Source organism: Pelmatolapia mariae, linkage group LG22 (genome assembly GCF_036321145.2).
Source record: "Pelmatolapia mariae isolate MD_Pm_ZW linkage group LG22, Pm_UMD_F_2, whole genome shotgun sequence".
Classification (NCBI taxonomy): domain Eukaryota; kingdom Metazoa; phylum Chordata; class Actinopteri; order Cichliformes; family Cichlidae; genus Pelmatolapia; species Pelmatolapia mariae.
This window is the reverse complement of record NC_086245.2, coordinates 1,205,684-1,332,693: the sequence shown is the minus strand read 5'-3', so window position 1 is coordinate 1,332,693 and position 127,010 is coordinate 1,205,684. Positions and strand designations below refer to the sequence as shown.

Below are 127,010 nucleotides of genomic sequence, written 5' to 3'. Positions count from 1 at the left end.
TTATGTAATTACACTATGTTGTTGAGAAAATGTTGTAGAAAATGTGAATACAGTGTCAAACATACTGTATTACTTCTTTTACAGCAGAGTGTTAACTTTATGATCTTTTTGCAGCACCTCTGGAATCAGCTGATCCAGGAAAAACCTCCAGGATGCTTCATATGTTTTGCTAATGTTTGTTTCTCTCTAAGAGTGCTTGTGAAGGATTCAGCACAGACAGGCAAGTGATGTTAGAGTAGAAGTGCAGTGATTGTGTGACATTTTTAGTGTTGAGCTCATTATCTGATTACTGTTGAGCTCATAGTGATGAAAAGTGTGAGTGACATTGCTTAAGGAACGTCACCGGTTGAATGTTGAATAAACACATGGGATGATCCATCTCTGGGGCGAATTATGGCAATAATTGTGGTTTGATGATTTGAGAAAACCTGCACATGATACTTGTCTTTGATGCTGAATTCTTCATTACTCTTATGATCTACAATTGTTTGCAAATGTGAAGTTTGATTTACCTTCCAGGTCTTGTTTTCCAGGCAATGATGGTGTGTATGCAGCAGTGTTGGGTAAGTTACTTTAAAAAAACGTAATTAATTACTAATTACTTAGTCAATATTGTATTTAAAATACTTATCTAATTACTGTGTCAGAAAAGTAACTTAATTACTAAATAAGTACTTAAACTAAATACTTCTTAAAATCCCTATAAATCTTGGGTGGACAAACAATAGAAATTAAACTCTTTAAATAATAAATTTTCTTTTTTTTAAAGACAGAGACTCTACAGTACGCAGCGGTAGCATGTCTTCCACAATGTAGCCTGCAATAATTTTTTTAAGCTCACCTTCAGACACTTTCTGTGCTGCTGAAGTAAAATCACGTTTTGCTGCTTAGCAGGAGTTGCCGCGGTGTTATCCATGGATGATGAACAAGGATCACTCAGAAGTGTTCGTCTATGCTCTGTGTCAGGCGCTTCAGTAGATTACTCGCGCTATTAACAGCAGCCGATAGTTTTTACATATTACTGTAATGTTCTTGTCTGCTTGTTTCAGAAAAGTGAAGAGACGGGAATATGTCCATTTCATAAAAAAGCCACACGCTTCAGCCGAGTCCGACATCTTCCGCTGTAGAATACGACTATGGAGCAAACTGACGCGAAATGACATGCAGCTGCACTACAGCGATGTTGAAGCGGCAGAGTTTACTTCTACGTTTAGAAGATAAATTATTGAAATTAAATAATGATATTCAGCGAGTTTAATTATTTTACAATGTAACGCAGGTACATTGTAAGTAACTGTAATTAAAATACCTAAAAATGAACAGTAATTAGTTACTCTACTTTTTCAGTGGAAAAGTAATTTAATTACAGTAATGCGTTACTCAGTAACGCATTACACCCAACACTGGATACAACAGAGCAGCATGATGTTGAAGATAAGGACAGGGCATAAACAGGCAATAAGAGTTAAATAATAAATACACAGAATATACATTATGTACACAGTTTTAAAATTACAGAGTTTTAAATTAAAGTGACTGAATAAGTAAATATATAACTGTAAGTGACTAAAAGTGAGTAAGGTGTCGGTAGTATAGAAAGAGTGTAGAGTAGTTTATGTTTCTGGGTGTGGGAAATGTTCTTATCGGCTGGAGTTAAAAAGCAGAGTGGCTTTGGGGACAAAGGTGGCTCTCCTCCTCTCAGTCCTGCAGGAAATGCAGCGGAGGCGTTGCCCAGAGGGGAGCCATTGAAATGCGGGGTGAAGAATGTGAGAGAGGTCATAGATGATTTTGGCTGCCCATCTAAGGGCCTGACAGGCCAATGATTTTAGAGCACACTGATGCAGTGTGCTGCAGTCTGTTCCTGTTCTGAAGGCTAAGGGAGTGGAACCAGCAGGTGATGGAGAAGGTCATGATGCTTTCCAGGAAGGCATAGTACAAAGTCATCATGATGGGTGTGCTGACTCCAAAGGAGTTGAGTTTCCTAAGGAGATATAGCCGTTGGTGGCACCTCCTGAGAATCTCCTCTGTGTTGGCAGAGAATTTCAGGAGGTTGTCAAAGATGGTTCCCAGGTATTTGTACTCCTCAACTACCTCCACTGGCTTCCCGTGGATGGTGGTGGTGACTGAAGCAGCCAGATCCCTCTGCCTACTGGAGAAGGTCACCACCATCTCTTTGGTTTTGCTCACATTCAATTCAAGTTTGGAGCTGTCACACCACTCTACAAACTCCTGCAGAGCGGGCCTATGGTGTTGTGAGGGGCCTGACAGCAGTGACAGGAGAACTGTGTCATCAGCATATTTCACCAGGTGGCAGTTGGGCTGTGTGGATCTGCAGTCATGAGTATAGAGGATGAAGAGCAGGGGGGAGAGCACACAGCCCTGGGGGGAGCCAGTGGAGGTGGAACAGAGACCGGAAAGAGACTTTTTGACCAGAACTATCTGAGTCCTGTTGGTCAAATAGTCCAATATCCACAGGATCAGCTGATCATCCAGGTGAAATCGTGAGGGAAGTTTAGTGGCCAGGATATGAGGCTGCAGAGTGTTGAACTCTGGTGAGAAATCTGCAAACAGAAGTCTGACGGAGGAGTCAGGGAGCTCCAGAAGTTTGTGGATGGAGTCCAAGATGAAGATTTTTGCATCATCGACACCTCTGCGTGCACGGTAAGCAAACTGGAGTGGGTCCATCAGGGGGTCAGTTGCTCTTACGATGTGCTGTTTTATGATCTTCTCCATGGCCTTCATCACAAGGGAGGTGAGTGCCACAGGACTAAGATCATTCAGAGACTTTGGGTTGTTTCTTTTGGGGATGGGGATGACTGTGCAGTCTTTCCACAGCTGGGGGACGGTTTGACTGTCAATTGAGTGTTGAAATAGAGTCCGGAACAGGCTTCCTAGTTGCCCTGCACAGTGCCTCAGAACTGCTGATGTTGTCAGGGCCGGGTGAGCTCCTCTCCCTGGTCCTCCTGAGGGCTCTCACCACGTCCTCTGTCTTGAAGGTGAGTGCAGAGTTGCCAGGTTTGAGTGAGGATCTGGACTCCTCAAGCTGGGTGATGTTGTCCGTCTCAAACCAGGTGTAGAAAGTGTTGAGGTCGTCAGGTAGGGAGGAGGGGTTGCTGCCCTCCATGATCATTTTGAGGCCCTGCCAGACTGAGCGGAGATCTTCTGTGGTGATTTTTTTTTTCAACAGTTCTTTTATACTCCAGTTTAGCAGTTTTTATGGCCCTCTTCACCTCCCTGTTGAGGGAGAAAGAAGGCTGTCCCAATCAGTGGCTTCGAAACATCCTTGTAGGGTGAGGATACTTTCCGCTGTCCACTGCTTGATGTTTTTTGTGACCTTTTTAATCCTCTTGAGGGGCCAGCAGGATGGTGTGGTGGTCTGCTGAGCTGAGAGGGGGGAGGGGTAGGGCTTTAAATGCATCTGGTACAGAACATAGCATTTATCCAGAGTCTTCCCCTGACATGTGCTGCATGTAACATACTGTTGGTATCCTTTAAGCGAATTGTCAGGGGAACAGTGATTGAAATCACCCAGGATGAACTTGGGAGAGTCCAGAGTTAATTACTCTAGTTTGAACAGAGTGTTGGTGAAGTACTCTGTGGTTTTAGCTGCATCAGCTCTGGGGTGGATGTAAACCAAGATGATGAAAAGCTATGGGTATTCTGTGGGCAGGTACAGTGGCTTGCAAAAGTATTCGGCGGAGGGTGAGGAGACGTTAACGACGCGACAGAGAACAAAGGAAACACAGGGCTTATATACACAGGGGAGTAATCAGGCAATGGAAAACATGAGGGAGACACAGCTGGGAGAGATAGGGCTAACGAGACAGGAGGAGCGAAGTTAGACACACTGACATAAAACATAACCATTCTTCTCTTGCTCTTGGCGAAGGCAGTCGCACCTTTTTTCCTCCTCCTCTCCTCTCCCTTAGCTTCCCTGCTTAGCCTCTTGTGTCCTTGTCTAGTCTCGTGTTTTTTGTATTACTTTTCCCTGGAACACTCTCTCACAGTCTGTTCTCTAAAACCTAAAAGAGGAATTATGGATTTGATCAACTGGTCCCTGACTGAAATTGACACCCCTTTCTCAATGAGAAGTCTGGGCTCCGGTGAGCCTGAGTGCTGAAGATATCTACCTATTCGGAACCATGATAACAGGGTTCTTGCTGATCGGAGCTGGCTTGGCCCTGACTTATCGAAGAATTAAAAAAGCGGAACCAGCTGTTCAAACCCTCACAAGGCTGCCCGCTGGGATTGAAACGATGGAACAAGGCGTGAGTTTCTCAAAATGGGCTCATTGAGTGCAGCACGGATAAGATCTTGGAGAAGCTTACGGCTGCATACTCAGAACTAGAGATGGACCGATCCGATATTAAGTATCGGTATCGGTCCGATACTGACCTAAATTACTGGATCGGATATCGGCGAGAAATTAAAAAATGTAATCCGATCCATTAAATATCAAAAAAGCACCTCACAAAACTTGCGACACGACGTAACTCGGCTTGTAACCGTAGCACGTCGAAGCAGTGTGCTCACGTGATAGAGCGGCTGTGTTTATTTGTAGCCTCGCTAGCAATCCAGCATTTCATCTCCGAGGAAGTGATCCCAGAGAGAAGTAAAGCAAGTGTGTAAGTTCATCTCTGAATGTTTGTAAAGCGTACCTACATTAAGCTTAACAACCGATATATGGAGCCTCTTCTCTCTCCCTCTCTTGCTGCTACTTCAATCGTGAAACTGCTTAATGATCAGCTGATCGGCTTTTCTGTCGCGAGTCCGTCTCTCTTCTTTGTTTTTGGCCCACTTCTCATCAGAAAGAGGAAACCAGCGGCTGAACAACAGCAGCACGTTTAACCTTGATAAGCTGTTGTTAGAATTTATTTAACCCTCTGGGGTCGCTGGACGCGCCGGCGCGTCAAAATCACATGACCAATTTAAGACAACACAGCTACAAGATGCAGCGAGTCAGAGTCTCCATTTCAACTTGGGTCGAAAGTGCGGACTTCAAACTATATACCAGTTTTTGAATTGTGTCGATAGGCCACGTAAAACCAGAGTTATGATAAAAAATACACGCGATGTTTTTTTCTGAACAAAACAGTGGCGTTTACAGCGGGAAGAATGGTAAAAACGGCGTTTTCCACAGACAGCGCTAGCAAACACTCTCCCTTTGCTAGTGAAAAAAGAAAAAGAAAAAACACCTCTTCCCTATTGGGTGTTAGTTTACCATGTCAGCCAATCAAAAAAATGATATGGCAACATGTGACATTTGGTTGTTTAGGGAGTAGGGGAAGTTTTTAGGAGCGACACCCGCGACGGAAAGCGGGCGAGCGAAAGAAAGAGAGAGAGAGTTTTCATATCTGAGACATTAGTGATGTTTAGCGTGTTTGGAGGCTGTAGTTAGTGTGTTGTGTAGTTATTGTTTTGTATTGTGTGTCAGTTATACTGCTGAATTTCATATTTTCTCCAAAAAAAAAACGTCAAAGGCAGATTCCAGTGTAAACGCTGTCTCCACATGGGAAACTGGACTGATGCACCTCCTGCAGTCAGACCTGCAGGGTTTAGGCCTGTGGTGTTCTCCTCTGTCTTATACTGAACACAAACTACAGTTTTTGGACTGGCACAAATAATTTGTGTGCCTTCTTATTTGATGCAGCACACCTGATTGTTCTGTAAATAGATTTAAATGGTTATATAAAAAACGCCTGAGGCCTTGGCTGCATTTTTAGGTAAATAGTACCATATAACTTTATTGTTTGCAAAACTTGTGCATAATTTTTAGAAATGTACAATTTCTATTTGCATTTCAAGTTATGAAAATGATTCGTTAAACATGTCTGTGGGTTTTACAGTAAAAGATATAACTTTTTTCTACTCGGATTTTGAATTTTTTGTCTGAACTTAGATCAACTGTGCTAATATAGTATACCAAAATGAAAAAACTAACTCAAATTTCAGATATTTGAGGTTGTGCTGAAAATAATGATACCAAACAAGGCAAGAAAAACACATTTTAAAGGTGAAATATAGAGGTAAAATCAAAAGTAGTCAAAAACGGCCAATTATGCCCTGGACCCCAGAGGGTTAATATTACTTTCTAGACCAGGATCCTTTTCTACGTAGCTGACGGCTGGTAACTGTGCAGGGGCGGATCTAGCAAAGTTTAGCCAGGGGGGCCGATAGGGCATTAACAGGGAAAAGGGGGCACAAAAACATACTTATCTTTCTTATTCTCATTTAAAATGTCTAGCTTTTAATAAATAATTATCTGAATCTTACACCCAAAGTTTTAATCTGATGTAAAATGTATAGAAGTCCATTACTGTATATAGTAACTGTTAAGTCTAATATACCCTAGTAAGCTATAGTACTTTTTCCTTTGGGAAAGTACCATCTGTGCAGTCTGCAATTCTGTAGAAGAAAGATGTTGAATATATTTAATTATTCTTGAAAAATAATTTATTTCTGTGCATTTTTTTCACACTGCATCAAATTAAAGTTGATTACGTCGATTAAGCATCATGAGGTGGAGGGTGGGGGTGGTTCCCTTTTTTTTTTTTTTGCTGGGAGTTTGCAACCCTATTAGTTAGGTTGCTTAATATTTCTGCTAAGTACTCTTTAAAATACCAGAATAGGAAGGATGGAGTAGGTTTAAGTTTATTAGATTGATCAGTATTGCTGAACTATGAAATATTTTGGGTGCAGTGTATTTTTTACATACAGGTATAACAGAATAGCTTTAGTGTTGTTGTTTATTTAAACTTGAGTATGAACTTATACAAAATGCAGCAAGATATTAAAAAAAACAGTTTTATTGATTAAAAAACACACTATATCGGATTAATATCGGTATCGGCAGATATCCAAATTTATGATATCGGTATCGGTATCGGACATAAAAAAGTGGTATCGTGCCATCTCTACTCAGAACAAGACCTCTGAGTGCAAATTGGATCACATCTTGGGAAGCGCACTGCGGTCGTGAGTTCTCAGAATCAGCTCTTTGAGCACAAGAATGACAACATCACGGAACGTAAGTTTGATAACATCATGGAGAAGCTCACGGCTCTCCAACGGGAGATTGAGAGACCAGTGTTGGACTGTTAGAACAGCTTTGAAATTCTTATGAGTTGTTCGCACTAAAGTAAAAACCACCATCACTTCATGCGGAGACCCCTTCGGCGCCAGCTGTGGTCTCAAGGCTGGAGCTGAACAAAACACCCTGATAACGACTGTGTTTAGACTGTTCTTCCCTTTCTATGCAAGGCCACCTGGGTTGGCTGGAAGACTGTTTACTTAGCCTGGCAGGGCGAAGGACACTGTCTCAGCTGAACTCTGGACACATACACACACACACACGCACACAGACATATACACATGCAGATATACATTCATCCCCCCTCCTCCTCCAAACGCCTTCGACGCTTATTCCCTTCCGATGCTGACGGTGGATCATGGAGACCAGCGCATAGGCTGCAGGCCCGGATGTACTGTCTACACTGGCTGTCTCTCACCCTTTACCCATCCCTGTTGCTTGTCATGTGTTTCTTTGGTGTATTAAGAGTTTTTTCATGTGCTATGTGCAGAGGTGTTTTTTTCTGTTCTCAAACTGATCTCCCTGTTGGAGCTCAGTCTGGGGGGAGTTATTTTTTTTCTCCTTATCTTTCCTCATGTTGTGCTTTTCCATGTTATACCTCTCTGACCTGTCTTCCCCATGTGATGCTTGTGTAATGTATGTATAGTCGGAAGGATAAGACGGCACTGGCAGGGCTGGCAGTCTTAACCCAATTTCCCTCGGGATGAATAAAGTACGATCAATCAATCAATCAATCAATCAAAATAAAACAGGAAGCAATACACAAAGACGCAGACTAAGAAAACACAGACTTTACACAGGCAGAACTAAACCTAAACCAGGATAAGCTGTAACATACTTATTAATATTCATCATCGTCACAGCCAGACAAGAAATCAAGAAAATAACCAAAAATACAAAATCAAAATGCTGGGTTGAACTGACCCAGGACCGTGACAGTCACACACTCTCTGAACAGCAGTGATGGGAATCACGGCGTTACAAGTAATGGACGATAGACGATCACTTTTTGGCACAACACCTGGAGCTAAGGGGGCAAAACAATCACATGAGTGCTGCTGTTTGACTGAGGAAGAATAAAGTAGTCGTGGTAAGCCAATCACATGACCACTTTAAGAGGACAAAGCAACAAGGTGATATATACCAGTTTTTAAATTGTGTTGATAGGCCAGTCTAGTGATGGGATTTCCGGCTCTTTTTAGAGAACCGGCTCTTTCGGCTCCGAACCGGCACTTCAGGTTGTTTTGTTGCTTTAATCAATTTATTATTAACAATAATATAAAATTATGCACAAAAGGAATTACTAATGTAAAAAAAGTGGTTTTATTTATATATGTTTATATATAAATATATACAGTGGCCTCTTGAGAAAAAACACATACACACTCCAAAACACATTTCTAGTGTTAACTGAACTTCCAAAACAGAGCTACCTAGATCACTTAAATTACACGATTGAAAGCATATGTGTATTGTTTGTGTATTTATAGACAAGCAATCATATATATTCAAATAATTAAAAAAAATGTTCATTTACCTGTTACTACCACACACCAAATCCGGTCGTTGGTACTTGCTGGCTTGTGAAGCCTCTAGGTAACAAAAGCTACACACTGCGCCGAGCATCCTGGAGCACTTCTGTTGTGTTTGTATGTGTTTTGAAATTTGTACTTGGTTTGTCTCTAGGGGCCACCGTAAATATACTTATATTTATTCACTCCACATAAAATGTAATAAATAAATCATATAATACAAAAACCAACTATTTATATTTCAACTTTTAACTATTTAAATTTTCAGCTTTTCCCTTTTAAACAAATTTAAAGTCAAACAACACAAAACACTGCAAACCACAACACAATTAAATATAAATTAAAATATGAAAACAAAAAGAAGATGCACATTCTCTGTCATATGGGCCTGCATGAATAAACTTTCTGAATCCTTTATCATCTGCAACTGAAAATAGTTGTGGATGATTACTATACCTTTCTAATGTGACTTGTTGTCCCTGGCTCTCGTTCTCTCTCTCTCCCTCCCGCTCTGTTCCTGTGCTACTGAAAGTGTAACTACCGCCCCTCCCCCCTCTGCCCAGCGCAAAGCACAAGGCTCGCGTGAGGAGTGAAGCGGAAAAAAAGTGCGAGAGAGAGAGGGTGAGAGAAGGAAAAAAAATACACATGGCTCGCGATAAGGAGCCGGTTCGCGTCGATCACGTCAAAGATCCGGCTCTAAGAGCCGTTTCGTTCGCGAACGACCCATCACTATAGGCCACGTAAAACCAGAATCATGATAAACAATATATTTGGGGCGTTTTTCCTCAATACTTTCGTCACGTTTACTGTCTAAAGTAAAGTAATCTGACAGCGCTAGCAAGCACTCTCTGCTTATGAGCACCCCCGCCAAAAAAAAAAAAAAAAAAATCCCAAACAAGTTTTAGGAGTGACAGAGAGAGACAGACAGACAGAAGAAAAAGAAAGAGATTTCTGAGATGCGACGTTTAGCGTGTTTGGAGTGTGTAGTTAATGTGTTGTCTTGTGTAGTTAATGTGTAGTGTTGTGGAAAGTTTTGTGTTGTGTGTCAGAACAATGAGGCGACTGCTGTCTGCAGGTAGAAGATAAGATAAGATAACTCTTTATTGTCATTGCACAGTCATACATAGTACAATAGTACAATGAAATTGGAAAACTGTTCTACATTGGCACTACATATAACACAACACAACCCGATACGACACATCACAACGCAACACAAACAACACAACACAGTATAATAACTTAGTATTAAAAAAGAAGAATAAGTGCATTTGTATTGCACACTGTTATTATTGCAGATTAATTGTTATTGCACCTTGTTATAAATATAAATATTATTATTGTTACTGTTTTTACCGTTGTCATTTTAAAAAAGGGGTAATAACTTTGTTGTTTGCAAAAATTGTGCATAGGATTTTAAAATTGACATTTTATATTTGCATTTGAAGTTATGAAACATGATTAATTAAACATGTTTGTGGTTGTTACAGTAAAAATATAACTTTTTCTACTCGGATTTTATGTTTTTTGTCTGATTTTAGATCAATTGTGTTACAGTATGTCAAAATGAAAACATAACTGTAAATTCAGACACGTGAGGTTGTGCTGAAAAGGATGAAACCAAACAAGGCAAAGTAAACAGTTTTTAAAGGTAAAATGTGGAGGGAAAATCAAAAGTAGTTAAAAATGGCCAATTATGCCCTGGAGCCCAGAGGGTTAAACCTTTTTTTAAAGTAACGCAATAGTTACTTTTCAAGTAATTAATTACTTTTAGAATCTTGCAACTCAGTTACTTTTTTGAAAAAGTAACTGGTAACTATAATTAATTACTTTTTCAAAGTAACTTGCCCAACACTGCTGAACAGTAAAGAAAATCACTGAAAAAATGCAACAAGTATAATTGTTTCAGTTTGACCTTGAAAACAGAAGCTGACAAAACATTGTGGAGGTGTGAAGACTTCAGTCAAAACTTATGATTTTCTTCAGCAGATGGAGTTTCAAAAACATGAATTCAAAATAAATCTTCTGCTGTGTTTTAAAATAGTTTCTTGAAGATGTTTCACCTCTCATCCAAGAAGCTTCTTCAGTTCTAAAAGACACACAATTAAAATCATCTTTGTTAGAAATGTGTCTAAAATGTTTTCTCTGCTTTTAGAGTTTCACCTTTTTCACTGGTAGAAATCAATCTTATGTTCTTTATCAAGACGCCATGAAATATTTATTTAATCATGAATCAGTGAGAGGAAAACAGTATGTTATGTTGAAGACAGCTGTCCTTCATATTACTGCTACATTAAGGAAGAACATCCTGCTGTACAAACGAACCTGAGGAAGGATCTGGAGATGTGCAGAATGGAAGTGCTGACAGAGAGCTGACCGATGGAATCAGAATCTATTTATAGAACAAATGTTTGTGTGTGAAAACCTTAAAAAGAGAGACAGATCTATATGCGATTATGTTCCCCACATTTTTATCTGACCAACAATATCAAGATCAAGAGTTGTTAGAGGAAATGAGAAAATGCTTGGCCATGAAGTTTGTACCTCAGCTTTGTACATCATAATTATCTTCACCTAATATAATATAAACTAATATACAGATGAAGATACTGATCAGCAATTTGGCATGGACTGCTTATTTGTATTTGTCACACACATAACTATAAACATGAAATACAAATAAAGACAACATCATAAAAACAAACAAACAAGAAAAGTCAATGACTGTTGGAGTCAGTCAGATCATTTCCATAGAGAGGCACTTTGCATCAGCAGCACCATGCTCCAGTGCTCTGGGAGAGTTTATAGTCCTGAGAGTTGAACACTGGATGACTGACAGCTGTCCTTCATCACAACAGAAGCCACAGAAATCCTCCTCATCAAAAACATGACTTTGATCTGCGTCCTCATCTGGACTCTCCTCTGCTGCTGCTTCACAGGTAAAGTCCAGAGAATCAAACTCCTCTCCTCTATCAACATCTGTCCCTCTGAAATGAAGCCCACAAAACCATGAAGCTGCTTTATGTTTTTGTCTCTGTATCCTCAGAGTCTAAACCTCAGGTCCCAGTGACTCAGCCTGGAGCAGTGAGCTCTGCTGTGGGAGGAACTGCGAACATCAAGTGTAGGACCAGTCAGGATGTTTATGTTTATAACAACAATCACCATTTAGCCTGGTACCAACAGAAAGATGGAGGAGTTCCTAAACTACTCATTTATAAGTCTAGCACTCGAGCATCAGGGATTCCAGATCGTTTTACAGGCAGTGGATCAAACTCTGACTTCACTTTGACCATCAGTGGAGTCCAGGCTGAAGATGCAGCAGTTTATTACTGTAAAGGTGAATTTGATCTCAGCTACTGGGAGTTCTTCACACAGTGAAAAACAGTCGTACAAAAACCTCCCTCAGTCAGACTGAACAGAAACTGCAGTAACTTCCAGCTGCAGCAGAGACTGACACAGTTCAATGAGCACAAACACAATTTCATGAAGGGACTGAATTTTTCATCATATCACTCAAAAATCTAAAGTTCAGTGTTAAATGATTATTATGGTCTAAACTGATTTCTACCCACTCAAAACTCAGTAAATCTCAAACTGACACAGTTGTTGCTGTGAATCTTTGAGTAGTTAGAAGATGCTTGATCATGAACTTTGACCTCAGCTTCATAATGGATCACAGACACACTGTCTTTAAATAAAAGAAACAGATCTCAACACTCAGTCACCCTGAAGCTCAAAATTTCTAAAGATTATTAAAATGATTCGATTTAAGAAAACAAACACTGCTCTCAGTCAGTTCAGTGTCAGCGTGGTTCTCCAGGTGTAAATAAATCAAATTTTATTGGAAGAATAAATAATTGTATGTCAGATATCGAATCAATTTAAAATAAATTATATACAGTTTTACAGTCAGCTCTTATGAGTCCAATTTTTTTCTGCTTTTTCTTGTCTTCATGGTCAGACAACTAACATTTGAAAATCAGGAAATCAGTGGGGTGAGGTGGGCTAAACAGAGGGAGACTTCGTGGGGGACACTGGAACACGAGAGGAGCACAGGTGACTGACGGAGCTGCAGCAGTGAGTCACTAGAACACAAGAAAACGGAATTAGTGGTGGAGACAAAGTCTGGGAATCTGGACTGTGATTGAGAGAGAGAGGTAGCTTACTTGCATTGGAGGCTTTTCTCCGGCTATTGGATGGAATCGTGCACTGAGTGAGCGGCAGAGTAGCTGGCTTAGGAGTGAGTTTGTGCAGTCTGAGGTTAAGAACTTTCAGAGCTGATGGAGGGCAGGAGGGCAAGCAGTTGAGGTGAAGGGAATCCAAAATTCAGATGGTGAGGTTTGGTGGTTCAAGACGTTTCCGGCTCGAGGCTGCAGACTACTGTTGGGGTGAGTGGCGAAACCAGGACTGTGAAAACAAAGAGATGAGGTAAGGCAAAAAAGACATTAACCCTAAGGAGCCACTTAAGGTATGCGGTTTGTTACCACCATAGGTACCTTTCATGGTCCGGGTGAGTGGCATGTCTGTCTGCTGTGCTTCCGGCCTCCACTCCTGGGCGGAGACCTTCATTCCCCGTGGGAGCCACACCTGAGGCTGATGATAGTAGCAGTACTTAAGACCGGCAATAACATCCACTCTTCGCCTGAACGTCTGCTAATCACTGTTAGTGTTTGGCCTCTTAAGTTTCTTACTTTAGCTAGTATATGTACTGACTCTGTCTTCAGTTAAATCCATGGACCACGGATCGCAGCCTTCCCACAACTTATTCAGTCAGATCACTGGTCATTCCTGCCATTAACTCCACTGTCACTCAGGTACCAGTTGTCTCCACTCTGTCTCATCTGCCTGCCTCCCTGCCGCACTGTTGGGACTACGTCCAACATCCAGTCTGGTTCCTCCACCGAACGTCCACCACAGTGATACAAACTCATTGAGGTGCCGTACAAAAACCTCTGACTGTAGAGAGACACGGCTCTCTGACTCTGAAACAAACAAGCTCAACAAAATAATTCACTGTTTGAATCATTTTTTCAGTTGATGTGAAAACTGAAAATATTACAGTGCATCACATTTAAATAATAAATTATTTATGTGGAATGTAAAACTTTTGACTTTGATGTCTTTGGACTTTTTCTGATATCAAAATCTGAGAATAACACAGTGAATCTAATTTACAGAAATTTAAATGTTAATTAAATTTAAGTGTAAATGAAGACTTTGTTGATTCCCTACATTTTTAGAGACTATATTCATAAATATAGAAAAATCAGATATATTTGTGTTTGATCCTCTGATAAACTGGCTGATCCACTCCATACAAAGATGCATATATATAGACAAAGGACACAAACATACAATGGTATTGAGCCAGCACTGAACAGCAAGACTAAGACTGTGAACTCTGCTGGAGGGATGAAGGCCATTCTCCAAAAACATGTAGAGACCTCTGTCTAACACATCGCTCCAAAATCTCCCAGAGATGTTCAGCTGTGTCGAGCTCAGGTGACTGTAGAAAACAGCACGAGAATCACATCATTTTTATTCTCATTCAAACATTCATTGGTCTCTAGTGCTTCCTGTCATCCTGGAAGAGATCACTCAACTCAAGACTGAACTGTTTAATGACATTAGTGATCACTGGGAACAAATCGTGTTATCTTAATATGAAAAGAAAGATCATATGTACGTCTTTATTAGGGATTTACATCAGTGTGTGGGACTGTAGCCTCAGGCTTATGTTGTACTCTTTTTAGTAACGACCCTGACACTGACCATCCTGTCTGATTGGCCAACAAGTCAAACAACCCAGTGTGTCACAGTTTCTGTGTTTCTGACTTCATCTTTGCACTGAAACAGACAATAACAGACATCTTTGTATTTGTTATACAGTCTCTCAGCTGGACTAAATAATAAAAATCAACATATCTTCATGATGAACATTTACCCAAATATAATCTAAAATATTACTGCAAATGTAAAAACTGTCATGATTGAAGAAAAAACAATACTATGGTAATAAAAAAAATGCATTGGGCTCTCTATTAAACTTTTTGTACATATTCACGCAATTATTATACCTATAAACTACCAAAGCATAAGAAATCACACACTCTCTGAACAGTAAAGAAAATCATTGAACAAATGCAACAAGAATAATTGTTTCAGTTTGACCTTGTAAACAGAAGCTGACAAAACATTGTGGAGGTGTGAAGACTTCAGTTAAAACTTGGGATTTCCTTCAGCAGATGGAGTTTCAAAAACATGAATTCAATGTAAATCTTCTGCTGTGTTTTAAAATATCTTCACTTAGTAAAAGTGAACAAACAAACCTGAGGAAGGATCTACAGATGTGCAGAATGGAAGTGCTGTCAGAGAGCTGACCGATGGAATCAGAATCTATTTATAGAACGAAGGTGTGAAAAAAATAAAAGAAAATATTAATAAGAGAGACAGATCAATATGTTATTATGTTACCCACATTTTTATCTGACCAACAATAACAATATCAACAGTTTTTTAAAGGAAATGAGAAAATGACCGGCCATGAAGTTTGTACCTCGGCATGTTCTTTTTATAATGACAGCTGTTATACCAGACTAGAGAAGCTAGTTATACATTTGTATATTTGAGGATGTTTTAACTTTAATTGTACATCACATATTAACCTGTGTAAAGCAAACACATTTCAATGTGATCCAACTCCCTGTGTGAGTCATTAAGATCATTTCCATAGAGAGGCACTTTGCATCAGCAGCACCATGCTCCAGTGCTCTGGGAGAGTTTATAGTCCTGAGAGTTGAACACTGGATGACTGACAGCTGTCCTTCATCACAACAGAAGCCACAGAAATCCTCCTCATCAAAAACATGACTTTGATCTGCGTCCTCATCTGGACTCTCCTCTGCTGCTGCTTCACAGGTAAAGTCCAGAGAATCAAACTCCTCTCCTCTATCAACATCTGTCCCTCTGAAATGAAGCCCACAAAACCATGAAGCTGCTTTATGTTTTTGTCTCTGTATCCTCAGAGTCCAGAGGACAGATCACAGTGACTCAGCCTGGAGCAGTGAGCTCTGCTGTGGGAGGATCTGTGAGCATCAAGTGTAGGACCAGTCAGAATGTTTATAACAATGACTTTTTAGCCTGGTACCAACAGAAAGATGGAGGAGTTCCTAAACTGCTCATTTATCGTGCTAGCTCTCGACTATCAGGGATTCCAGCTCGTTTTACAGGCAGTGGATCAAAGTCTGACTTCACTCTGACCATCAGTGGAGTCCAGGCTGAAGATGCAGCAGTTTATTACTGTCAGAGTGCTCACTATACCAGTCAGTGGGTGTTCACACAGTGAAAAACAGTCGTACAAAAACCTCCCTCAGTCAGACTGAACAGAAACGGAACTGACTGCTGCAGCTGGAAGATACTGCAGAGACTGATACAGTTCAGAGGACACACACACACACACACACAGAGGGAGAGGGGGGGGGGGGGGAGGTGGGTTTATTTATCTAATCATAATTCAATACATACATTAAAACATTTTCTGTTCCCTTCTTCTTTATTTTTGTGATATCAATATGATCAATGATTTGTTAAATATGAACAATCAGATAAGAAAAAGAAAGACTTTCATTAACATATTTGAAATTAAACTCAGTATAACTCAAATAAAACAAGAGGTCTTATTTAACCTCCTAGGACCTGGCGTCCAAATATGTGGACATCATATTTTGGGTTATTTAGACCAAAATACTCAATTTTTCTCTACAATGGCGGATATCCACTAACGAGGACATTATACTGCTAATGTCCTGGTAATTCTTTGTTTTTATATTCAATATGTCCAAATATCAAAGAGAAATTAAAAATGCATGCCGTGGAGAGTTGGGATCTTAGAATATTAAACGACCTAAACATTTGATGAAATAATCTCACCATGAGATGCAGCCAGTATCTGTTGAGGAGCTTTCAGTGACAACACATGAGCTTCCTCAGCAGATGGAGGCGTCCATTTATTATTGACATGTATGTGATAAATATACCATTCCTCCCAGGATACTTTTTGGCCACATTCATTCAAATTTTGTCAGCACTGAAATATCAACCAAAATATGAACAAAAAATGACCAAATCTTAAAAAATGAACTGCACTAAACCAGCGGTGGGCAAGTAATTTTTCCAAGTGGCCCTCAGGACCATGAACGCAAAAGGAAAACAAGAACAGGGAGCACAAAAAAAGCTTAGAGAGAATTCAGTGTGTTGGTACAACAAAATTAGATAAAAGTTGGACTTTTATCTAATTTTGGTTCTCTATATCACCACAATGAATTTTAATTTTAGTAATTTTAAATTCTCGTTTTTTAAAAAATCTTAATTACAATTACACAAGAAATTAGAAGAAAATTAACAATTTGTCTTTTCCATTATTGCTGTTGTCTCAGGTTGGTGTCACGATGACGCCTCCTGTTGTTAAATGTGTTGTACTGCTACTACTTCTGTTACTTAAAACGTAATTTAGATTATGACAGGTTAGTGCTGTGTACGGAGATGACAGTTATTTTAACATCAGTGTAGGTCTCACAACGTTATGGAGCGGGGAGGGAACACTGAGCATTTCACGTCTCTTTACAATAAATGAATCAGCGCTAAAGATTTTAATCAGTCACCTCACGTCCACTTTTTCACTGTGACTTATTTGATTTCAACCCTCAAGTCTATGATTTCAGTTCATTTTAATGATAGAAAATCTGGCAATAATGAGCAGTCACTTTATTAACAGTCACTAAGTGTTCACAGTGAAAAACTGAAGCACACACAAAAACACATCTGGGATCTAATGCAGAGTTAGACTGTTCATGTTTTTTTTTCTCTGGTCAGTCATTTCTGCAGTGTTGCTGTAAAGTTACTCCCCAAGTGATCATACACAACACAAATATAAAAGTGGAGATGGAGAAAAATGTGAAATGTTTCTTTTTCGCTACATTTTCTTACTTGAGGAGTTTTGCAGTTTAACAGGTTCATGCTTCCAAAGTGCTTTCACCAACACTGGCTCTTCCATGCTGCAATAAATTCACATTAAATGAGAACATTTTAAACTCTGCTTGTTTCACATGTATGTATCTGTGATCATGTCTGAACCTGCAGAAGGAAACAAACCTGAAAACAGAGGTGCAGTAAGAGGCGGAGCGAGACGAGACAGACGAGATTCACCTTAAAGTTTGTGGATGACTGAGCTGCAGTCGAGACACATCTCTGTGCTTCTCTCTGAAGAAAATCAAACTGAGTTCATGTTTTATTTCCCAGCATCTGACCTGAATCTTTTTTTTTCTTTTTTTGTCTGTCCCATTTGGTTCTTTAGCCGTCAGAATTGTTGTCTGACGACCAACAAGAATACCCAATGGATTTATTTTGCCAAATGGATCATCATGGCATTGCCGTATTGGTTCATTTGATCGACCTTTGTTTTTATTATTTATTTTATTTTATTTTCAGTTGTTACAGATGGGACAGACATGAGTGGGGGATAGGAAAAGGAGAAAGAAAGAGAGGAAGGAAAAGAAAAACAGAAGGGAAGAGGGACAGTGAGAAAGGGAAAAAAAATCTCCTGGATCACCTGTTGAGAGAGAAAGAATAGAAAACAAGCAAAAAAACAAAGCAACATACTAAACACAACACCATCGCATTAATCTAGCTAAGTGAAAACACCAGTAAATACTAAATATTGAATGTTATTGTGCAGCACGCAGGACAGACAGCTCACAATGTGCTTTGAAGTAGCAGCTAAGAAATGTGTAGTTTAAGTCTACGAACAGTAAACACCCGTGTGCACACCTGTGTGGATCAGCGCGCTTGTATACAAAAGGTTTCTCCATGTAACGGTCTGCTAGAGGGTGTAGGGAGCCATAGCCCGTCCCCCAGGGCATGAAGCAGGCATGGAGGAGATCCAGGCTCCAGACATCCAGAGGCCCCAGAGTGCGAGAGCCCAAGGAGTACCACCGGAGGGGCATCCGTGCCACCCTTCTGGGAAGGGCTGAGGAGATCCCCAGACGAGGGATCGCCCAGTAGCCACGGAGCAGAAGCCAGAGGGGGCTGCACTGGCGTGCCCGCCGGCTCTGCCGGCAGCCAGCTGTGCCAGAGTGAACCGAGTCGCAGGCCCCGAGGCCGGAGGCCCGAGGGCCCCCTTTGCCCCGGAAGAGGTCTGACCGAGCGACAGGCACCAGGCCCCACCAAGTAGCCACCGGGAGTGAGCTGGTACATACCTGAGCGCCCAGCCCCGGACACCAAGAACCACCAATGCACCAACCCCTGAGGGCATCAGTTACCGGCAGGGAGTGTGGTGAGGAGAGATAGGCCTCCACACTTTGGAGGGCCTGGGAGTTCCCAGGGAGGTGGAGTCTAAGACCTGACCTGACATATAAACACAGACAAACAGGCACACACAGACACAAACATGCATTCCCACCCTTATGCACACATATACAAACACTCAGCACTCACCCAACGTAAGGATTGACATAAATGGACATGTACACACAATCACACTCCCCAAACATACTCTATACCCCGGGTCCAGGTACCCTCGCCCCCAGAGGGGGAAACGGCACCCAGACCCAAGAGATGTTACCCTTTCCCCCGTGGTGAAGGCAAGCAGACCGCCCCAGGCTCCGCAGCAGCAGGGAGGCCAATCGGACAGCCAACACCTCCTCCCAGCCCCCCCGCCCCGATGGCTAGTAGAGAACGGGGGTGTGTGAAGACCCCATACCTCCCTCCTCCCGCTCATGTGTAGTGTTGCTGCGTGTTGATCTAAAGTGCATTTAAAACAAGGGAGGGCATGGTGGTGCTGCCAGAGAGCAGCAGGTGTTAGCACGGCCCCTCCCGAGAACTCTCAATGTCTCCATTGATTTAAAATTGAGAGGTGGGCACCAGCGCCAGAAGTGGGGTTGAATACACAGACCGTCCACTGGACGCCGTTAACGTGCCCACCCTCAAGGCCCTATATGTGTGTGTTATGAGAGTGTGAGTAATGTGGATGTCTAAGTTGTGGAATAAAATTGAGGCACAGGTGGCCAGAAAGGGACAGAAGGGGGGGGAATGCCTCCCCTGTACCCTGGTGACACACCCGCACCCCAAGGCCCTACCTGTGTGGGTGGGTGTGGTGGAGCGGGAAGAGGGAGGCAGCCAGGGATGGGGAGGAAAAGAAGGGAGGGGAAGATGCCCCTCCCTAGGGCCAGCTCCCCCGCTGACCCCAGTAGGCACCCCCGTCCTCTGGTACCCACCAAGGCAAGGGAACCCAGGCCCATCCAGACCGGGGCCTACGGCAGCAGCACCGCCAAGGCCCACAGGACCTGGGGCAGCCCACCCTACCCCACCGCAGAGGAAGCTGTACCCACCCCAACATTCAATCATCTCCCAGACTACACAAGACAGTAGACACCCAGGTTAAGTTTATTCTCCACCTCTCCTATGTCTCTCCCCCAGTGCTGAGTATTTGTATATGTGTGCATGAGGGTGGGAATGCATGTTTGTGTCTGTGTGTGCCTGTTTGTCTGTGTTTATATTTCAGGTCGGGTCTTACACTCCACCTCTCTGGGAACTCCCAGGCCCTCCAAAGGCCTATCTCCCCTCACCACACTCCCTGCCGGTAACTGATGCCCTCAGGGGTCGGTGAGTTGGTGGTTCTTGGTGTCCGGGGCTGGGCGCTCAGGTATGTACCAGCTCACTCCCGGTGACTGCTTAGTGGGGCCTGGTGCCTGTTGCTCGGTCAGGCCTCTTCCGGGACAAGGGGGCCCTCGGGCCTCCAGCCCCTGGGCCTCTGCAGCTCGGTTCACTCTGGCACAGCTGGCTGCCGGCAGAGCCGGCGGGCACGCCAGTGCAGCCCCCTCTGGCTTCTGCTCCATGGCTACTGGGTGACCCCTCATCTGGGGCTCTCCTCAGCTCTTCCCAGGAGGGTGGCACGGATGCCCCTCCGGTGGTCCTCCTTGGGCTCTCGCACTCTGGGGCCTCTGGATGACTGGGGCCTGGATCTCCTCCATGCCTGCTTCATGCCCTGGGGGACGGGGCTATGGCTCTCTACATCCTCTAGCAGACCATTACATGGGGAAATCTTTTGAATACAAGCGCGCTGATCCACACAGGTGTGCACACGGGTGTTCACTGTTCATAGACATAAACTACACCTTTATTGGCTGCTATTTCCAAGCACAATGTGAGCTGTCGGTCCTGCTTGCTACACAACAACATTCAATATTTAGTATTTACTGCTGTTTACACTTAGCTAGATTAACGTGATGGTGTTGTGTTTAGTATGTTGCTTTGTTTTGTTTTTTTTGCTTGTTTTCTCTTCTTTTTCTCTCAACAGGTGATCCAGGAGATTTTTTTTCTCTTCTTTCTCTTTTTAATTGCCCTTTCTTACTGTCCCTCTTCCCTTCTGTTTTTCTTTTCCTTCATCTTTCTTTCTCCCTTTCCTATCCCCCAGTCATGTCTGTCCCGTCTGTAACAACTGAAAATAAAATAAAATAAATAATAACAACAAAGGTTGATCAAATGGACCAATACGGCAAGGCCATGATGATCCATTTGGCAAAGTAAATCCATTGGGTATCCTTGTTGGTCTTCAGACAACAATTCTGACGGCTAAAGATCCAAATGGGACAGACAAAAAAAAAAAAAAAAAAAATGGGTAAAAGGTAAATGGCTGCAAATAACTTTGTTGTTTGCAAAACTTGTGCATAGGATTTTAAAATTGACAATTTATATTTACATTTAAAGTTATGAAATATGATTCAATACACATGTTTGTGGTTGTTACAGGAAAAAATATAACTTTATTTGCTTTGAATCTCAGCTAAAAGCTCATATAAATCATTTCTATAACCACCAAACACAGTGAAAACAACAAACAATTAAAAGAGCAGTTATGTCATTTTGGAAAGTTTGCATAAACACAAGTTGAACCCCATGTTCACTCCTCAGCATCTAACAGGAAAATGAAACATTTTTCAAAAGCAGAGATCTCACAGATTCTTCACGCTCTGATCAAAATTCACTGAACCAGCTGCAAAAGAAGATCACAAATATGTCAAAAAAGTCAAATATGATAATCAAGACTTATGCATGCCATTTCTCTGTAGCTCATTTCAAAATATTCTCGAAACAAACATCTTTAGTTAGATCAATTCTGCTCTTCAATTGGCAAAATGCCTGACTATGAGTTTATACAACCCACTGTAACATTTCTGTGTTTCACTTCAGCAGCATCAGTCTTTGCACAGATGATGTTCAAATGTTAATCACTGGCTTTCTGGAGTTTATTTGCTAGTGAAGCATATTTTCAAAATGGTTATATGCAATAAAATCCAAAAATAAATTGGGCGAGGAAAAAAATCTACGTACTTTTTCTGTGTTCCCACCTCAGTAACTTTGATACAGTAACATCTGCTGTAATATTTACACCTTTGATGAAATCTCACAAGTCAATCAATCACCCCCCCCCCCTCCCCCCCCCCCCCCCCCCCCCCCCCCCCGACCTTACATACACAACGTAGGCATCACACGGGGAGACAGGTCGGAGAGTGGTAGTATTACGGAAAAACACTGAAATGTACAATACAATGGGAAAGTCCAAGAGTGAAAAAAAGAGGCCTCTACTCATGCTGGGCTCCTATGGGAGGACAGCATGAGAACAGAAAACAAAAAAACTCCTCTGCACAGAAAGCACATAAATGTCCACATCACAACATTATGGAGCACGTGAAAAGCAACAGGGATGGGCAGGGGCTGAGGAGTAATCCGAAGCAAACACAGCAGCCATCCTGCCCTGCGCTATTATTCCAGCGCTGGGCCCAGACCCGCCGTGTTCTCCAGGAGGGAACAACCATCGAAGGCGTTTGGAAAGGGAGGGGGGATGAGTGAGTGCGTATCAGTATATCTGTGTGTGTATGTGTGTGTCCAGAGTTCAGCTGAGACAGTGTCCTTCGCCCTGCCAGGCTAAGTAAACAGTCTTCCAGCCAACCCAGGTGACCTTGCATAGAATGGGAAGAACAGTCTAAGCACGTGTCGGCTTTATTTGATACCAAGATTGTCTACACAGAGTTTGTAATTGCAGAGAAATATTCTGTTTATTTTGGACATGTCATTTTCAAACAGGAACCTCAGAAAGACCCTGTTGTCTCCCTTCAAGCCTCCTTCTCTGCTCACCACCCTCATTATCAGCTCCTTTTCCTGGAATGACAGAGACAAAAACACCTGCCCGCCCAGCCTTGATTATTTAATATTATCCTGATACTGATTCTATTTATCTATTTCGGGACATTCTGTTTGGACTCCCTTTGGACCAGAAAATATCCTTCTAACCGTTTTCTAGTGTGATGTGTAAGCATGCAGCAAAAAAGTGACCCTCTGCTCTTCTAAGTCAGTTCTCAATATTTCAGTCCAGACATAGTGCTGGACGAAGCTTTTGACCCTCAAAACACAGAGAGCCAACTCGTAAAAAGGGCACATGCAATGTGAATATAAAAATAAAAGTGGAAAATGTTTAACTTCTTTAAAGAGCTTTAAAATGGTATGAAAAAAATAATGTTGTAGGAAAATTAAGTGGGTTTAAATAACAGACATTCAGAAAGAAACAATTTCAACACAAATAAGTCTAATGTCTTGACAGTACATTATCCTTTAACTCTCACATCAATAATATCACTCGCTCAGCATATTTCCAGCTCTGTAACATCAACCGCCTCTGCCCCTTCCTCACTCCACATGCCACTGCTATTCTCGTCGATAGTCTCGTTACCTCTCGGATTGACATCTGTAGCTCACTCTTATTTGGCCTTACACAAAAATCCATCAACAAGCTTCAACGTGTCCAGAACTCTGCTGCCTGTATTATTACTAGGACTCCCTCTACTCACCACATCACCCCTATCCTGAAGCAGCTTCACTGGCTCCTGGTTCAACTCTGCATTAATTTAAAATACTCCTTTACACATTTAAGGCTATTCATTCTCTCTCCCCACCATATCTCTCTGATTTGGTACAGATGTCCATCCCATCCTGGTGCCTCAGATCCTCCTCTTCTCTTCTTCTTTCTGTTCCTTCATTTCGTCTTATTACCATGGGGGGGCGGGGCTTTTAGTTGCTCTGCCCCTCGACTTTGGAATTCCTCACCCCCTGACCTCAGAAACATCAGTTCTTTCCCCCTTTTAAAGTCCACCCTCAAAACCCACCTGTTCAAGATAGCCTACTCTGTATAACTACTCCATGCTCTTACTTTGTTTTATTATTGTGTTCATTTCCTGCTTTTATGCTTGTTTTATTTGTTCTGTAAAGTGTCCTTGGGTGTTTTGAAAGGAGTACATGTACTGGTCTAATATTATTATTATTATTGTTATTATTATTATTATTATTATTAATAATAATAATAATAATAATAATTGGACACTGTTGGTCAATATTATCATGAAGTGATTGATCCAATGATAGAAATCATCAGATTGATCCATGTCTCTGTGTGAGTCAGATCATTGAGCTGCAGGTCCTCAGTCATCCAGATCATGGTAGTGTAAGGAGCTTGAAAAGAAAACAGCTGGACTTCTTTAAGTTTCTTCAAGATGTTTCACCTCTCATCCGAGAAGCTTCTTCAATTAAAATCATCTTTGTTAGAAATGTGTCTAAAATGTTTTCTCTGTTATAGTGTTTCACATTTTTCACTGGTGGAAATCAAATTTATGTTCTTCCACAAGATGCCATGAATTATTTAATCAATCAGGAATCACTGAGAGGGAAACAGTATGTTATGTTGAAGAAAGCTGTCCTTCATATTACTGATACATTAAGGAAGAACATCCTGCTGTACAAACAAACCCGAGGAAGGATCTAGAGATGTGCAGAATGGAAGTGCTGTCAGAGAGCTGACCGATGGAATCAGAATCTATTTATAGAACAAATGTTTACTGTCTGAAAACAGTAAAAGAAAACAAAAGTAAGAGAGACAGATCTATATGCTATTATGTTCCTCACATTGTTATCTGACCAAAAATAACAATATCGAGAGTTGTTACAGAATACAAGAAAATAGTTGGACATTAAGTTTGTACGTTAGCATTGTACATCATAATTACCTCCACCTAATATAATATAAACTAACATACAGATGAAGACACTGATCAACAATTTGGATTGAACTGATTATTTGTATTTCTCAATTTTTTTTTTTATACAAAGAAAAACAACATCATAAAATGTGTGAGTCAGATCATTTCCATAGAGAGGCACTTTGCATCAGCAGCACCATGCTCCAGTGCTCTGGGAGAGTTTATAGTCCTGAGAGTTGAACACTGGATGACTGACAGCTGTCCTTCATCACAACAGAAGCCACAGAAATCCTCCTCATCAAAAACATGACTTTGATCTGCGTCCTCATCTGGACTCTCCTCTGCTGCTGCTTCACAGGTAAAGTCCAGAGAATCAAACTCCTCTCCTCTATCAACATCTGTCCCTCTGAAATGAAGCCCACAAAACCATGAAGCTGCTTTATGTTTTTGTCTCTGTATCCTCAGAGTCCAGAGGACAGATCACAGTGACTCAGCCTGGAGCAGTGAGCTCTGCTGTGGGAGGAACTGTGAGCATCAAGTGTACGACCAGTCAGAGGGTATATGTTGGAAGCTGTTTAGCCTGGTACCAACAGAAAGATGGAGGAATTCCTAAACTGCTCATTTACCTTGCTAGCAGTCGATATTCAGGGATTCCAGCTCGTTTTACAGGCAGTGGATCAAACTCTGACTTCACTCTGACCATCAGTGGAGTCCAGGCTGAAGATGCAGCAGTTTATTACTGTCAGAGTTATCATGAGATCAACAGTCAGTATGTGTTCACACAGTGAAAAACAGTCGTACAAAAACCTCCCTCAGTCAGACTGAACAGAAACTGAAGTGACTGCTGCAGCTGGAAGATACTGCAGAGACTGATACAGTTCACTGAGGACACACACACACACACACACACACACACACACACACACGCTGCATTTAAATTAAACTACTAACATCTTTTCATTAGTAAGTTTGACTTCATTAATAGAATTTCTTAGAATCAGTCATATTTCTCCTTTCTTAAGATATGTCCTGTTGTCCTGTTTGTGGATCACAGGATCAGCTCTTTACACTTTTGAAGACACTCGAGGGTGAATGGAGAGTTTGCCCAGCAGTTCAGTTCAGTGGACTTGCAGATATTTGATTCTGTCCCCTGGAGTGTCCTGTGGGGAATAAGCTTGAAGTATGGGATATCAGGCCTGTTGATAGGTTGTTCAGAGTTTTTCCCACAATACTGCAGACTTATTCCTGATAGTCTGCACATTTCCACCAATTCCATTCATAATTTCTATGGAAATGATTTATAGATGTGAGTTGAAGGTGTTACTTTTGGTGGTCTCAGGATTATATTTTGATGTTTGTCATTTGTGTTCTTTCTTTTTGTTCACTGACTGCTAAAAATCACAGATTCTGATAAAGTGTTAGAGTCAAGATGAACAGTTAGGGTTTGCTTTAGTCTTCAGTGATGACTTGGACCAGACAGGGTTAAACTGGAAGTTTTATTTTATTTTTTTAACTTTCTTTTTACTCCACAACATGTTATAACAACAGTTATTACACAATGTATATGGTCAGTATGGAAACACACATAGTAATTACCTTCAGAAACCCAGAGGAACTATGAATCTCTTCATGTATCAAACCAACAGTCTGGAGTTTCTGATCATTTCAGTGGGAATCAGTGTGAGACTGACTTTACCCTCACCATCTAGAACTGACCAATAGCTGTGCTAAGATATACATTGTGTGTACTCATGTTGTAGAATGTGTTCAACTGCATTATGGTTACTATTGTCTAACAGAGAGGCAGTATTTTAGTTGTCACCACAAGGGGGCACTGTTTTCACTGTAAGGGAACGTATGCTTGTAATCCCGCCCCTGACAGAGAGACACTGTACCACAACAAAAATGGCATCCATGAGAAAAGGTTTTGGCGGGTGTTAACGTGGAATAATATTCCCAAAATGTTAAAGATATTTTTTCCTCCGTCATCATTTTCCTTCAAGTTGATCGCTGTCAATGCTGCAATACTCAACAAGCTGCACTCAAACAGAAACACTTTAGAAGCTAGCATCGATGCTATGATTATCATCCAGGACAGACTCCAGTCTGAGGAGAAGACCTTGTTGGTCAGACACGAGCATGACCTTCACCTGCTGCAGCTCCAACCACTGCTCAGAGAAGGACTGCCAGCTGTGGATTTCAGTAGAAGTTTCAACTCTGCTGATCTTTCATTTCCCACTCTGAGCTCAGTAACTATGGCAACAGACAGGCATCACTGCTGAACCATGGCAACAGAAGGTTTCAGTACTAAAGATAAAAACACAAACACTGACTTCAGGTTTGACATTGTTTAAAATAAATGCATAAACTCAAAGGTCAAAGATCAATCACATTAAAATACAATTAGATGAATTAGTCCACTTTATATTTATCTCTCATCTAAATCCTTGAGCTCATTGGTTAATCTAATCAAAAAGTATACTTGTAAATAATGTAAATTTAGGACGTATCAATTCAATTAAAATGACCATTCTACCCAAATTTTTATACCTTTTCCAGGCCTTACCCATTTTCATTACCAACACTTTTTTCAGTGAGCTGGATTCTGTCATCTCGTCTTACTTATGGCAGGGTAAACGCCCTAACGCTGGGCCCTGGCCCCCTTCTTGCTCTGTTTGGCATCAGTGGGAATGAGGTGCTTCTACCGGCCTCTGAAAAACAGACGTTATCATTCTGTTCCCTGTTAGCCAGGAGGGCAATCTTAATGAGGTGGCGGGACGCTGCCCCTCCCACTCACAAACAGTGGTTATGTGACCTCATGGAGTGTCTAAAACCCGAAAAAATAAGACACTCACTCCAGAACTCTACTGGGAAATTTCAAAGCAGGTGGGGTCCCTTTCTTGATGCATTTCAAATCTATAAGAATTTTTCAGCAAATTCTCTTATGTCAGATGTGGAAATACAGTGTACAGGTCTAGGGCAGTTACCTGGGTGGGAATAAATGGGATTATTTTGCAGCGATTACATTACGAAATATCATACATATGTTTATATTTCTCTTTTTTTTCTTCTCTTTATTTCCCTTTTTTCTTTTTTCCTTTTATTTCACAGCCAAAATGTGCAGGCTACTTAACCCGTATGTACAGATCATCTGTAATCCTTTTCTTTTCTTTCTGTTTATATGTATAAAAGGAAAAACTCTTAATTAAAAGACATTGTTTAAAGAAATAATGTAAATATATATTGTGATGCTGTCAGCACTGAGCAGTAAACAGCTGCAGCTGACTGACTCTGTGTGTTTGCATATGTGTCCTGCCTCTCTGCTCACAGCTGTTAAGAGGCCAGTGTTGATCAGTGGCTGTCCAGGCCTTTCAGAGCCACTCACACACCAGCAGCACAATGATGATGTCACTGACTCTCTCATTCCAGTCCAAGCCCGAAGTCAGTGTGACTCAACCTGGAGCAGTGACCTGTACTCTGGGATGATCTGCCACCATCAAGCGTACAACCAGTCAGAATGTTTATCTTCATCACTCCTAACCCTGATTATACTGTGACAAAGACAGAGACAGAGAAAATTCCAAACTCCTCATTTATTTATCAAGAACCTGTGCATCCCGGACGTCAGGCAATGGATCAAACACAGACTTTGACCATCAATACAATAGAGTCCAGGATGCATCTGTAGTCTACTGACACCACAACCCACCACTTTGTATAAGCAGAAGACAATGACTGGATGGATCAATGGGCAGAACTGCCTCACAAAACGTTTCCAAAAATATAACACTAGATGTGCAAAAGCCTCTTTTTAAATTAACTTTCTTGTCTTTCTTGTTAAAATAAATAAATGAATATATAAAAAATAAAATAAAGAATGCTGCATTTTGTCCCCAGTACACTTGAATAAGAGCAGATAAGTCAGATGACCAGGTGTCCCACCTCATGAGGACTGCACACTGTTTAGATCTCCTGTTTAGTTTCATCTTTTCTAAAGTCTGGCTTTGACTGAAGAAAGCGAGAAAGTGTGTCATCATTAGTCAAATACAGGTTACAGAAACTTGTCGTGATCTTTTACTGTTTCTGTTAAACCCAACAGAGGAAGCCGTCACAGTCATACATGATGGAAACTACAACAAAGAAACTACTCATACCTGGGTGAAGCTGGTGGATGCAATTCATTTTTCTTATTTCTCAGTATTTAATAATAACTACATTCAAGAATTTAATGTAAAGTGATGCAGCACATGTGAGTGTCATAAATGTGTGTCAGAGACAGATGTGCTGATCTGTGGAAACATCCTTACTGAAACCTCAGGATGGTTATCAGACAGAACAACAGTTAAATTGAAACACATGAAAATCACCATTTGAAGATTTTTTTTATTGTTATTTTTTAAAATCATTAGCAATACTACAAACAGTAAAACATGACATTTGAAATCAGAGTGAAACAGAGACAGAGAGAGAACAGACTGAGGGCAGCAGCAGAGTCTCAGTGAGTCAGGTCACAAATGTGAACACTGATCTCTGCTCAGTATCTTTGAGACCAGAGTCTGGGAGCCCTGGGTGGCCTCACAGGTCACAGAGCCCACCTTCATCCACTGGTATGTAGAGAGCTTCAGGGTGCTGCTCCAACTATACAGGCCGTCACTCTGCAGCACACCAGGGCTCCTGCTCTCCTCCCCGTCACTGCTGCTTCTTCCATCCACCTTCCAGGACAGAGTCCAGTCTGAGGGGAAGCCCTTGTTGGCCACACATGTGAGCGTGGCCTTCCCCTGCTGCAACTCCTTAATGGAGGGGGGCAACACTGTCAGAGTGGGACGGGTGTCATCTAGAAAATAAATATCAGATTAGAGGACAGGAACCACCAGTTGTTTGTCTCTGTTAAGAAGTTTCTGTCAGGTGTTTTTTCTGCTCCACCAGTCACTGAGTGACCTTCCATCATATAACAGAAGAATAATAAATATTAAAATTGTGATAAAAAATAAAAATTATGCTTTAAAGCTCTCTAAGACTAATTTTAATATACTGTAACAGTTGCAAGGGCTTGAGCTGCATACTTTACTTTTTTTTCCTACTTTTTACTTTCTACTCCTTACATTTTGAAAAAATGGCTTGTTGCTTTTGCTTTATCATTTGAGGGGAGTTATTATTTCGTCACTGCAAGCCTTCACACATAAAACCAATTAAGCCTAATCAGGGACACATGAAAGGCGATTCTGTTCATATATTAATCGCAAGAGGATGTCACATAAAAAGAGATGACTTGTGCCAAAGTCGGGTGTCACAGCCGGCAGGGCAACACAGGTGAAGGGACTCAGGTGCAGACACCACTCAAAAGTGAATACAAAAATTTCAAAACTTTATTTACAGAGTATAACAGGAATGTCAGGGTGACACTTAAATTAAAGTGATGCTAAGCGTGATTTGCTAACTCGTGGTAATAACATAAATGCAGGTATTGCTGACTTAGGCTATAACTTCAAATACTAGATCAACAGGTTGATGCACTTCACAATGCGCTAAGGAAAGGCCAGAAGCAAATAACAGTCATGTACTCAATGCCTCTTAGACATACTATGAATGAACGTTAGACTCAGATCTGCTGGATCCTAGAAAAGTAACACAAGCACAACACAAACGCAACCTGAGAAATTACATAACCGGAGCCTTACTATGAAATGCTACATGAGTTACTCTAAAAACACTACTGAGAGAACGAGGTGCACATCAATCATTAAGTGGTCAGTGAGGGAGTCCATGAGGGAGCTTTGGGGCTGTTGTGGATATGAGTTGGGAACCCAACACTGGGTAATGTCCAGAGCAGGAACCTGGGAAATGGGGATGAGCGAGATAGGGAGGAATCATGAAACTCAAAGTCACTGAAACAAGGAAACAACGTGTTAGTTACAATTCAGAACGCAGATCCTGTGTGTGGGTTACATTTGTAAACAGAGAATGTTACTTTCGACAGGCGGAGGCGAAGCATAGAGGGGGAAGATGGTCCAGGTGAAAGTAGGTGTCCCAGGTAAATAAACCACCTTCTGACTTTTCATTCAGAGTGAGTCCTTCCTCTCTATGCTTCACCTCCACCTGCGATAAGTAAGAGTGTTGTAAATTGCTACTCTCTCTCCGAATCTGCATCTGGAATCCCTGTTAACTCCTGTTTCCCTCATTACAGTGACTCTGAGATCCCCACCTCGTAACTACCCCTTGCCTCCTGCTTCAAAGTTCCTACACTGGATGTTAACTAGTGCCAGGTTTCCCAGCCCTTGTCCTCGACAGCCCCAAGGCTCCCTCATAGGACTCCATCACTGTCCTGTTAACCCTCCTGTTGTGTGCATCCCCCCCCCCTTACTTTAGTGTTCCAGTCACAACTGACCAGTCAGTTTTAACAGATCTTAAATTAACATAAGAAACATTTAGTGGTCATTCAGTGGGCCATTCAGTGGGTCAGATGCCAAAGGGGTGGGTGGGGGGTGGATTCCCATTCATTTTCTATGGCAGTCACTTGTGACCGGGAACACCACAGATGTAACAAAGTGGATTAAAACACTCAAAATTCAACGAAAGAGGTGCTCATCACTCTTATATGTTGACGCGCATAGTGTGGAGGATGTCATAAGGCCTTGAGGTAATTGGATGTAAAACACAATATTTATGAGTTTTTTTATTTGTAAACACGACAGGAAGGGGACATTCTAGCTCAAAGCTCTAGCTCAATGTTGTGATTTTGTGTGACTCATAGTACTGCTAGAAGTGTCTCATAGGATTATTCATAGCATGTCATAGAATTCTTTTAGTTATGCTCTGGTACTGTGCAAGTGTCCAGTGCATCATAGTTTATATTAGATCATAGTATTATTTTGAGTTGTAATATAGAGCCTGTTTTTGGGTATCTCGCCTTTAGTTTATGGTTTACTTGCTAAGCATTTATTGCTTTTGCTTTCACTGTTTGACACCCCTGGCTTTCTGTAATCAAGTTCACTTTCTACACATTTCCTGTGCCTCCGAGCGCTGTCTGCAACTGAGTCCACTCTCCTGTGTTGGCCACCCGGCCATGACAGGAGCATTAATGGCAGTGAGTATGTCTGGGTGTCCAAGTGAGGAGCTGAACCGAAGAGTGGAGCCGTGCCATTACGAAAGAACTGTAGCACAAAAAAAACATGGTAAGTACATAGATTTGAGAAAAAAACATGAGAGCCTGTTACCAATGTGAGTAAGTTCAATTCAATTCAATTCAATTTTATTTATATAGCGCCAAATCACAACAAAAGTCGCCTCAAGGCGCTTAATATTGTACAGTAGATTCCACAATAATAAATACAGAGAAAAACCCAACAATCATATGACCCCCTATGAGCAAGCACTTTGGCGACAGTGGGAAGGAAAAACTCCCTTTTAACAGGAAGAAACCTCCAGCAGAACCAGGCTTAGGGAGGGGCGGCCATCTGCTGCGACCAGATGGGGTGAAAGAAGGAAAACAGGATGAAAGACATGCTGTGGAAGAGAGACAGAGATTAATAACAGATATGACTCGATGCAGAGAGGTCTATTAACACATAGTGAGTGAGAAAGGTGACTGGAAAGGAAAAACTCAATGCATCATGGGAATCCCCGGCAGCCTGCGTCTATTGCAGCATAACTAAGGGAGGATTCAGGGTCACCTGGTCCAGCCCTAACTATATGCTTTAGCAAAAAGGAAAGTTTGAAGCCTAATCTTGAAAGTAGAGATAGTGTCTGTCTCCCGAATCCAATCTGGAAGCTGGTTCCACAGAAGAGGGGCCTGAAAACTGAAGGCTCTCCCTCCCATTCTACTTTTAAATACTCTAGGAACAACAAGTAAGCCTGCAGAGCGAGAGCAAAGTGCTCTAATAGGGTGATATGGTACTACAAGGTCATTAAGATAAGATGGGGCCTGATTATTTAAGACCTTGTATGTGAGGAGCAGGATTTTGAATTCAATTCTGGATTTAACAGGAAGCCAATGAAGGGAAGCCAAAACAGGAGAAATATGCTCTCTCTTTCTAGTCCTTGTCAGTACTCTTGCTGCAGCATTTTGGATTAGCTGAAGGCTTTTCAGCGAGTTTTTAGGACATCCTGATAATAAAGAATTACAGTAGTCCAGCCTGGAAGTAATGAATGCATGAACTAGTTTTTCAGCGTCACTCTGAGACAGGATATTTCTAATTTTCGAGATGTTGCGCAAATGGAAGAAAGCAGTCTTACATATTTGTTTAATATGTGCGTTGAAGGACATGTCCTGGTTAAAAATGACTCCAAGGTTCCTCCAGTTGACAAACTGGAGGTGAAGAGGCGGAAACAATGGACTTAAATATCCTGATCAGATTGCTGAGATTGCTGATGACAGCTCCGCCCTGGGGCAGGCACAGGAGAAAATGGACTCAGTGGAATTTTCCAGCAGCTCACCCGGACTGTGACAGTATCCTGTGTATGGCTGTATAATATTATAGAGACAGAAAGAAGCAAAGGTTGAGCTACAATTTCCAGCAAAGCTGATCTCATCCTCCATGATATAAAAGGAGAAAGACAAATGGAGCACAAAAAGAAATCTACGCACATCCTCCTCATCCTGTGGGGAAGGTGTAGAGCCAGAAACATGAGACAAAGAAAAAAGAATTCACGATTCCCACCCTGCAGAACTCCAGTTTACGTATTTCTTGCAACTAGTGATATTTCAAGCACACATGCTCTTTATCACTCAATGAAACACTAAACACTAATCAACTGTGAATGGTCACATGACCGCTAACATCCAATCAAAAATCTGATCCTATAGTGAAAAACGATGCATGTTTCCTAGAAGCAAATGACTGTAGATAAAAAATAAATCAATAACAAAATAAATAAATAAATAAAATACAATGACCTTGAAAAAAAGTAGAAAAAAATCCACACAAGCCACTAAAAATATAATAGAAAGAAAAAAACTCAAACTAACAAATAGAAATGAAAAACAAACTACACAGAATAATACAAACTAGACAATTCAACAACTCACTCACCCAGTCAACCACAACACATCCTATATACTGTCTTTAGTGTAAAAATTATTAAATCATAAATACACAATATACATTATCAAATAATCTTTAATAGATCTTACACTGCCATCAGGTATTTCCACCATCAAGTGTAAAAAAAAGAAGTTCCTCTTAATCTTAATTACAGTATTACCCTCAACTGAAAACACACAAAACTTATATTACACTGAAATACATGGAGTTATAGAAAAGGATCGTTGTGGAAAATCTTAAATAAAACTGCAACTACCAGGTGAGCGTGTCTTTTGAAGTGAGGTTTATTAAAGAAAAAGAAAAATACTGCAGTGGAGAAAATGTTCAGATCAAACACCAAACAGTTTTCTGAGGATGGACACCGCCCTGAACTCTTTTATACCTTCCCAAACAAAAAACTCTCACATGTTGGCCCCTCTCACGGGGGGGTTATACCTTCTCCCTCACAGAGAGAATTATGACCTTGTTTTCTGCTTAGCAGTCACCCAAGGATTTATATCCCTGATAGGGAGAAGGAGTCTCACTATCTGTTTAACGTCTCCCATTACAATGGCCTCACTGTGTGTGTAGAGTAGATTTTAGAATATTTTTTTTAGTTTTTAAAAAAGTACAGAAAAATAAATAAACAATTTCTAAACAGAAGTTAGAGTCTTCAACCACAGCGGTAAGTGATTTCTGATTCTAAACATTATTCCAGTGTCAGTGGTTTTAGAATTTTGTTACCAGGCAAAAAAAGTTGGACTCAACAAATTTGAAATAGATTATTAAATATAATTAATAAATATAAATCATAAGAAAGAAAGATTATGTATTCTATTTCATTTCACTCATAATTAGGGGAAATAAGCAATTTGCTTTGAGGACATGACATAAACAAGCGCAGTCAAATGTTGCATACAGTCATCGTACACAGAATAAATTCCAAACATACTGTTTGATCTATTGATAAACAGCTAAAGTCAGATCATTTCCATAGAGAGGCACTTTGCATCAGCAGCACCATGCTCCAGTGCTCTGGGAGAGTTTATAGTCCTGAGAGTTGAACACTGGATGACTGACAGCTGTCCTTCATCACGACAGAAGCCACAGAAATCCTCCTCATCAAAAACATGACTTTGATCTGCGTCCTCATCTGGACTCTCCTCTGCTGCTGCTTCACAGGTAAAGTCCAGAGAATCAAACTCCTCTCCTCTATCAACATCTGTCCCTCTGAAATGAAGCCCACAAAACCATGAAGCTGCTTTATGTTTTTGTCTCTGTATCCTCAGAGTCCAGAGGACAGATCACAGTGACTCAGCCTGGAGCAGTGAGTTCTGCTGTGGGAGGATCTGTGAACATCAAGTGTAGGACCAGTCAGCGTGTAGATAGTGGGAACCGTTTAGCCTGGTATCAACAGAAAGATGGAGGAGTTCCTAAACTGTTCATTACCTATGCTAGCACTCGACAATCAGGGATTCCAGCTCGTTTTACAGGCAGTGGATCAAACTCTGACTTCACTCTGACCATCAGTGGAGTCCAGGCTGAAGATGCAGCAGTTTATTACTGTCAGAGTTTTCACTATCCTAACAGTCAGTATGTGTTCACACAGTGAAAAACAGTCGTACAAAAACCTCCCTCAGTCAGACTGAACAGAAACTGAACTGACTGCTGCAGCTGGAAGATACTGCAGAGACTGATACAGTTCACTGAGGACACACACACACACACACGCACGCAGACACACACACACAAACACATGCACAGAGGGAGAGGGTTTTTTTTATCCAATCATAAATGAACACATACATTAAAAGAAAATTCTGTTCCCTTTTTTTTTCTATTTTTGTTTTTAAAAAAGTCAAGAGGTAGCAAAGTGGAACAGTTATTTCAAAATTTATCCTGACCTTTGACCTCAGTTTCTTACTAGATGATATCAATATGATCTATGATTTGTTAAATATGAACAATCAGGTAAGCAAAAAAAGACTTTCATTAACATATTTGAAATTAAACTCAATACAACTCAAAGAAAACAAGAGGTCTTATTTTAAATAATCTAAACATTTGATGAAACAATCTCACCCTGAGATACAGCCAGTACCTGTTGAAGAGCTTTCAGTGACAACACATGAGCTTCCTCAGCAGATGGAGGCGTCCATTTATTATTGACATGTATGTGATAAATGTACCATTCCTCCCAGGATACTTTTTGCCCACATTCATTCAAATCTTGTCAGCGCTGAAATATCGACCAAAATATGTACAAAAAATGACCAAATCATAAAAAAAGAACCGCATTAAACCAGGGGTGGGCAAGTAAGAGGCCATCAGGACCATGAACGCAAAAGGAAAACAAAAACAGGGAGCACAAAAAAAGCTAAGAGACAGTTCAGGGTGTTGGCACAGCCACAGGGCTAGACAGGAGGGGCACTCGTTTTGGAGGCTGGTCAGGCCGTGGGGCAAGACTGAGAGTCAGAGGTGAATGACTGGGACAGAGCAACTCAGGGGGCTGAAAACTTTGGAGAAAAAAAACCTTTATGGAAATGTAACAAATATAAACCTGTTTATAAGTTCTACATTTTCTATTTCCAGTGAGACAAAGATTTTAGTCTGAAGACAGAATCAATAAACACACAGTCTCAATTTAAAAACAAATTCACTGTTTGTGCATTTTGTTGGCCAACATATAGACTAATTTAAAGAACAAAATTTTAAAAATACATAGTCATTGAAGTTTTGTGAGTGGAGTTATTTGCAGATGGAAATATTTGCATAAAGCTGGAACTACAGTTAATTCCATAAATATTTGGACAAACTTTGATCTAATTTTGGTTCTTTATATTACCACAATGAATTTTAATTTTAGTCATCTTAAACACTTGTTTTGTCAAATCTTACTTAAAATTACACGAGAAATTAGAAGAAAATTAACTCTCTGACTTCTCCAAGAATTTGTCTTTTTCATTATTGCTGTTGTCTCAGGTTGGTCTCACAACGTTATGGAGCAGAGAGGGAACACTGAGCATTTCACGTCTCTTTACAATAAATGAATCAGCGCTAAAGATTTTAATCAGTCACCTCACTTCCAGTGTTTCATTGTGACTTATTTACTTTATTTCAACCCTCAAGTCTATGATTTCAGTTCATTTTAATGATAGAAAATCTGGCAATAATGAGCAGTCAGAGTGGAGAGGTAAGTGACGGAAGTGACGGACAAGGTAAGCGACTCATGTTGTAACTGACGTCAGACGCCGGAGATTTTGGCGGAAAATTAAAGCGAATGGTAGTTTAGATTTGAATAAATTCCTTTAAGCTTCAGTATAACCAAATACACTTATCAATTGTCTTATAACTAACAACATTTGTCTAAATCATCTCCAACACCCTGGAGAACAACGGGGAGAGTTTAGAGGCTCTCCAAGATTACATTGATCAGTACTTCCAGGATCTCGTGATGAAGAAGGCTCAGAGTGCAGCTTCCCCGGCCAAACCTGAGACGCCGTCGTCGAAAAGACTTCGCCCGGCAGATTCCCCCGGCACAACATCGCCAGCCGGCAAAGATATTGTCGACATACTGGAGTCAATCGACCAACGACTGTCCAGTTTCGATGCAAGGCTGTCCTTGGTGGAGATTCTTCACCGGGAATTTAAATCCTTGCGAGAGTCCCTGGAGTTCAGCCAGCAGCAGGTGGAAACGCTCGCTGCTGAAAATGCCACGCTAAGGGAGTCGGTGAAATGTCTCACAGACAATGTTACTCAGCTAAATAGAGAAAATAAAAAAATAAAAGAAACAGTTATAGATCTACAAGCCCGTAGCATGCGTGATAATCTGGTATTTTCTGGTATTCCAGAAGCCGCTGGAGAGGACGCGGAGACCACGGTAAAAAGCTTCATCAAAACCCACCTGAAGCTGCCCGAGGACACGGTGAAGAACATCGTCTTTGATAGGGTGCATCGCCTCGGCCCCATTCGGGCTGCGGCCGGGAGACCACGTCCTATCGTGGCCAAATTCGGCCACTTCAAACAAAAGGAACATGTGAAAAGCCGCGGCAGGGAATTAAAAGGAACGGACTTCAGCGTGAACGACCAGTTCCCCAAAGAGATCCTGGAACGACGCAGGGTCCTCTTCCCAATCCGACGCAGCTTTATCCAGAAGGGCTCCCGCGCTGTCATCGCTGTGGACCGGCTGTACGTGGACGGACAGCTCCACCGCGACCCCGACATCACTCCGTGGCTGTATTAACTTCACACCAGATAAGAATCCGCTACACCCTTTCCCCACCCACTCACACTAACTTGCATTAACATCTGTTTAACTTACTAGTATCAAATCACATCTTAGGTGTGATTTCATAGCAGAATTAACACCGTCACTCTCCGTCAATGGTTTGATCGGAATGTTTCCGGATTTTTTTTTTCTTCTCGTTTTTTGTTCTCTTTTTTCCCCCTCTTGTTTTTATGCTGCTCACCCTTGTCCTTGGTTTCTTTCTTTCTTTTTTCTTTCTTTCACTGCTTCGATCACCTGCTTCCACACTCATCCACAAACAACATCCTTTATTTGGACACATACGCACAGCACGATCACGCACAGCCATGCGCTCAACGGCAGCACATTTACATCAGACAGCGCACACAGTCGTATAGGATACACACACTTAAACCAAGCGTACTCATATTAGTAAATATGCACACACATAGTCAGACTCAGGGAGCATCTCACCACACATTTTTTCTCTCTCCCCCTCTTTTTATTTACGAACAAGTGATGTATTCTCTCCACCTGTCTAAGCGACACACACAGCGCACACCCCTAGTTATACACAGACATCTATGGGTGCACTAAGATTCGTTACATGGAATGTAAATGGAGCTGGCTCCAGAGAAAAGAGGTTAAAAATATTTAACCAACTCAAAAAACTACAGGCAGATGTTGTCCTTTTACAAGAATGAACTTAAAACACCTGAGTTTCCTAATGTGTTCTCAGCTTGTTATAATTCTAGACAAAGGGGAGTAGCAATTTTAATCCATAAAAAAATTAATTTCACAGTACTCGATACAGTTATAGATCCAGAGGGCAGATTCTTAATCATTAAACTATCTATACTTGATAAAAAGCTATGTATTGTAAGTGTATATGGTCCAAATGTTGATGATCCCTCATTCTTTCACGGTTTTTTCAGTGCACTCTCCGAACACTTAGATGGCACACTTGTTCTTGGAGGCGACCTCAACCTTGGACTAAATGAAGAAATGGATAGGCTCAATACAGCAGGAACTCAGCGTAATTGGCAGTCCATAAATATAATCAAACAGTATATGAGCGACTTTGGTCTTTGCGATGCATGGCGCTCCCTTCACCCCACCAGTAAGGAATATACTTTTTTCTCACATGTCCATCACTCCTACTCTCGTCTGGATTATTTTTTGGTCAGCAGCTCACTGCTGAGTGACATTTCAGACACTGAGATTCACCCTATAGCTGTCAGCGATCATGCTCCTGTATCTTTAACACTAATGCACAAGAATAATACTACGCCTAGTAAAAACTGGAGATTTAATACATCACTGCTTAAAGATGAAGACTTTATTAAATATTTTAAAAAAGAGTGGACTTCATATTTAGACTTTAATGACACTCCCGGAACATCAGCTTCTGTTCTATGGGAAGCAGGGAAAGCTGTGATGAGAGGTAAAATAATTTCTTTCTCATCACATAAAAAGAAAAAAGAAAACAAAAATATCCAGGAATTAGAAAAAACCATCAAATCACTAGAAGAAGCCTATGCGTCCGACCAAGATCAGGAAACATTGAACAAAATACGCAAAACAAAACTAGAATTAAATGAGATAATTGATTAAAAAAACAAAATTATTAGTACAAAGACTACGCTTACAAAATTATGAACATGGTAATAAATCCAGTCAATTTCTAGCAAACCAGCTAAAAATAAATAAAGAAAAAACAACTCTATGTGCTGTTCAAGACTCATCTGGAAATACAGTATATGACCCGAAACAAATAAACAACATCTTCAGGGATTTCTATAAAACGTTGTATTCACCACAAATAAACCCATCTAAAAAGGAAATTGATCAGTTTTTAGACAACATAACTCTCCCAAAATTATTAGACTCTCAAGCAATGGCATTGGATTCGCCACTGACACCAGGTGAACTCCAGGAAGCCCTGATAAGTATGCCCAATAATAAGGCTCCAGGTCCAGACGGCTTTCCTGCAGAATTCTACAAAGAATTCTGGACGATTTTAGCCCCAATTTTTTACAGAACGCTGTTGGAAATCAAAGAAAATGGCAGGCTCCCATCAAATATGAATTCTGCAAACATTAATCTCCTGCTAAAACCAGGCAAAGACCCTGTATATCCCTCAAGCTATCGTCCAATATCCCTTATAAATGTAGACCTTAAAATAATCTGCAAAGCTCTCTCGAAGAGACTAGAGAAAATAACCCCCCTCTTAATTCATCCTGACCAAACTGGTTTCATAAAAGGTAGGCACTCATCAACAAATACACGTAGATTACTTAATTTGATAGACTACTCATACAGTAAAAACCTTGAAACTACAATATTTTCTTTAGATGCAGAAAAAGCGTTTGACAGAGTTAACTGGAAATTTCTATTTGCAACTTTACACAAATTTGGTTTTGGATCTTCTTTCATCAGCTGGTTAAAAATATTATATAATTCCCCAACAGCTTGTGTCAGAACAAATGACCAGACATCCTCCAGCTTCTGTCTCCTGAGGGGCACCAGGCAGGGATGCCCACTCTCCCCTTCACTGTTTGCAATTTTTATTGAACCACTAGCAGCAGCAATTAGACAGAATTCAGTAATTAAGGGCATAAAATGCAAGAACGTGGAACATAAAATCAGCCTTTATGCGGATGATGTGCTACTCTTTCTCCAAAATTCACAAACCAATATCTCTGGGGTGATTGAATTGATAAACTCTTTTGCAAGAATATCAGATTACTCAATTAACTGGTCAAAATCTACAGTCCTTCCGATTAATTGCTCCTTCCATAATTCCTCTTCTACTCCACTGCAATCGGGAAATATAAAATATTTAGGTATTAATGTTTCTCCCAAGCTTGCAGATCTAACTAAATTAAACTATATCCCACTTTTAAAGAAAGTAGAAGGCGATCTGGCTAGGTGGAAATGTCTACCCATATCACTCATGGGAAGGGTTGCCGCTATAAAAATGATGGTCTTACCAAAAATAAATTATTTATTCTCAATGATCCCAACTAAACCGCCACAAGATTGGTTCAGATCTCTAGATTCATATATGTCCAAATTCCTTTGGAAAAATAAGCCCCCACGTATAAGCTTAAAAACACTACAAAAGACCAAGGATAAAGGAGGATTAGAACTACCTAACTTTCAGCACTACTTCTTAGCCAACAGGCTCCAATTTATCTCAGGATGGCTAAAACATACCCTCTTAGATGAACCTTGGCTAGATGTAGAACAAGCACTTTGCAATAATCTAGAGATTTCAGATCTACCATTTATCAGCTCAAACATTCAACGACATGAATGCTTCAAAAGCGTCAACATTAGCTCCTCTCTGACAGCATGGTGGGAGTTTCTGAAGTTGACAGAGTCTTCATTAATCCCATGCAAACGTACACCTATCTGGAACAACCCTGACATATTACAAAACAATAATATGATAAACTTTTCAGATTGGAGTGTGTTACGGGTTCGAAATTGAGGACGAGAGTAAAACAATGATGGTCCAGAAGAGGTCGTTCAAACAATTGATTTTAATGAATGCACGCAGCGTGGAGAGGTGCAAACTGCAAAACATCAGTTGTACATCTCTACCCAAAATACACTCTAGATTGCTTTTATAACATCAGGGTATTGTAACGCCCCCTCTTGCGTTTACAAGCACATAATTTGCATGTAGAGAACATTCATGTATTTTAAGAGATAACTGCAGACACAGAAGTTCCCCTTGTGGCATACTCTTCCGAATATGGTGATGATCTAAGGCCTTTGAGGTCCCCATGGATTGGACATCCTTTCGTCACCTGTAACTAAGCAAACTCAAATACCACAAGAAGCTGAATACATTCAGGCCTTTGCTCAGCTACTATTTTACTGTAACAATATACTCAGGCTCTGAGTTATGATATATATATTAACTCAATCATTTTAAAGTAGTTATAACTGCACCTGTAATAAACATGTTAATATTTGATTATGATAACCCCTATAATATAACTTATAACATAATGCCAGCAGCTTCAATAAACACTTTGATGAAATGATAATTAATGTAATGTTAAGGATGATGGTTATATACAGTTCAGCAGTGACCTAATTTCTTTAAATATTACAATTCCCTCTCTTGATGTCTCTCCAGAGACATCACCACACCATTTCCTTGTGTCACTCCTCGACCCACTCTGTCACCTCTACATCCATTAATGGCCTCATGGGCGCCGAAACCACCATTCCCAACTCCACTGCCTTCGCTCTGACCCTCTCTAGCCGTCCTCTGACTCAGCAAATCAGAAAACCACCTCATGTCCTCTAGGTGGTCCAGTAATAAAACACCAGCTCCCACTTGAAAACACTTCATGCTTAAGTGGTCTCTGCTCCTTTTCTGGGTCCCTCTCTAGTGGAAATCTTCTCCTGTAAGGGATAAAAAACAAACAGCCTTTCTCTGCTACACCTCACTAACCTACTTTGTTCATCTAATGTTCCTTTAATTATTCAAAGTTGGTTGACAATATCATGTTCTGGGCTCTATCCATTATATTAACTTTACCTAATCTCAATACTCTTTATGTGTGTGAGCAACGCTTTTAGTTCTATTTAAAAACACCCCGGGTAAAATATACACCATCCCTATGTCAGCCTAAATGTCCGCTAGAAAACACACTTCAAAATTTTCTATCATCATTTACGCCTCTTTTTGCTTCAAGCATATACATAACATGCAAAAGTTACTGTTCATACCAGTTAGACAAGTTTCTACAACATTTTTTTTCACCCGGCTCACCCTCACACATTTCCTGTTCACTTATTGCATATTTATCTTTAACACCTTTTACCTCAGCAGTTGCTAAGCAGAAACAAAGCAACATGTGTTCCACCTTTACCCTGTAAAATAAATCCATTTCATGTTTGTGTCTGTAAGCATGTTTTACATTCATTCATTACACTCCACGCCATTCCTGCAAGTTAGGAGCTGTAAATTTAAAAGCTACATAAAGTCCAGGCCTTCGGCCTGGCCTATATTTAAATCATGTGTGTTTGTAAGCGTGCATGCAATTAACCTGCTATGTTCTCATCTTCCCTCAACATGTATCACCTGGACACTCTCACCAGTGAAGCTTAAAACCCTTTTGGACGGAACATCAACTCTAAACAAGCACAGTTATGCATTGTGTCTGAAATAAACTCAACCTGTAAATAGAGACATCACTGTTATCACAAACATATTCAATACTATTAAAATTATACTGTACAACCTGTTATTAATGCAGTCATCATCAGGCAGATTATATGATAGCAATAAAAGAATCTCTAAATCCCCAATCCCAACAGGTCCTGCTTTTAAATCTTCTCTGACTTTCCCTTCAAGTTCTACTTTCTTAGTCCAGTAATTAGGTCCTCCTAATCCCATTACATCTGCCATATTGATTCCTTCATGTGTAAGTGTCAGATTTCGAGCATCTAAAACTTTACTCAGTCTCTGTTATGCTAATGATGTCATAGTGAACGCCTGCAAGTTCACATAAGCCACCACACTGTGTTAGTCAGAACTTTTAGTGAGTGTTCTCTCCCTACATGTGCTGTTTCCTATATTATTTTGGCAAGCCCTGCTGCATGCTGTGCGCATTTAGGGTGCCTTGCTTCTGTTGGACTCAACCTTATGTTAACCTACATAAGTACCTGTCTTAAGAGCGACCTCTGCACAGCTCAGACGCCAGTTGCAAGAGCTCTCTAACATTAGAATCATCAGCTGTGACTTATATAGTGTTATTTCGGTACTTTATACTTCACACATTTTGAATGTTGTTTATATGGGGAGTTCCTCTTTTTGTGTCTATATTTATTAATATGCCTTGTGCACTAAAACTTCCTGTTTTTCAGTCTGGCTGAGCACTTGTTTGTGAGTAAAAGGTGGCCTTGCTCTACAAGCCAGCCTTCATTATTAAAGTACATAAAACAAGATAATGAGCAGATTCATATTAAAAATATAGCTTTTATTCCTAACACCAGTCCCCGTTTTTTCATTTCTCCCCTGAGAAATGAACTAATTCCTAGTTTATGACATTTAAGTTTACTTCAGTACATTCCCATTTAATTTTATTTATATAGCGCCAAATCACAACAAAAATTGCCTCAAGGGGCTTCATATATACAGAGAAAAACCCACCAATCTTGTGACCCCCTATTGAGCCAGCACTTTGGCAACAGTGTGAAGGAAAAAACTCCCTTTTAACAGGAAGAAACCTCCAGCAGAACCATGCTCAGGTACGGGCAGCCATCTGCTGCGACCGCTTGGCGTCAGCTAACAGAGACTTTTGAAGAGAAATACTTAATATTTAATAATCCACATTTCACTATTTTATTCTTCGGTTCAAATTTTTATTCTGTATTGTTCTTTATTTGTTATTATTTATGTTTAGATTGTTTATTGCTAGTCTTGGTTTGTTGTTGTCTGTTTGGGAGCTGACATAGTCTCTATGGATAAGCGTCTTTTGGTGGGGTAGCATCAGGAGAGAAGCTCCAGAGAGGCATCTTTCATGTTAAACACTAAAATATAACAAAAGAGATCTCCTCAACGTGTTGTATATTTTTAATATTTCCTTATTATTTTGTCATAAAATAAATCAACCAAATAACTTAAGCTGTGTGACAGCACCTTGCGTTTACGCCGGGCTGTGAACTGCCCTGAAGCTACACCCCCTTTTACCCCATTTAATTTCTCAGTCTTACTTTAAACTATTCCTGACCTTCTCCTTCTCTCATCTAATCATCTCAAGTACGTCCTGTACCAAACTTGCTTCCTCTTTTCAAGTCCCACATTTAATTACAAGCTCTAATACATTTGCCCTATATGGCTGTTCCGACGTGTTTCCTGTCAACTTAACAGAGTTATTCTCAAAACTCAGAGCTGAGGTTCCCCTTTCCTAAGTCTGTATGTTCTACAAGAAAGCAAGTCGGTAAACAAGTTTATCATCACAAAGGTTGTTAGGTAAAGGTCACGTAGACATTTGCTTAGTAACCCTAAAAGAGCACATTTCCTGTAGCTCATTTCCTGTAGCTAATCACATATATTAAGACCCCCCTTTTTGTGACACATCTCATGTGTTACAAACTCAAAATCCTTCACTCAGGTTAGGGAATTAAAAGAAAAGTTAATCATATCATATTAGATATAAATGCTCCGGGCCTTCAAACCTGTGTTTAAGGAATGAAATCAAATTAATCATCATGTCAAAATCCCTTCTTGGCTCCATCCACAGCCTGCATCCTTGAAACGTCCTATAAACAAAAGCCTGTGTGTTAACCAGAACATCACCTTTTATACTCACTTTCTCCACTTATGATCCAACCTGTGTTATAAAAGAAAACTTAAAACATAACAATTATCAGTCATGTGTCCAACCTTAGTCCAGTCTTTTGTCAGTGTCCAGTCAGTCCAACCTATAGTCTGCCTGGTCCGTCCATTCACCCACACATTCACTCACACGCATTAACATCGGGTATTGGTTGACTTCCGCACAAATAATCAGATTTACCACCTTCAGCAAACTCAGTTAATTTATATACTCATTTATTTTCTTTTTTGTTGTCTCTAGTAAAATAGTTCTTTATACTTTTGGACTGGATTGGCTCGCTGCAATCCTCTTAGACAGGGACCCACAATCTGACCCATTGTAATTCGGAAAAGGTCACCTTACTTTTTGTTTTCCTGAGACTATTGTCGGCGCCGATATTCATTGTTGTCTTTTGCAGGCCTGCTTAGAACAAAAATGAGAAAAAAGAGAGCTGAGTATTAGCTCATCAAAGTACAAAACAAAATCACCTGACAGGTTTTTTCTTTATAAGTGCACTGTTACAAAACCCCTTAAACATGTCCATGTTTATTAAAACTCCCTCTTTAAAAATAAAACAACAACCTCAAAAATCTTCAACAATCTTAAATTTCAGCCATAGAACACACCCAAAACGTAAAAAGCTACACCGTTTCGTACACAATATCCCCCTTTAAGCACTTTACCAAACTCACATTCAACCAAACATATAAGCACGTTCTCACAATATGTCAACACTAATTTATAAATCTCTTAATCAAATTTTCATCTCGTAACAGTCTACTTTGCTTCCTTTCCTCAAGGCCTCAACCACACACACACAGCAAGCTCCTCTGTCATCACTCACATTAGCTCTCCAACTAATTTTCATACTCAGTCACAAGATAAATACATGTTTAGACCTTATCATATTGTTCAATTATTTTCATTTTCTTTCTATACTAATCGCCTACTTTTATCAATCAGTACGAGAGCACTCCTAAGGCACTCTTTTAAAACTGCGTTAATACTTTTCTTGTGTTTTTTCCATCTTTTTAAATCTTTCCATCAATTTTATTAACCATTCACACCATTCTCTCACTCATACAAGCAGCAAGCAGATCTTCATTGCATATGCTTATGTTCTTAGCCAGGTTTATTCAATGTCTCTATGCATTAAACTTCATGAGCTTGTCTTTTTAGAGTTAATGCATTTTCTGTTTGTGTGTGTTATTTATGCATCTATGGCTTCGCAGTCTTTCAAACTCCTTCCCAATTCTCCAGTTAAGCAGTCAGTTTTTTCTTTCCCCGAATTACTAACCCTCTATTTTAATTTCCCACCTTAAATAAGCACTCCTAATCTTCAGCCAGGAGCTAGGGCCTGTTTTCCAGGTTCATGGACACATGATTCTGTGAACAATTCAACCAGAAACTTGCCTTAACATATCCATTGGCGTTAACCTACAATTTTCTTCCAACTGCTGGATCTGGAGAGTTGGTCCGGGTCTGCTTTGCTCCTAAAAATAACAAACTAAGACATTTGCATTATTATCACGGGTGCCTAAACGACCCACTAAACCACCCATTTCTCTTTTTCTAGTCAAAAATACCAATTATGTCATGTATGTAAGCGTGTTCTTCCTTGCGTTATGTTGTCATGTAAATGCAGTGTAAGCTGTTTTTTTCATTGCATGCCAGGTGATCATCTTAATTAAGTGTAAGCAGTTTCTTCATTGCATGAATGTAAGCTGCTTCTTCATTGCATCCTTATGTATTCATTGCATTTTCATGTATTCATATTTAATTTATGCATCTTTTCACTGAGCTCTACATTCAAGCTATCTCACTTCTGATTCGTTTCGAAAATAGTCTCACATGTAACAGTTTGTATATGTGTGTTTTCTATTCATTAATATAATTGTCAGTTATTTTGATTATCTTTATCTTTTGTATTGTTTACCTCTTTGTTGTGATGTGGTGGACATCCCTAAAACCTCAAGAGTCCAGCGTTCAACTTCAACCCAATCATATCCTATATGCTCGCAGTCAAACTTGTCCTGGTTCACCTGACCTTGGTCCCTCTCTTCCCACTGTCCTGTTCAGCCTTCAAAGCAAACACAGTCTTTTTCTTCTCTGTCTTGATCTTTCCGTCGTCTTCTTTTACGTTAAGTTCCAGTCTGGCAAAATACCACATTCAGTTCCTTCGCCTCAGTGCCCCCCAGTCATTTGACACTGTTCTTGACCAGCCTCCAGTTCCCCCTGCATATTTTATCATGGGGTTTCCTCCCTTCTGCTTCTGGAGTCGTCAGTCAATCTTATTTTCATTTGCTGTCTTGTTCTTCTCCAGCCATCTTTCAGTCTTCTCTTTCAAGCATGGGAAACATGAAACTCAGTGCCCAATGCTTTTCCACAGTTCTTTATCCCACTGTTCAACTGCCCAGCCTGTAATTCACAGTACATGTTGCATACCTGCTGCTGCTGGCGTCGTCAGTGTTAATAATTCGGTTCCTTTTGTCTGCTGTTGATCCACGATGTTCTGTCGGTCTTCATCAGGAGATTAGCTGGCCTTTGAGCTTCTTCTCAGAGTCAAGGACAAAGTGCCAGGTGAAGCTATAATTTTAAGCCAAAGAGTGGCCTGTTTTTCCCAATTGTGTTAATCTATGCTTTTGCTGCTGTGCTCAAGGGTTCCAGGTTTAGAGACGTTCACCTGTATTAACACACTAAAGCATATAATTAGTATCATATTCATTGTTTATCTTAAAACCTCCCTTTTACTTCATCTGCCCACAGTTAACTCTCTCTCTCGACTCTGGGTGCACACTTGTCACCGTGAGCTTCCCTTTTATGGGCATGCATTTCCTGTCCCAGACACACACACGGTTTCCTGTTTCTACAGCTTCTGCAGAGACTTCTTTTTAATTTCACAGTCTACAAATAATCAGTAATTCTACTAAATCTTTATTTAAAAGCAATATGCCTTCATTTCACTCACACACATTTTAATAGCGCTCTTTCACACATCAGGACAACTAACACTTCTCCACACACATCACCATTCTTTAGGTCAGTTTTGTAGCATCAGTCACACAATCATTTCTTGAGTGGGTGTACTAAGTGCATATACTTATGTGTTTTTAAACAGAAAAATAAACTCAACCTCTCATAACATCACTCAAAGTCAAATATCTTCATAGACCCCAAAGTAAGCATATTATTTCCCTAGTCAAAAGTCAAACCGTTACTCACACAGTAATTTTTAATCTAACAGCCTTTGTGTTTTAAAACTAAAAAGAGGAAGGAACAGCGCCCAATTTAAACTGCGCATGTTGTCACACACACAGACACACAAAAAATGTAACTGTATATATTATCTCAAACTGAAACAAAACCCATCTAAAAATCCTAAAACATCTTAGTTTGACACCAAAAGAGACATCACTTACAGACATATGTATTAATTAAATTATCTCAAATTCAATTTCAGTTCTCAGAACCCAAATAACGGTCCTAAGTATCAACAGTTTATGTATCCTATCTCAAAACCCCTCAAAAAGTCATACAGTCATGGCAAGAAATAAAACTTTACTTACAATATTGTCATAAACAAATCCAGCGTCTTAAATACAGCCATAAGCAATGTCTAGCAGTCTCTATAAACTTCCTCATACTCTATGCACCTCTCAGCTTCCTTATTTGCATTTTCACACACACACACACAGTCTAAAAATAGTACCAGCCTGACTCACAGACTCCTCTGACACACAATTTTACCCAGACGTCTTTATAATTACAACTGCAGTATTAGGCCTGACATTTTAAAACCTACACAATTTCGACAAATTTTAAATTAACCCTCCAAGGGACAAACTCCAAGTTTTTTATCATCAATTCACACAGTATCAGTTCCAAACTGTATCTGGTCTAATTCCTAAAGTTCCTAAATCAATTTAAAAGCGTCCAACGCCCAAGGTCCAACCTTTGCTACCCAAAAAAGCGCAAGTACCGTTCCAAACGGTAAAGTGGTCCAACCACTAGTTATTCTGGAGTGCCCCAAGCTCCACAGTGACCAACTGACTATCCCTCCTAGAGGACAATGGCGCGCGTCCGAACCGTTGGCAAGCGTTACCTCTGAGCAATGCACTTCTTAGAACATCCCACAGTTCCGTTCTACTTAAATTTAGTTATGTTTTAAAGACATCCTATAAAACCACCAAACCGACTCTATTAATGTCCAAGCCCAGCTTTATATTCAATTATGACTGTATTACTATACACAGTTTTCAAATTACCTATAATCCTAAATTCAGTAGTCCAACTACTTTAAATTCTCTTTCCTTAGCAGTCCAACTGCTTTTCCTTTAATCAGTACTGTCACTTAACTTTACATTATCATTACTTCAACTTCAATTCTCATGAGATTTTCACCAAAATCAAAACAGACCTTTACCAGTAATTTTCAGTGAGTAGACTTTCAATTTTGTCAGAACCAATTCAGCACTGTTTGGAAATAATTCAACAGGTAGTGCCTTACCTTTGAATAAGCCGGCTTATGTCCACTCACTTCGACCACTGACTCGTGTCTGCCCGTTTGAGCACCTCAGACCCTCTCGGTCTCAATCTCCAACTTTCTCCCCCTCAACCCTCGGCCAATGCACCAAATGTTACGGGTTCGAAATTGAGGACGAGAGTAAAACAATGATGGTCCAGAAGAGGTCGTTCAAACAATTGATTTTAATGAATGCACGCAGCGTGGAGAGGTGCAAACTGCAAAACATCAGTTGTACATCTCTACCCAAAATACACTCTAGATTGCTTTTATAACATCAGGGTATTGTAACGCCCCCTCTTGCGTTTACAAGCACATAATTTGCATGTAGAGAACATTCATGTATTTTAAGAGATAACTGCAGACACAGAAGTTCCCCTTGTGGCATACTCTTCCGAATATGGTGATGATCTAAGGCCTTTGAGGTCCCCATGGACTGGACATCCTTTCGTCACCTGTAACTAAGCAAACTCAAATACCACAAGAAGCTGAATACATTCAGGCCTTTGCTCAGCTACTATTTTACTGTAACAATATACTCAGGCTCTGAGTTATGATATATATATATTAACTCAATCATTTTAAAGTAGTTATAACTGCACCTGTAATAAACATGTTAATATTTGATTATGATAACCCCTATAATATAACTTATAACAATGCCAGCAGCTTCAATAAACACTTTGATGAAATGATAATTAATGTAATGTTAAGGATGATGGTTAGATACAGTTCAGCAGTGACCTAATTTCTTTAAATATTACAAGTGGTAAAGGAATCAAATATTTAGAACATATACTAGAAGGAACAGAATTTATTTCATTTGACAGACTAGTTACACAATATGGGATCAACAAGAAAAGATTTTTAGAATATCAACAAATTAAATCCATAGTAAAAAAGAAATTTAAACCGGGTCAAGTTGAACTACAAACACCACCAAGTGTGGTTCAATTTCTTACTCTTAAAACCCCCAAATTACTATCCAAAATATACAGAATGCTTTCTAAAATAGATGAATCAATATCACTTCCTATTGCAAAATGGGAAGCGGATTTATCAGTTAACTTAGACCAAAACTTCTGGTCTCAGATTTGCTTAAAAACCTTTCATCTAATTAGAAATCCCAGTCTTCAATTAATTCAATACAAAATACTACATAGAGTGCACTATACAGGTCATCGGATGTTCAAGATGGGCTTTACATCTTCCAACAACTGCTCACACTGCCAAACCAATTCACCGGACAATTATATCCACGCTCTTTGGTTCTGTCCACCAGTTCAGAAGTTTTGGCGTGAGATATGTGAAGACTTATCGAAGTGTCTGAAATGTAACATTCCAACTTCTCCATTAGTGTGTTTGTTGGGCAGCTTAGAGCATGTCACTACAGAAAAGGATATAGCCCACATGGTTTTCACTGCCCTATGCATAGCCAAGAAAACAGTCCTCATGAACTGGAAAAATAAAAATAATCTTAATTCTAACCAGTATAGAAATTATCTATTAGATTACATTAGTCTTGATACAGCCTCTGCCACCACATCAGATCAATTGCTCTGGGCTCCTTTGATCAGCTCCATCACCTAGTGGGGGTGGGGGGTCATAGTTTGGTCCCACCTTTACTGTTGTGATTGGTGTGGGGGTAGGGACAGGCTTAGGGCGTCGGGGGGTTCCCCAGGAGCATCTTCCTTGGGGGGCTCAACCCGGGGTAGCGGTCATGGCCAATTAAGGGCTCTGTTGGCTCTTAGGTGACGGTTTCCTCGTGGCTGCGTGCAGCGGGGCTAGGGGAGGGTCTGTGCTGACGGACGTGGGTTACTGACCTGGTAGCCTGGCTGCCCCTGGGTGGGTCCGGGACGGGCGTGAGGTTCTGGGGGCGCTCCGTCTCTGGGCTGGGGCCCTGGCCGGGCCTCGGGGGCTCGGGTCCTGGTTGGTGTGTTGCTGGGGTTGTGGGCGGGTGGGTGTATGGGGGCCCAGTCCTGGCGCAGGGCGCCGCCAGTGCATCGAGCCACCTGGGGGACTCTTCAACTGGTGGGGGAGGTTGTCACATCTTGCAGGAGCTTTCCTCTCCTCAGGAATTCTCTCTGCAGGAGGGGGAGATATAGGAGAGGTGGAGGAAGATCTCAGCCTGGGCGTCTATTGTCTTGTGTAGTCTGGAAGATGAGTGGATGATGGGGTGGGTGCAGTTTTCTCTGTAGTGGGGTCGGGTGGGCTGTCCCGGGCTCTGTGGGGCCGGGCGGCGCTGCTGCACTGGGCCCTGGTCCGGATGGGCCTGGGCCCCCTTTCCCTGGCGGGTTGCAGAGCATGGGGGTGCCTACTGGGGTCAGCGGGGGAGCTGGCCCCAGGGAGGGGTCACTTGCCCCTCCCTTTCTTCCCTCCCCATCTCCAGCTGCCTCCCTCTTCCCGCTCCACCACAATCACCCACACATGCAGGGCCTTGGGGTAGGGGTGTGTCACCAGGGTGCAGAGGAGGCATCCCCCCCCTCTGTCCCCTTCTGGCTGCCTCTGCCTCAATTTTATCTCACAACTTAGACATTCACATTACTCACACTCTCATAACACATACATATAGGATCTTGGGGGTGGGCTCACAACACGGACTCCAAATTACCATCAGGGTGTACACCTCACCCCTGGCGTCGTTGCCCACCTCTCAATTTTAAATACACGTAGACATTGAGGGCTATCAGGAGGGGCTATGCGCTTACCTGCTGCTCTCTGGCAGGTAGCTCCATGCCCTCCTGGGTTTTAATTGCACCTTAGAACACATATACATCAACACTACATATGAGCGGGTAGAGGGAGGTTTGGAGTCTTCTCACACCCCCGGTCTCTGCGGCCTGCTGGAGCGGGGGGGCTAGGAGGAGGAGTTGGCCGTCCGACTGGGGTCTGGTGTGTGGGGCCTCCCTGCTGCTGCGGAGTCGGGGCAGTCTGCTTCTCCCCACTGCAGGGAAAAGGGTAACACCACCTGGGTCTGGGTGCAGTTTCCCCCTCCAGGGGCAAGGGTACCTAGACCCGGTTCTTAGAGTACACTTGGGGAGTGTGATTGTGTGTACAGCGTCTCTTTATGTCTGTCTCCACGTTGGTTGAGTGTGGAGTAATTGCCTATGAGAGCATGAGGGTGGGAATGGATGTTTGTATTTGAGTGTGCCTGTATGTCTGTGTCTATATGTCAGGTTGGGTATCAGACGCCACCTCTCTGGGGACATCTCAGGCCCTCCAAGGTTTGGAGGCCTATCTCCCCCCACCACTTCCCCTGCCGGTGGCAGATGCCCTCAGACATCGATGCGTTGGTGGTTCTTTGTGTCCGGGGGTGGGCGTCCGGGTACACACCGGCTCACTCCTTGGTGGCTGCTTATCGGGGCCTGGAACCTGGGGCTCGCTCGGGCCACTTCGGGGGTGGGGTGCCCTCGGCCTCTCGGCCTGGGGCTCGGTCACTCAGGCACAGCTGGCTGCCGGCGGAGCTCACGGGTACGTCACTGCAACCCCCCCTGGCTTCTGCTCCGCGGCTGCTGAGTGATCCCTCATCTGGGACTCTCCTCAGCTCTTTCTGGGACAGTGGCGCGGCTGCCCCTCTGTTGGTCTTCCTTGGTCTCTTGTGTTCTGGGGGCCTCTGGATGTCTGGAGTTTTGATCTCCTCCATACCTGCTTCATGCCCTGGAGGATGGGACTGTGGCCCCCCACACCCTCTAGCAGATCATTACATTAAGGAACCTTTTAAATACAAGCGCGCTCATCCTCACAGGTGTACACACAGGTGATCACACACACAAACTACACCCTTTTTGGCTCCTACCTCAAAGCACACTGTGCGCTGTCGATCTTACGTGCTGCACAATAATGTTTAATATTAAGTATTTAGTGTTATATTCCCATATATCATTGTGATGTTGTTTATTCTATTACTCTCGTTTTCTTCTGCTTGTTTTCTTTTTTCTTTCTCAACAGGTGATCCAGGTGATCGATATATGTATTTTTTGTCTGCTTATTTTGTTGGTTTTTGTTTTTTGCCCTTTATCCCCGTCCCTCTTCTCCGCTGTTTTTTTTTGTTTGTTTTGTTTTTTCCCCCCTCTTTCTTTCTCCCTTTTCTTTTCCCCTGTCCCGTATCTAGCAAGTAAAAAAAAAAAAATAAAATAAAATAAACAATAAAAGGTAAATCAAATGGACCATTACGGCAAGGCTGGGATGGTCCATTTGGTAAAGTAAATCCGTTGGGCATCTTTCTTCGCCTTTAGACAATAATTCTGATGGCAAAAGAACCAAACGGGACAGGTTTAAAAAAAATAAATAAATAAATAATGAGCAGTCACTTTATTAACAGTCACTAAGTGTTCACAGTGAAAGACTGAAGCACAAAAAAAACATCTGGGATCTAATGCAGAGTTATGCAGTTCAGGCTTTTTTTCCTCTGGTCAGTCATTTCTGCAGTGTTGCTGTAAAGTTACTCCCCAAGTGATCATATAGAACACAAATATAAAAGTGGACATAGAGAAAAATGTGAAATGTTTCTTTTTCGCTACATTTTCTTACTTGAGGAGTTTTGCAGTTTAACAGGTTCATGCTTCCAAAGTGCTTTCACCAACACTGGCTCTTCCATGCTGCAATAAATTCATATTAAATGAGAACATTTTAAACTCTGCTTATTTCACATGTGTGTGTCTAGTGCTGGGCGATATGGAAAAAATATTTATCACGATATGAATTATTTTATATCACGATAACGATATATATCACGATATACCACCTGACCTGTGGTCATCTGGAAAGTATGCAGTCTGTAAACAGCGAGTGGAGAGGGTGCAGTTGTTTTGAGTTACCATAAAGCATGTCGCAAATCCGAGTGCACGTAAAGCAGCACCATGTCGCAAAACCACAAGACGGAGTTTCTTTGCAAAAAATATCATTTTTTTTATACTTTATTTTCTCTTGCATAAAGTTAAGAGTATGTATAGTGAGAAGACAACATTAATATATTTGCACAGGCTATTTAACCCTTTAAGACCTACCATAGAACCAAGTCCGCCAGAGTTTATCTTTACATTTTACATGCTGTAGTGCCATTTGTGGGAGCATTTCAAGTTGCTATACATCAATACAACCGTTATAGCCCAAAGTTTAATAATATGTATGTATTAAGTCCATAGTAACTACATAAATTGCAAAAAAGTGCAATAAACTACAAAAAAATTGAAAATCTTTTTTTTTGTTGTTACATATATTTCTAGTTAGAGAAATTTAAGAGGCTTATCCCTCAAAACTGTAAATACAAAAAAGTTGCACAAAATAGTTTCCAACCACGAGAAATTTATTTTGAGTGTCTTCATAGTTTTATTTTTGAGATGCACAAATTTTATATACCACAGGAAAAATTAAAATAAATAAATGCAAATTTGCAAAAACACAGCATGTGCATCAAAATAAACTATTTCCAACAGTGTAATTTGACTTCTAAGCATCCCGGAAACGATACAGAAGAGCATAAAGTCAAACATGACTTTTAAAAACACCAACATAGGCTTTGAAGCTAAAAAACTATATTTTCCGCGAAATGACGTCACTTCCGGTTTCGGACAGCTAATGGCGGACATGCGATAGTTCGCGCTGACTTATATTCCAACTAGTAAGTGTTATGAACAGCTGATCGGATCGGCAAAGCGTGTTTCTGGAATATTATGTTTTTGTTGCTGGAAGTACTTTTTATGCAATTTTTGCAAAGCTATATGTGGAAGGAAACCGTGACCTAGGGCAAGCTAATGGAATAAGATGTAAGTACAACTCCTACGTTTTCATATGCAAAAGAAATTATTGCGCTACCTCACGTGGTTCCAGTTCTACAGGGATTTAAAAATAGTTAGGGAAAACGGAGTGTGCCTGCTCCGACCGGTTGTAAAGGGTTAATGATCTTTTTTATGTAATAATTTATAAAATTAGGGTTAGAAACGATAGAAACGATAGAAGACAAATGGCACGATAGACACTTTTCTATCGTCCACACGATATATATCGTCATATCGCCCAGCACTAAGTGTGTCTGTGATCATGTCTGAACCTGCAGAAGGAAACAAACCTGAAAACAGAGGTGCAGTAAGAGGCGGAGCGAGACGAGACAGACGAGATTCACCTTAAAGTTTGTGGATGACAGAGCTGCAGTCGAGACACATCTCTGTGCTTCTCTCTGAAGAAAATCAAACTGAGTTCATATTTAATTTCCCAGCATCTGACCTGAATCTGATTACTGGTGAGTAAACCTGACTCTTGTGTTTTAACCAGAATTAACAGAAAATTTCCAGCTTTTATCAAACAGGAAGTGTCATTCATTTATGTTTATTCATTTTATTGTTATTTGTAGCAAAAGTCAGTGTCACAAACCACAGTCTTTATAGCCTAAAGTCATTTTCTTTTCTCTAGCTGAGTCTGTAAAATCTAACAAATATGGCAATAGGTACATAAAGTTGTCACGATCAGGTTTGTGGAGTGAAGTTTGTAGTCTGCTGATGCAAATACAGAATGCAAGAGATGGAGGTGAACATAATGTGAGTCTTTAATACTGTTTAGTCCATCCATCCATTCGCTTCGGCTTATCCTTTTCAGGGTCGAGGAGGGCGCTGGAGCCTATCCCAGCTGTCTTAGGGCGAGAGGCAGGGTACACCCTGGACAGGTCACCAGTCTGTCACAGGGCTAACTACTGTTTAGTTCAAGGGAAAAAAAAAAACAGTCCAAAAAACACAAAAATCAAAACACAAAACCAGGATCCTTGAGGAATAATAGTATCGGAACTCAGGGAGAGAAAACACCAGGAAGCACATGCCCAACAAGGAATGATGGGAAACTGAGACAATAAACACAAAAGGTAGTGAGGCAAGAGGAAACAGGTGGAGCAGGAACAAACAGGGATGATGAGACAAGAGAAGTGGAACACAAAATAAAGCACGAGTGACAAAAGACTATCAAAATAAAACAGGAAGTAACTATTGGAGACAAAAGACTCAAAGATACAAAACTGACAGATCGGACACACAGAAGAATAAGGAAACAACAAGACACTATACAAAATAAAAGTTGAACATGCTGAAGTCAGCCAAACACTGAAACAAATACTCAAAGAATAATCAAGCATGTGACTGAGAAACAGAATGTTAAATAAAGACAAGAATTTAAAGTTTGTAATCGAAAACTGTGGATTGAAAACCTGGGACTGTGACACAGGGACAGAACAAATCAAAACTCAAATATATCTACAAGCATCATCAGGGGATAGGCAGCTATTTGCATTTGTTGATCTCAGTGAGGTCATGAAAACACAGGAGTTGAATCATCAACCTTTGTGTCCCTGTCAGAAAAAGTGAGTCACCAGGAAGAAGTTTGGTTTCATTTCTTGCCTTTCATTGCTTGAGGCGTAGCTACCAAACCTAGAAAAATGATTGCTTGATAAATTCTGAAAATAAATCATTTTATAATATTCAGGGTCACAGAACTAGATTCCTTCCTTTAAGTTTTCATCAAACACAGTTTAAACTACACAATTTAATTCATTTAATGTAAATGACCCACAGAAAAAAGGAAAAAGTCTGTTTGTTGTTAACGTGAATGGGGGATATTCCCAAATGTATAACTGCTAAAATATTCTTCTGACTTCATCAGAAAGCCATGATGAGACCAGAGGAGCTCCTAAACACCCTGGAAGATTTAACAGACGATGAGTTTGAAGGCTTTAAGTGGCGCCTGCAGCAGGGCGAAGTCCTTGCAAGTCGACCAACCATCAAAAAGAGCCGACTGCAGACGGCAAAAAGACGGGACACCGTGGACCTGATGGTGCACACCTACACTCTTCCTGGAGCTGTGGAGGTGACCAGGAAGGTTTTAGAAAGAATCTGCAGGAATGATCTGCTGCAGAGTTTGTCTGCCAACTCAGAGCAACAAGCTGCCGTACCAGGAGAGGTTCCCTGTGACGTCTGCACTGGAAGCAAACTGAAGGCCCTGAAGTCCTGCATGGTGTGTCTGACCTCCTATTGTGAGGCGCACCTGGAGCCTCATCTGACAGCTTCACGTCTGAGAAGACATCAGCTGGTAGAGCCTGTGGAGAACCTGGAAGGCAGGATGTGTATGAAGCACAATAAACCTCTGGAGCTGTTCTGTAAGACTGACCAGACATGTGTCTGCACGCTCTGCTCTGTTTTCAAACACAAGACTCATGAGTTTGTTCCTCTGAGAGAAGAATATGAGGGAAAGAAGGCAGAGCTGTGGAAGACAGAGGCTGAAATTCAGCTGATGATCCAGAAGAGACAACTGAAAATTCAGGAGATCAAAAAGTCAGTAAAGATGAGTAAAGATTCTGCAGACAGAGAGAAAGCAGAAGGTTTTCAGGTGTTCACTGCTCTGCAGGAGTCTGCTGAGAGAGGAATGAAGAAGCTCATGAAGGAGATCGAAGGCAAACAGAAGACAACAGAGAAACAGGCTGAAGGTTTCATCAAGGATCTGGAACAAGAAATCTCTGAGCTGAAGAAGACAAGCTCTCAGTTGGAGCAGCTCTCACACTCTGAAGACCACCTGCACCTCCTCCAACACTTCTCATCCCTGAAAACTGTTCTACCCGCAAAGGACTGGAGAGAGATCAGAGTTCATCCACCTTCATATGAGGGAACTGTGGTTAGAGCTGTGGCTCAGCTGGAGGAGAAACTCAGGAAATGCATGAAGAAGAAGCTGCTTGAGGCTGAGCTGGAGAGGGTCCAGCAGTATGCAGTGGATGTGACTCTTGATCCCGATACAGCAAATTCTAGACTCATCCTATCTGATGATGGAAAACAGGTGCATTGTGGTGATGTGAGGAAGAATCTTCCAGACATCCCACAGAGATTTTCACCATGTCCTAATGTTTTAGGAAAGCAGAGTTTATCTTCAGGCAGATTTTATTTCGAGGTTCAGGTTAAAGGAAAGACTGCATGGGATTTAGGAGTAGCCAGCGAGTTGGTCAACAGGAAGGGAAAAATCACACTGACTCCTCAGGATGGTTTCTGGAGTATAGGCTTGAGAAATGGAAATGAGTACAGAGCTTTTGCTAGCCCTTCAGTCCGTCTCTGTCTTCAGTCTGGTCCTGAGAAGGTGGGGGTGTTTGTGGATTATGAGGAGGGTCTGGTCTCTTTTTATGATGTGGATACTGCAGCTCTTATCTACTCCTTTACTAGCTGCTCCTTCATTCAGAAACTCCACCCATACTTCAGTCCCTGTCTAAATGATGGTGGTAAAAACTCTGCACCTCTAATCAACTGTGCTGTCAATCAAATCGAGTCAATCAACAGATTTTACTTGATGAACTGATTGATTTTTATTGAAGGGAACCAATGAACATGTTTAGTGTAAATACAGTTTCCATGTTTTCTATAGAATCTGAATATTGTGGACTCTGATTTATGCTTTCATTGGATTCTCGTGGAATTTGAAGCAAACAGAAGCAAAAGTTGAATCAGGAAATTTTCCCACTAAGTGATCATAAAATATCAGAGAATGAATCTCAGAAAGCTTCATTTAAGAATAAATGAACAGTAACCTTGTAACTGTTAACAAAATGAAACATTACACTTTTTGGTCTTTTGAAATTGATGTTTGAGACTGGACTGTTTCAAACACTGAAAGTCAGATATCTTTACACTGTGTGTTGATTTGTTACCGTTTAATATTTTCTTAACCTCTTTTAAAGAAAAGATACCTGTTGTATATAAATAATAGTGAAAAATACAGCACAAAACTACTGCTTATTTATGACACAGTCTCCATAACGATAACAACTCAGTACATTTAAATGCAGAAACCTTTCTTCTGTGAGTAAACAGCGCCCTCATGTGTTGCACAAGCATGACAAGAACACTTTTTAAAAAAAAAAAATATTCAAATCTATCAGGAAGGATGTATTATGGAAGGGGATGTTTAGAAATTTCCAGTTTCAAGATTTTATTTTAAATTGCCAAACAGAGTTTAAATGTGATGCTAGAGGTAATAGTTTAGTAGCTAATCAGTACGTCATATCAAAGAGTGGTTGAAAATGTAATTTTCATTTGTTTTCTGCAAACCAGAAACTCTGAAATATTTTGCATGTGTAATTTTTTAAATGCATTTTATTAAAAAGACTGTCACTTAATCTCGCTAGTACATATTAATTGATTTTCTTTCAGTGCTTACAACTGTGTATAGTAATTTTCCCATTCATTTGTGATTGTCTAGTCAGATTTGACCATTTTATCTATGAATAAATAAGTTTTCTGCTCTATGATACAAGATAGATCCTGGTTATATACTCTATTTTATACTTTATTTTGTGTATTAGCTTTTTTTTAATTTAATACATTTGAAAACTGACCATATGGTATCATAAATATGTTGAAGGATGATTTTGTACATGTCTAGATTAGAAAAATCTAAAATAAGATAATATTAAACTTTTTAATAAGTCAAAGCAAATTAAACAAAACTAAAATACATTTTTAAAAATGTGTTACTTGCTTAAACTTGCTGCCTTTTTTAGCTGTACAAAGGAGATAAAACTAAACAGAGCATTATACCTCTGCTCCACAGGCTGTGATATAACCCCAAACAGATGTGGCAGGTCATCTCATCACCTTCAAATAACCACAGCAGGTCATGACGTCTCACCACCAAGAGTGCCAGAGTGCTGATGCTACAATCTGGGCTAGCTCCTGATATCATGCAGTGCCTCATATTAGAAACTTGGTGGTTTGAAAGTTGAGTAAACTGTGTAATGGTGACATCTTCTGGTCCAGTAAAATCTTCACACATGATTAGAGAATTTTTTCAATGTGGTTGCAGTTTGATGGGAAATAAAGCCACCTAGATGCCCCAGCCTGAGTGATGAATATTTAACTCATGTCTAGGTAGCTTATGTGATCCATGGGTTGCCCCTTTTAATCCACAGCAGATTTGATGCCCTCTTTGCAATATTGATGCGCCTGATTTAGGAGACTTACTGTGCAGTCCCCTGAATCATAACAGCTTGAAGTGTGAAGTGTCTGCCCGGCAAAACCTTGGCAGGACCTCAGTGGGCTGGCAATAGCTGCTCCTGCTTAGACAATCCCCTGCAAACTTCCCATACTCAGCTGTCTTCCTCTCAGTTGCCTCTATCACCTGGAAGACCAGATGACTTTGATACATGCAGCCATGACCTGGGTGTGTTCATGGCTATGGAGACAGGTTCATATATTAGTATATAGAACAAACCATAACACAGTAAAATGTAGAAATACTTAAGTAAAAGTGCATTAGAATTGTGTTTCAATTAAGTACTTCTGCAAAACAATACAATATATAATTCTACAACTGTTTATAACTTGCATAGTTCATATTTCTGTATAGTTTTCCTATTTATATCCTGTTCATAGCCTGTACATAGCTTGTACACCCACTACAGCCTGTACATACTTATAGTTATAGCATATTCATAACATATCTTCATACCGTGTACATTATAACATACCCATAATAGACCCTTTTCTGTAATATATCTATATAGCTATATTATTGCTAATATATATTTTGTAATACATCTATATTATGGCTAAAGCACTTCTGGATGGATGCAAACTGCATTTTGTTGCCTTGTACTTGTGACATGTGCAATGACAATAAAGTTAAATTCTGTTCTATTCTAAAACTACTGCGTTGCATTTAAGGACTGGATCTGTCCGTGCTGTTTAGAGCTGGGCTTTTGCCACCTGTAATATATTATACTCACTTTTATGTTTTATTCTTACTGACCACTCAAAGTCACATTTTATATTTTTACAGGCGATAAATTAATACAGCACTTTACCCTGTGCACCTAAAGCACCTTATCTACCTCACATCCACATCCTGTCTAGAATTAAATTAACCTAACGTGTATGTCTTTGCACTGTGGGAGGAAGCAAGTGAAATGTAACGTGGTACATTTGCAAACTCCATCTATAAAGGCTCCAGGAACCAGGAAGCTTCATGCTGTCAGTCCACCATGCCACCACATGTCAGACTTCATGTCTGTGCCAAGGCACCCTCTCCTTGATCTTTACATGGTCACTATTCTTTATGTGCATCAGATATGATCACCCCTGTGCTGTTTTACTATCGCATTGTTTGGAGATTCCACCATGATCCTTCAAAGACCAGCAGATATCTGTCTCTGTGGGCAAATATGGTGGAGATACAGACAGTTTGAAAAATTTTATCATGTGTATTTTGCGCCACTTTTTTGAAAAGTCATCAAATTTCAGACTAAACGAATTTAATTTAGGGTATTTTGGCTGCAGTCATCCTATAAGGACTAAATATGTATGTTGATAAATTCAAAGTACGGGACAAGATCAAGAATGAAAAAAATAAATAAATAAATCATAAAGGTAAAATTTGTAACAGCCAAACTCCTCCTGTTCAGTTATCAGCGTCACCACATGCTTCTGACACAAACACTGTTACACATGTTCTCTTAAATGGCCCCCAAAGTTTAGAAAATAGTGATGGGAATTCCCTCTCTTTTTAGAGAACCGGCTCTTTCGGCTCCCAACTAGCTCTTCAGGTTGTTTTGTCGCTTGAATTAATTTACTATCAACAACAATATAAAATTATGCACAAAAGGAATTACTAATGTAAACAAAAGTGTTTTTATTTATAAATGTTTATACATAAATATATACGGTGGCCCCTAGAGACAAAACATGTACAAACTCCAAAACATGTACAAACTCCAAAGCGCGTACAAAGCTAGATTACTTAAATTACACAATTGAAAGCATATGTGTATTGTTTGTATATTTATACACAAACACTCATATATATTCAAATAAATTAAAAAAAATGTTCATTTACCTGTTACTACCACACACCAAATCTGGTCATTGGTACTTCCTGGCTTGTAGCCACTAGGATCCACTAGGAAGGAGGAAGGAGCACTTCCATTGTGTCTCTAGGGGCCACCGTAAATATACTTTTATTTATTCAGTCCACATAAAATGTTATAAATAAATTATAAAATACAAAAAACAACTATTTACATTTCAACTTTTAACTATTTAATTTTTCAGCTTTTTCCTTTTAAACAAATTTAAAATGAAACAACACAAAACACTGCAAACCACAACACTATAAAATATAAATTAAAATTTGCAAAACAAAAAGAAGATGTACATTCTCTGTCATACAGGCCTCGGATGTTTTTTTGGGATAGTGTTTTCCTGCTTGGAATTGCATACATAGGATTCACTGCATAGATAAACTTTATGAATCCTTTATCATCTGCAATGAAAATAGTTGTGGATGATTACTATACCTGTTTAATGTGACGATGTTGTCTCTGGTTGTTGCCCCTGGCTCTCTTTCTCTCTCTTTCCCTCCCGCTCTGTTCCTGTGGTACTGTGAGTGCTACAGCGCCCCTCCCCCCTCTGCTCACGTGCGGAGTGAAGCAAAAAAAAAAAGTGCGAGTGAGAGGGTGAGACAAAAAACAAAACAAAGCAGGGCTCTCAATAAGGAGTCGGCTCGCGTTGTTCACTTCAAAGAGTCGGCTCTAAGAGCGGTTTCGTTCGCAACACATCACTATTAGAAAACAACTGGTGGCACAAATAAATGTCACGTAAAAATCCACTATAGCATGCAAATGCTTCCTTAAAAATAAAATTCCTAAAATTTTGTTAGAATTATATTATTTTTACACCAGAGAAAATGTAAACTATGGGAAGAGAGGAAGACAAATATGTTTCGTTTTAAATAAAGAGACTGTATTTTAATGGAAAGTGAAGTTTAGACTTTGAATTAAAAATGTTTTTGGTTCTTTTAGTTTGAAAAAAATATAGATGTGCTCTTTTTTTCTTTTTCTTTTTATAAAACAGTATTGTGAAGACAAAAGGCCATTTTGAAAGGTCGTCTTAGCTTCCAGCTTCTCCTTCATTTCTAAAGCGTTGCCACGGTGCATGGATCCAAATTTGGTTTGGATTTATACCAAATGCCCTTTTTGAGTCTTCGTCTCCGTACTAACAACAAGACCATGTAGCCATGCTTATGATCAACATGCAGTATTTTTAATGGCATCATGCTACAGTGCAGTAAAGAACAAAATTTGGCCTCTTGAAAAGTTCAAAATATTTTTTTAAAATTAGAGTTTAAACTTAGCAAAGCATTTTACATTTGACATCATTCTGTATGCTGATGTATTGTGGTCCAGGATACAGAAAAAATGTAGCAACTGTACAACAGTGTGAAAGTTTTAAATATTATGATTTTTGTGTATTTTAGGCCACTTTAAGAAAAGTCGGCAAATTTCATGCTTAACATTATTTTGGTGTAAAATAAGAGTGTGAACGCCATAACAGGGTTTGGTGGACAACCAGGTGGGTGACATCCTGTACCAAATGTCCTGTAATGCAGTCGTGACTCTATTCATGACTCTATAGTGTTTATTTGGTTTATTTAAAGAACATTTGTTTTTGAGTCTTTCTCAGTTATTTCACTTCTTGTTTCGGGCACTTAATGGTTTGTTTACATGTTTTTGAGGTCGAATTTAACCTCTGACTGGCCATTATTGTTTGAATGGGTGTTTTTTGGGTGTTTTGTGCTCAGTAATTTTTGTGTACATATTACTGCTTTATTATCGGTTTGTTTGTTGGTTATTTGGGCAGGGTTTCTTTCTTTTTTTTTTTTTTTTTTTGAGTTCCTCTATGATTTTCTGTTTTTGTAGTTATTTTGAGTTATTTTTTTTGTTTTTTGGGGGGTTTGGGGGTCTCTTTGTCGTCTTTTTAAGGATTTTCATAGCACGTAATCTCCCTTAATTTAATTTCTTGACCACTCGAGTTACCGAAGAGTCTTTTATTTTGAAAGTTATAACCGGAACTCACCCCCTCTCTCACCACTGTGTTTAACCCCAGCGGTGTCAGGCCCGGGCTCTTTATAATCACAGCTGTGGTGGAGCTTTGACTCAGAGCCTCTCTCTCCACCAAGAACTTTAGTTGTTTTTCATTCTGTTTGTCTTCCAGCGGTGAAATGTCGACCACCGGGAGCTCCCTGAACTGTGAGGGGATGTACTCCCAACTCATAGACAACGAGCCCTGTCATGACGACTTACCCCACAGGCCACATGTGGGACACCGCGGTAAGCAGTTACACTTTAACCCTGCAGCTGTGCCTCTGTGGAGGAATGCAGACGGTTTCGTTTATCTTTGCTTTAAAATATCTGACTTTGTCCTGTTACTGAAGACACAGTGTGTTATCACTATGGAGACAAGGGGACAGCAAATTGGTAAACCTGAGATTTGTTAGCTTACCTTTTGTACATGTTTGCCTTCAGGTTCTCACCACTGGAGTCACTTTGCAGCTTCTCACATGAAAATGCACTTTTCCATTTTTCTCGTATCAGTCACGTCATGATTGTATTTTCTTTAAAATTATGTAATTTCCATTGTTCTGCAGGCTTTCACTGGTAATTGTTTACTTACACGTTCTAAGGATAATAAAAAGAAAAGAAAAAAACATTTATCGACAGAAAACATTTAGATATATTAACAAAGTGCTTTTTAAAGTCCCAAACTCCTGTATTACATAACAGACAGACATGATGGTGTAAAAGCTGAATTAAATCTTTACACTTTACAGGCTCAAGCATATGGTTTTATACTCGGAGCCTCATCCTTCCTCGTTCTGTGGGGACATTAGTTGGAGTTCTCCGCCCTGTGAACCCAGCCCTGAGCTTTTATATACTTAATCCAATTTTATACACACTGGAGTCAGTCTGCAGTAAGACTCTAAAACTGTGACGCCCAAATATAGCTTTATTTATTTATTTATTTATTTAATTAATTCATTAACTGATAATTAAATAATTTAATATGCAGAAGCTGATCATGAGTTCAAAATGCAGCCATGGCTGTCACTAACAGACAGATGTGTCAAAGGGCCCAATCAAAGCTCTCATGTTTGTTTATTTGTTTGTTTGTTTTCAATTCAGTTTGTGGATTTCTTTTTTTTTAGATGAGTTTTTATTCTTGTAAAGTGTCCCTTGTAGTTTGGGTTTAGGTAACTACTAGAATAACCTGGCTTGCATGTTTTTGTGTGCATATTAAGGCCCTTTGTGATGGTTTTGTTTGCTTATCCGTTTGTTTGCTTTTGTGTTTTTATTTTATGGACACAGCATGTTTCCTTCCATCCTGAATTTTTAATATAAAAGTGATCTTTGATAAATGATGAAGTAAAACGTTTAATATCTATTATTTACTAACATTTATCATTTTCAGATGGATGAATATATCTATCTTTATATATAGCTTTATGTCTTACTCAAAAACAAATGATAATAAATTCCTACCTGCATGATGCTTTGTTAGATAATTATAAATGTCAAACAGATCTCCCTGAACGCGTTCTCGCATGTTTGACATTTACAAGTCTGAGCAGATCAGTCCTCTGTGGACAAAGAGCTCCACTGCACGGACTGCTTAGTCATCAAAGAGTGTGAATGCATTTATATGTCAAGTTACAAAAAGGTCACTGTTGTCAGTGTTGCAGAACAAAAAAGGATTATTTTTCTTAAAGGTACTTACTCTAAATTCCTGTGTTTAAAGGTTGTTTTAAATCTTACAGAATTAACTGAAACTATCATCAGTATATGTGAAAATAACTTCTCTAAATTGTGCTGAAGCAGTGTTTTAATAAACCATCTTTCTCTTCCCATCACCTGCACTTCATCCTGTGATGCAAGTCGGAGTGTTCCCCAGGCCGAGTGGTCCCGGGCTGTACCGCCTCGCCACCATCTGCCTGGCTACGCTGTGCGCCGTCCTGCTGATCTCCATCATAGCTGTCACTGCACACTGTGAGTACACAACTTTACTGACAAGCTTTTGCAATTCTCATTTTTTTAAGTCGTTAAAGAAGTAGGTTATACAATCACTCCACACTGGAAAAAGAACTATTCAAAGAAATTAGATGAAAAATGAAAAATTCATGCCCGTGATGAGTGTTTGTAAACCTCTGACCACATGTAGAAACTCGCGGTTAAAACCATAAATTGTAGAGTTTGTGTTCTGAGGTCACAGACCAGCTTATTTTTGGAAACTGGAGGAGTCGTCCCCTGCTGGCCAGTAGGAAGAATGCAGGCTCATGGCTGATTTGGTTGACTGATTTTTAATTTACTAGAATCATCAGGTTAAAATTGTGTTTTGTTAAGTTCCTGCGAAAGAAATAACTCCATGAAGAGTTTTTATTTCTAATCACAATATTCTAACATGCTGAGACTTTACATGGTGAACATGGTAACATGGTATTCGTTATACTGCCAAGCTAATAATGTCATTGTAACCAAGTTAGCATTGCTACCAGTACAGCCTCACCTATGAATATTCTTCCAGTATGTGTTTCATGTTGGCTGAAAATACACTATATTGTGTATAAGTATGCACTCCAAACCACTGAATCATTTGGATCACTTCTATGGCCAACATTTGTGAAAGAATGGGTCGCTCTCAGGAGCTCCACCATGGTACCCTGATAGGATGCCATCTGTGCAACAAGCCCAGCTGTGAAATTTGCTCGCTACTAAATATTTCACAGTAAGCTGTTAGTGTTATTATAACAAAGTGAAAGTGATTGTGGATTACAGCCACGATCAGTGGATGCTGAGGTGCAGAGTCAGAAGCTACAGACTTCGGGTTTGGCATTTGAGAGCAGTATATGCCTGTGCCAGGTGTAAGGTTTGGTGCAGGGGGGATTATGGTGTGGGGTTGTTTGTCAGGAGTTTGGCCGGCCCCCTTAGTTCCAGTGAAATGAACTCTTAATGTTTCAGCATACCAAGACATTAAGGACAATTACATGCTCCCAACTTTGGGGGAGCAGCTTGGCCATGGCTCCTTCCTGTTCCAACATCACTGCGCACTAAACACAAAACAAGGTCCACAAAGACATGAATGAGACATGAATGAGACATGAATGAGCAGTGTTGGGGAGTAACGGAATACAAGTACCGCCGTTACGTATTTAAAATGCAAAATTTGAGTAACTGTATTCCGTTACAGTTACCGTTTAAAAAGGTGGTATTTAGAATACAGTTACTTTGTTGAAATAAATGGATTACATTGCGGTACTTTCCTGTTTCATATTGTCGTGGGTCAGGATTGCTAAGCTAATAGGCAGAATGCTACAGACATAGCCCTAAAGAATGTAGCCTCATGGGCAGTGTAGTCCATACTGCAGGGAGAATGGACTGCCATACCCGTTATGTGTCTGTGAGCAAGAGGAGGGAGAAAAAGGAGAGTGGAAAAGTACGGGCTGTCATCGAGCAAAAACGGGAGCTGGAATCATGTAAATATAATAATAACCACTGCAGCCAAAAACAGTGCCTGACGAGCCCAGATGTAAGTAAGCTATTAAGACTCAACTGTACACTGTGTTCGTGTTTTCCTCCGAAAACAATAAGTTCCGTTGGAGCAGCCTTTCAACGCCTCTCTTTGACTCTCGCAAGTAAAGTTGACCCAGACAACAAAGTAAAGCTATTTTTCGGTTACGAGCCCGACACGAACCCGACGTATTATTCAGATGTCCCTTTACTACGGTTCGGAGCCGCGGACCTTCAGTAATAGTAATAAATCACACAGCAATAGTACATTCACGTAGTTGTAAACAGCATGATAATATATTAAGTAATCCAAAGTATTCAGAATACGTTACTCTCATTGAGTAACGTAATGGAATACGTTACAGAATACATTTTGGGACATGTATTCTGTAATCTGTAGTGGAATACATTTTAAAAGTAACCTTCCCAACACTGTGAATGAGACATGAATGGCCTGCAGAGAGTCCTGACCTCAACACCATAGAAACTTTGCAATGAATTCTCTAATTCACTGACTGATGGTCAGTCACTGACTGAGTCAAGCCTCCAACTTCAGTGTCTGACCTCACAAACGTGCTTCTGGGAAAATAGTCAAAATTCCCATAAACACTCCTAAACCTTGTGGAAAGCTTTCTCAGAGAGGAAGCCTTTATAGCTGTAAAGGGTGGGCCCATGTTATATTAAACCCTATGGATTAAGAATGGTATGTCACTCAAGTTCATACATGTGTGAAGGAAGACAAGCAAATACTTTTGGCAGTATATTGTAATCTTTCAGCATACAGTACTGTATGTAACTTACTTGCATACTTCTAACAGATAAAAACAAACCTCAGGGTGGCGGTGAGGCATCCTTAGGGAAGCAGACGCAGGAGGCAAACGTGTCAGCTCTGACAGCGTCCATCGCCAAGCTGCAGCAGGAGAAACAACAGCTGCAGAAAGAGAAGGAGGAGCTGCAGGCCAAGCTCGCTGCAAAGATGGCTACTAAAGGTAGACTTCTGTTTTTTCTTTATCGTGTTCATTCATGCATCTTTGTACAGCCACAAGAATGAATCGTCTCTATGAGCTCTCAAACACAGACTGGATCATTTCAATAAGACTTTAGTCTGATTTAATTTAAGATTACATTTTTGTAACCCATCTAGCAATTACCAGTCATTGATTAAATATCTGAACATCAGTTTTTCTTGTTAGTATTTCATGTTGCACTAATTTCCTTCTTTCTTGTCTCATCAGCTCCTGCCGTGGTAACGAGGGCTCCTATCGTCTGCCCCAACGACTGGCAGCTCTTTAACAACAGCTGTTACTTAATCTCCAGGAACTCGCGGGATTGGCCGGAGAGCAAGTCATTCTGTGAGAGCAAAGGCGCTCACCTGGCCATCATCCACACACCTGAGGAGCAGGTACAGTTTGATAAATTTCATTATGTTGACTACAATACCGCCATCTCCAAAGAAACTGAACAAAATAAGCTACTAATACGCAGTCTTCAGATACAGGCACTAGTATCTTACATGTGTTCCTCTTTTTCTCTGCACTGGGAAGCTTAACATGAATAGTGGCTTATTCACAAGAGGTCACCACAGAGTTTTAGACCGGATGCTGTGCCTGATACAACCCCAGCGGGATCAAACAGTGGATCTTTTACTTTTTAGATGAATGTGTAAACTTCTACGCTATGGAGTCTCTTTTTTTGACACTACTTATTTAAAAGTAAAAAACTTCCTGTACAAAGATCTGTTCCCTTGCATACAGTTTCTGTATTTTTACACGAGTTCATATCTTTGATGAAGATTCCAGTTGTGTGTTTTTGGTATTTCCATTTTTGTGTTTTAAAACCAGATGTGAGGAGCACGGTGGGAATCTAACTGAGAGGCTGAGGTTCTGACTTGTCAATCTCAAAAGTATACCCTGATTTACTATCTTCTGTGACTTCGATCCCCCCCCTAATTTTCAACACACATACACACAGATTTTTTACTACAGTATCACACATTTTGATTCTCACATGCACATCTGACAGGAAACACCTTGAACAGTGCAGAGCGTCAGCAGCATGGACGCTGTGTGTTGCTTGGCTTTAATCATCTATAAAAAAACAATAAACAGTGGCGTATTCCTTCCTGACCTTCTTTCACTTTCAGCTCCAAACCGTTGTGTTTTCCACTAAAGATACAGTCATGCTGTATAAATCCGGCTAGTTTAGCAGTTCAGTTCTGCTGTATGCATGTGGTGCTCAGGGCCAAGGAGAGATACACTGATTTCTGGCTTTTTTTCTTTGACAACAAGAAAGCATTACTTCTGCCTCATTTGGGCTTTTGTGGAATTTTCTTATGTAAACTTCCTGTAAACAGAGCAAAGAAAGAGCTGACTCTATAAATACTGTTTACTATATAAAGGTCATTACTGATTAATGCTTTCTTGAATGTGAATGCTTCCTCTGTATGTTTCCTTTCAGACATTTCTATGGAATCTTCTTCCCAGAGGACACTGGAACTCCTACTGGTTTGGAATAACTGACGGAGAAACAGAAGATGAGTGGAAATGGGTCGACGGCACTCCGGTAATCGGAGGGTAGGTCGTTTGTTTCTCTGCTTACCTTCCTCCCAACCTGTTCAGGACTAAAACTTAACAAGTGGCCATGTTAGCATTGCCTTACAACACGATGCAATGTGCCTACAGTGTGAATGAAAAACAAGTTTGGTGCCAAATGTGTTGTGTTGCTTAACCTATTGGGCAATATTGCAAAGCAGCAACAACAGCTGTTCTTTTTGGGCAGATTCGTTTTTCCTTTGGTTCAGTTTCTTTTTTTTGTTCCTGCTTTGGACAATAACGCAACTATAGCGACAATAAACACAACAGTGTGAAAAGTTTTGAATGCATTCTGATAAAACTTTGCAGGCGTGTCTTCAAGATGTTAACTCAATGATCCATCGGTCAAAAATTAACAAAAAGTCTTCTAACTTAGAAACTAAGATTCTGACAAGTGAGGTGTGTACTGTCAACATACGCACAATCCCATATAAAAATTTAAAATATCATGCCACACTGGACCTCTGACCTCCTTCAACGCATAAAGGCAATGATATACTGTATAAGGCTTCTGAATATCAGGCTACTTATATCAGGACCTCTGATCTCATCTTCAGATAAAACTTTTATATCTTTTATCTTTAAAACTTACTGTCTTTGTTTGTATTGGCAACATTTAGGATGTGGGGAGTCTAATTTGACCTGTAACCTCACTTGTGATTGATTGATTTTGATTGATGATTTATGATCATTAATTAATCATTAACAAAAAGTTATACTTACATATATTATTATTATTATTATTATACAAAATGTTGACTTTGTTTTAGCAATGCTTACATTTCCCCAGTGGTCTCTCACGCTCTGTGCCCCAGCAGTGTAAGAACAACTGGGATTCAATCGTTTAAGGCCAGCAGATTTATTTGCCACTGATGCTCTGAAATATGTTTAATGTATGTCAACACACTGACTTCAACAGGAGAAAAAACTTGGAGCTCTTTGTTTGTAAATAGTGACTGATTATCTTCTAGAGTAAATAGACAGTGTGTACTCTGAAAAGTACATGCAGTAGACTATCTAAAAAGTGCAAAAGTTTAGAAAATGTGTAGAATTTAATTATCCATTTGGAATGGATTAAAACCATAGTACAGGGCATGAATAGAAATAAATGTAGTCAGGAGCTTCTGTGCAATAAACGTCTTTCACCTCACATCTGTGGAGACACACAGCTAGAGAAACACTCACACAAAGACAGACTAAGCATAACTTTAACCTCAGAACACTGATCTGTAACACACACGATATTTACTCTGTCAGCAGCACATTGGTGGCTGCCAGGCTTATTCAAACTAAAAGACAAATGAAGAAATTTGGTGCAGGCAGCAGATAAAAACAGGGAAGTGGATACAATTATATTCAAAGTCAGCAATTTGTGGTCCTACGAACCGTAAACTATTGCATGAATCAGCATGAAAATTTGGTCCAATTCAGTCTTAAGAACTTTGCTGTCCTTGATTCTTCTTCATATTTTGCTTTTTACCAAATTTATATTCACTTGATTAATTTTAGCACAGTTCAGGAAATATCATCCTACAGTTAGGTCCATATGTTTGTGGAAATGTACACATTATTTTTTAAAACTCATGGACCTCTCTACACCATCACAATGAATTATACATGAAACAATCAGGATGGGATTGAAATGCAGACTTTCAGTTTCAGTTTTAAGGGTTTAACAAAATCTTTGCATGAACATTTGAGAGACTGAAAATTAATTTGACGACTGACTGTGGAGCAGTTTCAAGGCCAGGATGTGTCCCCTCGCTGTTTCTGTGGCAGATTAAGCAAATAAAAGGTCCTAAACCTGTATTTGGCAGCTGTTCACTGGAACTCAATATAAGTTTGTTTATCCAAGTGACGTAGGCATCATCAGGCTGACAATATTAATGAAACTGTTGATGGAAAACAGCAACGTTAGGGGTGGCCAAATCAACAATCTGGTACATTCTTAAAAAGAATGAATGTAGTGGTCAGCTCAGCAGCACAGAAAGACCACAGAAGAAAACAATGACAGAATCATTGCTGTCATCACTGATATAACGGAGGTTACCGGTCTGACCAGCGGCATCCCAATGGTCAAGTCAAACGCGGCGCTACTGAACACTGGACACACCGAGACGCACTGCTGCTCTCCTCCTCATCTTGCCTTCATGCTCAAAGTCACTAGACATGACCCTTTTTTAGCCTGAACACTGAGTTTCTTCACCTTATTTAAAAGTAAAGATGATCAATAGAGAAACAAAAAGTGCAGCAGAGTCACTAAAGAGTTAAATGTTGTACTGCAGCTCCACATGTTAGATAACAGCTGGAGGGAGAGCTGGGTCAGGGCTGCCTGATTTGCAGCAAACAGCAGCTCTGAGCAGCTTCATCAGGCAGCCGTAGACCCTGACCTTTGAACTCCGATAAAAAATATGAGCCAAACTGGGAACTTTGCAAAGGTTGTTTTTCATGAAAATACAAAGTGTGGTTTTCTTCATCTCCTGGTTATTGCAAAATGTTTCATTGTATCTCTGAGTTGCTTCATTTGCTCTGGATGTTACTTCTGCTTCACCTCACAGACGCACTGTAATTTTATTTCCCATCTTGTGCAAACTCAACAGATTTTCTAAGAACCACCTGATTTCTCTTCCTCTATTTGTAGATGACAAACCTGTTGATATTCCTGTTTTGTCCTTTTCTTCCTCTTTAGGGTAATTTTTTTAAAGTTTTTTTTCCTTGTGATGTTCTGACTCATCTAAGATATTTTTGTATAATTTGACCTTTTGTTTTATTGTTTCTGCTTTAAACTGTCCAGACTGTATTTCAGTACAGATCCAAAAAAAATAATCTGAAGTTGGTCAAAGTGTTGACTTTTTATTTAATAGCATTCACTAAAAGAGACATGCAGGCGAAGGAGGCCAAACATCTTTGGACCGATGAAACCAAGATGAGCTTGCACCCGGATGATTTAAGGACAAAAGTATGGATAAGGAGAGAAAAAGCTCATGATCAGAAGTATATCACATCATCTGTCAAACATGGTGGAAGCAGCGTTATCACATGACCACAGATAGCTGCCATTGGAACCAAATTCTAGTATTTATTGAGGTGTGACTGCCGATAGTAGGATGAAAGTGTACAGGGCTGCAGTCTCTGCTCAGGTTCAGACAAATGACCCAAAGCATGCGCCAAAAGTGACCTAAGAGCTTCTCGAGGCTAAGAAATGGGACGTTCTACAATGGCAAAGTCAGTCAGCTGATCTCAAAAGAACACACCTTTTAATTGCTAGAGATAGTGCTAAAATGTAGTTACAAAAGGCACAACTTTGAAGTGTAACTATCTTCAGCAGTATTCTCGAACTTGTATTCTTTGCAGCCAAGAAAACAGGGTTATAACAAAGCAGAAGCAGTTATGTTTGCATACGGACGTGATCTGTAATCGTTTTTACTAAACCCAGTGATTAGTGTGAACAGTAAAGATCTGGAACAGTCTTTCAGCATCTTCAGTTGAGGATGAATTAAACCTAATAGCCAATTTAATGTAGAATGCAGTCAGTTTTCATGTGCTGCGGTTTGGTGGTCCTTTTAGCTGATGCCACAATTAAGTCACCACATAATTCCTGCTTGCACGTATCCTTTTGTCAGTTTCATGCGTTCATGGTTCTGATGTCATGAAAGTTTTCTTTGTGGTATTTCGACATCTAGCTCCGATTATGCTGGAGTGAGCATAACAGGAGCAGCAGGTAGTTTAAAATTCTAACAGCTCATCATATACGATGCACGAACTGTCTCTGTACAGTTTGGCACACAGTCTGCCTGCTAGCTAGCTAAAGGTAAAAGGGTTTTAGTTTCCAATGAAAAAAAAACAAAACATTAAAGTATCATGACTTCACTCTCTGAGATGGACAAAAATATCAAATATAATACATTATTTCGATGTTATTCAGAATTTATTCGGGATAGTAAGTGTAAATTAAACTGTGTAGTCTGCAGTATTGTTGTTCAATTCATAGCGATAAACTATGTTGCACACTGTTATACTCTTGGTAGCAGCTAAAGTCCTGGGTACCACCAGAGACATCATAAGAGGAAGCCACTTTTTTCAGTTCACAACTGTGAACTGAAATTTATGAGAGAATTTTATAAAAGTAAAGATGGTGGTGGAAACATAACTTCCACTCTATTTGAGTGCAAAGCAAACTTGTAGGTGGTTTTCATTAGATTTGACAGGATATTTTGTACATAGACTTTTATTTGTCGCTGACCTCAAAGATGAAAGTTAATTTAGAATATGCTGCAAAAACATAAATATAAGAGATTAGATGTATTTAAATATCATTGCTGTGTATGTGGAATTGCTTCTAGATGGAGACATTTAAGCTGATGAAGTAACAATTGTTGGATTAAACCATTATACTTAAAATTTTCTAGATCAGGGGTCTCCAACTCCAGATCTCAGGGGCCGGTGTCCCTGCAGGTTTTAGATGTGTCCTTGATCCATCACAGCTGATTTAAATGGCTAAATGACCTCCTAACATGTGTTGAAGTTCTCCAGAGGCCTGGTAATGAACTAATCATTTGATTCAGGTGTGCTGACCCAGGGTGATATCTGAAACCTGCAGGACACCGGTCCTTGAGGCCTGGAGTTAACACCCCTGGTCTATATGCTAAAAAATAGCCATATAAATGAGCAACATATATTGTAGAATGTAGTTTCTAAATCCTTAAGAGCAGGAAAAGCCATCAGAACACACGACAAGGCCGGCAGCTGATCACAGCCTGGAATCTACTGAAGATGACAGCAGTAATTATTATGTGACCTAATTCTAATAAAGTATTTCCTCCTGCTGCTCGGCTACATCAGAATAAAGGGTCCAACTTTAAAGCCTTTATATACCTAATGGAAAAGTCTTTCTTTCTTTTTAATTAAAAGTATTAAAATTATGAACCCATGAAGAAAAATGAAGAGTTTCCTGAAGGATTCAAACTATAATCTCTGGGGTAAGTAGTGCAATGATACCTCCAGCTTCAAAATGTGGTATTTTAATTCCACATGTGATGATCATGTTCAGGGAAACAAAAATAGGAGGGAGGAAAATGTGTCCATCCCTAAAACTGGACTAAACATGAATTTAGACTTTGTTGCTCTGTTACTTTTGCCAAAGTTGCTCAAATCTAAGAGATGAGCAGAAGCTGTCAGTGGATGCTGAAAGCAAGCTGTCCAGTTTGAAAAATAATCTTAGGAGGCAAAAGAAGTGGTGTTTTTGTAAATTACACTGCACTATAGGAATAAAACTGCCCTAGCTCTTCGTCTTGCCATGTTTAACATGAACCATTAGATCCAGTGTGAACATGAGTGTATGTTAAAGGTTTTTATACATGTGTGTTTCGCTCCCTTTCTCTCTCCGTACTGTAGTTTCTGGGAGGAGGGTGAGCCCAACAACCACATCAATGAAGACTGCGGCTACATCGTGAAAACACTTGTGTTGGAACGAGTGGCGATCCGGAGCTGGTACGACGCCCCCTGCAGCATGTACTTACCCTTCATCTGTGAGAAAGAGATGGGCCCCGGCGCGAGCACTGCCATACCACACTAAGAAAACCAGTTAGTATTTTTTACAGGCTGCTTGGGTTATCTGTCACAGTGTAGTCAGTTAATCAACACTTACTTACGTATCAGATGGTAACGCAAGGAAACTGCGTCTCTTCAAAAGCTTAATCATTTTTGTATGAAATAGCTGGTTTTGAAAAGTGGTGCGAGAAACTAAAACATTATAACTCTACTTTAGTAATAGTACAAAACCTTTAGCATTCATTTATACTTACAGTAAATTAAAACAATCATTATGTAGAACTATATACATTAAAATATCGGCTGATTATTGATTAGTTATATGTATATTTTTTTATAAGAGCACAGCATTATATAGTCCTAGACTTTTATTTTAACATCTGCAGTAAATAATAACTAAAGCTTTAAAAGAAACTGTATGAAGTAAGAAAAATGTGTTTGTATTCAAAGCATAGTGGAGTAGCGTACACTGGGACTCTCTGTGCTCAGTGCCATTAACAGGAGCAACACCAGCCCTCCTCTGGATGTGTCGCTGGCTTCTATCAGTTTCAGATATGTTGCGTTGATTCAGTGTTTCTGTGCCTTAAACTGCATAATTATTTTTATATATTTTTATATGATTCACTTTCAGACTTAAATCAGGGATTCAAGCTAATTATAAATGTTTTTAAATGTTTTATATTTGGAATCAGATATGAATTGTGTTAGATGTCTGTGTGTATATACTGTACATAAAATACACATCATGTTTGATCTGTATGTGATGTAGCCACATGTGTAACATTCCTCTCTTTGAAGATGTACTTTGAGAAGTAAAAATGTTTGTTGTCCCGTGGCGTGACTAAGGATTGTATTTTCTCCATGTGTGTCAGCTGTTGCTGTCACTCATAGTTATATCTGCCATGTGAATACAGAAAGTGCACCTATCCCGTCCTGACCTTCGGTCGGAGCAGACATGTGCAGTCTGTTAATGATGAATCTGTTCTCTTCATGAAACATGATGTTTGTAATGTCTCCTCCCAGCACTGCTGTTGTTGTCCTGCAGGTGGCGCTGCTACCACAATCAGCCTGTCAGGATGTTGACTACAGCAGAGTCTGTGGACTAAAATTACAATAAATTAAAATAAGTCACTTAAAATAACTTATGTGTGTAATTTCTTCCTGCTGGGAAATAATTTCCTGTAAAGTTGCTGAAATTAAAAACAGTTTGAATGTTTTAAATTGTGTTTTTAGATTAAATCAGTTTTAGAGTCGTTCCCTGAGGGAAAAGTCATTTATTGTGATTTATTATTTTCTATCTGGTCAACAAAATGAATATAAATATAATTTAGATATATAAGATATCATGATGAAAAAGAAATCTAGTTATCTATTCTAATTCATTTTTATTTCACTTCTCCTTCACTATATCAGCTCTTTTATTATCATTATTATTATTTACATGTACAAAAAACAAGTCTCAAACGTCTCATTCCGTCCTTGCCGAGCTGAAAGACCCACATTCCCTCATCTCGTCTGCTTCCTGTTTTGTTAAAGTGGGTCAAAATCCTCCCTGAATGAAGAGTGTTTGCTGAGCCCTGCGTTTGTACTCCAGCTCCTGAGCTTGTTGCCACATGGAGTTTTCAGGAAGTCAATTAGCCCTTTTCTGTCATGGTTCATTAGCTTGGGTTGGAGGAACACGCTGACTCCTTACTGACACTGTTATAATAATGTTCAACCAGCAAATCACACCAGGAAGATTTCAAGTGATCACTGATGAAAATTATTATACAAAGAGCTCAAATAGCATCGACAGTCATCCAAACTGAACACTATGACAGTCATAACCCTTCTGTTCATAAACGTATGAGTTATAAGTTGCTTGTGTGGGGTGTGTGTGTATAAGTTTGTCAGATTTTTTATTTTTCAGGAAGTAATTTCATATAAGTTGGTAACAGTGCGTCCCAGCTGTCGTCCACTTTACAGCTGAGAGCTCGTTTTGTTGGCGCATAAACAGATCACATGACAGATTAACAAGAAGTGTTTTTGGTGGAGTTTTATTCTAGCTCGTGGTTTGCTTTATAATATATGGTAAATGGCCTGTATTTGTATAGCGCTTTACTAGTCCCTAAGGACCCCAAAGCGCTTTACACATCCAGTCATCCACCCATTCACACACTGGTGATGGCAGCTACATTGTAGCCACAGCCGCCCTGGGGCGCATTGACAGAGGCGAGGCTGCCGGACACTGGCACAACCGGGCCCTCTGACCACCAGCTCCTGAGCTTCACCAGTAGGCAACGGGTGAAGTGTCTTGCCCAAGGACACAACGACCGAGACTGTCGGAGCCGGGGCTCGAACCGGCAACCTTCCGATTACAAGGCGAACTCCCAACTCTTGAGCCACGATCGCCCCATATAGGGAACAGATTTCAGTTAGATAATATTTAATATTAAAAAAAATTCTACAAGCTGTATAATTTAAAACACTACACATATTTTCAGCACAAGTTCACTGCACGACACTCAGTGGCACGAATCAACATATTTACAGTCTGTTTCATCTCTATGACTACTTACACCATTCATAACAACTGTACTTTTTGTATTTACCTCTTTAATAACTCACTCATTGAGTGTGAAAGTTTGCATTATTAGGGGCTCTGGCCTATTTCCACTCACTAGACTGGACCCCTGGTGTTGGTGCCTTTAGGAGCTCACAGATATTATGGATTTTTTATGGATTATTGTATTTGTGGATTGAAGCTCTAGTATTTCATTTTTATGTTATTTTTATGTTATGTTGCAGGTTTCTGTGTCTGTGCAATGCACCTGCACAGTCTATGTTGATGCCATCTGATAACTGAGCCCTGCATTATTTTGTAGTTTTGACTCAAAATAAGATGGTCGGTGTGATGAAATTCAGGCTTCAGAACTGAGAATTAAAAATCAGACACCGACACTTTATTTTCTACACAGGCGGAGAAAGAACAAAAGGAGATTTACAAATCAAATCCCTAAATTAAATTCACCTACAGCTGTAGATTTGTCTCAGGCGTCACGTCTAAATGGATTTAAAAGAGATCTGAAAAAGTTTACAAAACATTTTATTAAGTGCTGACTGTATTCTTCATAATGCATATAGTATACTTGATTATATTGTTCCTGAAAGACTTTCCTGTCTTTCTTAAGGACACCTACTGTTGATAGTTGGTTCACAAAGGCCATTAAAACTTTGTTTGACTTGTTAAGAAAAAACAACCACTGCTGCATAACACTGATGTTGCTGTGTGACATCATCAGACCAGATCCTAAACCTGTTGCATCAACTGCTTAAAACAGGACACAGCCCGAGGTGAAGCTTAAGCTAAAAGTCCTCATTAGAGGAGGCCGTCGAACGTCATTGTTGATTTCAGCACGCACCTATGATCATAGAGGATGGATTACCTGGATATTTAACCAATAGGATGTGAGTTACGACTTGGAGTGGAGTAACTAGACAATATTTGCTGAGCAGAGTTGTAAACAGTTTCCAAGTGTTTAAACATGTTCAGCAGACAAACAGCCAACTGGAACGCTGTCAGTAAGAAACAGCTAAGCTTAAAAGTGTCATGACAGGATCAAACTTCAGTCACTGTTTGCTGTGCAAATGACCGTCTGTTCTCAACACACATGCTTGTTAAATGTTTTATAAAAACAGGTGTAAGCTTAAAATATTTCACATGAAATCACTTCAAGGGAAAAGTCAGTTTGGAAAGTGAATAATTGAAGTATTCATTTACAGAACATCAAGCCCTGTAAATAAGTAGTTTAGTAGCGTATTTCATGTCAAGACAAACCATAAAAACAAACTACAGAATATAATGCCTCCCCGTAGCAGAAATAAACAAAACGTTTTGGTGTCTGTAGACAAAGTTATACATTTTAAGTAATTGGTGAGGATAATTTTAACCCTGGCTGTTTGCAGAGCAAATCACTAATTTGTGGCATCAGTGCTGTTGGAGTGTTTCTAATTATCTGACAAATAATGTGGCTCGTTGTGCTGTAACTGGACAAGAAGTGAGAGATTAGTTCTTGTTTTATATTTGCATGTGTCTGTGTCACAGGTGTCTGCATCTGTGCACTGCATTCATACAGTTTACAGGTGATGCACTTAGTCGACTATGTTAGCATCCCAACGTGGGCACGGCCCGTGTGCTCACTCTGACCTCTGACCTTCTTCTGGAATGAATGAGGGGACTGATCTAAAGGAAGTTTTCTATCCCCAGTTTTCTTGGATAAAAATCATGGAACTTTGCCCTGAAGCTGCAAGTCTGATTAAAAGATGCTAAGAGGGCGGAGCCAAGATCAGCTCACGTGGAAGACGAGTACCTGCTCTGCAGGACACGACCCAAAACCTCTCTCATGTTCTCTCTCAGTGTCTGCATCCAAACAGATCCAATGTCCTGCTCTCCTGCACGTCTGTCTACTGCTGATTTACATTTTTTTTTTTTAATAATAAACCTAAGGTGAAGGACAAAAACTGCTTGATTTGAAGAATTGAATCTTTATAAGGAACTCGAATCTCTTCCAGTCTTGCGTTAGAAGTGCAGCATCAAAGTTTTTAATTTTGAGACAAAACCTTTGCGTTTGACTCTTGATCCACTTTCCGTCCGTGCCTTTGCTGTGTGTCAGGTGTGACGCGCGTTCAGCCTGACCTGCTCTAATTCCCTAATGAGATTGCCCGTCCCCGGATATCCTATTAGACCCTGATTAACTGGGCTCAGCTCATTAGCTCCGACAAACCAATTCACCCCCTCTGTAAACCTCCGCCTCAGTCCATCTCTCCATTTCTGCTCCCACATCCAAAAACATGCAGTGCAATGTCAGGAATCAAGGCACCAATGTCACCTCTCTGCTACCACAGGGGCATTCAAAGCATACGTACCAATGCACCAATTAATAAAACTACTAGATACTCAAATAAATATCTGAAATATCTTACATTTGTGGATAGGTTAAAAAAGAACAAACAGCTGTGGAAATTAAAATGAACATTTTTAACTGGCGTTTGTTGAACCTTTAATAGGATAAATTAAACACAAAAAGAAACCACTGCTCTGTTCGTGGAACCAACTTTGTGCTCTGAAGAGTTCCCATCTTCCTGCTTTAGACAAATCTCTGTGCAACAGAAAAGCTCTAATGTTTTTGTCTTTCTTTCCTTCAGTTTCCTCTTGTGCTATGACATCTGTTCCCTTCCTCTTCTTGCCTTGTTCTTGGATTTCTTCACCTCTTCTCATCTTTTGACCTCATAACCTGATTTTCTCCCTCCAATCGCTTTACCTACCTCCTCTCACCACGCTCCCTTTCCTTTTTCCTCTCTCTCCTTCCCTATTTCCATCGTTGAGCCTTATCCCTTCATCTCTTATCTCCTTCATCCCCTCCAATCCTCATCTGTTCTTCACCGTGGAGGAAGGCTCACACTTTTTCACTAGTAAAGCCACTAGCAGTCAGCCGGTGGGAGAGCATCAGAGGAGCCAGCGAGCAGGTTGTGCACCCTGTGGAGCTGTGGAAGCTGAAACGGCTCAAAGGGGGAACGCAGGTGTCTGCGATCGGGAGCTGCACAGGTGCAGAAAAAGAGAAAAGGTGAGTTTCAGCATATCTGGTGCTTCTTTGTGACAGTTTAAAGTTAAGGAATGCTGCTGGAGAACAGTTGGAGCTGCTTTGAATCAGCTGTGGGGACTCATCATCTTTCTTTGTCACCATTTGAAGAAGAAAAGTGGAGTTTTACTTTTTATTATTTGGGAGAACAGGAAGTGAACTTTTGCAGTGCCGTGCTACCAAAGCTAAAAGTGATCAGCAACTTTGTGGATTTGGGTATTTTCTGTATTTTCTGACACATGATTTGATCAAATTCAGGATATTTGACCAATGCAACTTGAGTTAAGTCATCAATTTCTTTCAAACAACAGAATAACTTATCAATCCCACTGCATCCTTAAACCCTCTGAAGGTGATCTTTGGATTGTAGCGACTCTGCCAAAGAGGATTGGAGCTTCAGGTGGAGCAGCAGTAAGCTGCAGCCTGGTCGGTCACAAAGGGCCAAACCTCATCCAGCTCACTTTGTGGATATCTTTGGTGGTAGCAGGTGGTCTGCTAATCAGATGGCTCCATCCATGAGTGTAATGAGTCAACTCATGACTCCTCCAGTCTGCACATTAAAGTGTGCGTGCAAGAATAAAACACTGACAGGAGGTTGTGGTGTTAAAATGTCCTTATAGTGCTGGAGATTGGTGTAATAAGGTTTCAGATTTTCACTGGCTTTAAGCTCTGGAAAATGGACACATGTGTTTCATTCACATGTTGAACAACAAGTGCACCTCAAATGAGTAAACAGGACAGTAGAGGAGGAGCAGTTTGTGGTCTTGACTCTAACAGAAGCTCCATTTCTTCTATTGTCCACGTCGCAGTCCCTCCCTCTCATTCTGATCTCAGGGTAAAGAGCAGTCAGTAATCAGATGACAGGAGATTTGACCGGTAAAGCTTCTCCTAAGCTCTCCTGCAGGGATTTAAAGCCCTGTAGAAACCCATCCCACACTCCCCTCACCTCTGCCCCCACCATATCCTCGACCCTCCACGGTGTATGTGCAGCTGCTACCTGCACATAGACTGATGCAACCGTTCACTTGTGCTAATCAGTGGATGTTTATTCTTAATCATGTCTCTGTCTGCTGTAAAAGCTCCTGCCTGTTCCTGTGTGACTACTGTGCAAGCTCTACTTATGGTTTGTGACTAACAAGTCAGGCAAGGTTAAAACTGTAGCACAACTCTGGAAGTTTTAATATTCCTCACTGGAATCTCTGTGTTTTGCATTAGCAGTAATTTTTACTTCACTCATGGGGGTTCAGGCTTTTAGCTCGATAGTTTGATGATGTGCAGAAACATGCACACAGTTAATCAGTGTTCAGTTAGACAGTCATCAGCATCCTGTTACAGAGTATTAGCCAAATAAATTACACTTATTGTAAACACTAAGTTTCAAAGTAAAAGAACAAACCAAGAAAAACGATGACACTGATTGGAAATAACAGCTTTTCTTTTATTGTTGTTTGTTTTTTCAGCTTCTGACTGTTAACTTTTAGCTGTTTGACCTTGATGTTGGTGATGTGATGTAATATGATGTAACCTGAGGGTTTAAAGTTTTACACTGGAAGGGTGTTGGTGAGGTCAAAATGGACACTGAAGTTAAGGCAACCATAAATTCCTTACGAGGAAGGTTCAACACTGATCCAACTCTTTAAAACCATAAAGAATAAAAAGAGTCAGTTAGTAAAAACTAAAGAGGTTTATTTTATCCTCTAAATTACGCAAAAATAAATGTACTAAGTGCCCTTTAGACCTTTAGAGTAATGTAATTGCTTCCTTCTTTCCTAAGTCCTACACATCTATCCTTCATTCCTCTTGTCCCCTTTTATCCCCTCGTTGATTCTGTGCCTTGCAGAATGTTTCCCCGTCTTCTTTAATACTTCTAAACGGTTCCCTTCCTCTCTTTGTTCAGGGACGGCTGACACCTGAGTGTCTCATTGTTTCTGTAGACTTGGTGGTGCAACAAGAATCGAAGCGTTCCAGTTCAGGAATCAGGGTCACTGAGTGGTACCTACTTTATTTCACAGCAGGGTCAAACGTGAGGATACGTTTGGCTGGGAGTCATTCCACTAACGGCACTATCATCTTTCACAATGAGCTGCAGCAAACTCCAAACATTGCTGTCTGTGCAAATATGTCTAATCCACACGTGAATATTTTCCAAGTAAATAATAATATTTTTTTGTGTTTTTCCCCATTTCCTATTCCTCTCAGTGTCGTTTGGTTTTTCATCAGTAACATCAATAAACAGCACTCGCCATGGCAGCTGAGAAGGCTGAAATGGATGCACTGAAAAAGGAGTGCGATGGCCTCCGTGCACAGATTGAGGTGAGCGTTTCCTGTGGGAGGAAATTCCAGGTTTTATTACTTTCAACACCGTAAAAACAATCCTGATTTCACCCCCGTGACACCATATTTTTCATATTGTCTAGCGTGGATATTAATGTTATTGTATTTATTTAACACTAACCTCAAGTAATCAGTCTCTCTCCATCTGTCACGTGACAGATATGCATGTAATCTTTTGATATTCAATTCAATTCAATTCGATTCAGTTTTATTTATATAGCACCACAGCAGTCGCCTCAAGGTGCTTTATATTGTACAGTAGATCGTACAATAATAGATACAGAGAAAAACCCAATAATCATATGACCCCCTATGAGCAAGCACTTTGGCGACAGTGGGAAGGAAAAACTCCCTTTTAACAGGAAGAAACCTTCGGCAGAACCAGGCTCAGGGAGGGGCGGGGCCATCTGCTGCAGCCGGTTGGGGTGAGAGAAGGAAAACAGGATAAAGACATGCTGTGGAAGAGAGACAGAGAATTTAATAACAGATATGATTCGATGCAGAGAGGTATATTAACACATAGACACATATATATGTATATACATACATATCTGTCTGTCTGAGTCACTGTAAGTTCAAAACAACAGGAAAATGTTCAGGATGGGGGTAACATGAAAATAAAATAACAGCTGCACTTTCTGTTTGCCTTAATAATCATATTTATTTAAACATGTTTCACTAGACAGGTAAAAACTAATAATTATAGAGGATGGACCCATGGTGCTTATATTACCCTTGTGAAGAGGTTTCTTTTGATTGCAGATCTTACTTACTCTTAGTCTTTCCTTTATAATTTCTGGAGGTTAATTCGCCTTAGTGGAGGACTTAGTGGAGCTCCTTCCTTTTTCCTAATGCTAGAATTGCTGCGATGCCATCACAGAGGGAAGGAGTGAGGAAAAACACAGAGTTTTTCTTTTTTCAAACCTGTAATTCTCTGTGTGACCAATAGGCGGCCCGCAAAGCTGTGAATGACGGCAGCATGTCTGCAGCAGCGTCAGGGGTGGCCTCAGTGGGTCGAGTTCAGCTGAAGCTCAGGAAGACACTCAAGGGTCACCTGGCTAAAATCTATGCCATGCACTGGTCAGCTGACTCCAGGTGAGGATGAAAGGGTGGCACGTTTGTGGAAGAAAAGAGCAGATCTGTAATCAAATTCAACAATAGGTTGTATATGAATACTCAAGTTTCATCCCTTTACTTTTTAGAAACCTCTATTTAATGCTTAAAAAACGTAATATGTAAATATAACATCACCTGTTTGACAGTTTGAAGAAAACACTTGTAATATTAAAGAAATACTGAAATTACCTGATTTATATGGACACTGTGTGCACTCAGTGTGTATGTGCTGTAATGAAAATGAATGTGTGTCTTGAAGATTATAAACTGCTGATTTTCATCCATATTAATAATATGTTTGTGACTTTGACATCAAAATTTGCAGGATGCAAACATTAGTTGTGATAACAGCCAAACTATTTCGCATGTGAACAAACTTTAGATGCAGAAATGAGATAAACTCCAGCATACATTCAATCCATGTGAATTTAAAATGCACAATAGTTGCTGCTACACGACATGTCTTTTCTAACAGCCACAGAAATATTCATCATTAGTGAGACATTATCTCACTGAGATGTTTTTCTTTAAAATAATGAAGATTGAAGTCCTCTTCAAACACAGTGACACTTTCTTTCTCTCACAGGCAGATGGTCAGTGCATCACAGGACGGAAAGCTGCTCATCTGGGACTGTTTCACAGGGAACAAGGTAGGACCGCATGGGATATGTCATAGTTAATCTAAATGTGCAGGTATGTTATTTGTGGAGAGCAATACATAATAGACCAAGTAAAACTGAACCATACACAACCTGCAAAATAAGACAAACACTGCATATTTACTCTATGAAACAATCAGTCATCAACTGCTAATTTCATTTAGTAAGTTAGTAGTTTTTAGTTCATGGTCTTTTAGATATATCAACAATGACTAACACAAATGGATAATAACAGAAACTGAGAACAAGTGTTAAAAACAAAAGAAGAGAAGAACAAGGAGAAAATGTTCAATCTGAGCTTGGAGCTCAGTATTTATTTAGTAAATCCCAACATAATTAGATTACCCAGGATTTCAGCAGTGAGCTAAGTAGCCAGTGACGGTTTAACTTTCTACTCTGACTAAAGCTGAGTTTCCACTGCAGGATCGTCCCCAATGGATGAGCAAGCTTCAGAGTTTAAATGAATTTCTGAGCACCCTTTAAAGAACCCCTGTTTGAGGGTCAGTGCTTTACAGGAGTCCAGAAACATTTACTAGCATTTTAGCTCAACTGGTCTGTTTTGATGAATCTTCACAAACATTTGTGAAAACCTCTTAATTTACATTTAGCATTTTGTGTGTTTTGATTCTACTTTGACTGTTCATCTGTTTTCCAGCGATGACTCAGTGAACCTATTTCTAAAGCAGTAAACAAAGATTAATAGTGTCACGATAAGCTTTTTGTTGCTGTTGCAGTGGTTCCTCGCAGGCCTTTAGACCTCAGTGGAAGCACAGACAGCCAACAAGAACATCGTCTCTCCAGTCTTCAAACACTGTCCATGATTGTTAAACCACAGAGCTGCAGCTTCCTGGTTGTTTAAACTGAATTCCTTCTTCCCAGTTGATTGCTGTTCCACTGAAGTCTGCTTGGGTGATGAGTGTCGCCTTCGCCCCTTCTGGTAACCTGGTGGCCAGCGGTGGTCTGGACAACATCTGCACAGTTTACAACATCAAGGCGGCCAGCCCCAAAACCCTCAGAGAGCTAGACGCACACACAGGTGAGGAGAGAGCCTTGAAGCTTCCTTTAAATGCCTTCAACTTACTTCACAGCATCAAAACCAATGAATGCACACACAGCCAAGCTGAGACGCTCACAAAACTCTCTCTCTCGCCCAGGTTACCTGTCTTGCTGCCGTTTCCTTAGCGATACTGAGATCCTGACAGCCTCCGGTGACACCACCTGGTGAGTTTAAAGTTTGTGTTTCTTAGTGTTTGATGTCAGTCATGTCTATCAACCCACCTACAGCAGTGAACAAGGGAAAAAGAGCAGCTTTTAAATCAGTATTAAGGCTGTGCATTCTCCCATTAGCCTGAAGGTATTAAAAAAAAAACATGACACTTGTTCACCAATCATGTGCTCTATGGTGTCTTCATACTACCACACACTATAGGTAATCTTTCTAAAACGTAAAGGGGAAGTGCCTTAAACCTGCACTCTTTCTAACGACCAGTGGGGGGCGGAGCCAGTCGCTGCAAATTGTAGGGTCTTTGCCTTTTACTACAAAGCACCTCGAGGTGACTGTTGTGATTTGGTGCTATATAAATTAAATTAAGTTAAATTAAATTAAAAATAAGTCATATTTTATAAAAGTCTATAAGAAAACAACTGTAGTTGTCACTTCATTATGAACCCCATGAAACTCTCTCTCAGTGTGTTTATTGACTAGAACATGTTGTATGGTTCAGAGAAAAATGGACATGTGCACCTGGTGTCCTACAGGGCATGGCTACCGTAGCTACCTGTGTGCATGCCGTGTATTTTATCAGGCAGGTCTACCCCTCATATGTCCTGTTTTTAAACAGTTAAGATGGATAACATTAATCTCAGATAATTGCTTGAAAATATGAATTAACAAATAAATTAATGTTATTTTTGTTTTACATCTTTTATATACAGTTTATGCATAAAACTTAGTAGAAATTAGATTTGAGGTAAGCTAAAAAGACCTGAGACAGTTAATCAGAACGCCATCTGGTCTAAAACCCCTGATTTGTGTCTCTGTCTTCTTCTTCTCTCATCTTCAGCTGTCTGTGGGACCTGGAGACCGGCAAGCAGAAGGTCATCTTCACCAACCACATTGGAGACTGCATGTCGCTGGCTCTCTCCCCCGACATGAACACCTTCATCTCTGGAGCCTGTGACTCTCTGGCCAAGCTGTGGGATCTGAGGGAAGGCGCCTGCAAGCAGACTTTCTCCGGACACACCAGCGACATTAATGCCATTTCTGTGAGGATATCCCAGAAACTCACAACACACACACACAAATCACACTATTTCTATAGGGGGAAAGTTGTGGCCTGAAGGCTGCCTTAGCAAAAATATTTTCTCTTGGTTTAAAACTCAAATGCTTCTTCTCTTCCCACTTGTAGTTCTTCCCAAATGGTAATGCCATCATCACAGGCTCCGATGACTGCCAATGCAAGATGTACGACCTGCGCGCCGACCAGGAGGTGATTTGCTACCAGGACGCCAGCCTGAACGCCGGTGTCACATCTCTGGCTCTCTCCAGCTCAGGCCGCCTTATCTTTGCAGGTTACGATGACTTCAACTGCCACATCTGGGACTCACTGAAGGGAGAGAAAGTCGGTGAGCAGAGTTTATTCAAAATTACTTACATTTAAATATGTATATTTTGTGGATGGATATCTTAATTTACAGACTTTTAAAAGGGAGCATAGGGAGTGAAGTTTTCATTAAAGTTGGTGCTCTTCCACATGTGACCTGTAGATGGTGCTGATGCACTATTTTTATGATCTCTTTGCTTCCAACGGAACAGTTCATTTTTTTTTTCAAAAATGAATATTTTATTTCTTAAAAAAGAAAATACATTTATTTCCTTTAGCATTTATTTCCTTTGCTGTTTCCTTTACACATCCTTCCCCAATTCGTCTCCTATATTTTTTTCATTTACTCTCTTTCCTTGCTGTCATTTTCCTCTCTTTTCTTTTCCTTCCCTTGCTTCCTCTCTTCCCCATACTGTTTTCCCCTCTTTTTTCTTTTCCTTTCCTTTAATTAATCATTTCCATCATTTTCCCTTTGCTCTTTCTCCTTGTTCCCTTTCTTCTCTTCCATTCTTTATCTCTTTTTTTATTTTTGGTGTTGTCCTTACATGTTGTTCCATTTTGTTGTTTGCTTACACTCTACTCATTCTTCTGCTCTTTTTACTCTTAATTTTTACAGTCACTTCATGTTATTCCCTATTTTCCCCAATGTTCTTTCTTCTCATCTTTAATTCTCCTTCCTTTGTGTGCTTCATTCGCTCATCTTTTTCCTTTCCTTCCCCTCTTTTCTTGTCTGCTTTCCACTCTTTTCTTTTCCATGTCCTCTCCTTGAATTTCTTCTTTTTCTTTCTATATTTTTCTTTCGTCACTTTCATATGATTTTTTCCCCTCCCTGATTTTTTGGGCATTTTTAAGTTTTTTGTTCCATTTGCTCTTCTTTGCTTTCCTCATATACTTTGTTCTTGTGATGTCTTATTTTCTCCTCTGTTTGTACTTTCCACTCTTTTTGTTTTTCATTGACTCATCTTGTGCCTTCTAAGCATCTTTTTTTCCTTTTCTTTACTCTCCTTTTAATTTCTCTTTCATAATTACTTTTATTCACTCATCTCCATTGCATACAACCATGACCTCTTACTTTTCCTTCACTCCTTCTGCACTCTTTCATATCTTTTATCTTGTTTTACAACACCAGGCGTGCTGTCCGGTCATGACAACAGGGTGAGCTGCACCGGCGTCCCTGGTGACGGTATGGGCGTCTGCACAGGATCCTGGGACAGCTTCCTCAAACTGTGGAACTGAGGCGTCCCTGCAGAGAATAACACCAGGAGACAAAGAAGAAACGGAGCAGGACGAGAGGAAAGGAAAATAGTGGCAGAGAAGTGAGGCTGGAGATTTGGTGCAGATATTTGACCTTCCTCTCTTTCTTTTTCCCGCTCTGCTTCTTCCTCATACATGTATGCAAATTTTAAAAGGTTGCGAATGAGTCATATTGTGCAAATGGCATCAGTTAAACAATGCATGATGCATCCCACTGCATGTACAAGAAAGCTTTATTGTTGATTTATTTACTGAAAAAAGTCAATCTTAAAAAAAATAGATTATTAATCAAAACGGAGCGGAAAATAAGCTCTTATTGAAAATGATAAAAATCTCTAGATTTTCTGACAATAACGGAATAAAGAACAGTAAATAATGAAAATATGAAGATAGAGCTACAGATTTATTTTTATTGTCTTCGAGGTCTTTGACCTTCTAAAAGAGCACTGCAATCATCTAGAAAAAAAAAGACTGACATGTATATTTATTTATATTTTATAGATTAACACATTAGAAAAGTCTATGTACAGAGTCTCTTTGTTGTATCTGATCTGTTTGCTTTTTTGGCTGCACATATTCTGAGTGTGTATTTGTATGGTAGAGCTGCTTTCTCGGGTCCCATATTACCACCAGCTGACTCTGATCCAAGTTGGCTGCTTTCCCCACTTCACAGGTAAAAATTACACTGATGGACCCGTGGATGATGGTTTGAAGGTGGAACCCGGCTGTGAGAGTGGCTGTAAAACACTCCTGTAAGCTTGCTTTACTCCTCTGGCTTCAGCTGCATTTTGTTGTACTTTTAAACTTGAGCAGTTCCTCTGTACAAAACAAATACAAGATTTTTGTTGGAAATCTTTCTAATAAACATAGAATTCTGCATTAAGACTATGTCAGAGTCTTTGTGTTTCAATGACAAGGTCTGACCTTTAGTTATGAGGGTTACTTTTAATTTCTTACATTAACATGCACATACAGTCCTCCAGAATCTAGATTGGTCCCTGCGGCTGCTGCTCTCATCATCAGAGGGCAAAAATGCCTGGAGGGGAATCCCATTAGAGGTCAGCACACCTCAGTAGTGTGAGTCATACCTGCAAACAGCAGCAGGGTAGACACAGAGATGCTGGTGCAGAAATGAAGCTCTACAGTGAACGAGGAGGTTTGAATTGTCTCCAGACAAAGTGCTGAGGTTCTGCATCACATGTACTGGAATCAGAGAATAAGTAAAAGTATGTAACATTGATTTAAACAGTACTTTTCACTGATAAAAACTGCAAAAAGTGCTTCACAAAAACACAAGAAAAACACAAGTATATCATAACATAAAACATAATAAAATACAACATAAAACATCAAATTAATTACAAGCTTGTCTGTATAAAAATGTCTTCAGCTGCTTCTTAAAAGAGTCAGTGGAGTCTCTACAGCGCAAAGACAATTTCTCAACTTTGACAGTGAAGCCAACGGCGACTTTTGACCTGATGACCTGTAAGCTCAATGAGGTTCTTCACGGTGACAGATATACTGAGGGAGTTTGACCATGTAGGACCCTAAAAGGAAAAACTAAAACTTTAAAGTAAATTCTAAAATGTACAGTCAACCAATGAAGACAACGACCTGATGGATGGATGACCATGATGAAGGCCACAGGCCGAAACAGCCTTGGTCAAATAATAAAACTGCTCTTTATACTATAAGTGTTGCTGGAGCTTCAGACCCTTGTTCTTCTCTATGCACTTTGGGCGTCACTGAAGTTGTTCCAGAAAACCTCCATTCTCTTTCAAAAAATCAATGAAGAGAAGCTAAATAAAAAAAAAATATTATATATATATATATATATATATATATATATATATATATATATATATATATATATATATATATATATATATATATATCATTCATTCAAAAAGTTTAAAAAGCTCACAAAAAGACCACTGCTCACATTGATAAGAAGGTCCTGAGTTCAACTTCCCCATCAGGCCAGGGTTTGTGTGGGTGATCTCTGAGTACTCTGACTTCCTCCCATAGACCAAAGACATACAGTTAGTAGGATTAGGTTAACTGATCATTCTAAATTGCCCATAGGTGGGAATGTGAGTGTGAATGGTTGTCTGTCTCTATGTGTTAGCTCTGCGACAGACTGGTGACCTGTCCAGGCTGTACCCCGCCTCTCCCTGAATTGGATAAGCAGAAGAGAATGGATGGATTTAAGTTATTTAACAAACATAAACGTCATGTAAGGTACGAGTTTTCTGAATAGTCAAAAGTTTTGTACATAAAGGTAGAATTTAGCAAAATGTATAATTTAGACAGAATATAATGTTACAGTAATGACTTGCTTGTGATTTTATGGTATTTTTGGCATGATTTTCACAGTAAAAACATCCGATTTTTACATATTATGATTGTAAATTTGGGAAATACATTTTCAAGGTATTATAATTACAGTGAACTGAATCAATTAAATGTTACTGACCAAAGTAAAATATTGATAACTTTAAAGGAAGTCTGATTATTCTAAGTTCCATCCATTTAAATCCTGTGTAAACGTTTTTTTTTACATGATCATCATGCCCAAAATGATTCACAATAACAATATTACTGAAAATATAAATAACAATAAAATTGTTATATTGTCAACACTCAAGTTTGACTTTGTTCATTGTGTCTTTTGTCTCTTTTTATTGGAAAAAATAAAACTGAAAGTAGAGACAACCAGAGAACAGAAACAAAGAACAAAAAAAAATGCCATGAGAAGCTTAATTCAAAATCTTAACATTTCTGAGCGGTTTCCATGAGAATACCCTGTGAATATACGTGTACTTTATACGTGTACTTTTGCATCCATGGTGGGAAGGACAACTTCTGTACAGCAGGTGGAGGTAACGTCCCGTGAAGCTCTGCGACTGCCTTCATAATCCCACGCAGAAGAAGAGGGATGTTTGCCGGTGTTTGGAGCTGATATTTCTGGCATCACCTGACCTGCACACCGGACCGGCTCCAGATCGACCTCCAGCTCCTCTCCTCTCCGGCTATCAGCTAATATTCGCCGGCCATGGCGCTTCGCAAGTTCTTCGTGGGTGGAAACTGGAAGATGAACGGGAACAAAGAGAGTCTTGGAGAGCTCATCAGCACCCTGAACACCGCCAGCCTGCACGACGAGACCGGTAACAACCCCAGATTATTGCCGGGGCCGCTGACTGACTGTGTGTGGCGGTTAGAGGGGATCAATAAAAGCGATTGGTGACATGGGAGGGGCGAGGAAGCAGGCTGACAGAGGAGGAGGGGGGGATGCTGCTGATGCTTCACAGGTGACACAGTGACATTGAAAGTCACGTGATCAGGAGGCGTCACATGAAGGCCTCTCATTCTTTCACTTCACTTTGAGGAATTAATTTTCTGCCTCTTCATACTTTTCCCCATCAAATGGAACCTCAGTCATAGTTTTTATTGCTGTGCTTGGCAGCTGAGGTTAGTCCACTGAGTCTGTAAACAGTCTCTGTGTCTTCACACAGTTCAGAGCTTGGGTTCCCTCCACCAGTCAGACGTTTTTGAGGCTCATTTGGGTTTTCAGTTTGGCCGTTTTAGAGCGCCAAACTGACAAAGAAGCAAATACTGAACACCAAATCTTTGAATCAAAGATTTTTTTTTGTACTAATATGCTGTACTCTGACATAAAACTGTGTGCTCTAGCAGTTTATTTATTTTTTACACACTGATGTTTTTTTTGTTGTTGTTGTTGCAAAAACAAAGTCTTTAGCCTCTGTCTTTACACACTCATTCATGATCATGTAGGCTCAATTACTCTTACTTTACATCACTGAAGTACAAGCCTGCTGCATCACTGAACAAAAACATATGCTTATGATAAGGGCTTGTACATAGGAGTGTGCAACTACTCAAATTTTATTCAAGTTATTTTATTCGAGTTTTCAAAACCAGACAACTGAGATAAAGCACTTTTTAAAAATTAATTCTTTGCTTTTGCTTTCACGCAGTCCAGTCCAGAACAGAACAGATACATATGCATGAAACGATGATTAAAACACACAATTTCTCAATTTCTGTTAAATAATTATTGACCAAAGTAACTGATTCTCTTTGCTATATTTAAGCAGCTCTGCATTCATTTATTTTCTCTTACAGTGTACTCATGACTGTGCAGAATGAAATTTAAATGTTTCTTAATGTCTTTAAAATGAGGCAGGCAGCTGGAGGCGGTTGGTGATGAAAGCAATTGTAACCTTCTTCAGTTAGATGAAATCATTTCAGTCTCCAGCCAGAATCACAGTTTAGCTCTATGTCCATTTAACTGCCTCTCAGGGTCTCTGGATTGTTTCAAATCCAGTAGGTGTTTGTAAATGCAGAATTCAGGTTTTCCTTTCATTTATTCAGTTATAACAGTTGAAAAAGATCAGAGCAAAGAAGGATTTAAATCAATAATAATGCTCTTAGAGCTTTTACACTGGTTTAACTAATGAATAAAAGTAAAACTCAATCATCACAGCAAACACCAGTCATTCTGTCTGATTTCAGAGGTGGTTTGTGCCGCTCCCTCCATCTACCTGGACTTTGCCCGATCCAATCTGGATCCCAGGATCTCCGTCGCAGCACAGAACTGCTACAAGGTGGCCAAGGGAGCGTTTACTGGAGAGATCAGGTATCTCTCCTAACTCAAATACTGAATTTATAATGCTGTGCTCACAGGCGTAACCACTCTGTGATCGGCCTCGGGGCAGATATTATTTGGGCCCTTACTGTTATGTTGTACAGGTGCAAACACAGCATCTCACATTTGCTGTGTCTCTTACACAAACACAAATACACACACAAAATTTGTGCAAAAATAATATCAGTAGAATCATTACAGTTTTTGATCAGCACCACGGACAGCGACCACAGCCAGAGGTTATTATTTAAGCTTATGCTATAGACACACAACATTAAGAAAGACAGCTGTAATGTCCATAAACATGGGACAAAAGAGAGAATCCCATCAGCCACAGGTCCTCACAAACTGACTGGATGGATCACTGCATAACAAACACACTCATTAATAGAGTTTCTTATTCAACAATCAGTTCCAGTGGAGCAGCTTCTAGATGTTTCTCTCTCTCACACATACAAAGTCCTGTTCTTGCTCCTGATTTTTCTCCTTCCTCCACCTTTTTGCTTTGCTTGCTGAGCATAATTTAAACTAGTTGCTCTATAAGACACTCACTGAAAAACAAATTAAATTGTTGACATCAGCAAGTTTGTGCATATTTTGCACTTATGAAAGGAAATAAAAATTATTTCTCCGCATGCCCCTGTGCCATAAAACTTTTCAGAAATGTGTATTTTAATCAGATATTTGAAGCTAAAATGCATCAATAAAGTTGGGTTTTATTTTTGACAGCTAGTGTTAACTCTTTCACTGAACTAACACAGCTAATCCTTCAACATGTTTGTACTCTCTGCTCATATTGCCTTCATATTAAATCATTTTTTGCCCTTTAAAGAACTTATTTTAACATTGTACTCAACAAAAAACAAACCATCCCTTCTTCAAGAGCCAAATTGCGTTATATTTCTTCACGTCAATATTCGGCCACAAGTAGAGTTGACACGGGCTGTCCTACATGTTTCCTCTCCCTCCAGCCCAGCCATGATCAGGGACTGCGAGGCAGACTGGGTGATCCTGGGACACTCAGAGCGCCGTCATGTGTTTGGGGAAAGTGACGAGCTGATTGGCCAGAAGGTGAGAGTCACAGAACTTTCTAATTATCTGGATTTCAAGGGCACATTTCTTTGTAAGAGTTTGCACAACAGAATTTTGTATCAGCATAAAACAGGTTCATATGTTCATCTGATGCCACCACAGTGATGGCAGCTTGTTCACGCAGGTAGACTCTGACTTTGTTGGCGTTTCAGGTGGCTCATGCTCTGGAGAACGATCTGGGTGTGATCGCCTGCATCGGTGAGAAGCTGGAGGAGCGAGAGGCAGGAACCACCGAAGAAGTCGTCTATGCTCAGACGCAGGTCATTGCAGGTAAATACGAGAGAAATATTAACATTTTTTCTGTTTTTTTTAATTGTAGGCTTTCATGATCTGTTTTATTTTAGCTTTTCTGCTTTATATTATTTTTTGCATCTTTTTTTATGGCTTAATCTTTGTTTTTACCTTAACAGGAAAAAAAATAAGTCATTCATTTCTCCAGTTTCTTATTCTAATGTTTTATTACTTTATTATTATTATTATTATTATTATTATTCATGATTATTGTTGCACTATTATGTTTGCACTTTTTCTACATATATATGTAAAATTAAAATAATTAGTTATTTACTCAAATATTTCATTTGAATAAAGTTATAATAACTAATAACAAGATTCATTACATAATATTTTGAAGGAAAACGAGCAGTTTGAAATAAATCGGATGTATTTACACCTTTTTTGTACTATTATGTTTTTTAGATCAAAAGTTTGGTTATTTAATGGTTCAAATGTTTCTCTGATTAATAATGACAAAAAAACTGTTACAGAAACATAAAAGGGAACTGCTGGATTCTACTCTGTTTTTATTATGTGCATAAAGATAGAAAAACGAGTTCCTTTTGCTTCTGGATTTGTTCTGTCTGCACTGAGGCTTTACAAGACCTGATTGATGATCTTTTCCCTGGTTCCATCTTGGCCTCCTGTATTCTGCTTCTGTACTGAAAGTAGGCCGCGTACTGATTTAAAATGTAAATAGGTCAGTGGTCTCTGCCTTCAACAGACACAGCTGCCTCTGTTAAAGCAGGCTTTGCAGCTTTAAAGCCAACAAAGGTGGAGAACTGATGGCAGCTTGCAGCCGTGGTCTGCTTTTAGGATGTTGCCTGATCAGAAAGGACCTTTTGAGTTTGCATACTAAGGTTTGCTTATTATTTCTGAAAGGTAGGGAAACCTTTTAAAGAAGAATGACACCAGACAGATTTGTTTTCGAATAAAAATAATAACCATGTTAATTATTAAGGTAGCTGTCAGGCATAGTCCTGTTTTATGGCATCGTGATGTATGTGAAATACGGCCTCTTGGCTGATAAACCGTTGTCTTATTCCACCATTATCCTTCCATATTCTTTATACAGACTTTGCAGGTCTTTAAAATGAGCAGTTTCTCTTTGCTGTTGATATTGCTGCAGCCCAAATGCACGTTGTGCTCAATGACTGGCTGCAGGTGGCAGCTGATAAAACACCTTGAGAACGGATTGTAGATGCGGGTCTGCGATCACACCGTTACTTATCGGTGTTTATGCATGAATGATGTTTGGTTGCAGAGAATGTAAAAGACTGGGGGAAAGTCGTGCTGGCATATGAACCTGTTTGGGCCATCGGCACAGGAAAGACAGCCACACCTGAGCAGGTAATACCGCAGCCACATAACTACAAGGCCCATAAGTGAGCACATAAATAATCATAATTTCTCACATTACATCCAGTCCAGTGGGATGTTTTGCCCTATTTCCAATTTTTATCTTTGTCATGTTTTAATATCTAGTTTTACATAACTGCACACACAGGCAAATCTGCTGCACACGTAACATAATTGTTATAGATTTAAGTCTGTGCTCCGTGGATATGAATCCTGAGAGTTGATTTTGAAGATGTGACGGTATAATGATTCTATTCATGCACACAAACCCATTTTTTTCTAGTCTTTTTAGTTTTGCAGTGTTAAATACCCCCATTCTTTCACCTTTGGACTGAAGGAAGAACAACACTCGGTGTATAAATGCTCAATCAATTATCTCTTTATTCCATATTCCATACAACACTTTGAGCATTGAAAAACGTCCGGTCGGGAGATGTGGACAGGAGGGTGTCCGCCAGATCTCGAAGTGTCTGACCGTTTCTCACATTCTTATAGCTTCAGCCCCCGTCCAAAGTCGTAAAACCTAAACATCCACATTCTTTCTCTCTCAGTGAGCCTAAGTTATGACCTTGGCTTCCTGTGCAGTATGTTCTGTTCTTTCTAATCAGACAAATAAGGCCATGATTCTCTGAAAACAGTATTTCTTATAAATCAGCAGTATAATGCACCATAAAACAGTGTAATGATTTCACAATCTTTAATCCAAGGCATAATGTGGCCTATAGCTGTATAATGATTCAACAATTCTTTGATTAGAGGTATAACGTGGCATAAGATAGTATAATAATCTCACAGCAGTCACATGTGAAAAAGAGAGTTTACACAGTGTATGAAGTATTTTCTGTATGACTTTATCAGTCTCTCATGTTATTGTACATCACTTCAATTCATTGAGGTTTGGAGCATTCATTTATGCATAGGTCTCATTTTAATCAATGCATGTGCAGGCTCAGGAGGTCCACGAGAAGCTGAGGGCGTGGCTCAGAGCAAATGTCTCCGATGATGTGGCCGACTCTGTACGCATCATCTATGGAGGTCAGTGAGCATAACTAAAGCAAACTTTACAGTAGGATTGCGTTAAGTTCAATGATGGTGCAACAATTTCATATACAAAAAATAATGGTGTTATTAAAATGTACAACCTCTGCAGATGTCACAGGTCGGTTTAATTTTGCTACCCTCTCCAGGTTCGGTCACAGGAGCAAACTGCAGAGAGCTGGCGTCTCAGGGCGATGTGGATGGCTTCCTGGTGGGCGGGGCCTCTCTGAAGCCAGAGTTTGTCGACATCATCAACGCACGTGCATAACAAATGCACTTAACTACTCTAGCAGGATCAATGGAAAACACCCTGCCCTTTAGATCTTCACCGTGTATCACCTTGTTTCTGCAAACTGGGCTGACTGATCCAGTTAAACCAGAGGAGGTTTACATTCATAAAACAAACCACATGTTGAATATTTAAACTGCTAAATACCTTTAAGAAAAGATTTTTTTCACTCCATTCTTTATTTTCCTGCCTTGAATAAATAAGGAAACTTTAGATAATTAGAATTAAAAACTGGAAATCCACTGAGGCATGGTGAAGTGATTCATCTGATCCATGTAAAGTTTCCTTTTAAATTCTTTATTTGCTGCTAAACTGAGGTGAACTTAGAGAATCAGGGATCGGTCAGCCCAGGCTGCTTTATGTGTTTGACTTTATGTGTCTCACCTAACTGCACTAACTGATACTTTAGGTCTTTAACAAATAAAGTTTCAGAAAGAATTTACTTGAAATGATAAAACAAAGATGTCTGCAGGTACTGAGCTTTGAGGAGTGAGTAGTTGGGGTTTAACACTGACTGAAGAAATCAGGGATATAAATGATGTAAGAAGTAAAATAAATAAATAAATACATAAATGTGGAAAAAGTGTATTTTATTTTGTGGTTCACTGCCCATTTTGAATGCATTTAAAGAAACCTAAATGTGACTTATGAGCAGTTAAAACAAGTTAAAGTTTTTAAAGGGTCATATTGCGTTTTTGTTCTTCTTTTTTAACTCATCGTGTCAGACAAACGTTTTCACTGTTGGCTCTATCATGAGTTCACAACAGAGCTCTGTTATCATCACAGGAAATCACTCTGCTTTCTGGGTCTGTGCTGACTGATGTCATATCTGATCAAATACTTGTGTTGGTTGACAAGTTGATTGAGTCTGTTTAGTCACATGTCCATTGCTTCCCAGGCTGTTTTTAAACATTTAAAACTGGTTTTCTTCATAAATCCACTTTATTTAATACATGTTTTAGAAAATGTAAAAAACTGTTTTAATCTGGTAAATAGCTTAAGTTCACTTAAATAACTTTTCCCCCGTCTGCTCAGATTGAGCTCAGCAGGTCATCGTGAACATGTCAACATGCAATAAGTTGCTGCCATGTGATTTGCTAATTAGATATTTGTGTTAACAAGCAGCTGAACTGATGTACCTAATGAAATGGCCAGAGATTGTAGCTGTTCCATTAGGTGACATTGTTTTCATCCTCTCAGTGAGGCCTCTGAATGGAGGCACTGCCCTCCAGGAGCTCCCTTCATGACTTCATGATAGCAGTCGTCATCAGAGGATAAAGCTGAGCTCTCAGAAGAAACACGGACGGACTGGAGCGACAAAATAATGGCTGAACACCGTTGGTCCTTCAGTCACATATTAATGGTACAATTTTAATTTCATGGCAAAAAAGTCTCCTGTATTGTCTAAGGTATATTGATTATAAGTCCCCAAGCAGTTGCTATAGTTTTAAGTCAGTTTGCAGTTTTAAATATTATCACATTAAATAGCAAAATACATAACTTACCAAACTAAACTGGGACCTAAAAACCAGAAGATCAGTGATGTAGTAGCTCATATTCATCACAATTCACAGCTTTTGCGAGTATATCAACAAATGTGATCTTGATCTTGAGCACAGTTTGAGTGATGATCCATTAGGTGATCAATGTGTGCAGGTTTGACTACATTGCTTACATGCTTACTGTAAAATAAGTGGTGAATTGTGGACTGATGGAAAACAGATGCCTCACCCTGGCAGAGCTCGTTGGCTGTTGAGCTGAAGTTAAAAAAAATACAAAGAAACCTCCACATGCTCATATTCTGACATTTCACTGAAAAAAAGATTCAGACACAAAACGACAAAACTCCTTCAGCTGTGTTTGAAATTGTAAATTACCATCTTTTTTATTTCACATATTTTCACATTATTTTCAATGACAAGCGTTCTCTTTATGTGTTTTTTTTAATTCTCTTTCTTCTTTTTTGATCACAGCTATTCTAAAGACATTCAGGAGGAACCGAAGGAACAAAGGGACTCGGGGTTCATATATTCTATCTTCTTTTTCTCTGAGAAAGAGGCAGGATCTCAAGCATAGACAAAGGACAAATAATCAGAATCACGTCTGGGCGAGAGGAAAAGGGAGCAACTGGAACCGAGAGACAGACACGACAAGAAGAACAAGGAGACGAAAATAGAGAGAAAGAAGAGGACAGAAGTGGGAGGAGTGCAGGTACTTGAGTGTCCAGGTAAGAGTGTGACATGGCAGAGTGTGTAAGTGTTCAGGTGTTTACAGTGTGTAGTTATTAGCCTCACTCCATCCCTGAAACTGCTGCTTTCCTTACAAATGCATCGTTTAGTTGCGAGCATTAGTCTTCATGGTTTTCTGATATCTTTACTCATTATTCTCTCTGTGTTTACAATATTAATCTTTATTTTTGCAGGTCCGTCCTCTGGCTGTACACAAACTATTCCTTTAAAACTACAGTAACAGTGCATGTCTGGCTTATAAATATTCAGATTTTATGTTATTCCCCTGCATGTGCATTACACGTGTTGCATCTGCTCACTCTGTGTGTGTGTGTGTGTGTGTGTGTGTGTGTGTGTGTGTGTGTGTGCATACAGTTTCATCTCCCTACCTTTAAGTTCAGTGCATAATTTATTTATTAAGTTATTTTTAGCTATTTTCTTTTTCTTTTGCTTATCTGTAATCTGTCTTTATACATGGCTCGTTCCTTGTGTGTGTGTGTGTCTGTGTTTGTGTGTTTGTGTGCGTGTGTGTCATTGCAAGTCATTCGTCAGTCAGTTTCACAGAGCGCTGGGGTTCCTGAAGTTATGGCCTGCAAAGCGAGCCTGGTCGCCCAACTCTTCCTCAATCCTACAGTGGAGGGAAGACAGAAACAAAAACAACATTTTTTAATTGTTTTTGAAGGAAATCCTTTCTGTTCTGCTTCATAAGGTCAGCCTGTAACCAGGAAGAGTTTATATTCTTTGCACTGGTGACATGTGATCATATCTATTGAAAATAATATCTGCATGTCCAGCACAGCCTTCTTACTTAGAATTTGCTTTGCATAAAAACTTCAACAAATCAACAAAAATTCGACAAGCTGCCACGTCACTACACCACAGCTGCAGGCAAAATAATCCCTTTATATCCCTATATAAAAGCAAAATAATCAACATTAGAAGATCTTTGGTCATATAAAAAAATAAAACAGGATGTATGCGAAAATGCAAATCACAACTCAGGTTTTTCATTTTTAAAAAGCTCATGTGCTGCTTTACAGCATCTACCTGCTGCACAACAGATTCTCACATGTGTGTGTGTTCACGCTCGACTGCGCTGATTAGCGTTTATCGCTCGTTAATGCCCCCGTTAAGTCTCTGCACCCTTAACAGGTCCTCAGCAGTCCAATGGGATTACACCGCTGAGTCGATCCAATCTCCCTCCCTCCTGTCTCCTCCTCCCACCTCCCCCTGCCACTGACTGGCTTGGACACATGGGGTGACACCAGCGCTCCTGTCGCCTGTCATGTCAATTAGCTCTCTGATGGTAAGCACTAGGACAGGGCAGGCACCTGAGGAGCTGCGCTATAATGCTGCCGCCTGATCTGGAGCTAAAAAAAGGGGCTACTAAACATTCAACAGGCCAGAGGACCAATTAGGAATTTATGAGTAAATACTGAAGAAAAGGATTGTTTTTAGAGTTATTTTAATTCTAGATTCAGAAAGTTTTTCACATTAAATATATATGTATATATATATATATATATATATATATATATATATATATATATATATATATATATATACATATATATATATATATATATATATATATATATATATATATATATATATATATATATATATATATAAACTCTTTTACAGAAAATGTCTTGTTTTCATAAAGTGTCAAAGATGAGTAAGCCATGAAGGAAGCCCAACTCAAACCAGCCAATGTGTGGACCAAAGCAGGTTATCAAGTCAGCTGTAAAAAATAAATCTTCACAGAGCAGCAGCTGAACTGTCTTTATTTCATAAGTTCATGTGAGAGAGACCTCTCTGTCTGCAGCACACTGACCTCATGAGCTGGTTGTACTTGGCCAGCCGCTCAGATCTGCAGGGGGCGCCAGTCTTAATCTGCAACAGTAAGATAACATTATCCTGCAGGTGACCTACAGAATATTAAAACATAACACCAAGAACTGCACTAATATCTTTATTTTATCTTGTTCAGTTTACTTCACAATTTATTTTATATATTTAAAACAAACTCACAAAACTTAATATTCACTGTAAGTTTAGTTTACTGACATTTTAAAGGCAACAAGAAAAAAATAGCTAAACGATTTAAAAGGTTTATTGTGGGTTCTTACATCCTTACAAGGACAAAAACCTGAAACCTATATCTGCATCAGACATAACATTGACTTTGGTTTGGAGGAGAGACTTAAACGTTGGTGTCAGCTTCTAAACTTACCTGTCCAGTGCAGAGTCCCACCACCAGGTCAGCAATGAAGGTATCCTCTGTTTCTCCTGAGCGATGGCTGACCATCACACCCCAACCATTTGCCTGAGCCAGCTTACACCTGAAGGACAAAGTTTATTTCAAAGCACTCTGTTAGTCATTTTCATTTTCCTCTAATTGATAAAAGGATAATAAAACTGTTCCCACAGACAAACTTCCCTTTGCTAAGAACGATCTCTAACTGATAGCAAAGTTACATCTCCAAAGCCATCATAACTTAATTTTCAAACTCTTTCAACCAAGACTAGACAACTACAAAAGACAGTCAGACAGTGGTTTCCCAGTGTTGAAATGTTCACTGGGTAACGTTTGACACCCTAGGACAACAACATCCAACAATGAAATAAATCCCTATAAAGTTTTTATACTCTAAGAGTCAGTTTTTATTTAGGTGGACTGCTGAAGAGGGTTGGATGCTAACTACTGTAGCACAGTACGAGGCAGCACTGAAGGTCATGGGAGCACATAGTTCACCTTCCCTCTACACACTGATGCCACACTGTGTTGCATATATTAACTGCGCTGTGCTAATTGGACAAGTTAATTAATCTGATATAATTCATTTGTAACTGCGGCTCATCTCGCATGCTAACCTGCTAACAACATGAAGATTAAGACATAAAGTGTATTGCCCCCTCGGGGTTCACGTGAGCTATAAAAAAAGTAGCTAATATATCAGATTAACGATGCAGGAAGCTTTTCATGTGATGGATGTAATACATCACCTTTACTGTCATCAGCTCTGTTTCTATCATTTAATCTCCCTCCTCCCCTCCTGCTCTAATCCAGCTACACTGTTGTGACTGATAGCTTCATAACCCTGAGTGACAGTTTGGTAAGTCTGTTATTGATGATACACACATCCAAGACTGGAGCACACACACTCTTCACAAATTTATCATCAAGTGTACAGAAACATATACACAGCAGTGCCAACCCACGTTAGCAGTATGTTTGACCGATAGCTGAACCTTATCCTAAACATCTTCTGTCACTTCCTGTCCTTCATTTATCCGCCATAAATGGAACAAGGCCAACATGGCTGACAGGTAATGACCGATGTGACTGACACTATAGCGACATCCACTGTGTATGTGTGTGTCTATATTTCCACATCTTTGACTGACAGCTGGACAGCTGTGCCTCTCTCTGTCACCTCAGCTAAGATTGAAAGCTCTGTTCGGCCAATCAGAGGCTTCGAGGTCTCGGACCTGCCTGAGGGGGTGAAGGGTTACTCTGTAGCTTCAGGACAACACTGTGTCAGTGACAAATTGAATTTATGGATCTTTAAATGCCCAATATGTAAGAATTTGTAACTTCTTTCATTTATTAAATGGCCTTGTTTTTATTTCCAAAATGTGAATCGTGTCCACGCTGGGATTTCTCATTGAACTTTGGACAAAGCAGACGTACGCCTGTATGGCCTCGGTGACAGAGCCGATCTGGTTCACTTTGAGTAGCAGGCAGTTGCAGGCTCGCTCCTCGGCAGCTTTCTCTATTCTCTTGGGGTTGGTCACCGTCAGATCATCCCCAACAACCTGGATCCCCACCTGGGCCGTCAGGCGGGACCAGGCCTCCCAGTCATCCTGGTCAAACGGATCCTCGATGGACACCACTGGAAGTGAAAAAAGAGAGGTAAATATTGTAGGAAGAGATGATTCTTAACCTTTTTGTCTGTTACTCATCAATAGGGGGAGTGCTAGTGCTAACTAGTGTTTTAGACTGTTTTAGACTTTTCAAAGTATATCACATAGCAGACAACTCACAGGTCTTTTCAGGCCAGATCAGATGAGTGTTACAGAGTAAATAAAATCCCTACAGGAAGTGAGACACATGGCACAACTGGTTACACAGAGCTATTCTTGGAATCAAAACAACCCTTATTTATCTCCCCTTCTCGCCCCATGAGAGCTTGGATTGGGACTGGCTTCGTAGAAGAAGATGGATGAATGGATGGAGGGATCTGATTACATGTCCTCTCTCAATGACATCATACACAGCTTGGCTCACAGGGATTAAGTCTACACTCACTGATTTTACCATTTAAAAGTCTTACAGTGTTTCATTTGAGCTTCTACCACTGAAGCTGTTTATATATGATAGATTTTTTTTGACATTTGTATTTACATTTAACCTTTTATATTGTGTATATTGTCTACTTTGTTACTTAACATTCTGTTTATTTTTATCTTTGTGCACAGCGCTTTGTGACTGCCTGTCTATGAAAAGCGCTTAATAAATAAACTTTACTTACATACTTAAATGGGGAAAAATATAATAGGTCATAGAGTGGACATTAAACGGTAAAGTTATTGCAGAGAACAGCGGCAGAAAAAAGTCAGCCTCATCTGGAGAAGGACGATGCAACAGAGTTTAATCCAGTATGACATTGATAGTAGTCACCCCTCAAAGTGACTTCTCTACAAACTTCATATCACCTGTAATACTTGTAAATCCTCCAAATCCAGTTGGCCTTATTATTGTCTTTATTATTGTTGAAGGGTTTTATAAATACTCTTCTGTATTAGAAATAGTCTCTTTTAGGGAAAATAATAAAGCGGAAATATCCACCTAAAAGTACCCTGAAAAAACCCCAGAAATTTTACTGAGCCTGAGAGTAATCCACTAATGGAGAAAATGCTGAATTTTCACCGTCCCAATGAGTAAATGAGGGTGGAGAGAAAAGCATTTGGCCCTGAAGTCCTGTGTTCAAATCATTAAATCAGCTGAAAATGTCAGCTAGCTAAAAGGCCAAGCCATTTTTCTTTGGGTTTCATAGAGTCAACAACCTTGGATTTAAAAGCATCTCGTGTTTCTGCAGTCCAGCAACACTACTGAAGAAATAAGCATTTCACCTTTATGTCACATTAACTTATTTTATCACTAGATAAAGAACTACTTTTTTAACCATTTGACATTGACTGAACTGCACTGAACCAAACACTGGTTGAGTTTTGTACAAATTTAAATAAGCAAACCTGGGTAGCTGTTGACGAAGCCCTGGTAGATGTCAGCCAGTTCCTCTGCAGTGATGTGTCGCTCTGGATCTGGTGGGGATTTGAAGTCCAGGTCGTACTTCCCCTCACGGTAAAACTCCGAGGCGGCAACGTCCATCCCGACTACCACCTTTTCTGTGAAGCCAGCCTTCTCAATGGCTGTCTGCAGCAGATCCAGAGCTGAAGAACAAAGAAAGAGACAAGGGGGAATGTAAAATAAGAAATGGATTGAATCTTTTGCCCCCAGGCTTCTCGGGTAGGCATGCATGTTTGCCCCAAATGTGGTCCACGTGGTCCACATTTAGCTTTGACTGACAGCGTTGACTCAGGATGAATCGGCTGCCTCGGCTGAGTCACAGGTCCAATTTATATATGGGCCACATCTCAGGTATGTTTGGTCCATATTTGGCCACAACCCGTGTGAGTACTATAACTGAGCTGTAAGTGCTGAAAGTAGGCCAGATTAGGCTCAAATGTGTCTTCTGTATGAGTTAGCTTCTCAGGCTGCAGACAGGCAGTACTGAGAGGTGGAAAACATCTAAAGGATTTCTGATGACTAAACCTATTAAGTAATATTAAACTTATATGTCAGTAAATATTCCATTTTAGATTTTGTTCGGTTTACCAATGGAAGTCAAGTAAAGATCATGTTTACAGAAATTTTCCAAAATCAAAGCTTTCCCAGATCTATCTACTGATTCCCACTCCAATTAAAGAAGGCGGCTTAAAAGCTGCTGTGAACAGACCCAAACATATTGTTAATTATTCAAATATCTGTTCCTCACCCTCACTGTTCTCCAGGATGTTGGGAGCAAATCCTCCCTCATCTCCAACGTTGGTGGCGTCTTGGCCGTATTTCTCCTGAATGACTCCTTTCAGTGTGTGGTAGAGCTCTGATCCTATCCTTAGCGCCTCCCTGAGAGACAGAAGAGATACCTCAACAAAGCAGGATGATTTAACGATGCAATCAAATAAATCTAGCAGCTGAGAAATCTGAGTTTTATGAGTCAATGGTTTTAAAGGTGAATTCCTACTTGAAAGATTCAGCCCCAACTGGCAGCACCATGAACTCCTGCATGGCCAGTTTGTTTCCTGCATGAGATCCTCCGTTTATCACATTAAAGGCCTGAAGAGAAGAGAAAAGAAGAGGAAAGGAAACAAAAAGGCAGAAAGAAGGCTTTAAAAACAATTAAAGATCCTCGAATCCATCACTTTCTGTGTTTCTATAGCAACTAATCAAAAAGACTTTTAGTAGAAACGTCTTGCCAGTGTGCAGAAGTATTTAAATGTGGTGTAAACAGAAGCATTAAATATATGAAATGTTACATTACATGGTATTTAAAAAATCCTTCAGTGACATACTGAACAACAAGGTGCCGTGTAAATGTTTTCACAGGACTTTAGGTGTTCTGCAGTGATTTAAATGCTTACAGGAACCGGCAGCACCAGCTCTGTGTTTCCAGCCAGGTCGGCTATGTGGCGGTACAGGGGGACTTCTTTCTCTGCTGCGCCAGCCTTACAGATGGCTAGAGACACTCCCAGGATGGCATTGGCCCCAAACTTGGCTGTTTGAAAGGTCATAAGAGAGAAAGTGATGGGTGTTAGCATCCACAGTGTCTAGTGTCTGAGTTTTACTGGTAAAAATGTGCCACATCGTATCACTTACCCTAAAAAACTATTTTAAGGAGTCAGTTCCCGTTGACTTCTATGTTAAAGGTCCAATTTTATAGCAGAAAAAACATGTTTACAATCTGGCTACATTATAGGAGCGTGGCCACTTTGACAGGCAGGTAGATGTGGGTTTTTTTATGATGATTAATGCTGTTTTCTTTGGTAAACATTAAATAAATAATGTTGAATGCAGATCGTATTTGGCATGACCAATTTTGGCAGGTAAGATTCCATTTACAGCCATTTCCCTGGATTTCTCCTGGATTAAGCCTACATCCAGAAGTATCTGTCACCTTTAATACGACAGTAGCTGCAACATTTTGTAGTGAGTATTGGATCCATTCAAATTTAGATGATTTTTAAAGAGCCAAAAGTAAAACCTTTAAACTCAAACTTTAGCATTTCTGATATATATTCCATAATTAACATCAGATTCTATTTAGTGACATTTTTTCATGTCACCTTACATTTTGTGATTCTTTTGAAAAACAATTTATTCCTCGATATGTCGTTGCTTTAAATTCTTTTATCTTTTGCTTTAATCTTAAAAAGATGATCTCACTATTTTTTAACCATGGATTTAAAAAATGAGTTTAAATTTGTGTAACTGTAAAAACTAAAGCAAAGTGAAATGCGACGTCTGACTCTTTGGATATAACCATGTTTGTTGTTGCATGGACAGAAAGCCGATACATTCAGCTGCAGTTCAGTCTGACAGGTTTCAGGTTTCCGTGCTGGCTGAGATTAATTTCTCCCAAACGACATTACTTTGAGGGCTGATTACACTGCTGCCTGAAATGATTACTAAACATGATTTTAAATTATAATAAATGAGCACTGCATTTATTTATTAAGGATGTGAGTTTGCATTGATCGTGCCAAAGCTTGTTTGGAACACAAATCTCTTTGCTCAATCTGTATTTATGCCTCTCGTCGCTCTGCGAAGCGCTCTGTGACAAACCTTCAGCGCAAAGCATTTTTTAAAATGTGTGTGACTTCACACGAATGGATGCTGAGCTGCAGGAACGGGGAGATTTCCAGCTGGCTGCTAGACTCTGATGATGTGCTGTTAGTCATCTCGATTTGCTCCTGTCGGGTTTCAACTCACATTTGTTTTCTGTGCCGTCCATCTCGATCATCATGTTGTCCAGCTGCTCCTGCTCCACCACGCTGATGCCCTGCAGACAAAAGCAGAACAATAAGTGGTGATATTCACATATGTTGAAGCATTATAGTCTACAGTCATACATGTTACATACATACATTTAGTTGCAGTAAATGTAAAAGACATGAGATCTTTTTTCCCATGAAGCCCCTCTTTTCAGATTTTTGTAATGTCATTGCTAAACCTTGAGTAAAATCATTCATTCTAGCAGATTTACTAACATAAAGCAAATGTATTCCAATGATGTCACACAGGTTTGTGTTATTAGTAGTAGTAGCACTGAGCAATGAAAGAGTTTCCATTTAGAAAATGTTTTAAATAGTGCATGTGTAATACACTAAAGCTTCAGCCTTCACCTTTTCTGTGAATAACCTGCGATTCTTTTCATTTAAATTCATTATTTGCCAACATTTATAATTTTACATGTTTTTTGTTACATTGACAACATTATAAATAACGACTGAAATAAAAATCTTTTTTTTCTATAATAATATTCAAAGGATTCAGATTTCTGTCATTAACCTCCACTTCAGGGTTTTACTACAGAAATAAACCACAGAACTTTATTGTGCTGCTTACTGATGAAAATCCCACTTTTGTGTGTGTAGAAACATTAAGATCAGGGTTTGATACACAGTAAAAGCTTCCTTCTTAAATCTTTATTACACATTAGGCTGAACAAATAAGACAAACACTCATTGCGTAGGCTCGTTGGGGGAACACAGGAGTTAAACTACCATGCTCTGTTATTTAAAAAGTGTAACATTCCACCAGTATGACATATTAGGAACATTTACCACATATAAAATCCACTTCTGGAGTTACTAAATAGTCAGTATGGTAATCCATCGGCTGTCGTCTGATGACAATTTTTTTGTTCCAAGACAATTATTCACATTTCAAGTCTTAACATTTTCAGCCTCAATAACTCAAACAGCTAATTATTTAAGGCTATAAAATGAGGAGACACACTAACACATGTGTGCAGTTTTTAATGCATGGGTCCCAACACAATGATTAATTAGAAGACATTCATAATGGTAATTAAATTTCCCTTTAAAGGGAACCTATTATATTTATTTTCAGCTCCATTATTTCCAACTAAAGCAGCTTAGTGTGATCAAAAGGTCACAATAATCATGATAATCAAGCTGTTTTGGATGTTTTGGCTATTTTCTTCCTTCTTTTAAGCCAACTTTTGTCTGATTGGCTGCTGCTCAGAACAGGATGTGGGCGGGGCATCTGTGTCTGAGATGACCATATGAAAGATATCCACTTTCACTCCCATCATAATGGGAAAAAAGCAGAAATCCGTGCTTTAATGCAGATGTTTGCAGCTTTTTTTTCAGCTCACAGGAATCACAGAGTGCTCGTAGCTGAAAATTATTTTGAGTGGTCAGTTCGATTAAGAAAGTACTATATAAATGCGAGTACATAACAGAAAATAAGTTTAACATTAACGTTAATCGTCTATAGTATATAAGTGATTTGAGGACTTACAGAGGCTAAAAGGGCTGGAGCCAGAGTATCGTTGATGTGCCCAACTGCCTTCAAAACACCTAAAGCGACAAAGAAGGAAATCAGACGCACAGCATCACAAAAACGTGAGGTGAACACGTGAATTATCAATAATAAATAATGTTAAATTGTAGTGAAAACAGAGCACAGTTTTATCTATTAGTGTTCTTCCAAATTACTTGTGGAAATGTTTTCATATCAGCACTGATTGCTTTTGCAGCTAACTTTAGGGTGAACTGTACTGTGGATTCATTTGTTTGAGGGTTAGGTGAGTAATGTAGCCTTAATGGCTGTTTTATAGTCACGGAAAAGTGTCTTTCAGTGTTTGCCAGCAGTAAAAATGATTTGTTAGACAAATTTAAAATGCTGGACTTTATCAAGACTTTTGTGGCATTTTAGTGTCATATTATGAATAAAAATAAGATGTCCAAACATCTACACTGCAAAACTATTTGTGAGAGGAATACGTCGACAGGCCAAAGATTTTATCAGCGTCACAAACACTGAATTAAAGAAACTTTCTAGAAAACTGTCATTTATACTTTAAAGGTCTCTGAATGTTCTATATTTTTCTCATTGTCAACACATCTGGCTTATTTCTTCTTAAGTGATTTTACTTTTGTTGGGTATATAAAGCTTTTATAAAAATCTATATTATGTTTATTATGTTTTTATTTTGTTTTATTGGGTTTTTCTAAAATGTGAAGTGATTACTCTCAGTGTTTGTTATCATATAAATGCAGCACTCTTCACTGAAAACAGCACTCTGTTTCTGTTAGTCAGTGATCTCTTCATTGTTTGCCCTCTTGTGGTCATAAATACTGAATGCAGCTTTAAGTTCTCATCGAATGTAACAGTCTGTGCAAGCTCAGCTGATGCATCTTCATACCTTTGCCCTTGTAGCGGCTCTTGTCTCCATCTCGGAGCTCCAGAGCCTCATAGATCCCTGTGGATGCTCCGCTGGGCACCGCAGCCCTGAACAGACCTAGAAAACGAATTAAGAGAAAAAGAATTAAGGTTTTGATGTGATAGATATTAGACAAGTCTTCATCTCAGACTTCTTGATGCATTCTCAATCATCCAGGAAAGTAAATCTCCAAAAGTTGATTCTGTTCATCTGGACGTAGCGTTTTGTGGGAGAAACGTTTCGTCACTCATCCAAGTGACTTCTTCAGTCTCAGCTGACTGCAGGTTTCCCCAATCTTATAAACAGTACATTTGCTTAATGACTGAAACCAGCCCACTGAAGGAACAATTATGATTAAGGAACTGACCTCCCAGCCCATTGCTCCTTCACTGGGCTGGTTTCAGTCATTATGCAAATGTACTGTTTATAAGATTGGGGAAACCTGCAGTCAGCTGAGACTGAAGAAGTCACTTGGATGAGTGACGAAACGTTTCTCCCACAAAACGCTACATCCAGATGAACAGAATCAACTTTTGGAGATTCATCTCAGACTGCTTTCCTTATGCCTTGTGTCATTTCTTAATAATCCCTGCAGTTGCTCAGCTTCATTTTAGAGGCCAGCTGAAGGGGATTTGATGTCCCAAACAGCTGCTTCAAACTACCAAGCTCTCCATTTTTATTTTATTTTTTTAGCTTTCTGGCATGGTAAGTGTGAGCTGCTTTCCTGGTGGTGAAGATTGTGTTATTTTCTTCCTGTGACATTTTCAGACAGGCTCTTTAGCGGTCACCTTTTTCTGTGCGGAGGTCCACTTCAACAGTGGGGTTTCCACGGGAGTCCAAGATCTCCCTGGCAACTATGCTGACGATCGACATCCTGAAAGACACAGAAATGAAAAACAGCCCACCGTTAACTGTTTTTAACTTATAACTTCACCTTAACTGCACCAAGGAGATGAAACACAGAGAACTTCAGCTCCTGGATGAAAAGATCTATTTTTACAGTGAACACAAACACACGGCGGCCTGTCAGGGGAGACGGCGAGCAACATCAGCGCAGAAATCAAAGCTCACTACAGAGGAGTGCATTGTCTGTCTCTCTCTCTCTCTCTGTCTCTCTCTCTCTCTCTCTCTCTCACACACACACACACACACACACACACACACACACACACACTGCAGTTACTTTTCTGTTTCTGGAAGCAGCAAAAAGAAAAACTTCAGTAGGAGAGAGAGGGGTTTTAAATAATGCATCAGCTCATCGCTGCTTTTATCCAGACTGGAATCTGCTGATTTATTCTGGTTTCGTGGTGATGTTCTATATTTTTCTCATTGTCAACAAAACTAGTGAGGCATTGATCATACAAACAAGTACTGTGAATCAAAGCCTGATAGATCTTATTTTTTCTTTCTTCACGGAGCCACGCCGATTTCTCCCTCTCTGTTTCGCTGGCTGACAGTTTCCTTTGTTGCTTTGAAAGCACTGTTATTTTGTCTTACTCCTGCACACAGCAGCCAGGAATATTCTCCACGGCACCACAAATCTGTTAATTTACTACAGAGAAAGTTCCCAACAAATGCAACATGCCTTTCAAAACGTTTGCTAAATAGTACAACTCTGAGAATAGGTGCTATAATCACTGGGCTTGATCCTGTTTGAAATGTTTTAGTATCAGTTTATTCCTCACATTATGAATTTATGGCAGATGTTACATTTTGGGCAGCCAATCAGAGGAGAGCTTGTTTAAAGGTGAGGAGCTAAACTGGAATGAAATTAAAGGATGCACTGAGGTCCAGTTTAAATCAAAAAAGGATTATTTTGATCAAGGAATCATGCAAAGCTAATTTATTAGAGTCCAAGAAAAAATATATAAAGTGGAAAATGTAATCAAACTAACACTGGTACTACTGCGTGGGGTATTACTTCCTTCCTTTCTTACAGTCATCCTTAAGTTTGTGTATTTTTCTGCATCATGATATATAATGAATACTTAATGACTGTGTTTGTATAAATGCAGTTCAGACAGTAAGACCCCCAACAATTAAACACATGTATACAGTGAACATTAATACATAAAAGAGATTGAAGTAAAAAATGATGTTGCCTTCATAACCCTTCTGATCACTGATCTATTTAAGTTAACATACTTTGAAAACTTTGATCTCTTTCAATAAAGAAAGTAGAGAAAAGGTTTTGAGCAGGGGTTTTAGCCACCAGTCTGACCTTGGCAAAGCTTTTTTAGGCTTCTACTGCTGCTGTTTACTGCTGCTTCTTGTATCCCAGGAGAGAGATCTCGGAAAATCTTTCAGTGCTAATGCAGGAAGGATGCTCCTCTGTGGGCAACCTGACACTTAAAGAAAAAACACAGCTTGACTACATGGCATTCTTCTAAATAGGCCACTGCAGCCAACACTTTTCTTCTGGTTGTTTCTGGACCTTTGTTCTGTTTAAATGCAAGAATTAAAAAATGAAGAAAAAAAGCATTTGAACACTAATGCTGTTTCTAAATCCATGCATGTTAAAAGTGGTTATGTGCATTAGATACAGAAGGAGAGAGTGATTGGACTATCGCTCAGAATGTGCCTATACAGTATGTTATACTGGTACAGATGCTATGTGCTACAAGCCACAAACACTCTTGGTATTTAACTTTTAATCGGTTAAAATGATTGTTTTGTTGGTTTGTTTATTTGCTTTTTTAGTGCTTTTACTTGAATCTGAATTGAGAGGTCAACCTTCACACTGATGATTGATGCTTGTTGTCATGGCGTTTATAAATAAACAACTAAAGTAACACTAAATAAAAAAAGCAGATTTTATCACCACAGTGTTATGCTCAGAGTTCAGCCGTGGGTTTAACAGCCTGTTGTTGAGGTTCAAAACATATCAGCAGCTTATGGCAGACAATGGCAAGCACACTTATAATTAACATTTACATGATGTGCACTGCTTGTCATTCATGTTGTTTTGTGTGATGGTGCGTTGCCATCAACTGTGGGGCGACATTATCTCCTTTCCTTTCATAAAGGATGGTCTAGTGTATCCTCTGCTAAAGGAGGTAATAAAGGAAGCATTAACCCTCCTTTACTAGCTGTCAGTATTACTTTTACACCTCATGGTTCTTTTTGTTTTTTATGTTAATTCTGTTATGGATAAGTTAGACACAGACACAGACATGCTTTGAAAACGATCTTTTCAATTTTCAAACCCATTTTCGAGCCAGTGGAGAGAAGCCAGGATTGTGGTGATGTGATACCATCTGCTAAAACCAGAAAGAAGCCGAGCTGCTGCACTCTGAACTAGATGGAGGCGAGAGTTTTGTGACTTTCCGTGCAAACCAGAGAGAAGGAGATTTCCTTTAGTCGAGCAAATGTTAGAATACGATTAAGATAATTTAAATATCAGCTTTTAAAAACACAAAAGTCAAAGATGGCATTTTAATCTCTCGTGTACCCTTAACTAACTTAAAGCTTTCAAATTCTGTTTCTCAGCCAGAGAGACTGAACTCCACAGCACAAGATTAAAAATGTATTCCATCACTTTGATGTTGAATTTTTAATTTCTGTACCACTGTGACATTATTGCCATAACCTCAAGAGCATTTGAAGCTTTCATTAATTCTATTCTCCTCCGTGGGTGTTTCCTCTCTTCCTTCTCATTGACAGTCCAGGCACTCAGCGTTGTAACTGCAGCGATACATCAAAAAGGGGCTTTTTATGCCGTCCTCATCCCTCCGTACTGTATGAATACTTTATTGATCTGTGAGCTAAATCTGGCTCCCAGCTAGCTTGCAGAAACCTGGCGCCGAGGCTGTCCTCTTCAGATGCACTGACAGAAATATGCAGGCTCGGAGGAAGGGCTCGTCCTCATATCTCTGCACAATACATCTTTTTTGGTTACAGAAGTATAAATAAGATATGGCAACATTGTTTTAGAAGTTCAATTGAATCACGATAATGATAAATCAGCTCCACGTTGTATGAATGCACATTAAAGGGTATGTCACTTTAATTTTCTATCTCTAAAATATGGAAGAAGCTTCCAGGCCTAAAGACCAGCAGAGTGCAACTTTCTCTGGAAATCCTGAGTCACCCTACATCTCATATCACACTATTTTTAAGTCTTGTTTAACACAATGTGATGATTGTTGTGTAAATTGTGGTCATATCAAGATTTAAATGTGTTTCAAAGAGTATGATCTGGGATGAGAGTACTTTTCAAAAAAGTTGGGGTTGAAAAATGCAAATTAAAGAAATTGTACTTCCCCAAAAAGTTGGCTCCAAAAGTCTCACTGTAGCTCATTTCTGCTGATTGAATACTATGACACTGCCATAGCTACAGGCAGTAATTTGAATGTAAATCATAAATGGCAAAGAATTGTGGGAAAATATTGTCTCATTAAAGTAAGTCTTCACTACTCCAATTCCATTACATTTACAGCAAGGGAAGGTTTTTCTGTAAATGCCATTTAGAGTAACGTCACTGGAAATGATGCAAAGAAAATGAAATTTGCAGTGTTCATAGGAGCTTTACTGTAAAAGGTTTACAGCAGCTTACCGGCTTCCAGCTGCCAGTGAAATTGTAAAACTACAGCAACCTGTCAAACAGACATGCTCAGACATGAAAAATAATATGATTAGAGCCTAGTACGATAAATGCTTTTAAAGTCATCACTGTTAGGATCATGGCCACTTTCATCGATCAGCTCAAACACAGGCAGCCTCTAACTGCAGATAAATCCTGCCTGAAAAGGTTTGTGCTCCACATGTGTCTGATTGTTGTGTTTTATAGGACTGGTACTTAGTTAGCAGGTGTCTATGTGTGCACAGGTATTGGATGTAATTAGACTTAGTTGATCGGTTACCCTTTAGTCCAACTACGGTCACTGCTGGCTCCAGAAGAAAAACATAGAGGTGTTTAAAATGCTGATATTAAGGATTCCAAATCAACCAAACAAATAAACAAACAACCAAAGAAACAAAGTGTGAGTCCTGCTGTTAAGCATGGTGGAAAATAATTGTATGAAATGATGGCGGCAACTAATGATTATTTTAATTATGAGTTCATCTACACAATATGCTCTGAACTCATTGTTTTTTAACAGGTTATAAACTAAAGTCTGAGATTTAATATGCTTAACATGTAATATGAGACCAAATCTTCTAACTGTGGAAACATAAACAGAAAAACGAGCCGGATGAAATAAATAAAGATGGTCTCCTTGGCCTATCTTCATTCGTTTTATTGTCGAGTTAACCTGCCGGTGTTCCTGTGGGAGCACATTTTAAAAAGTGATTTGTTCTATTTTTCTATATAATTTATGTCCTTGTGCTATCTTTCTTCTTCCTCTATTATTTCCCCCGGTATTTATCTGACTCACATCCTGAATGCAAACCCTTTTTGTTTATGTGAATCTTTCCTGCAAACATCAGACAGCGTTTGTTTCCTTTTTTAATTCCAGGTGTCACCTTCTTTCTCTTCCACCAGGTACACGATTTCCCTTGTGTGTTCCTTTTAACCCAATGCAAAGTCCTCTGACTCCTTCGCTCAGCACTGCTCTATCACGATTCCTCTGCGCAGCTCAGGGACATTATTTCCACCCATTTTCCCCTCACCATTGGTTTATTGTGGCATTTATGAAAATTTATGCTTATTCAGTTCTTACACTCGTAAGTCACAGGAGATAAAAGTGTCAGCAAAATGAGTAAAGTGTATAAATGGTGCTCAGCAGAAGAGAAAGCAGATACAGTAAGGTGCCATCAGCATACTGAAGCCTCAGCTCACTCGGGATGTGTGGGTGGTTTAATTATTTCTTTTTTTAAAGTTTTGGTGCTGTTTGGAGCCCCACCCTGCCGTACTGCAGACTTTTCCAAACAGTTTCTCCCTGGGCTGGAGCAGCATGAGATACCTCCTCAGAAACCCCACAATTCCCAGTTTTCATCTAAACTGTTATAGTTTCACGAGGTAAAACTTGCTTTCCTAAGGCGACCGAGTGACTGCCTGGAGATTTAATTATAGCATTATTGTGTCAGGACTGTTCAAGGGCCTTGCAGATATATAGGTCTTGCGTCATCTGCTGTGTGGCCTCCCAGTCATGGTTTCACTCATTTATACAGAGAAAAAATATTTTAGTGCCTCCTACAGCCTGCAAATGAAAAGAGACTTGTGTCTTAATGCATCGAGAAACCTAATTATGTTTATGTTTCATAGTCTGAGGCAATGCATTCTTTTAATATAAAGACATTTGAATGTAAGTTGTGCATTAATATCACTACTAACTGCATGCAGCAATCTCATATCCACACACATGTTCTTGCTTCCTGATCTGTCACTACCTTAATGAGATTATCTCATTACCCTCATTTCCATCCCTCTTTTCTCTCCTCTCTCTTGTTCTCTCTCCATCTCGCCCGGTGCTGTTTGGGCACGTTGCTGTGTATTACGTAAGCTCTACAGCAACAGCAGCAGCAGCAGCAGAGAGGGATGGAACCCATGAACACACCACACCTACCAGAGACTGCAGAGCTCAGCAGAAAATGTACCAGCATTTTAAAAAAAGCACCAAAAGAGGGCGTGCAAGAGAGGAAGTGAACGAGGAGAAGGGAGAGTGAGATGAGGGCACACAAGGAAAGGACACAAGCAGAAAAACATCAACTCTGTGTTTCTCTGTATGTGGCTGGAGGGACAACAGGATCAAAGGAAAAAGAGCAAGACAGATGTGATGAAAATCATCAGAAGAGAAGGAGAGAAATGAGCGAGAGGAAGAATACAGCCTGTAAAAAGAACACCGCATACCCATTTTACCCTCAAATTCTTCATAAACTCACAAAACGTTTAAAACAACCAAATCTACTTTCTGTACCTAAGATATACCACATTTTGAAGCACTAAAAGAAGCAAATTCCCATTTGAAAGCCCTCGGACTGCATAAATAGACAATAATCTAATTTAATGGTGCTCAAAATGCTCCACAATCCAAAACCTAACGTAACTAATGTTCTTCCTGCACTGCTCGCAGCTGAGGAGCTGAGGACTTTGATGGCATTTCCCACTTCGCAGGAGCATTAGTTATTGCACGGTGCATGGCTAATGTGGCAAAAGTTACCATCTGTTTCCTTCCCTCCTACTCTATGTGCCCATGTAGACTGTATTTTAATCAAATGGCACCCACCAAGGCTGAGAAATAAAGGCAACGCTTAAGTGCCAAAAGCTGCAGGTCCCCTGATGGCCACTGGAGGCTGGCTCCAAACTGAGTCAGTCCCCATAGACTCCAATGTTACAGTGTTCAACTTGTTCATCTTTACAGCAGAAATAAACATGTTTACAATGGTTTTGGTCTCTAGTTTTATATGACTCATAAACTGACTCATGGCACAGACCAGCGGTCCCCAACATCCGGGCCACGGACTGGTACCGGTTGAGGCCGCGAGAGTTGAGGCTTGGGTTTGAAATTCATGGTTTTCAGGGTTTTTATCGTTAACTCAGTTTCCCTGGGTTTTTTCCCGTTTTGCAGTTGTGTGTCTTATTTTGAAATAAATATTTACACGTTACCATAGCGACCAGAGAGCATTAAGGGGCAGAGAGGAGGATGTTACTCTCAATGTTGTTGGTGCATTTCAGGAGGACGCTGCTAATAAAGTTACACAATTACACAGTGAATTCACGTTTATTATTACATTTACAAAATACCACAGTTTTTGTCTTGGTCATTTCATTTTATTTTGCTGTATTTATCTGCGACACCTTAAAGGCCGGTCTGTGAAAATATTGTCTGACATTAAACCAGTCTGTGGTGCAAAAAATGGTTGGGGACCGCTGGCATAGACTTTATATAAATAGATGAATGTAGTCACCATGACATCACCCAGTAGCTAAAGAAGTCCCACTGTGAAGTCTCAGCTAAGTGGTTTGGAGCTGGACAAATTCTGGCTGTGCATGCTGCTCACTTACTGGTTAATGCTTGTCAGTCACACTGAAAACATCCCCCGGTTCATCTCCCTTCTAGACTAATATTAAACATATTTTCTAAATGAACTTCAAGACATAAAATTAGTCATTGAAACCATGAAGTTATTTGGAAAATGCCATGGTCTGTATTCCAGCAGACATCTATACAAAGAATGCAGGTTGGCAGCATCTGTCTTTTTTATGTATAGTCTATGGTTGCAAACCAAGCTAGCTAGCATTAGCTAATTATGTAGCTCTCCACCCTCTCAACCAATTAGGATCACTCATTCTGGCACCAAAACACAAGGCGACAAAATGTCCAACTAAAAGCTTCAAACAGGAGTGCACAAATTACTGGGTGATGCAATTCATGCTGCCATCTTTTATATACAGCAAATAGCAAACAGATGCAAAGGTCAGTATTTATTCCTGTGAGTGAAAACCCTGATTATTTACAAAGTCTATTTTTAACACTTTCAGTTCATTTATTTTCATAAATAATATGTAAACAAAACAAATGAAAGCAGCTGTAGAAGGAGAGAAAAAGGCAAACACAGAGGAGCAAGTGCTAAAATGTGGCTTTAAATATATGCAAACTGAAAGAGAGAGAGACATAGGGAATGGCCAGGAGGAAGGAGAGAGGGAGGGAGTGATGAAGGACAAAATGGAGAGTGAGTGGAAATGAGGGAGGGCGAGAGAGCGATAGAGAGAGATAAAAAGAGGAGAAAAGAGGGAAAGATAAATAACTAAATGACTGTGTTTGGCTGGAGAACAGAGGGGAGATGGAGGGATGAAGGGGAGGGGGAGGAGGAGGAAGGCAGGGAACAGAAGGCTGATTATGGCACACACTTGGGAAGTGAAGCAGTCTCACACATACTGTATGTAATGCTGATAATGTGTCGACGTTTACACACATGTAGCTTCAGCTGGCGATTATCGCAGGTACTCGCACACACTTAAGTCCGCCCACACGTCACAGCAGGCAGCCAGAGATGCAGAAACCGAACACGCGCTGCTGATACACCAGACCACAACACAATCAAGCGTCGGATCAAACACAAACGCACACGCATTTGACTCCTGCTGCCAAAACACACACACGCTCTGTACAGCCATTTTCCAAGAAATCAGAGACATGTTGGGGTTTTTTCAGTGCTGCCATATTAAAAAGCATCAGACAGAAAACACACACAGTAAGGACTAATTGACTGTAGAATCACACAAACACATTTTGGCAATAAATCACCCCCACCAAGGAAAGCTGGAGTCCCTGATTCCAGACGGATTTTTGCATCCAGATGGGTTCGACATATTTTTTTAAAACAGAAATAAAAGTCTCTTTAATATTTATTCATACAGCTGTATATGTGCAATGATAAAGAATCCATCCATCCTGAAATTGTGAGATACACTTGCTAAAATTTTCAGTAACAAATAGTCTCCCTGAGACACAAAGATCATCGTGCAATATGGCGTCTATTCACAATATCAGATCCACTCTGACCATAAGCATTCCTTCTTTAACTCTTGAGCCATCTTCACTCTAATATTTGCAGCCTGTTTCCCAATTATGGCTAAAGCACAGTCACGGATTAAAGGAAAAATTCAGTGAAGCTCGATTGGAGGATGTATTCATTCCAGGATTAGACGTGAGAAACGAAGTCTTAATGATTCATGTTACAGAATCATGCCTCTTCTCCCTTAAGGGAAGTTGAGTCACTATAGTGTGTAAACAGATGCTATACCTTTGAGATAGATGGATGCACTTTTATTCATTCAGTCTAAAATTACAAAACATAATAAACAACATTTTTGTAAATGTGCCAAATTACTAAACTGACTAATGTGCTACTCTTAACCCTTGGCTCTTTGAGAGGAACAGCTGATGGTGCTTAGACTGTAGACAAAGACTGACGTAGCTTCTCTGTCTGGAAAGTGAAGTCAGCACAGAAGGCGGTAAATCCTGTGGTTTCAAAAAAAGATGTCTGGCTCTATAGAAGTCTATGAGAAAATGATGCTTCTTCTCACTTGACCTGTGCTCTTATTGGATATATAAGTAAAAATGGCAGAACGTAGTGGCTATTTCCTGGTGTGACATGCTCAAGAATCATTGTTTCTTTATCAATTAAGCCTCTGAACCTGGAGACTCAACTCAGGAAGTCACAGACTTCAAAGTGCAATCCCACAAAGGCCTCGAAGCCATTATATGTACAGACAGTAAATATAAGATTTACAAAGCAACCATGGCATCTCCCACTGGGTTCTGAAGTCCCGCTGTGAAGCCCGAAGCTGAGCCATGTCAGCTTTTTAAAACTAGCTGTCATGGAGCTGACTGTGAAATCGATGGACACTGTGTAGGCTAGCAACTAGTCAGTCACACAGTAAAGCTTACCCTCAGTCCTCCTTGGCTCTAATTGGGACTGAAATATACAAAACAGGCCTCATGTTCTATTCAATCAGCCTTAAAACTATCGACTTAAGATGGGACCATAAACTCGTCAGGACAGTGCTCATGCTAGAAGCTCAAATGCACGAGATAGAGGTTCTTCCTTTCTGAGATGTTTGCTGGTTAAAGGATGAAAAACAACAAACCAGCTGCAATAAAGAGAGAAGCTAGCCACAAAGTAAGACAAATACATGATGCATTCATCCTTTTTGCTTGAAATGTGACATGCAAACAGCAAAAAATAAACATCTATCACTGTTTCAAATCAATTAAAATCTATATCTCACTATTTTTTTAATCATATATATTTCATCCATCCATTTTCTCCACCGCTTCTGTAGTTTACTGACAAAGCGTAGCTGGAGCTTATCCCAGCTTTCATACAGTAAGAGGTGAGACACACCCTGAATAGATCACCAGTCCATCACACACGGACACCTCACATCCACACCTAAGGCCATTTAAGCCAGCATGCACCACCAGGTCGCCCGTATTCATTTCACTAGTCTGCAAACACTTTCAAAACCCTTAATTTTCCTTTTTTCAGTTATTGTTTGTTACTTTTCCCTTGAGGACGCGTTCCTGGAATGATTAAATAATGATTCCTGCTGTAAAAGCTGAATGTAGGACAAGTTATGAAATATTGTTGTTTTAATACCATCTCATTCTATCTGTCATATCAATTTTCACCGCTGTACTTTATTTATTAATTAATATTTGTTGCTTCAGTCAACCCCCACTCATAAATGTACCTGCTGCAAAAGCACTAACAAACACACACACACACACACACACACATGTTTGTGCCTCTCGATCAAACACATACACACTTGATGTACCAAGGACTCAAACGTAATTGACTGCAGGATCATACACACACACACACACACACACACAAACACACACATAGCATTCCTACAGCCAAGACTCACATGACCAAATACACACGCAATACACTTGACAGCCATTTTACAAGAAACCAAAGGAAATGCAGGCAGCAAACAGACACACACATTTTCTGTTAGATGGTTTGTCATAACACATCTAGCAAACACACACACACACTTACACTTCATAATGACAGTTGAAAGCTTTAACCCTCCTCCTCCTCTCACAAACCAGCTCACACACACAAAAAGCCATGACACACATAAATAAACCACAAATTAGCATCTAAAACTGCATCTCTCTCTCTCACACACACACACACACACACACAAGCTGCCACAAGACATCAAACCAACGTGTTCTTGAATGCAAGAGGTTGTTCACACACATAATGTGCATGTTGCCAAAACACACACAGACAAATACACATCATTTCCTTCCTCCTGTCTACGCACACATACATTTTTGAAAGCCACAACGATGCAACATTTAGACACACATCTAAAACTGACGCTTACACACATCTTTCAGTACATGCACACACATGCATGACTTCCGGTCTTACACACACACACACACACACAGTTGGACTACGACCTCTCACACACACATGCAGTAAGACCTAAAACTGAAGCATCGCATTCTCGTGCACAACCTTCTGTATCCGCTATGCAGCACACAGAAAAGACACACAATCACAATGATGCAGGAACACAAAGATGCAAAGAGGAAGAGAGGATTTCCTGCCTTTACCTGATGCCGGTGTGTGTGTGTGTGTGTGTGTGTGTGTGAGTGAGTTCTGCCTTTTACGGCGACTGAGAAAATACTGGAGAGGCAGAGCGATGAGAGAGAGAGAAACAGGAGGGGAGGAGGAAGAGAAGAGGAGAGAAGGAGGGGGTGATATATATGTGCGAGTGTGTGTCAGAGGGAGGAGGGGAGGGAGATGACTCAGAAGGGAGATGGGGAGAGGAAGAGGAGGGTTAATTAAAAAGGAGGAGATGGACGGAGGGATGAGGATGGGGTGCAGAGGCTCTTCGCCTGACAGAGGAGGTAAAAATAGATGAAGGCAGGACCGGTTCTCGCGCTGCGTGTCTCCCTGCCTCTCTCTGGTGCTGCAGTGGGGTTCAGCTGATGTATATATGGTTACATAATTGAGCCTTCTCCACTATACTCACACGACATGATGCTCAGTGTGTGTAATGCTCATGTTGTAGGGAGATAAATATGACATAACAAGCAAAAACTGTGTGTTGCACTAAAAAGATATCAAGTGAAGTTGAACTATGGCCATGCTGTACTTTCCTGTAATACTGATTTAACCTGTTTAACCAGGCGGTCATTAAACACATCAGCTGTTAGTTACAGTGTTTGCCTGAAAACGGGAAAATCCTTGTGGGGACATGAGGTAGGGCTAAAAAAGAAATTAAAGAAATTAAAGAACAGCAGCAACATACCGACTGGCAAAATGCTGCCCTCTGGTGGTGAAAATGTAAAATTTACAGAGCGTAATTACCAAAAATGTGCATTTAAGCATATATAACCTAAATTTATGACGATTCAGCGCTTGAATAAAACCACAAGCCTTAAATTGAAGCTGTTTATTATGAGGGCTGTCAGTTCCAGGAGCTAATTTAGTGATTGTTTGGGAGTCTGTAAAAAAGAAAATGAATTGCCTGGATTTCATGTTTTGTGCATCCTATTCATTTTTACCCAGCAGATGTTTTTCTCTTATACTGGAGTAGATATCCATGTGTAAGGGCAGAAGGCTAAAAGCATGTTTACTCTTTACAGAATGAGAGATGAAAGAAATGCTCTTGAGAAACTAACCAGCTTCGTTTCTTCTGTTTTGATTTTTAGTTTTGTCCCTTTAATGCACGTACACGCTAATGTATCCACTTTTTACCACACAGCGAAGGTGCTTTCCATATTAACTTGTAATTATGATTTAACTAAAACTTATAACTCTATATTTTCACTGATGTTGTGTGATATTTCCTCATTTGTTTGTAACTTGGTTAAGTTATGGTGGTGTAACCAAAGACTCCAGTGATCTTTCACCATTAAAATTTAACTCTCACCAAATCAACTCTGGCCTGCGGCGCATATCCACCGACGTGTCCTGAAAATGCTTCTAAACTGATGAGTTTACAGGAACTGTGAATGCGTTCTGGGCAGAGCTCACCATAACTTCATTGTTCTTCCTTTGTTCTGTGCAGAATCGTGTTGAGCTGTGTCCTTGCTGCTCTAAAAACAGACCGGTGACGCTGCTAATGCCGAGAGTGACACTGATACACATTGATAGGGCAAAAGGGTGAAGCCAGTGTGTGCTCAGTGTGTGTCACGGTTGTCTATTATGGTGTGTCTTTGCCTGCATGCAAGAGTATTATCGGGCAGGTGCATACATCCACCTGTGTGAACGTCTCTGGGTGCGCTTCTGTGTGTGTGCGAGCGTGTGAGATAATCTATAATTAAATTCCTGAGTTTAATGGGATTATCTTTGGGAGACAAGCGGCACATCGTCATTGACATCAATCCCTGTGGTTAGCTATGGGTGAGCGACTAAGAGAAACATATATACAGAAGGAGAGAGAGAGAGAAATAAATGGGGGCAGATGAGAAAAAAACACGAGGGAGCAACAAAGAGGATTTTTTTTTCCCAAAAAGCACTGATGAGATCAAAAAGCAATGAAATGCTTGTGAAGTGAGCAAAACAGCGAGGCCATCCAGAGGGACGGGGTAATAGAGGAGCGCCTCGCATTGTAATTATCTAATTTTCTGCTGCATTACCGCTGAAGGTCGACTAGCCTTTCCCTCGGCGAGGTCTCCCTTCACCTCCAGCACATAAGTGCTGACCAGGCCAACCAAACAAACTGATTTATTCCTATTAAAGACATAATACAGAGGACCAGCTTACATATTCACTCATACTCATCTACATGGCTATTTTTACAAGCTTATGAACTGTCCACATCCAATTCCTAACTCATTATCGACCAGAGTCTGATCATTTCGACACAGCAGAACAGCTCTTCCCTGACCTCATGCTGTTTTCCACTGCGGTCAAGGGAAACAAATTAGATTAGATTGGTGAAAGAACTTGTATAATATACTATAATATACTTAGTTATTTCTTGGATGACTTAAAATGCATCTTTTAAATGTTTAAAATCTATTTTAAACTTGTTTTAAGGCATTTTCAATGGCCAGCAGGGGGCAACACCTCTAGTTGCAAAACGAAATCTGTTTGCACAGAAGACTATTGGAAAAAAGTTTGGACTCTTCGCTCTATTACTGCAGTAAATAATCATTTTCTGCCTTAGCCACTTATTTCAGGTCATATTGAATAAAATATTATATCAGGGTGTTTTGTTTTTTAAATAAAGTATAGTTGTTATTTTACTCAGCGAAAAGGCTTATTCAGGGGATGTGCTCCAGATAACGATTTGTAAGTAATAAGTCTACATACAGTGAACAGTCAGAACCTTGTCTCGCTCACCCAGGTTCAAAACGCCAAGATAGCGAAGGCAAAAACAGCATGAGGCTCCAAAACAGGATTTCATTAACCGATGAGCGATTTCACAGTGGTACATCCATGCTGTCTATAGATTAAACAAGCAGGGCGAGCATTCAGTGGCTAATACTAATCATATACAATTAAATTTAACATTTTTTGTTAAACAGCTAAAAAAAAAAAAGTAACACGTTACAGACTGAATTGTTCATTTTAAGGGTGCCTTGAATTTGAAATCTTTTCCTAATTTTTACGTTGCTCAAATGGAAATGTCAGCAAGTGTGGAGTGTATGAATCCATGGAGATTTCTGAAGTAGCAGAGGACACCAGGATGCTCTCTGGTTGTGTTAAACATGTAAAATGACCCTTGACAGTGAGCATTGCAGGAACCCTAAAAAGAAAAACAAAAGTACCCCCAGTGTGTACTTTATCTCCCTCTGGTGATCACTGAGGAAAATCTGTCAGTCTGTGTGTGGTTTTTACATTTTATTGAACTGGAGCCAGGTTATTAATGCGAATCTATACTGCTAACCTAAAATATCAGTTTTAAATTTGATTATATGGCTCTATGTTGTACCTTTTAATGCAGAACTACGTCGTTCGACGAAGTGACGTCACATCCGCAGGCACTAGCTGCACTGTTTTGGCCATGCTGACCTCCCAGGTTTCCCACCATTTTAGCAAGTGCCCCTGCTGCCACAGCCAAATTAAAGACACAAGTTTATGATCGTGTTGGCGTTTACTGCAATGTTAATGAAAGAGATGTTGCAACAGTTTGAAACGATGAAACTTTAAAAATCTTTACTCCTACTCATG

The 127,010-nt window shown here is 39.9% G+C and overlaps 5 protein-coding genes across 5 annotated transcripts; 4 read left to right on the top strand and 1 right to left on the bottom strand.

Annotated features, from left to right (window-relative positions):
• Positions 1–56,035: 56,035 nt before the first annotated feature.
• On the top strand, positions 56,036–59,153 carry LOC134619841 (E3 ubiquitin-protein ligase TRIM21-like). Its single transcript, XM_063465667.1, has 3 exons — positions 56,036–56,076; positions 57,484–57,764; positions 58,035–59,153. The coding sequence occupies exons 2-3, from the start codon at positions 57,486–57,488 to the stop codon at positions 59,151–59,153; spliced, it is 1,398 nt and encodes a 465-aa protein (XP_063321737.1). The 5' UTR covers positions 56,036–56,076; positions 57,484–57,485.
• Positions 59,154–64,723: 5,570 nt separating this feature from the next.
• On the top strand, positions 64,724–77,454 carry LOC134619775 (CD209 antigen-like protein E). The gene is made up of 6 exons (XM_063465604.1): positions 64,724–64,956; positions 66,559–66,669; positions 69,006–69,176; positions 69,423–69,589; positions 70,645–70,760; positions 76,173–77,454. The coding sequence occupies exons 1-6, from the start codon at positions 64,848–64,850 to the stop codon at positions 76,351–76,353; spliced, it is 855 nt and encodes a 284-aa protein (XP_063321674.1). The 5' UTR covers positions 64,724–64,847; the 3' UTR covers positions 76,354–77,454.
• Positions 77,455–81,700: 4,246 nt separating this feature from the next.
• gnb3b (guanine nucleotide binding protein (G protein), beta polypeptide 3b) lies at positions 81,701–90,795 on the top strand. Its single transcript, XM_063465561.1, has 9 exons — positions 81,701–81,931; positions 84,146–84,259; positions 85,230–85,375; positions 85,983–86,046; positions 86,935–87,091; positions 87,210–87,276; positions 88,119–88,320; positions 88,464–88,680; positions 89,788–90,795. The coding sequence occupies exons 2-9, from the start codon at positions 84,191–84,193 to the stop codon at positions 89,892–89,894; spliced, it is 1,029 nt and encodes a 342-aa protein (XP_063321631.1). The 5' UTR covers positions 81,701–81,931; positions 84,146–84,190; the 3' UTR covers positions 89,895–90,795.
• A 2,033-nt stretch (positions 90,796–92,828) lies between these two features.
• On the top strand, positions 92,829–99,223 carry tpi1a (triosephosphate isomerase 1a). Its single transcript, XM_063465574.1, has 7 exons — positions 92,829–93,079; positions 94,449–94,572; positions 95,553–95,652; positions 95,826–95,943; positions 97,214–97,299; positions 98,256–98,343; positions 98,496–99,223. The coding sequence occupies exons 1-7, from the start codon at positions 92,968–92,970 to the stop codon at positions 98,612–98,614; spliced, it is 747 nt and encodes a 248-aa protein (XP_063321644.1). The 5' UTR covers positions 92,829–92,967; the 3' UTR covers positions 98,615–99,223.
• A 1,267-nt stretch (positions 99,224–100,490) lies between these two features.
• Positions 100,491–123,568, bottom strand: LOC134619734 (gamma-enolase). The gene is made up of 13 exons (XM_063465564.1): positions 123,437–123,568; positions 112,193–112,278; positions 111,387–111,482; positions 110,480–110,538; positions 108,923–108,992; positions 107,575–107,708; positions 107,178–107,269; positions 106,929–107,059; positions 106,126–106,323; positions 104,561–104,762; positions 103,100–103,208; positions 102,701–102,759; positions 100,491–101,491 (listed from the first exon to the last, which is right to left on the bottom strand). Exons 2-13 carry the CDS (start codon positions 112,275–112,277, stop codon positions 101,422–101,424), a joined length of 1,305 nt encoding a protein of 434 aa, XP_063321634.1. The 5' UTR covers position 112,278; positions 123,437–123,568; the 3' UTR covers positions 100,491–101,421.
• Between the last annotated feature and the right edge of the window lie 3,442 nt (positions 123,569–127,010).

Bases quoted from the DNA above. Each gene is read 5' to 3' on its own strand.
- LOC134619841 (XM_063465667.1), top strand. From the start codon at position 57,486: ATGATGAGACCAGAGGAGCTCCTAAACACCCTGGAAGATTTAACAGAC. The intron at 57,765-58,034 runs GTACCAGGAGAG...AAGACTCATGAG, and splicing joins ACTCAGAGCAACAAGCTGCC to TTTGTTCCTCTGAGAGAAGA.
- LOC134619775 (XM_063465604.1), top strand. From the start codon at position 64,848: ATGTCGACCACCGGGAGCTCCCTGAACTGTGAGGGGATGTACTCCCAA. The intron at 64,957-66,558 runs GTAAGCAGTTAC...CTGTGATGCAAG, and splicing joins GCCACATGTGGGACACCGCG to TCGGAGTGTTCCCCAGGCCG. The intron at 70,761-76,172 runs GTAGGTCGTTTG...TCCGTACTGTAG, and splicing joins GGCACTCCGGTAATCGGAGG to TTTCTGGGAGGAGGGTGAGC.
- gnb3b (XM_063465561.1), top strand. From the start codon at position 84,191: ATGGCAGCTGAGAAGGCTGAAATGGATGCACTGAAAAAGGAGTGCGAT. The intron at 86,047-86,934 runs GTAGGACCGCAT...CCTTCTTCCCAG, and splicing joins ACTGTTTCACAGGGAACAAG to TTGATTGCTGTTCCACTGAA. The intron at 88,681-89,787 runs GTGAGCAGAGTT...TTACAACACCAG, and splicing joins ACTGAAGGGAGAGAAAGTCG to GCGTGCTGTCCGGTCATGAC.
- tpi1a (XM_063465574.1), top strand. From the start codon at position 92,968: ATGGCGCTTCGCAAGTTCTTCGTGGGTGGAAACTGGAAGATGAACGGG. The intron at 94,573-95,552 runs GTATCTCTCCTA...CTCTCCCTCCAG, and splicing joins GCGTTTACTGGAGAGATCAG to CCCAGCCATGATCAGGGACT. The intron at 98,344-98,495 runs GTCAGTGAGCAT...TACCCTCTCCAG, and splicing joins TGTACGCATCATCTATGGAG to GTTCGGTCACAGGAGCAAAC.
- LOC134619734 (XM_063465564.1), bottom strand. From the start codon at position 112,277: ATGTCGATCGTCAGCATAGTTGCCAGGGAGATCTTGGACTCCCGTGGA. The intron at 111,483-112,192 runs GTGACCGCTAAA...TTCGTTTTCTAG, and splicing joins GGACCTCCGCACAGAAAAAG to GTCTGTTCAGGGCTGCGGTG. The intron at 107,270-107,574 runs GTAAGCATTTAA...TCTTCTCTTCAG, and splicing joins AGCTGGTGCTGCCGGTTCCT to GCCTTTAATGTGATAAACGG.